Genomic DNA, 137240 nt, shown 5'->3' on the forward strand with positions numbered 1-137240 from the left:
AACAGAGAAACTGTGTTTAAGACAGACCACCTTCTTTTCTTGCCCCATGCTAATATACAATAGTTTCATCACAACTTTACCCAGCTAAGGGGGAAAAAAACCCCATCTACTCACGCCATGCCATGTGGAGGAAACACAAAATAGAGACAAAGTCAAAATAATATCCATGGTATCTGAAGTTTAAAATATTTTATTAATAAAAAGGTACAATAATCAAACATAACAAGATTGCTTAGTACCCAAGCACATACCCTGCCTGAATGCCACAGAGGGAGAGTCTCATTAGGATAGAACAGAGTAACCCCTAAAGTGGCCATGCTAACTGAGGAAATTCTTGAGTATTTCCAGGTGCACAACAGGCTTGTATATGAGATTGTTCATATCCTAGCCTCAAAGCCACGTCTCTGGAGCAAGAACTAGTATAAAATAGAGGAAAAATGGGGTGCTGCTCTAAAGCACTGAAATAATGAGGCACAAATATAAGAGTTATAGAGACTAGAGCTTATATACTGTTCTGTAATTTCTTTAAACAAACATTGACAAAAAATTCAGTCAGTCCCTTCACTGTGGGCTCCTTTCCCCAACACACACACACACACACACACACACACACACACACACACACACACACGTTTCTGGGACTGCTTTGCTGCTGTGACCTCCTGACAAAAAACGGGGATGGACAATACTAGGGATTCTCTTCCTCTTTTTATTTAGAAATACAATGAAAACAGCAATGCATACAACATACTTAAAAAGTAATGTCCAACACAACTACTGACATCTACTGGAAGGGAAAGAGTTTTTTAACAGTTAACAAAATAATCTCTCTCCTCCTGCCCTCAATTTACCATCAGAAAAGGAAATGGAAGGTGAAACCAGAGTTTGAGAAATAAAGAAATATCCTACCACTGGTATAAATCGCATCCTCTTCCACCCCACTCCCTCCCCAACCATCCCACCTCACTTCCCTCCTACCTATACTGCTCAGGGTACAGTAAGTGGGGAAAGAGAAAAATGTAACTGGTGAAGTTGAACTGACTAGTCTCTGAAGGGCTCTGGGAAATTACCTTTGTGCTTCTGACAGGGTGACATGTAATGTGGTCCAGGCAGAGTGAGGAAAGGGGAAGAAAGGAGCTTTGAAGCAATGGATTTTGCCTACCTATCCCTTTAGGCCCTAATATGCTTTGAGTCTGGAAACAGATGAGAATCTTATAGTTAGTAATAAAGAGAATGTAGGAAAAGTGACAGTAGGAGAGGAAATAATATTGCTTCCAGTGACTACTCTTCAATTATCCTTGTTACTGACTCAAATTTAGCTCTATATCACCCAGAAAGCCTAATCCTCTCCCTTTTCTAGGGTAAATACAGGGTACTATAATTATCATCATAGCGATGAGCATACTTTTTATTCATTTATGGATATCCCATCATTGTTGCCAACATCCATTAATAAGAATCCTCACAACATTCCTGTGAGGTAGATATTTAGATCTCCATTTTACAGATGGGTTAACTGAGGCACAGAGAGGTGATGTGACTTGCCTAAGGTCAACCAAGTGAGAGATGGGAAAACATGGAAGAGAGGTAACTTAGGGTGGTAGCACCCTTAATGTCAGAGAGCTATATTTGCCAGTGAGAAAGGATAGTGCTATGTTTTATTTTAAACTGGGCACACCCACTTTCTTCTGTGTCCATCTCTCAATGTAAATATTAGCACACTATGGGGGATCAATAATTTCCCTAGGCTTATTCAGGGTTAGCTCAATTCCCAATGGTTTGGTTCTTGAGGAAACTTTGGGGGGCAGAATAGATTCCCAAATTCCTGGAACCAAGATCATAGAAATCCCTAATTCCTAAATTTTGCAGATCACTTTTGTTTCAAAGAGTTGTTGGAGTTTTAAAAATGTTACTGTCATGCACATAAGCACTGTGTTCTAGTTGTCATCCTCAGTGTACAGATTGACAATTCAGATATTGCTACACATTTATACTAGAATTGCACAATTAAGCAAATAGATGTCAGAGTGTGGGAAACAGGTTTCTTACTGTTTGAGCGGGAAGTTACAGATAAGCAAAGGGAAAGGCTATAATGATACATTTGGTGATGGACTGGTGTTGGCAACATCAGTATGAACTCACGTTTAGCTTAATTAAGATATGGAAGATTACATATAGAAATATTTGTAGATATGTGTATGTATACATGAGTTAGTGTACACGCATATATTTTCTTGCTTTGTCAGCTGAGATGGCCTAGAAGCAACAATACCCCAGTAGCGATAAGCATACCTAATGCCTAGATCTTGGTTTCTAGCACAATTCTCCATTAAAAGGAGTCAGGGCTCCTTAAAGAAATGGCTGATTATAGAAGTGGGCCAAAAAATATACAAGATGAACCCGGAGCATCTTGTAGTGCCAGCAAATAAGTATATGCTAAAAAACAAATGATGGGAGTATGTAAAAAGGACTTAGGAGTCAACCCAAAAGAGCATCCAATGGCCAAATCTGGAACAATTTGAGCATACAAAATAAGTTTTTATTGGATTATAACCCAAAGTATAAAGTCAATGTGAGTCCATACTGACACAAGTAAATTGTTGCATAAATAAATAAATGAAGAAGAGTCAAATTTCCCACGCAGAATTCCAAATAATTTTTTTAGATACTTACACTCAAGGATGTGGTGCACAACTTCCCATTCCTTAAGTGTAGGCTGTATATAATGACTTCTTTCCAAAGAGTACAGTATGGAATGTGGGGGAGAAACTACAGAGGAGGAAGCTGACAAACACTATCTCAGCCAGATAATCAAGGTTAACATCACGGATTAAGTCACGCTAATGAGATGTGATGAAAATAGCAGTTTACCTCTATGGTCTTCCTCCTATAAACTCATAACCTCAATTTAATAAGAAAAATATCAGACAAATCTCAATTGAGGGACATACTCCTCAAAACTGTCAAGATCATAAGGAAAAAGGAAAATCTGAGAAACTGCTACAATCAAGAGAGGCCCAAGAAGATTAGAGCACTAAATGTGATGTGGTATCTTGAATGGGATGCTGGAACAAAAAAAAGGGTATTAGGTAAAAATTAAGGAAATTTAAACATAGTTTGGATTTCAATTAATAAAGTAGCAATATTACTTCATTAATTATAAAAAAATGTGCCATACTAAAGAAAGATGTTAATAATAGGAAAAACTGGATGTAGGGTATAGGGAAACTCTCTGTAGAATCTTTACAAATTTTCTGTAAATCTATAACTTTTCTAAAATAAACATTTTATTTAAAAAGAAGTTACCCTCACAAGCCTTTCTGTCTTACCCACAATTCTTTCCACCTAATCTAACCAACCAGTTCACATTCTTTAGTCTTTCCTGAATTTTCCAATTATAATCATCAATAGTTATGTTCGACTGACAATTATCTATAGATGGAGGAACTCCACTGCAACAAATCCCTGGATATTATCTAATCCCATTGAACAAGGCTACTTAAGAGCTACAGTTCCTTTTCATCTCACAGTCTGTTTAACAAAATTATTTGTGCTTTTGGTGCAGTACTATATTGTACTGTATTTGAATCCCTGTATGGTATGAAATACTCTAAATTTTGACACATTTCTTGAAAAAGATGTAATGATTTTTATCATCATTTGGATGGGACTATTAATAAAGCAGTAACAAAGTCCCTCATTACTTTGCAGGAAAATTTTTGAATACAGGCTTAAGGGTGTCAGAGATATCAATATTTGGAAATTTAATTTGATCATCCTGGTTAGTACAATAGTACGTTCGATAGCCTTTATTTATTAATAGATTATATGCTCCAATGCAAAAGATACTGAGGCATGGGAGGCACAAGACAGATATGAACTCTGGAAAAGGGAGTCTCAGGATCCAAACTCTGGAGAAAATGGGTCCTTGGACTCTACTGTGAAATACCATATCAAGGTGTTAATTCACCTTTAACAATCTTAGAGCTACATAAAAGTTCCCTTTTAGTCTACAGTGTGGAACTTACACACCAAAAGTCAGAGGAAAGTCTATTTCAAAATAACAATGAGAAGGGTAAATATCCACATGTCGTTTTGAATGATACAGGCAGGCCTTGAATTTATAAAGCTTTATGATCTGGACATCGTATGTTTAAATGAGGTAAATAAATTCTGAGATATTACAGAAAGTAAAGAAAGAGAAAAATTTTAGAAGAGAAAAATTGTGTGCCTAGTGTTATATGTCCATGACCACAGGAACACTTTACTTTTTAATCAACTGAGTGGTCTGTTTTCTGAAGTATAACATAAAATTGGACAAATACTGCAACCAATCATGTCAAGTTTCTCTAATTTGCTTTAATAATGTGATCCCTGGGAGAATGGGTATGCAGGTCTATAAGGCCTCAAGGAAACATCTGCGGAAAGAATCTGACCCGTATTTGTCTCATCTGTAAAATATGACTGATGGGTAGGACTAGATGGTTATTAGGATCCCTTACTGTTGTTAGAATTTTATGACTTATTCAGAATGGATAATCCTTGGGAGGTAGTAACCTAAAGTATTTAAGCCAGGACTAGTTGAATTTCTGTCAAGGAAAGGGGGCTCCATATGAATACAACCTTTAGGAGAGAGGTTGAGTCCAAAGTTAAGTAATGCAAACTCCTCCTCTCCCTGGAGAGAGGAAATATGACATGTGGAGGTAGATCTGAGGTCCAGAGCCTGGAACACAGGGTTTTATGTTGCAGAGACTATTATGAAACAGTCAAATTTGGTAACCAAATGTGTGTATTATGCAACATTCTGTAATGGCTAAAAGAAATGGCATAGGTGCTCATAGCAGTTGCAGAACATCAAATTGCTTTCTGTATTTCAGTTTTCACTAAAAGCCTCTTATATTCCAATTGAAACACAGGAATACATGCTAATAATGCCATGGAATGAACAAATATTTTTCTTACAACCCCTCACTTTTCTATAACATGGCCCCAGTGTATGATTTCTCATCATGCATTATACTCATAATAGTTGCTTTATGTAAACAAAGAATAAACAGTACAGTGCAGCCCCTCAAAACACTATCTCGACAGGCTGCCATTTGAATGAGGTTTGTGATATCCAAGTGAAAGTCCCCCTCTATTTGTTTTCAGGATTATCCTGGTTCTGCTTCTTCCTGTCATGGTCCAACACACTCTCCTGAAACACCCTTCACCCTACTGGCATGTCAATGTGTGCTTTGAATATTTGTCCTAATTAATATTTAACCTAAGAAAAATTGTGATTGTGCTGTAAAATCTTTAATCTTGAAGGAGGAAGAGAAAGAAGGAGGAGGAGACAGACAAAAAGATCCCTTCATTTCCTTCGATGGACTTAAGAAGCAGAAGTGCCTGCACTGTGTGAAAACCAAGCTGTAAGAACAAATAGGATTGGGTTTGCAAAACCTTTGTGTTTTCTATGGGACTCAGTTTATTCACTGAGAATGTGTCCTATGCTAAGGACCCAAGTCTATTCTACCAATGAACTACACTGTTATGCCCTCTTCTGTCTAGGAACTTGAAAAAAAGTCATTTTAAAACACTACCAACCACTTTTAAGTACAGATTCAAAAAAAAATATATATATGGATAAGAATTCTAGAAGAAGAAAAAAAACAACAGGAAAAAAGCAGCATATGTTTGTTCACAGCCTTGAGTTGGATTCCTGTTTTGTTGTTGTAGGAAAAACGTCCCATCTCTGACCATGGATGCCACACTTTTTATTAAACCTATGTGGAGGAGAGGTGAAGATGGAATATGAGGAACCACCATGGGAAATCAGCTATCTTTTCCTCCAGTCTCATCAACTTGGCTCCTGAGCTGCTCCAATACCATCCAGAGGCAAGCTGGAGTCAAAGAGGAAAAGATGGTCAGGACTCAGCACACACGCAGGAATGAGACCAGGGCAGCTCTTCTAGTGCGACTGTGGAGCTCACATGGTGTCATGGCGCCGGCGGTGCAGGGACAGGTGGTCAGAGCGAGAAAAGCTACGGTTGCAGTCTGTGCACCGGAAGGGCTTGATGCCTGTGTGCTTGCGGAAATGGCGGGTAAGCTCGTCTGAGCGAGCAAATTTCCAGGAGCAGCCATCCCAGGTGCATTTATAAGGCTTCTCTCCTAAAAAGGGAATATGAAAAAACAAGGGGAGTCAGAAAAGGGATGTTTGGATACTGAAAAGATAATAATAGTACATAACTTTTTATCAAGGCTTTGGACAAAAGGTGAGGCAATCACTTTGAAGACATGCTCTTTCGCCTTTACAGAAGTGCTAAAAAGAAGCTAAGATGGTAGAATGGAAAACACATAGGTGCTGACTCAAACAGGCCTTTGCTTGAATCCAGGCTCTACTACATCTAGCTGTGTGACCATAAATAAGTAAATTCTCTCTGGCTGGGTCTCTGCTTCATCATCTCTAAAGGCGGATAAAATACCTCACAGGGTTGTTTGACACATTTTCTTTTCTGAACACAGCTAGTAAATGATAAACCTCGGATCCAAACCGAGGTCCTTGACACTTTACCCTATACCACACTGTAGCAACCATCCTCTCCTCTAATACCTCTCAGCAAATAGTCTAAAATAGAGACACACACATAGAAAGATTATGAGATTCACAAGAATGAGCCCTCAGCTCAGTCTACAAGCCTCCTTCTGTGTAAGGTCACAAGTTAAAGGGCATGGAATGGCATGAGAAGAAGCATCAAGTCCAACTTTTTGAAATAGTCCATGCTCAGTACCCACAGCTTGCACCTGGGTTATATATGAAATATGTACACTGTGGATAAAAAGCTAAAAGAAAAAAAGGAAAATAAATACATTAACACAAGATAATCACAGCACATATTTAAATACTCAAAATAAAGGCAATATCAATATACTTAAATGTAAATTATGAGAGGAATTATTAACAGTCAGTGAATATCTCTGGAAAGTGAGGATGAAAATTAGGGGAAGAGGAATCTCTCTTTTTCACTTTTTTGTATCATTTGAATGTTTAAAAAATCATGATATTATATTTAATAATAAATTTTTTATTTTCTTTGTTTTAAATCTATTTTTTATCCTCACCCAAGGAGATGATAATTTTTTTTAAAAAATTTATCGTTGCCTGGCCGGGCGTGGTGCAGCTGTTAAGCGTTGACCTAGGATCCAGGCGATCGGGGTTTGATTCCCGGTCAGGGCACATGCCTGGGTTGCGGGCTCGATCCCCAGTGAGGGGCATGCAGGAGGCAGCCGATCAACAACTCTCTCATCAATGATGTTTCTATCTCTCTCCTTTTCCTTTCCTCTCTCTGAAATCAATAAAGATATCTTTGAAAAATTTTTAAAAAATTTTAAAAATAAAAAGTTAATCTTTATTGTTGAAAGTATTACAAATATCCCCTTTTCCCCCTCTACTGACCCCGTCTACTGTGCACTCCTCCCCCAGGCCTTCACCCCACTATTGTCTGTGTCCATGGGTTATGCATATATGCGTATAAATTCTTAGGTTAATCTCTCCCCACCCATCTACGGGCCCCTGCCTTCCCTCTGAGATTGGTCAGTCTGTTCCATGCTTCTACGTCTCTGGATCTATTTTGTTCATCAGTTTATTTTGTTCATTAGATTCCACATATGAGTAAGATCATGTGACACTTGACTTTCTCTCACTGGCTTATTTCGCTTAGCATAATAACCTCCAGGTCTCACCATGTTGTCTCATAGAGTAAGGGATGCTTCTTTTTTTACAACTGTATAGTATTCCATGGTGTAAATGTCTGAGAAGATGCTTGATATGATTTCAATCTTCCTGAACTTGTAGAAATTTGTTTTGTGTCCTAACATGTGCTCTTTCAGAATGTCCCATGTGCACCTGAGGAGAATGCCTATTCTGCAGCTTTGGGGTGGAATGTTCTGTAAATGTCAATTAAATTCATCTGATCTACTATGTCATATAGAGTCACTGTTTCATGGTTGATTTTTCTGTCTGGAAGATCCATCCAGAGAAGCCAGTGAAGTGTTAACATCCCCTACTATGACTGTATTGCTATCGAGCTCTCTTTTAAAATCCTCCAGAAGTGGGGTTTTATTTTCCAGCCTGTGTGAGTCTTTTGTTCTGAGGTGGGTCTCTGGTAGACAGCATATATTTGGGTCACGTTTTCTTATCCATTCAGCTACAGTATGTCTTTTGATTGGAGCATTTAATCCATTTATATTTAAGATTATTATTGATAGGTACTTATCTATTGCCATTGTATTTCTTTACACCTATGTCTCTCACTATTTCAATGGTGATAAATTCCTTTAGGCTTTTTTGTCTGGGAAGATCTTTATTTCACCATCTATTTTGAATGATAGCCTTGCTAGATAGAGTAGTCTTGGATTCAGATACTTGTTTTGCATTACCTTGAATACTTCATGCCATTCCCTTCTGGCCTGTAGAGTTTCTGATAAGAAATCAGCCTTATGGAAGCTCCTTTATTGGTAACAGATTGCTTTTCTCTTGCTGCCTTTAACATTCTCTCTTTGTCTTGAATTTTTGGCATTTTAATTATGATGTATCTGGGAGTGGGCATGTTGGGGTTCTTCTTCCTTGGGACTCTCTGTGCCTCCTGAACTTGTGTGACTTTTTCCTTGACCAGGTAAGGGAAGTTTTCTGCCATTATATCCTCAAATATGTTCTCTAATCCTTGCTTACTTTCTACCTCTTCTGGTACTCCTATGATACAAACGTTGTTATGTTTCATGTTGTTCCACAGCTCCCTCAAACTATCCTCTTGTTTTTCAGTTGCTTTTTCTTTTTGGTTCTCTAATTGAGTGACTATTTTGTACCCTGTCTTCTAATTTGCTGATCCTATCCTCAGCTTCCTTTAATCTGCTCTTCATGACTTCTAATATTTTTTTATTATTTCTACTGTCATTCTTAATTTCCTTCATAATTTCCATTTCTTATGCTGTTGAGCATCCTTATAATCAATATTCTGAAGTCTATATCTGATAGGTTGCTTATCTCTATTTCGTTTAGCTCTTCTTCTGGAGGGTTCTTTTGTTCTTTCATTTAGAGATTCTTTTGATTGTTATTAGTATCTTAATGAGCATCAGGATGTAGAAACTGCACCCAGGCCCTTGGAAGATGGCGGTACTGTGAGAAGCAGCAGAGTGACCCTGCTCCCAGCCACAGACTCGATTTACTCCTAAAATCCTATGTAACCAGCTTGAAAAAAACAGAGAAACATACCAGAGTGGATGGAGTGCGAGTGGGGAGCACTGAAGAAACATCACAGAGTCCATTGTGTATTGTCCTGCCCGGCCAACACCCATACAACATCTTACACGTTGAGGTTGGGGCTGAGACACAGTTAGTCCACCTGAGAGGAGGGTCCTCCCAAGGACTGATCAACAACAATCTAGACCCAACCACAATAGGAAAACATAAAGAAACCACAAAAGGGGCACCCACAAGAGGGACACGCCTAGAACAAAGAGCTCACAGGTATAAGGAAAACACACTTCTGGGCTCCACTGGATCCACAAAGCAAAATCCATTCCCACAAGACTGGGGAACAGCAAATATATCTAATATATAGATACAAACACTAAGACCTACCAAAATGGGGAGACAAAGAAACCCCCAAATTAAAGAAAAGGAAACATCGCCAAAAAAAGACTTTGATGAGATGGAGTTAAGCAAGTTATCAGAAACGGAGTTCAGAGTATGGATGATGATGATGTTCAAGGAACTTAAGAAGACTCTAGATGATAAAATCGAGGACCTTAGTGAAAACATGAAAAAAGAGATACATACCATAAATACAACTCAGAGATAAAGAATGCTGTATCTGATATCAAGAATGCACTGGAAGGAATTAAAAGCAGGCTCAATGAAGCAGAGGATAGAATAAGTGACTTAGAAGACAAGGTAGAAAAAAATCACAGTCAGAGCAGCAAAAAGAAAAAACACTTCAAAAGCATGACGACTGTCTAAGGGAACTTTGGGACAATGTGAAGCAAAACAACATTCACATTGTAGGAGTGTCAGAGGGCGAGGAAAGAGAGAAAGGGATAGAGAACCTGGTGGAGGACATAATTATAGAAAACTTCCCTAGGCTGACAGAGAAAGCCACACAAGTTCAGGAAGCACAGAGGGTTCCAAACAAGAGGGACCCAAAGAGACCCACTCCAAGACACGTCATATTTAAAATGGTAAATGTCAAGGACAAAGAGAAAATATTAAGGACTGCAAGAGAGAGACAAGCAGTGACCTACAAGGGAACCCCCATAAGGCTGACAGCTGATTTCTCAACAGAAACTCTTCAGGCCAGAAGGGAATGGGATGAAGGTCTGCAAGTAATGAAAAGCAAGAATATGAAACCGAGATTGCTTTAACCAGCAAGGCTATCATTTAAATTTGAAGGTGAAATAAAAAGCTTCCCAGACAAAAAAAAAAAAGGCTAACGGAGTTCACTAAAACAGCATTGCAAGGCTATCATTTAAATTTGAAGGTGAAATAAAAAGCTTCCCAGACAAAAAAAAAAAAAGGCTAACGGAGTTCACTAAAACAGCATTGCAAGGCTAACGGAGTTCACTAAAACAGCATTGCAAGAAATGCTAAAAGGACTGCTTTAAGAAAAAGAAGGAATAGTGAGAGAAAAGTTCATCAGCATAAAGGAGAAAAATGGCATTAAATAAGTTGATACCAATAGTAACCTTAAATGTAAATGGAATAAATGGTCCAATCAAAAGACATAGGGTAGCTGAATGGATATGAAAACAGGACCCAAATATATGCTGTCTACAAGAGACCCACCTGAGATCAAAAGACTCACACAAGCTAAAAGTGAAGGGATGGAGTAAAATATTCCATGCAAATGGAAAGGAAAAGAAAGCTGGAGTACCTTATTTCAGACAAAACAGGCTTCAAAATAAAGACAATAACAAGAGACAAAGATGGTCACTACATATTACTAAAGGGATCAATCCAACAGGAGGAAATAACCCTTATAAACATTTATGCACCAAATACAGGAGCACCTAAATGTATAAAAAATTCCTTGGGGGACTTTAAAGGGGAGATTGACAGCAACACAATCATAGTGGGGGGCTTTAACACCCCACTGTCAGCATTGGACAGATCATAAAAACAAAAAATCAACAGGGAAATGAAGACCTTAATGAATCACTAGACCTAATGGATTTAATTGACATTCATAGAACATTTCAACCCAAAGCAGCAGAATAAACATTCTTCTCAAGTGCACATGGAACATTCTCAAAAATAGACAATATGTTAGGGCACAAGGTAAGACTCCACAAATATAAGAAGATTGAAATCATATCAAGCATCTTCTCAGATCACAATGCCATGAAACGAGAAATCAACCACTATAAAAAAACTCAAAAATATTCAAACACATGGAGGCTAAATAGCATGTTATTAAACAATGAATGGGTTACCAAGGAGATCAAGGAAGAAATCAAACACTTCATGGAAAGTAACGAAAATGAACAGACAACAACCCCAAACCTATGGGACACGGCAAAAGCAGTCCTGAGAGGAAAATTCATAGCATGACAGGCCTATCTCAAGAAACAAGAAAAAGATCTAATGAACCATCTAACACAACAACTAAAAGAACTAGAACGAGAACAGCAAGGAAAGAGTCGAGGAATTAGAAGGAAGGAAATAATAAAGATCAGAGCAGAAATTAATGACATAGAAACTAAAAAACAATACAAAAAATCAATGAAACCAAGAGTTGGTTCTTTGAAAAGGTAAATAAGATTGATGCACCTTTAGCCAGACTCACTAAGAAACAAAGCAAGAGGACCCAAATAAATGAAATCAGAAATGAAAGAGGCGATATAACAACTGACCCAACAGAAATACAAAGGATTGTAAGAAAATATTATGAGCAACTATATGCCAACAAACTGGACAACATGGGGGAAATGGACAAATTCCTAGAAGCATACAAACTTCCAAAGCTGAATCAAGAAGAGGAAGAAAACCTGAATAGGCCAATTACAACTAATGAAATTGAAGCAGTAATCAAAAAACTCCCAGCAAACAAAAGTCCTGGACCAGATGGATGTACAGGCGAGTTTTACCAAACATTCAAAGAAGAATTCACACCTATTGTATTCAAAGTATTCCAGAAAATTCAAGAGGAGGGAAAACTCCGATACTCTTTTTATGAGGCCAGCATCATCCTAATCCCAAAACCAGACAAAGATACTACAAGGAAAGAAAATTACAAGCCAATATCCCTGATGAACATAGATACTAAAATCCTCACTAAAATACTAGCAAACCGGATCCAGCAATACATTAAAAAGATCATACATCATGACCAAGTGGGATTTATTCCGGGGATGCAAAGCTGTTACAACATCCGCAAATCAATAAATGTGATACATCACATAAACAAAATGAAGGACAAAAATCATATGATCATATCAATAGACGCAGAAAAAGCATTTGACAAAATCCAGCACCCATTTCTGATAAAAACTCTCACCAAAGTGGGAATAGAGGGATCATACCTCAAAATAATAAAGGCCATATATGACAGACCTACAGCCAACATCATACTCAATGGGCAAAAACTAAAACCATTTCCATTAAAAACAGGAACAAGACAGAGATGTCCACTTTCACCACTCTTATTCAACATAGTACTGGAAGCCCTCGCCATAGCCATCAGACAAGAAGAAAACATAAAAGGTATCCAAATTGGAAAAGAGGAAGTAAAACTGTCATTATTTGCAGATGACATGATATTGTACATAGAAAACCCTAAAGACTCCATCAAAGTACTACTAGATTTGATAAACAAATTTGGCAAGTTAGCTGGATACAAAATCAACATCCGGAAATCAATGTCATTCTTATACACCAACAATGAACTTTCAGAGAGAGAAACTAAAAAAGCAATACCATTTACCATTGCAACTAAAAAAATGAGATACCTAGGAATAAACTTATCCAAGGATGTAAAAGACCTGTACTCGGAAAACTACGTGACACTGAAAAAAGAAATAGAGGAAGATTTAAACAAGTGGAAGAATATATCATGCTCATGGATTGGAAGAATTAATATCATTAAAATGTTCATACTACCCAAAGCAATTTATAAATTTAATGCAATTCCTATGAAAATACCAACAGCATATTTCACAGATCTAGAACAAACATTTCAAAAATTTATAAAGAACCAAAAAAGACCCCGAATAGCTGCAGCCATCTTGAGAAAAAAGAACAGAGTGGGAGGGATCAATTTACCAGACTTCAAACCATATTCCAAAGCCACTGTAATCAAAACGGCCTGGTATTGGTACAACAACAGGCATACAGATCAATGGAACACAACAGAGACCCCAGAAATAGAGTCAAGCCATTATGGTCAGTTAATATTTGACAAAAGAGGCAAGGGTATCTAATGGAGTAAAGACAGTCTCTTCAATAAGTGGTGATGGGAAAATTGGACAGATACATGCCAATGAATGAAACTAGACCACCAACTTTCACCATACACAAAAGTAAACTCAAAATGGATAAAAGACTTAAATGTAAGTCACAAAACCATAAAAATCCTGGAAGAAATCATAGGAAGTAAAGTCACAGACATCCCATGCAGTGGAATTTTCACTGATACATCTCCTAGGGCAAAAGAAACAAAAGAAAAAATAAACATATGGGACTACATCAAACTAAAAAGCTTCTGCACAGCAAAAGAAAACAGCCTCAAAATACAAAGGAACCCCACGGTCTGGCAAAACATATTTGCCAAGGATGAATCTGATAAGGGACTAATTTCCAAAGTGTAAAGAACTCATACTACTCAGCAAGAGGAAGACAAACAACCCAATTAAGAAATGGGCAAAGGACTTAAATAGACACTTCTCCAAAGAGGACATACAGATGGCCAAGGGACACATGAGAAAATGCTCAATGTCGCTAATCATCAGAGAGATGCAAGTTAAAACCACAATGAGGTATCACTTCACACCTGTCAGAATGGCTACCATCAACAAATCAACAAACGACATGTGCTGACAAGGATGTGGAGAAAGGGGAACCCTGGTACACTGCTGGTGGGAATGCAGACTGGTGCAACCCCTATGGAAAACAGTATGGAGGTTCCTCAAAAAATTAGAAATGGAGCTGCTGTTTGACCCAGTGATTCCACTCCTAGGAATGTATCCTAAGAATCGTAAAACATTAATCAGGAAGAATATATGTACCCCGATGTTCATAGCAGCACAGTTTACAATAGCTAAGATCTGGAAACAACCCAAGTGCTCATCAGTAGATGAGTGGATAAAAAAGCTGTGGGACATGGAATACTATGCAGCTGTAAAGAAGAAGAATCTCGTACCTTTTGGGACAGTATGGATGGACCTGGAGAATATTATGCGAAGTGAAATAAGCCAGGCAGCGAAAGACAAATATCACATGATCTCGCTTATACGTGGAATCTAAAGAACAATAAACTGATGAACAGAATAGATTCAATGATATAGAAGCATAGATGAGACTGACAAATGTCAGAGGGATGGAGGAGGTCGGGTGGGTGGAGGGGGAGAGAGTAACCAAAGAATTTATATGCATATATGCACAACCCAAGGACACGGACAATGGTGGGGAGAGGGACTGGGGAGGGGGAAGAAACAGGGTGCCGGGTCATTGGGGAGAAAAAGGGACAGCTGTAATATTTTAAACAAAAATAAAATTAAAAAAAAAAAGAAAGGAAAGAAACTGCAGCCAGTAGGGCAAGAGGTTTTCCAGCAGGGTGGAGTAATTGCTTCCCCCTTAGGCAAAAGCTGCTTGGAAGGTAAACGTGTGCCTCTGAAAGACGTCCTCTGCCATATGGGGGAATGACTCAGTACCAGGGTCCAGATGGATCCCCTCTGAGTTCTATTCCCCCTCCCAACTCCCAGGATTCTCCTCACACAGCTCTAGTCTACTCTGCCTTCCCTCCACCAGAGCCCAAGGTGAGTGGCTGCACACGAAACTTTGTATGCTGACCCTTTAAGAGGGTGTCTGCATTTCCAGCTGTCTTTCCCTGGCAGATAGAAACCCTGCTGCTTTTCACAGCCAGATGTTATGTGGGCACCTTTCTCAGTTCTGGTGCTCTTGGCTGGGAAGCCCAGTCTGGGGTTTAGGCCCCAGAATCCTCAGTGGGAACGTCCCTCAGCTGAGATATCCCTCTGGACCTTTAGCTGCTGCCTGTGGGAGCCCCGCCAGCCCTCTTGCGCCTCCACACTTCCTAGCAGTCTCTATTCAGTCTCCTCTTTTTGTCCTTGGTTATGAGTGTGTTTTCCAGCTTGTCTTCAGTTGCACTTGATTATTCAGGATGGTTTTTCTATATTTTAATTGTAATTCCAGTTTGGTCCTGTGAGAGTGTCAGTGTAGCTTCCACTCAATCTGCCACCATCTTGAAAACCTCAATGCTTTAAAAGGAATCACCTTACATTTCTTGCCAAAGCTTCTCAATTGCACATAGTTCTTGAGCATCACTTTACAAATTTTTGGTAACTTAGCAGTGGAAGGAAAAGTAATGAAATGAAGCCTGGGTCCATGTAGCACCTCCTTCATGGGGAAAAATATACTATCCCCAAGTATATTTTTTCCATTGAGTTTTAGAGAGAGTGGAAGGGGGAAGGGAGAGAGAGGGAGAGAGAGAGAGAGAGAGAGAGAGAGAGAGAGAACAATCAATGTGAGAAAGAGACATCAATTTGTTGCTTCCTGCACAAGCCCTGACTGGGGCTGGTGATAAAATCAGCAACTGAGGTACATGCCCTTGACCGGGAATCAAAGCCGAGACCCTTTGGTTCTCAGGCCAATGCCTTAACTACTGAGCCAAACCAGCCAGGACTACATCTATTTTTAATTATAGTTAACATACAATATTATATTAGTTTCAGTTGTACAACATAGTAATTAGACATTCATATACCTTATGAAGTGATCACCATAAGCCCAGTAACCACCTGGCACCATACATAGTTATACTATTCACTATATTCCCTATGCTGTACATTATATTCCCATTAAATATTCTTTTTTGAAAATCTCTGAAATTTTTATTGGCCTCCTATCTCTGCAAGGGGTGCCCAACTTATGCTCCCTTAAATGCCTTAGAACTTTGGTGCTGTTGACCTCAGATACCACTTTGCTGTCCACAGTCCTACGGGTAGTGGTCTTTTGGATGGATTGGATGGAGTGGCTGTCAATATTATTGTAATAACAATGTGTCGTAGCAGGGGGGTAGTAAACATTACATGGGGACCATTCATAAATTATATAAATGTCTAACCACTATGCTGTGCACCTGAAGCTAATATAATATTAAATGTCAACTGTGCTGAGCTGTGCTCTGTGCAGCACACATTTAAGAACTTTATTGTTGCCTGGCCAGGCATGGCTCAGCAGTTAAGCATTGACCTAGGATCCAGGAGATCGAGGTTCAACTTTCGGTCAGGGCACATGCCTGGATTGTGGGCTCGATCCCCAGTCGGAGGTGTGCAGGAGATAGCTGATCAACTAGTCTCTCATCATGGATGTTTCCATCTCTCTCTCTCCCTCTCCCTTCCTCTCTCTGAAATCAATAAAGATATATTTTTTAAAAAATCTTTCAACAAAGAAAAGCCCAGGACCAGAAAGTTTCATAGGTAAATTCCACTAGGCATTCAAAGAAGAATTCATATCAATTCTTTTTAAACTCTTTCAAAAATTGGAAGAGGAGGGAATGCTTCCAAACTCATTCTATAAGAACAACATAACCTGATACCAAAACCAAACAAAGCACTACAAGAAAAGAAAACTATAGATCAATGTCCCTAATGAACATAGACGCAAAAATCTTCAATACAATACTAGAAAATTGAAATCAACAGTCCATGGAAAGGATCATATAACATGACCAAGTTGGATTTACCCTTGGGGTAATGAAAGGATTGTTCAATGTACTCAAATAAATCAATGTGATAAAATAAATTAACAAAATTCAAAAAAATCCATATGCTTATCTTAATAGATACAGTAAAAGCATTTAACAAAGTTCAACATCCATTTATAATTAAAACTGTCAACAAAATAGGTATATAAGGAACTTACCTCAACACAATAAAAGCCATATATGACAAACCCACAGCTAACATCATAACTAATGAGGAAAAATTGAAAGCTCCTTCCCTAAGATCTAATACAAGACAAAGATGCCTTCTCTTCCCATTTCTTTTTAACATAGTACTGGAACTCCTAGCCACAGCACTAGACAAGAAAAAGAAATAAAGGGCATCCAAATTGAAAAGGAAGAAGTAAAATTATCTCCATTTGCAGATGACATGATCGCATATATACAAAACCCTAAATACTAAAGACTGTTAGAACTGATTTTAAAAATTCATTAAACTTGCGCTATATAAAATCAACATACAAAAATCAGTAACATGTCTATACACAAATAAAAAAGTATCTCAAGAGGAAATGAAGAAAACAATCCCACTCACAATATCAACACACAAGAATAAAATACTTAGAAATAAACTTAACTAATGAGGTGGAAGATTGTACACAGAAAATTATAAAACAATGATGAAGAAATTTTAAAAAGACACAGATAAATGGAAAGACATCACATGTTCATGGATTGGAAGAATAAATATTGTTGCCCGGCAGGTGTGGCTCAGCAGTTGAGCATTGACCTAGGATCCAGGAGATCACGGTTTGATTCCTGGTCAGAGCACATACCCTGGTTGCAGGCTCAATCCCCAGTAGGGGGCATGCAGGAAGCAGCTGATCAATGACTCTCTCATCATTGATGTTTCTCTTTCTCTCTCTCCCTCTCCCTTCCTCTTTCTGAAATCAATAAAGATATTTTAAAAATTTATTTAAAAAAGAATGTTGTTAAAATATCCATAATACCCAAAGTGACCTACAGATTCAATATAATTCCTATCAAAATCCCATTGGTGTTCTTTACCGAAATAGAAAAACAATCCTAAAATTCATATAGAAGCACAAGACCCTGAATATTCAAAGCAATTCTGAGCAAGAAGAATAAAACTGGGGGCATCAGACGTTCTGATTTCAAAATATATTACAAAGCTACAGTAATCAAAAGTGTATAGTACTTACATAACAACAGATGTATACACTAATGTAATAGAAAAGAGCTCAGATACAAATACATGCTTCTATAGTCAATCTTCAATTACACGTCAGTAAGAAACAATGGAGTAAGGATAGTCTTCAATATATGGTACTGGGAAAACTGGATATTCATATGCAGAAGAATAAAATAGGACTCTTATCTCACACCATATACAAAAGTAAACTAAAAATGAATTAAAGAATTAAAAGTAAAACCTAAAACCATAAAACTACTAAAAGAAAACAGGAGGAAAACTCCTTCACATTGGTCTAGGCAATGCTTTTTGTGGATAAGACACCAAAAGCATAGAAACAAAAACAGAAATTAACAAATGAGATTCCATCAATCTAAAAAGCTTCTGCATAGCAAAAGAAACAACTAACAAAGTGAAAGGCAACCTATGGAATGGGAGAAAATATTTTGCAAACCACATATCTCATAAAGAGTTAATATCCAAAATGTATGAACTCATACAGTTAAATAGCAAAAACCACAAGTAGCCCAATTAAATTATGGACAAAGGATCTGAATAGACATTTCTCAAAAGAAGACATGCAAATGGTCAACAGGCATATAAAAAAGCCAACAGGGAAGAGAAACAAGATGGCGGCGTAGGTAACAGCTGCACCCACTGCCTCCCACAACCACATCAAAATTACAACTAACATACAGAACCACCATCACTCAGAGCCTCCTGAGATCTGGCTCAATAGAAGCCCCACAACCAGGGAGCTGAAGAAGCACCGAGACCAGTAGGAGGGGCGCAGACGCGGGTGGATCGGGGCTGAATCGTAGAGACAGGGCCACAGGCACACACCTGGTGCAGCTGTTGAAACTTGGAAGGGAATCTCGGCGGTGGGGGTTTCCCAGAGGAGTGAGGGGTCCCAGCCGCACAGCACGACCCCAGACCAGAGCTCCAGGCTGAGAAGAGACATCCCCACAACTCTGGGCTGTGAAACCAGGAGGGACTGTCTCTGAGGGTCCTGGAGGCTGCGGGAGCCCCAGGCAGCTCCTCTTAAAGGGCCCGCACTCGGACTCAGATGCACGACCTCTGAGCCCCAGCACCAGACAGCAGCTTGAAAGGACCTGGGACATTTGGGGAGGAACTAACCTGCCTGGAATCAGGGTGAGAGGTGGGGGGGCAGCTTTCTCCCAGGCAGAAGAGATGGCAGAGGCCATTGCTCCTTTGGCGAGTCTCCCCTGCACACAGCCAGCCAGCAGGTGCCATATTTGAATCTCCAGCACCTGATTCACACCTTTGGCCCCGCCCCATGATTCCCAGAGGCCCCGCCCCTCCCCACCTGCAGCTCATCCAGGCCATTTCCAGGGGCTTTTTTGTGCAAGGGGCCTCTCGAGCCTCATGCTTAGGACTTTCCTAAAATCTCTCAAACAAGCAGCAGCGTGCCCCATACAGCTTGATAAGTGGCCCCAGGCCTGGCACTAGTGGCAGCCTGCATTGGTTGATAGCTTGGCCTCTCCTGGACAACGCCAGCCCAGCACAAGTAGCAGCCATCTACGGTTTGCTGTGTAGCTCATGCTGGGTGGCCCTGGGCAAGGCACTAGCACAGGCTGACTTTGCACCTCCCAGGAGACCTCAGAGACAGTTCACCCAGTGGTCAGACTAGACCACACTGGATTACAACCCTACCACATCCACAGGTGACACACTCAAGGGGAGCACTTGGTGAACACCAAAGCTCCACTGAAGTAAATCTTGCTCCATAGGGGTGTCTCCAGCACAGCAGCTCTCTGGTTGTAGTTGCAGCTGGTCCTCACAGCTGACTGGCCTGGGGGTCAGTTCCTCCCAGTGATGCCAACAGCAACCAAGGCTCAACTACAACAGGACAGTGCACACAGCCCACACAGGGGAGCACCTCGAAGGCCCAGCTCAGGTGACTGGGGACGCTGAGCCACTGGACCCTACAGGACACCTACTACACAAAGCCACTCTACAAATTCCAGGAGACACAGCAGCTCTACCTAATACATAGAAACAAACACCAGGAAGCAGCCAAAATGTGGAAGCAAAGAAACATGTCACAAAGGAAAGAACAGAAGAAATCTCTAGAAGAGGAACTAAATGAAATAGATCCAAGCAAGGTAACAGATACAGAGTTCAGAATAATGGTTATAAGAATGCTCAAGGATATTAGTAAGAGTATGACAAAAATAATTGAGAAAATCGATGACACAATAAAGGACCAATTTGAAATGAAGGCTACAGGAACTGAAATGAAGAATAATTTACAGGGAATCAACAGTAGGGTAGAGGACGCTGCGAATCAAATCAGCAATTTGGAACATGAAGAAACAAAACACATTCAACCAGAAGAAGAAAAATAAAAAAGAATCCAGAAATATGAAGATAGTATAAGGAGCCTATGGGACAACTTCAAGAGGCCCTTATATTCATATTATTGGGGTGCCAGAAGGAGAGGAAAGAGAGCAAGAAATTGAAAACCTATTTGAAAAAATAATGACAGAAAACTTCCCCTACCTGGGGAAAGAAATCAACTTACAAGTCCAGGAAGCACAGAAGGTCCCAAACAAGAGGAACCCAAAGAGACCCACAGCAAGACACATCATAATTAAAATGCCAAAGGTTAAAGACAAAGAGAGAATCTTAAAAGCAGCAAGAGAAAAGCATTTAATTACCTACAAGGGAACACCCATACGGCTGTCAGCTGATTTCTCAACAGAAACTTTGCAGGCCAGAAGGGAGTGGCAAGCAATATTCAAAGTGATGAAAAACATGGAACTACAACCAAGATTACTCTACCCAGCAAAGCTATCATTTAGAACTGAAGGTCAGATAAAGAGCTTCTCCGACAAGGAAAAGCTAAAGGAGTTCATCAACACTAAACTAGCACTACAGGAAATGTTGAAGGATATTCTTTAAGAAGAAGCTAGTGAACAAAAGAATCTGATGAACTAAATAGATCCAGAGACATTGACGCATGTAATAGACGATCATATTTCAGAGGGAAGAGGAAAGGGGGGTGGAGGGTGGGAAGAGATTAACCAAAGAAGTTATATGCATATATGCATAATCCATGGACACAGACAATGATGGGGTGAAGGCCTGGGGAGAGGGTGGGAGCGAGGTGGAGGGGGTCAATTGGGGGGGGAAATGGGACACCTGTAATACTTTCAACAATAAAGATAAATTTAAATAAATAAATAAAAGAAAATTCAGGTTTAATATATATCATATATCTATCATCTATCTCTGTTATCTATTTATCTGTCTAACTGTGGCCTGGATCACAACAGTAGCCTCTTAAGTATCCTTCCCCTTTCCACTCTTGCACCTCGATGTTTCTATCACCAATCACTGCATGCAATATGTTCTAGTTATGCTAGACTTGTCGGTTATTAGAACAAGGCAAGCTTACTCAAATCTCACAACTTCAACTATATACATATATGGTCAGTAGAATAGGACTCCATCCAGTAATCGAACATGGAGGAGAAGCAAACAAAACATCAATAAATAAGGAAGAGGGTCATGGGAATGTCGAGAGAATACACCCTGGAAATCAGTAACCTGTTCATAGCCTCAGGGCACTGCAACTAGGACTCTGGATCCTTCTTTACAAATCCTAACATGAAAAATGTAACAGAATATTATGTTTCCAAGAAAAGAAGGTCCCTTTCTTGTCTAGGGTGTCCAAGTCTCAATTCTGAGCTAGAGATGACTTGGGAGGAAGAGTCTCCCAGGAAGAGGGTATAAACTGATGACTGGTAAGCTATATCTGGCACATAGGAAGGTTTCTTTAAATCCATGGTGTTACACAAAAATATTAGTTAGATGCCAATATTCAAAATCTAGGGCATTTCACATAAAAATCTTGATCTTCTGCTTTTCTTTAAAACTTGGGAAATTTGGTAATTCTTTTTGTTTTTACATTAAAATTTAATACTTTCATTTAACAAGAGGCACCATAAGAAAGTGAAAACCAATACCAGCAACAAAACAAGCCACTGACTTATTTGCAATGCATACAAGTGAGAGAGGATTAGTATTTCGTATATATAAAAATCCCTCCAAATCACTGTTTTTTTAATTGCAGAAAGAAAAATTTAATCTTTATTGAGTATATCTGCTCAAACAAACAAACAAATAAAAATTGAGAGTCTAGTAAGTGTCTCTCATTGTTCCCGATAAAATAAACATTAAGACAGGTTTTGCTTCTGCCTCCATGATTTAAAATATTTTCCCTGTAGTTAGAAAACTAAATGTAGGCAAAGTTGACCTCTGGCACTTTGTTCACTGTCTCTAAGAAAATGAAGTAATTCTTATTTGGAGTTGAGTGACAGCTCTCCCCCAGATGGGGCAGATGCCCCCCACCCACAGTTTGACACAATCCCACCAGTTCTACTTTACTTATTTTTTCTAATGTGCACCTTTTTTCAAATGTGAACAAGCATATGTTATAGGTTGGTGGATGGTGCTGAGCTCAAATACTTGCTTTAATTTCACATAGTTTAAACCGCCTTTGAGCTTTTCAATACTCAGAAAACCTGTGGGGCTCTGGTAGCAAGGGAGGCAGTGATGACTTAGCTGCCTTAATCTTTGTGTGTTACAACTTCTCAATTAGAAAGAACCACAGGTGATCAATGAAAATGATGACCATTCAGCAGACATCAGGCTTAGTGTACTCATAGGCTGGTTTTATAAAAGCTACCTTAGAGGAAGAACAAGACATAGGAGTAAAAGCCATGAATGGAGCCCATTCCCATAAGTATAAATGAATCAGTCTTTGTTTGAAGACTTTCTTCTCTTCCTATCTCTCAGAGACTCTGAGTGTATGTGTGCACGCGCGCGCGTGTATGTGTGTGTATGGGGGCGTGGAGGTGGGCAGACCTGTATGGATTCTGCGGTGGGCTTTCAGGTGAGAGCTTTTGGTGTATACTTTGCTGCATCCTGCAAAGTCACATTGGTGAATCCGTCTTCTCTTCAAGTCAAGGGACTCTTCTCCCTGCATTTGGGTCATTGCTGCTGGTCTGAGCAAAACAAGAGAAATAAGGCCAAAGAATGATTTTAAAGTAAAGGCTAAATAAATGGATGTACATACAGTGGGAATGCTTCATACATGCATTTAAGTTATGCAAATTTAACACTAGGTCCTTAAAAGAAGAAATAATTAATATAGTACAAGCAATTCCCTCAACTAGCCCATTCTGCTCAGTAAGTGCAGGTTCCAGGAGGTGGCAATGTTTCCTTGGGTGGTTTCTGTTCCCAAACAGTGTGAGCATTTCACTCTAACAAGTCTCATTCTTGTTTTTAAAGAAATATATTTGTCATACAACATGGTTGCTAATACACTACTTTATTAGTTCCAACACTAGAAGACAAGGCTGCTTTAAACTTACAGAAAGAAACACTATGCAACTGTACTTTATAGGAAATTAGATTTTTAAAGGGTAAAACTGATGATCTACAATTAGAACATAACTCTGCCATAATATGCATGTCTATGCACATGTATGCACACAAACCCATACCTTTGCTGGGAAGGCAGTTTTCCTATATTTTGTTGTCCCCAAATTTTTACTATTGTGTTTGAGAATTTGTTCCATTTCTACCACAGACACACACATATATACACAGAAAGGGACTTGAAGTAAAGACAAAAGTACTCACTCTTGCTGTAGTCCCTGTAAGGCCAACGATCCACTTTCATTTGCGCTTTCCTCACTGTCACTTGGGATTTCCAGTGGAGACATGGACGTGGGGTCAACTTTCACTAAAAGCAAAGAAAAGGAGCAGTGTGGGCTACAAATATATGTGTCTCTGTCATCATTTTCAGTATTCCCAGTTTGGCCCACAATGAGAAGTAGCAGAAAGAGAAATAAAGAAAAGGCAAAGACAGAAGAAGTATATTTGTATAGAAGGAAGAGAAGAATATTTAAAATATTTAGCATAGCTGCAAACAGAAATTCTTTTGAGGGAAAGGTAGTAAGTACCATTCTGGTACCATTAGAATAAGCTTCTCTAGGACGGTGAGTGAGATAGGATAGTGGGTTTCTCTAGGATAGGGTGTGGTTACAGTTCAACTCTCTATCTCCAGCCCCCAGGAGAGGGTCTGCTTAAAAGTCAGGTTCAATGCATGTTTGTTGAATCATACTCTCTGAATAGTTCCCTGGCTGTCCTAAGATAAATGCCTACTCTCAGCCCAGAGGTAATAACACATCCTTTGGCTTTTGTGCTCCTAAATGAAAACAAGCCAATGAGAAGAAATGCAAACCTGGTACCTAGTAGGTGTCTGATACATATTACATCCTTCCCTTTCCCTCCATATGTTGGGAGAAGCCCTCAAATATTTATTATCAATTACTTGTTATCAATTTCTGACACCTAACAAAACTCAATCCTGTGGTCAGCAGGCTCCTCGATCTAGTAAAAGCTTCAAAATTTCTATATAGAAGAAACTTAAGGGTGGTAATAAGATTGAATGGGGAAGGATCTGGCTAGTGCAGTCACCTCCATACATTGATTGTGCATCATTCACTAAAAAGTTTTAAGCATAGCCCTGGCCAGGTGAGTCAGTTGGCTGGAGCATCATTCCGTACACCAAAAGGCTGTGGTTTTGATTCCCGGTCAGGGCACATACCTAGGTTCCAGGTTCAATCCCAGGTCTGGCGGGATGCAGGAGGCAACCAATTGATGTTTCTGTCTGTCTGTCTCTGTTTCTGTGTCTCTGTATCTATCACTCTCTTTCCCTCCTTTCCTCTCTCTAAAATCAATAAACATATCCTTGGGTGAGGATTTAAAAAAAGTTTTAAGTGTGCATCTCAATATATATGTGTTTGCATATGTGTTTGATATAAATGTATATTAAAATTTTGTGTACATTATGAAAATAAACAAAAAATAACATGTAAGGGGCGAGAAAATACAAATAGAAATTTTGATACTTTCTCCCTGTGCTCCAATTGTCTTGTGCACCTCTCTCACCTGAGGTGTAAGCATACCATTTTGGAGACCACTGGGCTAATAGTCTTAGCTTAGCATGAAACTACATAAAACACTTTTAAAATTTATTATTTAAATTGGCTCCAGTGGACTGATGGATATTATGGTGGGAATTCAAAGCCCCTTCAAACCATTCCTAGGTGCTACCACTGTCTTGATATCAGCAAATTCTCACACAGGGAATTTTATTTTTCCATTTCATTTTTTTGTTTGGCTCTCTTTCCCTATATAAGAATTTATAACCATATTTTAATAAACCTCTTCAGGAGATCTCAAAAACAAGACTGTTATGAATACTTACATTATCAAAATTAACCACTAGCCAATGGCAACATTTTTATTCAAAGAACACTGCAGAGTTTCAGCAACTTGATACTTAGTATACTGTTTTTCAGTATCCTACATTTAGTGATGCAATGATTACAAGGCATTGGATTTCAAAGGTCAAAAACTCTTAGGAAGTTTATTTTATATATATACTGAGCTGAAATCTGGTTCCTAGTCATTTCCACCCATGTCTCTCCCCTTTGGTCTTTTTAATTCAAGCTAAACATTTATCAGCTACTCATTTGACATGGATTTGAGTCCTCTCACCATCCTAATCTCTCTCCTCTAACTATACTGTAGTTTCCTAACATCCTTCCTAAGGCATAACATCCAAAACTGATTAGAATGCTAGATGTGGTGAAGCTGAATATCTTGAAAAACTTCAAGAAGCCTTACATTTTTCTTTGATCATTCCCAATTACAAACTAAAGTGGATATACTTTCAGGACGGTAACTGGGTGGGTGGGGGATAGTGGTGAAAGGGAGACTCACTTTATACCTTTTGGAATTCTGAACTTATTTTAAAAATTAAACAAAAGGAAAGATTACAGCATATGAACTCTCTCCTGGACAAATTTTCAAGTTTGTTCATCAAATTATTTGTTGTGAGACAACTACTATCTACCACTATGTTAGGTTCTCTGAAGACGCACAAAGAAAAATAAAATACAGTCTTGTCCTGGAGGAATTTACAGTTCCGTGAGGAAGAATGCCCATGTACTTGTGATACCGGCGAGTAAAAAGTAAAATGGAGGGTGACAGGTGCTAAATGCAGAGGAACACAGGGAAAATGGCAATATTTCAAAGAAGACTTTTACCTGCAGGGAGAAACAAAGTACAGTGTTAGGAAAGGCAGGAGCTAAGTCTGGCTAAGTATGTAGGACTAGAAACATTCTCAACCTGTCCACCAAAGCATTCCTAATGGCCTAAAATAAATACACTCTCCTGGAAAATCCCAAGCCTTAGTGAGCTTAAAATCATTTTGAAAGTTTGTGTTTTATCTTAAAATGTTACTCAAATTTTATATTTTTCTCTTTAATAAAATCATATTTTTAAAATATAAAATGTTTTAAATTACTTACTCTCAAATAATATATAGGTTCCAGGAAGATACATAGTATTTCACTCAAGGATATGCATACCCCAGTCTGAGAAGCATGGACTAAACAAAAAAGAGTCACTGTACATTCTTAAGCATTGAAAAAGCAAGGTGCGTGAAAGATTATGCTTGAAGCTGTGTGCAAGGAGGTAGAACAACTCAAAACAAGAATAGATGACAGTAGCTAAGATCCGGAAATGGCCCCTGCCCAACAGTAGATGAGTGGATAAAACAGCTGAGAAAAATTCACACCATGGGATATTATGCAGCTGTAAGAAGAAGGATCTCTTATCCTTTGGGACAGCATGGAGGGACCTGGAGAGTATTATGCTAAGAGAAATAAGCCAGGCAGAAAAAGACAAATATCACATGATCTCACTTATATGTGAATCTAATGAAAAAAAATAAACTGATGAGCAAAACAGGTCCAGAGACATGGATGCATGGACCAGACTGAGGGATCTCAGGGCAGGAGAGGAAACAGAAGAGATTAACCAAAGAACACATATGCATATATGCATGGCCCCTGGATAGAGACAATGGTGTGGTGAAGGCCTGGGGTGGGGCAGGGGGCTGGGCAGAGGGGGGCAAAGGGTGGAAAAATTGGGGGCATCTGTAATACTGTCAACTATTAAAAAATAAGAGAGAGAATAGATTGATGAAGGTGAAGCCCAGGAAAGGGGCACCATGATGCTCACCTGATCCAGCATTTTTGCCATCTCCTCCAATGAGTGGGACTGTAATGGCTGCAGGGTTCCCATCTGCAGGCAAAGTAGTATACACCATGGGCAGCGATTGTACCACTACTGGGATGGTCTTCAGGCCACCACTCATTTTATTTGGCAGACTGACTGAGGGGATGGTGTGAATCACATGAAAGATCTGCTGGCCACCAGTGCCCTGAGAGGAGGCCAAAATAGAGCCTGGAGTCAGAACGGCAGGGATGTTTGCTAAAGTGCCTGTATCAGATGCCGAAGTGGACACTACAGGAGTCTGGGGAGTAGGCTGCGGCTTGGGAGGACGTATTGGAGCTTGTAGCATGCTGGCAGGTTGGAGAGGAGCCTTGGGCTTGTGAAAGGAGAGGTCTACTGGTTCCACCTGGGGCAGGCTGAAATCATTAGCCAGAAGTTCTTCTGGGGGCTCAATCTTGATGTCATTAAACAGTGCTGGGTTCTCCATGGGATTGGCATCCAGAAGTGGTAGAGATGTCATATTACCTCTGCCTGCTGTCTTTGGGGGATCTCTGATCTGAACAGAGCCAGTGACCTAAAATAAATTAATAAACAAATGAGAGATGCAAAACAGTCAGTGCTAGTGCCCTAAAGAAGAGACATGTGAGCAATGAAAAGAAGAAATCTCCATTCTCTTCTCATGGACAGAATATATAAGGAGCTGAAAAAAATGAGGCAGGAGTACACTAAAGAGGAAGAAGAAAGGGAAACTTTACTGAGCATCAGTACTAGGCACTGTATCAGGCAATTGATACAGATTGTTTTATTTGTGGAATTCTGAACTTATTTTAAAAATTAAACAAAAGGAAAGATTACAGCATATGAACTCTCTCCTGGACAAATTTTCAAGTTTGTTCATCAAATTATTTGATGACTCCATGATTTGTCCCACTGTTTCACATACTTCTAAAGTACTCCATCCCTCGTGGGTGGATATACTCCACCCCGGTAAGGGAGCAGCTGAATCCTGTTGGTGGTGGGGACGAGGGAGGATATGGAGAGGAAGTTTTCAAAAAAATAGTTCTGTTTAACTTAAAAATTCCTTGTCCTCTGAATCCCCAAATCAACTTAAGCTCCTATTTTTTCCTACGTTTCCCATGTATCTCTTCATCTGGCTAGTCCCCTTCCCAGATTAAAGAGGCAGAATACTAGGAATCTCTAAGAAAGAACAGGAAGGAGTATTTGTTCTTATAGTCTTTCTATCATGACTGTCAATAATATTGAGAAATAAAGTTACAACAGAAAGCATAAGAAAAGGTTACGTGTAGTATCATTTTCTATAAGAATATAGGCTGTGAGTGTAGAGAACAAGTAATAAGCAGAACCACATGAGTGACTGATACAGATAATTTAGCATTCCAGGCGCTCAAGTGCACTAGAGATTAGTAAGAGTTGGGGTTATCAGTGAAGCTTTATGAAAGAAATGGAATTGGAATTTGGACTCTAAGGAAAGCGTGGGATTTGATAAATTAGATAGACTGATTGAAGCACATGCCAGGCAGAAAGAACGGCATAGGAAAAGATATCACTAAGAACCTTTCAGAAATGTATGACCCAAGTATATATATTACAGAGATATTGTTTATTTTCTTGGTTGTAATAGTGTTGATGTAGTTATGTAGGAGAAAAGTCATTATTTGTAGGTGATGCATGCTGAATTATTTAGGAGTGAAGTTTCTTGATGCAAATTACTTTCAAAGGTAAGAAATGAGAGAGGGAGGGAGGGAGGGAGGGAGGGAGGGAGGGAGGGAGGGAGGGAGGGAGGGAGGGAGGGAGGGGAGGGGGGAGGGAGGGTGAAAATTTGAGCCTGTATGCCAAAATGTTACGAATAATAAATTGGAGGGGGGAAGACATATTTAGTACAACAGGAACCCTAAAGTTGCTCATACACTTAGTCCAAGAAGTTGTACTTTCAGGGAATAATCACAAACTAGAAACAAAGGGTAGGTGACAACCAAGTGCTCATTCATTATACGGTATGGTGGTATAAGAATTCAAAGAAGGAGGAGCAGCATGTGTGTACTGAGCTAGAGAGCCACCTACCAATCCTACCTCATGACACAAACAAATCATATAACAGACCAAACCAGGAGGCATGTTGTCAGCATTGTACTGTTATAGAATACAAGCTCTGGGTCTTTGTCCCCTCGGGCATGGCCAGTGTTCTGTGGGCATGTACCACAAGCACCTTTGCTTTACTAAAACCAAGGTATCTTGGAAATGACAAGAAACAAAAAACAAGTGCTTAGGTCATCTACTATCCAGAATTTCTACACATTGAACCAATTTCAAAGTGCTTCAAATTCTGGAACCTTAGTATACTTAAACAGCACATCAAAAATATTTTTGGAACTGTACTTAGGTGTACAGAGATTTGAAAATAAGGTAGTTATGCATGTTTGACAACATTTCACTGAGTATTTTTTATTACAAGTCCAATAGATTTTTATCTAACACTTATACTCTGCTTCCTTTTAGTATTAACTATGACTAAGAACCAGCAAACAGCAGATGTTTTGCAACAATTAGCAAGTCTTGATGTGCTAATAGTCCCTAAATGGCAATAGCTACAAATAAGGTAAACAAGACATTAAATTGGGTTTAATATCATTAAAACAGTACAAAAGTATCATATGCACATGCAACTTAAACAAATTCAATTGTACACCAAGGGCAAAACATTTAATGATTAAAAATATTTTTTGTAATGACGCCAGATACTTTATCTGGTGACTTTTTAAAAAAGATCTGTACTAGATATACAAAATGATATACTTAATTTTATAAGCAATTTAAGAGATTTTCAAGGGTAATTTTGACTGTATTTGTGTTTCACATATACAGTGACTTTAGAACTCAACCCTGAGCAAAACGGGACTTCCACATCTAACAGAGTTCCTGGCTGTAAAAAACATAATCTGTTTTGAATCCTTGTTCTGGGAGCATTGAAGTTCAAATTTTTCTTATCTGTAAAATTGGAACATTAAGAATATCAGTCTGTGATGGTTAATTTTATGTGTCAATTTGGCTGAGCCACAGTGCCAAGATACTTGGTCAAATGTTATTCTGAATGTTTCAGGAAAGGTATATTTTTGGGTGAGATTAATATTTAAAGCATTGGGCTTTGAGTAAAGCAGGTCACCCTTCATAATGCTGGTTGGCTTCATCCAATCACTTGAAGGCCTTAATAGATAAAGAATGACCTCTTTCAAACAAGAAAGAATTCTTCCAGCAGACTGTCCTTAAACTCAAACTGCAACTTTGCCTTAGCTCTCCAGGCTGCCAGCCTACTCATTCGATTTTGGATTCACCAGGATTCCACAATCATGTGAGCAGATTCCTTAAAATCTTTCTCTCTGTCTTTAGATAGATAGACGATAGATAGATGATGATAGATAGATGATAGATGATAGATAGATGATAGAGATAGATAGATAGATCTATTGAGAGAGATTGAGACATATACATTCTGTTGGTTCTACTTCTCTTGAGAACCCTGACTAATACACTATCCAACAGAGTTATTGTGAAGATTAAATAAGATAGTGCATTTATGGAATAGTGCTAGATAAATAGTTGCTGTTCTTTACCAAGTGTCTAATCTTGCCCCTGTTAACGTAAGAAATCATTCAAACCTGTGAAGAATTTTTGTGAGTTTATTTGAGCCAACCTGTCGACAATTGCCAGAAGCCAAAACCTCAATGGATTGAGATAATGCTCCTGAGAATGGCAGTTTTGCACTTTGTTTTATACATTACAATCAAAAGAGGAGGCATAAGTGGATTACATGAAATCCATTGGTGATAGATTAGGGAGGCGGGAGAAAGCAAAGCGGGGAAACCTCTGCGATTGGATAAAACATAAAATGATGGGCACACTTCTTTTACATTGGTGGGTACAGAATAGTTACCAGTCAACAATTAACTCAGTAACAATGAGGGGATTTGTGGTCTCCGCGGAGCAGTGTCTGTGCTTTGAAGGGTCCGGGAAAAGCTTTGAGGGGTCCGGGAAAAGGAATATTACTTTGACTTTCCAACGATGTTATCGTAGATGCAAAAGGACAATCAACAGGCTCAGTTAAGGTGGAAATTAACCTTTGTTAGGGAAAAATGCTGCCTTAGGACATGACCACTTATCATAAACTGCTTTTAGTTTAAAAAGTTTTAATTTCAGACCATCCTTGTGGTTACTTTAGGTCTCTGAGTGCACAAGGCTGCCACGCAGGCCTTCCCTGAGCTTGTCAGGTTTAGCACGTGGCCCCTTTTCATCCACACCCCTATTGCCTTGATCCCAGAGGCTATGTTTCTTTAAGGCCAGATCTACTCCCTATTTTAATCTGAAACCCGAGCATTCAGGTACTTCTTATAAATCTCCCTTCTTTGCCCCTTTTCAGTCCTCAACATGTTGTTAGAAAGAAAAGTGATCTTCAGCTCAATAATGATTACGAGGTACTCAACAGTATTATGGCACAATATTAGTATCTCTTTTTCCTGATAACTGACCTGTTTGAATACATGCATTGAGCCACCTTCTGAATTAAGTTGGACCTTCAAGTTGTTTATGAGTTGATCCATATCTGGAAAAGACACAAGAGAAAGACAACTTCAAAATAAGATCTAATCCACTATATACACATGCCATTTACCCTTGGTTACACCTATTTGTGTTTTTATGAACATTATTTCTCAAGACTTACTAGATACTGAAAAGTCAGTATTTGGATAACATTCTAATATGTATATTCTGTTCATCAAGATGGCCTTGACTTGTCCCCAATAATATTAGCTGCCCCATCCCCTCAAATTCTGTATGCATGTAAATCTGTTTCTTCCAATCTCTCCAATCCATCTGACATCCATAGGAATATCAGCGTAGCTAGTTTCCAGAATGCTCCCCTTCCTGGCTCAGTTCTTATTCTAAGGAGTTCCATGCTCCTGTGTGGATATTTACCCCAGTGAACTTGTTTACACATCAGCATCAATTCTCTCTAAAGAAATAGTTTATCTTTCTACCTCTCCTAAACATACTTGCCAGGTGGAGTTACTATAAGCAGTCTTTTATTTCCCTGATAGCTTTTCCTCCTACGAAAAAAGATACTTGGTGGCCTCATTCAACTGCCCTGCACCATCACAATCATTCCCACCAGAAGCACACATCAGCATCTTTTTAACCAGATTTCCTTTGATCTATCTACAGTCTAATCTCACTAGAGAGGAAAACACAGGGCAAGGAAGATGAATCCACAGCTTGCTTATGACTTAATTGGTCAGATTTCAGGACACACTAAGTGTCTACAAGTCAATTACAATTAGTTTCCTCATTTATGACCTGGTTGCATTTCAAAAGGTTGTCCATAAATCAGTTAATTGCTTTGGGCATCAAATACATTTACCTATAGAAATGTTCATTTACAGGTCTCTTCACAATAGCCATTTGAGACCAAATACAGTTAAAATACAAAAAATGTACAATTAGCAGGAATATAGTTTTATAATATGACCACACAAAAAGTAAAAGATAATTCTAAACACGATTCCTTATTTATTGAAAGTCCAGAATGGAGGAAACCAGTCTTAATTAAGTGGCAAACACATACAAAGAATCTTCTATTGGGATTATGAGAAAATTTCTGGGACACTATCAAGAGTTTGGAGAATTTTAACAATTTAAAATATTACCAATTTTATCTCAAAGTGCATAGATTTTCTTTTCTTTGTTCCAAGTATATGAGTAGAGCATTCATATATACATCCATCATTCACCAAATCTTCTCCATAATTACTATGTGTCAGAAATTATAGTAGGCAAATTGTTATCAGTTTTAGATCTGAGTCAACCAAATATGGAGAGTCAGCAAATATAGCAGAGAGCACTGACCTGGGAGTTACATGCGCAGGAATCACATCCCATTATCTTTGTCAAGGCCTTTTTCTTTCTAAGCCTCAACTTCTACATCTAGAATCAAAAATTTTCAAACTGTTCTCTGCAAAGTCCTATGGCTTCTAAAAAGTCTCTTGGAGGTGGGGCGGAGTTAATGGAGGAAGATGTGTAGTCAAGAATAAGCACAGTATTTCACAGACCTAGAACAAACATTTTGAAAATTTATATGGAACCAAAAAAGACCCCGAATAGCTGCAGCCATCTTGAGAAAGAAGAACAGAGTGGGAGGGATCACATTACCAGACTTCAAACTATATTCCAAAGCCACTGTAATCAAAACGGCCTGGTATTGGTACAACAACAGGCATATAGATCAATGGAACAGAACAGAGACCCCAGAAATAGACCCACGCCATTATGGTCAGTTAATATTTGACAAAGGAGGCAAGAGCATACAATGGAGTAAAGACAGTCTATTCAATAAGTGGTGTTGGGAAAATTGGACAGACATATGCAAAAGAATGAAACTAAACCACCAACATTCACCATACACAAAAATAAACTCAAAATGGATAAAAGACTTAAATGTAAGTCACGAAACCATAAAAATCCTGGAAGAAAACATAGGCAGTAAAGTCACAGACATCCCATGCAGTGGACTTTTCACTAATACATCTCCTAGGGCAAGAGAAACAAAGGAAAAAATAAACATATGGGACTACATCAAACTAAAAATCTTCTGTACAGCAAAAGAAAACAGCCTCAAAATACAAGGAACCCCACGGTCTGGGAAAGCATATTTGCCAAGGATGAATCTGATAAGGGGCTAATTTCCAAAGTGTACAAAGAACTCATAGCACTCAGTAAGAGGAAGACAAACAACCCAATTAAGAAATGGGCAAAGGACTTAAATAGACAGTTCTCCAAAGAGGACATACGGATGGCCAAAAGACACATGAGAAAATGCTCGACGTCACTAATCATCAGAGAGATGCAAATTAAAACCACAATGAGGTCTCACTTCACACCTGTCAGAATGGCTGCCATCAACAAATCAACAAACGACATGTGCTGGCGAGGGTGTGGAGAAAGGGGAACCCTAGTACACTGCTGGTGGGAATGCAGACTGGTGCAGCCACTATGGAAAACAGTATGGAGGTTCCTCAAAAAATTAAAAATAGAGCTGCCGTTCAACCCAGTGATTCCACTCCTAGGAATGTATCCTAAGAATCCTGAAACATTCATCAGAAAGGATATATGTACCCCGATGTTCATAACAGCACAGTTTACAATAGCTAAGATCTGGAAACAGCCCAAGTGCCCATCAGTAGATGAGTGGATAAAAAAGCTGTGGGACATTTACACCGTGGAATACTACGCAGCTGTAAAGAAGAAGAATCTTGTACCCTTTGGGACAGTATGGATGTACCTGGAGAATATTATGCTAAGTGAAATAAGCCAGGCAGCGAAAGACAAATATCACATGATCTCGCTTATACGTGGAATCTAAAGAATTTAATAAACTGATGAACAGAATAGATTCATTGACATGGAAGCATAGATGAGACTGATGAATATCAGAGGGATGGAGGAGGGTGGGTGGGTGGAGGGGGAAAGAGTAACCAAAGAATTTATATGCAAATATGCACAACCCAAGGACACGGACAATGGTGGGGAGAGGGACTGGGGAGGGGGAAGGAACGGGGTGGAACCGGTCATTGGGGAGAAAAAGGGACATCTGTAATATTTTAAACAATAATAAAATTTAAAAAAAAAAAAAAAAAAGAATAAGCACAGAAGTCAGATGCAGAAAACTGTGTTTTCCATTAGGCTGTAGGCTCTTTGCAGGCTGAGATTTTCGTCTTTGATGTTTCTTCCAGTGATGTATTTCCAGGGCTCAGGACAGTGCCTGGCATGTAGTGGGTATTCAGTGCATTTTCCAAGGTTTGTGATGAGTGACAGAAAAGGAGAATGAGGAAGTATGTTTTCTCAAGTACAGGAATTAGACAGGAATAGAAAACTAGAGAGGTTACATATGAGAGATGTTTGATGTGTAATTAACTATCAAGTATGATGTGCCAGAGGAGGTAGTTTACTGTGATTTCAAGGAGGAGTGAAAACAAAGGTACAACAGTAGAAAGGGAATGTTAGGTCAGATAACTCATGTAATCTGGAGAGGCCACCATGAAGCCAGGGGCCAGAAAAGTCCGGAGGAGAGTGAAGAGAATTCTCCAGTCACACAGCCTCCCATTAGGCCTCATTACGTCTACCCAGGAACACCTACAAGCGCCACCTCCTATCTGGTCTTCCTCGACTCCTATGGATTATGAGACAGCAGGGATGAGGAAGCAAAGTGACTTTGATAAGCTACTTAGCCCTTATTGAACCTCAGTTTCTTCACTGCCAAGAAAAGGGGGTATGGTACTGATTTAATAGGATTAATGTGAGTATTCCATGAATTAGTATATGTAAATGTACTTCTTAGCATATGAAAAGTTCTCAATATAATTAGTTATCATTAAAATCACCACCATTATTATTGTTGATGATCATCTTTAGCTCTGGCCCTAGGAGAAGGATATATCCTAGGCATTAAATAGTTCTTTTATAAACTCAGTGTCCTCACAACCCTTCTCTTCTCTTATAATTATAATCTCAATTTATAGCACCACATCAACCCAGTCTCAGTCTAAAAACCTGAGGGTCAGTCACTTTTGACTCCTTTCTCTCCATCTCCAGCCAATTGGTTATCAGCTGCAATAAATTCTACTGTAGAAATATCTCTTAAACCTAGCCCTTCATCATCTCCCAGTCACTGCCCCTTCTAGTCCATACTCCACATTGCTACCCAAGTGTGGTAAAAACATGTGGGATCTGGAGTGAGTGCCTCGGGTCACATCCTGACTCTGCAACCTAACAATAAGACTTTGGCTACATTTTTCCATACCCCTGAGTCTGTTTTCCCATCTGTAAAAAGAAAACTATAACAGTACCAGCTCATAGGGTTGTTGTATTTATCAAGTTAATAGGTGTTCAAGTGTTTACAGTATCTTGCACAAAGAGGCATAGTCTGCTTCCTTCACTACCAGGTGAGCCTTTCAGTAGATACCTAGTCTTGTTCCTCTCTGTGTCCCAATTTTTTTAGCAGAGTATCTCCTCCATACAGTGTGCTAATATGCAATGAATGAATGATCATGGGAATAAGGAAGGTTATTTAATAACAATATATTATAATAATCAATAATATTAATATTTAAAATAGCAATAATCAAGGAGTTTGAAAAATACTTCTTGTCCAAACTATATCAAAAGTATATTAGTCAAATGGCATAAGCTGACAATCAAGAATGTCTCAGCCATTTTTGCTAACTGTACTCTCACCCAAAGGACAGTCAATTGGAGTAGCCATTAGATAACCATGGACAACACTCTAAACGTTGGTAGGAGTGAATATAGAGAAAGCTATCAGAAAGGTGTATAACCTTCTCTTTTAAATATGTTTTTATTTAATATTTAGCCACCCAAAATTTAAAACTGAAGGAAATTAGGGCCTACAGAATAGTCGTAAGGAAAGCTCAGGTTTTGGTGTTTTTTTAAAAAGAGGATTTTAAAAGCCTTTTACTTTTCTCTAAAGTTGGAGTTGCTGCTCTTAAGTGTCTAGAACCAGACAGCTGCACGGAATCTGTGAGGAAAGTGGTGAGGAAATACCCAAAGGGGATTAAGGTATATGTCTTGAGCTATGGAGATGTGAATCACTAGGCAGGAGGGCTTCAGAAATGCAAATTACCTACTTGAGATAATAACCATTATTCTGCCTGGATTGGCTCTTCAAGCCTTTGTGTCTGGAAGCCAGACTTTCTGGTCCTTCTCCTAATGTAGGGGGTACTGGAGGAGGGAATAAAGGAGAAAATAGGAAGATTGAGCCCTATCCACAGGGGGCTAATATATGTAGAACTTCACACATCTTATTCCAGAGACCATGACCACAGAAAATTGATAAGATTATATTACCTTTGTCATGTTCCCAAGATTACTTGGTTATACAAGTGCCATTTTCCACAGTGATCTGCTTGTTATATGAAAGTGAACAGTGCTTCTAAGGGATAGGGGCAGGTGGCTGGCTATATAAGAATGCATCTCACCCTTTGGTCAGCCCTGAGAGGAAAAAAATGTATAGGGATGAATCAAGAAGTTAAACCTTTAAGGAGGGAAGCAAAATAGAGCCAGGGGCCTACAACTTCAAAAGAAAGCAAAGTATTGGGAACCCTGACACAGACCTAAGAAGGTACCTACTATCTTAAGAAGATAGAGCATGTGGACAACACAAATAATAATCTCTCATGTGCATCTACATAGTTTTATAGTAGGGAAATAGCTCTCATATACCATTCCCATTTCATAGATAATGAATTTGGAGGTTCAAGGTCACATAGTTTAGAAGCGATGAAATCAGAACTGGAACTCTTATCCTCTGACTCAAATTATAGTGCTCCGTTACTACTTTCTAATATTCCAAATGTAATGAGCACCTTCTTTCTAAAAAACTGTTTACTCATGGAAACAACCAAAGTGTCCTTCAATAGATGATTGGATCAAGAAGATGTGGTACATATATACAACGGAATATTACTCAGCCATAGAAAAAATGAAATACTGTCACTAGTGAGAACATGGATGGATCTTGAGAATATCATGCTAAACGAAATAAGTCAGACGGAAAAAGTCAAGAACCATGTGATTTCATTCATATGTGGGATATAAAACTGAAAGCAACAAATGAACAAACAAACAAAAACTCATAGACACAGACAACAGTATGGTGGTTACCAGAGGGAAAGGGGGGAGGGGGGAGGTAGTAAAGGGTAAAGGAGGTCAAATATATGGTGACAGAAGGAGACTTGACTTTGAGTGGTGAACACACAATGCAATATACAGATGATGTATTATAGAATTGTACACATGAAACCTATATAATTTTATTAACCAATGTCACCCCAATAAATCTAATAAAAAATAAAAGAAAAACTGTCTACTAAAAGAAAAACAAATGTAAAGACAATAAACCAATCATTTAGAAAGATCTTGAGCAGGTATCACTCACTTTCAGCCACTGACCTATAAGCAATGCTAGAACTGTTGAAAAATGAAAATCAATGTTTTAGGGTTTTGAGATTCTAGGCAGGTTTTTAAAAAGCATTACCTACGTTTTTAATTTAGAAAAAGATTATTAAAGAACTAGAGTACACAGATATTTTCAGATAGTTTAACCATATATTTTCTAGAGAGTAGTTTTGAAATGGGCCTCTGGGAAAACCTTCCGCATCGAGGCTACTCTACAGCATGACGTTAACAATAGACTGGTGATGAAAGAATAATAATTGCTAACAGTCACTGAGTACTTACTGTGGTCTGTTAAAAGAACAAATGTATGCTGCCCTTAGCTGGAGCGCAGGCCTGACTGGCCACTTCTGAAGGGCAGCCGTGCATGCGAGTGCTGCGCAGAGGATGCTGCATGCGCAGGGAACCAGGGGTGCCCTGGGACTCCAACTGGCTCCCCCTTGTGGATGTTCATCAGAGGCCAGCTGAGGGCCCCTACATCTCCACTCTTCCAGAAGACGGGTTCTGCAGCACCCCACTCACCATCTTAGACAGGGAGTACAGGGAGTCTCTCCCATTGACCAAGATGGGCAGGGGGCAGTTCTTACACTGAGCACCCCAAAAGCTAGAAAGATGAATGGACAGGGCCCCAGTGTGTGTGAAGGTTAGATGATAAAACTGAGTTGGGGATAATAAAAGTCACACAATAGGAGACTGTTTAAATAAATTGTGACTCATCCATACACTGAAAAACTATGCAGTCATACAAAAGCATGAGGTATTTCTTTATATACATATATGGAAAAGTCTCCAAAGTATACTTTTAAGTAGACAAAGCGAGGTGTGAAATAATATGCTGAGTGTGTTACTATGTGTGTATAAAAGGGAATGGAAAGTATATATGCATATAGAGACTCATTTGCTTGATATGCATAAAATGTCCATGGAAGGATTCCTAATAAACAGGTAACTTTAGTTGCCTTAAGTGAGGCAAAATAGGTGGCTAGGGGACATCTATTTCGTATATTTTGAATTTTGAGCAATGTGGAATTCATTACCAATTTAAAATACATTTTTAAATCAAAGTTTTAACAAGAGCCTTTGGCTACTAAGTACATAAGGAAACTGAGGGAGAGGGCAAAGTTAATGCCAGCATTTCGAGTATGGAGTATGAGAACCACAACAGCCATATTTCTGCACTACTTACTGTACTGCCATGTATTCTTCTAAGTGCTTTAAAAATTAACGTTTATTCCTTTACGGCAACCCTATGAGGTAATTTCTACTATTATTCTCAATTCATGGATGAGAAAAGTCAAGTGTAGAGTTTAAATAACTTCACCAAGGATGTGATGATGGTAAGTTGCAGAACCAGGGAAGTGAAAAGGAAAAGTCTTGAATGAGGGGTGGGGGAAGAGTCTAGGGCTAATGACATATTCTATTTTAGACATGATGAGATTGAGGTTACAAAAAAAATGGCAAAATGCTAGATATTTGATACCTGGATTGGTATCAAATACATGAATTTGGCTCTAGACTTAGGTTATAGCTCCTTAATTTAAAGTGTTTAATAATCCCAGAGTTTGGTTTGCCCACATTATATCTATTTTGTATAAATGTACAGTTAATATCTTTAAGTTTATTATACAAAGCACCTAGCATGTTACAGACATTTAAATCCAACTTCCTATCCCACTAACCTACCTTCCTCTTCTCCAAACACACAAGCAATATTTAAATAAATTACTCAAAGTAACAAAAATGATGAGACCCTCCACTTATAAAATATGTATTAGAAGTCAGGAACTGGGTCCAATGTGTTTTACTTACATTACTTGTAATCACAAATTACCATATCATTTTAGAGGTGAGAAAACAGGGAAGATGATAAAGCTGAGTTGGGGATAATAAATACATCAGAAATCCAACTTCAGATATAAAACTCAAATTGAAAACGTTATATGAGAATCAAAAAGTAAATCAAACAAGGTCTCACATTCTTTGGTAATGAGCCAGATATGACAATGTAATTCAATAACACTCTCCTTAGTAATGAGATGCCAATTGTACTAGATGATCATCTACATCAATCATCTCAATCATATTTTCCTTCAATGACAAAAACATGAGTTTTTGAAGCTAAATCTTAGAAGATCTTCTATAAAATATGTTCCCAGTGTTTAAAATTGGGTAAGTACTTTGAAGATACAATCATAGTACCTGTGCTCAAGCACCTGTCTAAAAAAAGGGATAGGGCCTTAAATATGTACACAAATGACTGTAATACAGGAAGGAGTATAGCGTAGGTTCCAGATAATACAGGTAAAGTGAAATGGAAACTCAACAGAGTTTACTTTTATATGCAAGAATCAGGGAAGTTTTCATAGAAATGGCATTTAATTTGGGATTAACAATGGAGGAAATACTATAAATACCGTTTTAAGGAAAAATCATGAAATAAGTACATTCCAAGGCAGTTCATCTATGATAAATATCAAATGAGCAGACCAGATAGTGATGTACAATTTCTAAGGAATAGCTGAGGAGATAAGGAAGGTTTGATGTACAGGCCAAGGACTAAAATAGTACTTGAAGGAAGATTGAGGTTTGGATGGGGAGGCAAAAAGAAAATATTTAAGATGGAAGAAATAAAATAAAAGTTTTAAACAATTTTCTCAGTGCCTGACACAGTATGCCAACACATATTTGCTAAATAAATTATATATTCAAAGGCAATCTTCTCACTATTCATCAATTTAAGTGAGGTAATAAACTATAATTGACTCAAGGCAAGAGTAAATATATAAATGTGTCAAATAACAATACAGTAAAACCTCTGTATAACAGACTAATTCCAGCAATGGGGTGCCCATTAAAGCCAAATGTCATTATATAATAATGTAGGTTTTCCAGATGCGTATGTTAAAAAATTGTCAAATTAGTTAGTTTACCTGTTTTTATTTATGTAGACACGTTTGTGTAATTAAAATTAAGTAAGTATGTATGGCCCTGGCCAGCGTTGCTCAGTGGTTGGAAAGTCAGTTTGTTGACTAAAGGGTCATGGGTTGGATTCTGGTCAAGGGCACATACCTGGGCTGCAGTTAGTTACCACCCTGGGTGGTATGGGAGGCAGCCAATCCATGTGTCTCTCTCACATCTCTCTCTCTCCCCCTCCCTCCCTCCCTCCATTCTCTTTAAAAAAAAAATCAATGGAAAAAATATCCTCGAGTGAGGATTAACAAAAGATAAAAATTAACTATGTATGAAAAGTTTAATTTCACAGAAAAGTTTTGTATATCTATTATAGTATTTTTAAATTTATACTGAATAAGTCTAGTAAATGTGTGCATTCACTCACCAGTCACTGCAAGTAAACAAATGCACATAGCTGGGGCGTGGGTTAGCACAAGTCACTGGTTAAAACTGCTGCAGAAAGCCCGGCCGGGCGTGGCTCAGCGGCTGAGCGTCAACCTAGGATCCAGGTGATCGGGGTTCGATTCCTGGTGAGGGCACATGCCCGGGTTTCAGGCTCGATCAATGACTCTCTCATCATTGATGTTTCTATCTCTGTCTCTCCCTCTCCTTTCCTCTCTCTGAAATCAATAAAGATATATTAAAAAAAAAAAAAAAAAAAACTGCTGCAGAAAATCACCCCAGGTGACCACATAACCAATTACCCAGCTCATTCACCAAACATTGTTTACCAGTGATGACTCTTGGATTTAAATATGTAGATTATAGTTGTAGATATGTAATATTTATTTATGTCAGCAAAATTACTAGTTTTTTTCCAACATATGGCCTATTCGTTAAAATTTGTTTAAAATAACAGTGAACTAAATAACAAAAAAATAACTTGTTAATTTAATTATAAGTAAACCTTGGTTAAAAGCATTTTAAAATTAACAGGGTGTTAATTTTCACATATGACATATGGACTGGAAATTTTGTCCATTAAATGTGAAGTCTGTTAAATCGAGGTCAGTAAAATCGAGGGTTTACTGTACTACCCCTGCCAGAATGAGAAAGAAAAAATGGTTGTTCTTCCTCACTACTGGGCACACACAACCTAGAGATGCAAGATGACTAGACTAGGCTTGGTGGTTTGATTACTGGAATTCAATTAGCTGTACCAACAAGGGCTTCCTATCAGAAATACATATACTAGAATAACAGGGGTGAGGGGTAGAGGAGTGGTGGTAGCCATCTAGTTCATGCTTTCTCCCCAATTTTCTTTCCAATGTATCCTGAAAGCCTAAACAAGAGGGACCTATAGCTCCCCAGAGGTCTGAAAGTAGAGCCATTATCTAGTTTGGTTTTCAGGATGGACTAGATGCATGTGTCACTTTTACTAAGTTTATATTTCTGTTCTTTCTGTGTTTCCTGCCTATCTGCCGTCCAAGCTAACCTGAAAACACTATTCCCAGCCCATTCTCTGTGTCTCCAATAGTCACCAAAGATTAAAAACCCTCATCTATAAGAATCCTCCCCCCAAAAAATCTGAAGAATGGGATGAGGTCATTTGTGAGTCACTGGTATCTGTTGTCCAAAGGACCTGTTGGTTATATCATCCTGTTTACATTGCCCAAAGAATGAGGGGAAAGGCAGACTAGTGGTCTTTTCTCGAAGAGGTGCTGAAGTCCAGTGGGCACAATGTTAAATCAAAAGTAAATAAAACCCATGTTCTAACTTCAGCCTTTGGGCAAGCTAATTCAATCTTCTGAGTCCTCTTTCTCCCCATCTGGAAGGTGCTTTAAAGATAGCAAAGCACTAATTCTATCAGCGGTGTTCCAGAGAGAAGAGTCTCAAACTGAGTAAGAAAAGGAAGTGAAACTGAGATATTCATGGAGTGGCAGGCAGCCTCTGTCACATACACTATGGTATTTAATCTACCCAAATTCCTTTTGAGATAAGATTGTTAAGGATAATGCAGCTAGTAAGTGGTGAAATTAAAGCTGTTATGTCTGCTACTCCAAACCACCAAAGTTTCCATTAGTTTCAACCCACACTTAAAGATTATTCTCTGCCTAGTTATTACCAGCCTGAGTGACATCAGACAGGTGTTTAATAAATGCTTTTCTTTACAATGAACATAATACCAAAGGAAATAAAGGATTGTTCCTTTGACCATCTGTTTGGATATATTTTTCCAAAGAATAATTTTTATTTATTTTGTGATTTAATTTTCCCCAAATTCTTAGGGTTAAACACACACAAGCACACACACACACAGTTCTTCCAAATAACCATTGCAAGTCGATTTGCTCCAGCAATTTGGTTCAATCTTACACCTACAGAGGAACCAACCACCTTGGCCACGACTTAATGAGCTAGGGCATGGCATAGGCTTCCACCTCAATCCAAGCTCAGCCTCTCCTTAAAGAGAAGGCACACCCAAAGCAGCTTCTCCCCTGAGGCTGCCTCCAGGCCCTCACAACCCAGATCATTGTCCCCAGTAGCCTAGGCTCAAACCTTAACTCACCTCCCTCTTTACCTTCCTTTTAGAAGCATCTCTAGGTACCTGATAGTGCTTAGGGGGTTTACCTGGGAGTGTTGGCCTTCTGAATCCTGTACTCTCTGGCTGCAACTTCGTCTTGGTTGGGTTAAGTCAAAGACAAACCTTACTGCTTAAGGAGAAATGAGAGTGGTGAGCCAGGAAGGACTAAGTTAGACAAAGCCATCCATTCTTGCCCCCCTTCATTTCTCCCATGAGGTTCCCCAACCTTCCTATCCCTTCTTGGCTGAGCCCTTTAGCAAAGTCATTTTCTCTTGAGTTTCACTTGATTCCACATAGTTTTTGTATCCTTCCTCCCCAACCCAACTATGCCCTCCCCACTCCGCTAAAACCTAAAGAACATAAGTGGGGTGGGGCTGAATCTAGACCGAGGAGATGGGAGTGAGTGGGTTCTAATCCCAGAGTCACTTACCGCCCACGTCACTAGCTGGGAACTCCTGATGTTTCCGGACTCAGGCCATCCTCCCCCAGGCTTATACTCCTCAGCTGATCGCAAGACAGCTGTTTCCTTCACACCCGCCCCTTTCTGACAGCAACTCGCTCTCTTCTCTTTCTTGGCCCCCCACCTCCCTTTTTTCTCCTGACTGGAAAATGGGGAGGAGGGCCCCGGCAGCGGGAGTCAGTTCAGACTCAGCTGAGCCGCCCTCGACACAAGGGAAACAAAGCTCTCACGCATCCAGTCCCAAATTGGGGGGCCAGCAAAGCAGACTTCCTAAAAAGAATCCTCCCCCTGCTGCCAAGGCAGCTCTTTTCCTCGGCTAAAAATAAAGTTGGTTCGCTGGGTCGAAGTGGCCAAAGCTGAGGATCCTCGGTTCCCCTTTCACCTCCACCAATTCAGTTCCGGCCAAGCCCACTCTCCACCCATCCTGTGAACTCCACATACCCTAGAAAAAAAGGGCCGGGGTCAGACCTAAGAAAACCAACACAGGCCCCAAAGCAATACTTGAATGAAAAGTTGAGGCAGACACGGACTCGTTCAAGACAGGAATCTTTACTGCAGCCTAGACCGCCCCACACCCCTGCGCCTTCCTAAAAAGAAAGAAAAAGGAGGGGCAAATGCATACAATTGGTGGAAACATATAGAGGCACCCCCAGCCCACGGCAGAGGCTTCAGCGAAAAATGGCAACAACTCCTTCCGGTCCGCTGGGGAAAGCTTTCTTGGGAGCACCTAGCTGCCCCACTGGGGACCTCGCACTCATACGGGACAGATCCTAAAGTGCTAGCTGGGCAAATTGAGTGGGTGGGGTGACTCCGTCTCTAGCCGAGTTACACCCAGAAGAGAGGTGTGACTATCGTGAGGGTGGAGTTTCTTAAAAGGGGCAGACGTCTGGCAGAGTAGGGTGCAAAGTGGGAGGAGGTAGAAAAGGGTGTGGCTGAGACCAGGGTGGGAGAAAGGAGGAGGTGGGGCAGGGCACTGGGCGGAGAGGATGGGCCTTGCCCCCTGAGACAAGAGCAGCTTCTCTCAGTTTCCAGCCCCAGCAGGTATATAATTCGAGTCAATTTGAGTTCTCCCCCCCCCGCCCCCCCCCCCCCCCCGCGTCCCATAGAGAGGCTTGCAAGCACTCTGCTCGGTCACCTAACTCAGGAGGGGAGGGTGAAAGGGATTCAGGAATTGGGGTTAGGGGCTATCTACAAAGAGAGGAATGGGGAAGGGGAAGAGCAAGGCTGGCAACTGAGATCGCATTCACCCTCCCAGTTCTCCATGGAAACAGTAAAACACCAGCAAGGGCAGAGAGGTCACAGTGTCTTCTCAGGGTGGAGACTAAAAGCAAAGGAGAATGGAGCTGGGGGCATTTTCCAGCAAGAGATAAGGAAAGAAGGTAAGGGTGAAAGAATGGGTGGGGAAGAAGGAGGAGTTAAAAGAATTATGAATGTGTAGGAAGTCTCTTTTAGTCTCCCAGATACCAGACCTCTAAGAACAGGGTTCTCAATCTCCTGAGACCACCTCTCGGCCAGGCATTGCTAAGATTTCTGTAGAGCTGAATCCATAGGATAACAGCCACATTTCCAGGATTTCCTTACCCTTGCCTGAAAGTCCTTCTCTAGCTTATTTTAATAGGAGGTCAGGAAGTCTCAAGCAACCACCGGCCCTTATCAGTTCCTCTTCCCTACCACCAATCTTTTACAGGGGAGGAAAGAGCAGAGAGAGACGAAACAAAGCAGAGGGACAGAAGGAGCAGAGAGACAGGAGAAATAATAATAGCTCCGGTGTATTCAGCACCTAATATGGGCAAGTCACTGGGCCAGGTTCATTCATCATTTCTTATTCCCGATAACAACCCTGGAAAGTACTATTATACTCTCCAAGCCCCTTTTTGAAAAATAAGAAAACTGAAGTTCAAAGCCCAGTGAGGTAGGCAGTTAGACAGACATGAGCAGAGCAATAATGATGGGCCAGGTACAGAAGGTCACCAGAGTGGAAAGCCCTGGGTGCCTAGCAATGGACAACTGTAGGGGGGGACCTTTCCCCCAGGGTGGCTTTTCCTCCTCTAGCATATTGATGGTCATGTGGTTTGGACCCCCTGACCTTTCACATCCCTGGTCCTGAGGTTTGGAACCCCTGACCTTTTCTCCCTAAAGATAGCATCTAGGCTTCAGTTGTATTTTAGCTCCAGGCCCAGAAAAGCAACAAAACCAGACCAGTGACCTCAAGGCTGACCTCAGAACCAGCTGCACTGGATAATGACGCCCTGCCCTGGCGACAACTAATCAATCAGTGGAGACCTAGACCCTAAAAGGACACACCTGGAAAGCTGATGAATATTCTATTCAGATTTTCCCCTGGGACCTCCCAGAAGATCTCCATCCTTAAAACCCTTAGGAGGGAAAACCCAGCTTGCTCTTCCTCTCCCCAGAGCACTCCCTTGCCTTTCCCTTCCCTCTCTATCTCCCCATCCTCCCAGGTGCCTCACTGTTACCTCCTCACTCTCAAGCTCCAAGGGCCCTTCCTTTGCCTCTATAACTTGTCTCCTAAGCCCATTTCTTCTACAAATTACTTCTTCTACCTCTGTGATTTTCCAAATAAATGTTGTCTTATAGTTTGGGTCTTGTCTCTGAATTCTTTCCTAGCCAGAACTCAAGTACTGAGGTTGCTGAACCCAGGTCCTATCTAACCCCACCGGTCTAACACCTGGTGCCTTCCTGCCGGCTACACCACCAGTACTTCCTAACACAGATATGCCCACATGCTTGATCTTTCTGCCTGAATATCTTCTAATCATCTCATCTTCTCTTATTCTACCTCCAAAGTCGCTGTTCTTCCTCCTATAGTTCCCCAACTATCTGAATATCATCATTATGTACCCCAACACCCAAGGCAGAACCCTGGGATTCACCCTCTAACCCAGCGCTTTCAACCTTTTTCATCTCATGGCGCACATAAACTAAATACTAAAATTCTGCTGCACACCAAAAAATATATATTTTTGTCAATCTGACAAAAAGGTATAATTTTGATTTATTTACAACAAAATAATAATAGTAATTACCTACCCTTTTTGCTCCAAAGTGACTTTTTAAAAATTATCTTTATTATTGAAAGTATTACAGATGTCTCCTTGTCCCCCACATTGACCACTCCACCCCACTCCTGCCCCCTCTCTAAACCTTCCTAGCACTATTGTCTGTCCTTGGGCTACGCATATATGCATGTAAGTTCACTGGTTAATCTCTTCCCACCCACCATCCATCCCTCTGAAATAAGAGAGTCTGTTGCATGCTTCAATGTCTCTGGATCTTTTTTGTTTGTCAGTTTATTTTGTTCATTAGATTGCACATATAAGTGAGATCATGTGATACTTGTCTTTCTCTCACTGGCATATTTCGCTTAGCATAATATTCTCCAGGTCCATCCATGCTGACCCAAAGTGTAAGGGATCCTTCTTTATTACAGCTGCATAGTATTCCATGGTGTAAATGTCCCACAGTGTTTTTATCCACTCACCTACTGATGGGCACTTGGGATGTTTCCAGATCTTAGCTATTGTAAATTGCGCTGCTGCTATGAACGTAGGGGTGCATATATTCTTTCTGATTGGTGTTTCAGAATTCTTAGGGATATATTCCTAGAAGTGGGATCACTAGGTCAAACAGCAGTTCCATTTTCAATTTTTTGAGGAAACTCCACACTGTTTTCCAAAGTGGCTGCAACAGTCTGCATTCCCACCAGCAGTGTACGAGGGTTCCCCTTTCTCCACACCCTCCCCAGCACTTGTCGTTTGTTGATATGTTGATGGCAGCCATTCTGACAGGTGTGAAGCGATACTTCACTGTGGTTTTAATTTGCATCTCTCTGATGATTAGCAACACTGAGCATTTTTTCATATGTCTTTTGGCCATCTGTATGTCCTCTTTGGAGAAGAGTCTATTCAGGTCTTTTGCCCATTTTTAATTGGATTATTTGTCTTTCTCTTGTTGAGTTCTATGAGTTCTTTGTACACTTTGGAAATTAGTCCCTTATCAGATATATCCTTGGCAAATATGTTCTCCCAGACCATGGGTTCGATTTTCATTTTGATGTTGATTTCTTTTGCTGTGCAGAAGCTTTTTAGTTTGATGTAGTCCCATTTGCTTATTTTTCCCTTGTTTCTCTTGCCCTAGGCATTGTATCAGTGAAAATTCTGCTACATGAAATGTCTGATATTTTCCTGCCTACGTTTTCTTCTAAGATTTTTATGGTTCCACAACTTACATTTAAGTTTTTTATCCATTTTGAGTTTATTCTTGTGTATGGTGTGAATTGGTAGTCTAGTTTCATTTTTTTTTTTTTTTCATGTACCTGTCCAATTTTCCCAGCAGAATTTATTGAAGAGACTGTCTTTACACCATTGTAAACTCTTGCCTCCTTTGTAAAATATGAATTGAGCATAATGGCTTGGGTCAATTTCTGGGTTCTCTGTTGTGTTCCATTGACCTATATGGCTGTTCTTGTGCCAGTACCAGGCTGTTTTGATTACAGTGGCTTTGTAGTATAGCTTGATATCCAGTATTGTGATCGCTCCAACTTTGTTCTTTTTTTTTTATTATTGTTATATCTTTATTGACTTCAGAGAGAGGAAGGGAGAGGGAGAGAGAGAGAGAGAGAAACATCAATGATGAGAGAGTCATTGATCGGCTGCCTCCTGCATGCCACCGACTGGGGATTGGGCCCACAACCCGGGCATGTGCCCTGACTGGGAATCGAACCCCGATCACCTGGATCTTAGGTTGAAGCTCAATCGCTGAGCCACGCCTGGCCAGACCAACTTGGTTCTTCTTTCTCAAGATTGCTGTGGCTACTCGGGGTCTTTCTTGGTTCCATATAAATTTTTGGAGTACTTGTTCTAGATTTGTGAAATATGCTATTGATATTTTAATAGGGATTGCACTGAATTTATAGATTGCTTTGGGTAATATGGACATTTTAATGATGTTAATTCTTCCAATCCATGCCCACGGTATATTTTTCCACTTGTTTATATCTTCCTCTATCTCTTTTTTCAATGTTCTGTAGTTTTCTGAGTATAGGTCTTTTATCTCCTTGGTTAAGTATATTCCTAAGCATCTTAATTTTTTTGTTACAGTGCTAAATGGGATTGTTTTTTTAGTTTCTCTTTCTAAGAGTTCATTATTGGTATATAAAAATGCCATCAATTTCTGGATGTTAATTTTGTATCCTGCTACACTGCTGAATTCATTTATTAAATCTAGTCAGTAGTTTTTTAGTAGAGTCTTTAGGGTTTTCTACATACAATATCATGTTATCTGTGAATAATGATAGTTTTACTTCCTCCTTTCCAATTAGGATGCCTTTTATTTTTTCTTCTCATCTGATAGCTGCAGCAAGGACTTCCAGTACTATGTTCGATAAAAGTGGTGAAAACAGACAACTCTATCTTGTTCCTATTCTTAGGTGAAATGCTTTTTATTTTTGCTCATTGAGTATGACATTGGCTCTAGGTTTGTCATATATGGCCTTTATTATGTTGAGGTATGAGCCCTCTATTCTCACTTTGCTGAGAGTTTTTATCAAAAATGGGTGTTGGACTTTGTCAAATGCTTTTTCTGCCTCTATTGATATGATCATGTGATTTTTATCATCAAATTTGTTTATGTGATGTATCACATTTATTGATTTATGAATACTGTACCAGCCTTGCATCTCTGGAATAAATCCCACTTGGTCATGGTGTATGATCTTAATATATTGCTGGATCCGATTTGCTAATATTTTGTTGAGGATTTTAGCATCTATGCTCATCAGGGATATTGGCCTGTAATTCTCTTTCTTTGTAGTGTCTTAATCTGATTTAGGATTTAGGATAATGCTGGACTTGTGGAAAGAGCTTCAAAGTGTTCCTTTCTCTTGGATTTTTTGGAATAATTTGAGGACAGGTGTCATTTCATCTTTGAATATTTGGTAAAACTCCCCTGTGAAGCTGTCCAGACCAGGGCTTTTTTGTGCTGGGAGTACTTTTATTTCTGCTTCAGTTTCATCAGTTGTTATTGGCCTATTCAGGTTTTCTGATTTCCTGATTCAGTTTTGGAAGATTGTATTTTTCTAGCAATTTGTCCATTTCATCCAGTTTGTTCAACTTGTTGGCATAGAATTGCTCATAGTATTTTCTTACAATCATTTGTATTTCTGTGGTGCAAGTTTTTACTTCACCTCTTTCGTTTCTGATTCTATTTACTTGGGTCCTCTCCCTTTGTTTCTTGGTGAGTCTGGCTAAAGGTGCATCAATCTTGTTTATCTTTTCAAAGAACCAGCTCTTGGTTTCATTGATCTTTTGTACTGTTTTTTTAGTCTCTATATCACTTATTTCTGCTCTGATTTTTATTATTTCCTTCCTTCTACTTACTCTGGGCTTTCCTTGCTGTTCCCTCTCTAAGTCTTTAAGTTGTAGGGTTAGACAGTTTATTAGAAATTTTTCTCTTTTCTTGAGGTATGCCTGTAATGCTATGAACCTCCTTCTTAGGACTGCTTTCCCTGCGTCCCGTAGATTTGGGGTTGTTGTGTGTTTATCTTCATTTGTTTCCAGAAGTTTTTGATTTCTTCCTTGGTCTCACTGGTAACCCATTCATTGTTTAATAACATGCTATTTAGCCTCCATCTGTTTGAATTATTTGGGGGTGCTTTTATCGTAGTTGATTTCTAGTTCCATGCCATTGTGAACTGAGAAAATGCTTGATATGATTTCATTGTTCTTGAATTTGTAGAGATTTAGTTTGTGTCCTAACATGTGGTCTATCATTGAGAATGTGTCATTGCACTGAGAAGAATGCATATTCTGCCACTTTGGGGTAACGTGTTCTGTACATGTCAATTATTAAATCCATTTGATTTAGTGTGCTGTTTAGAGTCTCGGTTTCCTTGTTGATTTTTTTGTCTAGAAGATATATACAGTGATGTCAGTGGGGTGTTAAAGTACCCTACTATGATCTTATTGCTGTCTATCTCTCCCTTAAAATCCTCCAGAAGTTTTTTTTGTTGTTGTTGTTTTTTAATATATTTAGGTGCTCCTGTATTCAGTGCATATATGTTTACTAGGGTTATATCCTCTTGTTGTATCAATCCCTTTAGTATTTGGAAGTGGCCTTCATTGTCTCTTGTTATGGCCGTAATTTGGAAGTCTATTTTGTCAGATATGAGTATTGCTACCCTAGCTGCTTTGTTTTGTTTCCATTTGCATGGAAATTTTTTTCCATCTCTTCACTTTTATTTTGTGTGAGTCTTTTGTTCTGAAATGGTTCTCTTGTAGACAGCATGTATTTGGGTCATGTTTTCTTATCCATTCAGCTACTCTATTTCTTTTGATTGGAGCATTTAATCTATTTACACTTAAGGTTATTATTATTATTCTTTTTTGTTTGTTTCTTTGTTTGTTTAAAATATCACAGATGTCTCTATTTTTGCCCAATGACCCATTCCACCTCATCTACCCCCCTCCCTAGTCCCTCTCCACACCATTTTCCGTGTTCTTGGGTTGTGCATATATGCATATAAATTCTTTGGTTAATCTCTCCCCCTCCACCCACCCGCCCCCTCCATCCCTCTGAGATTTGTCAGTTTGATCCATGCTTCCATGTCATTGAATCTATTCTGTTCATCAGTTTATTAAGTTCTTTAGATTTCAGATAGAAGTGAGATCATGTGATATTTGTCTTTCTCTGCCTGGCTTATTTCACCTAGCATAATATTCTCCAAGTCCTTCCATACTGTCCCAAAGGGTACAAGATCCTTCTTTACTGCTGCATAGTGTCCCATGGTGTAAATGTCCAACAGTTTTTTTATCCACTCATCTACTGATGGGCACTTGGGCTGTTTCCAGATCGTAGCCATTGTAAATTGCACTGATATGAACAACATAGTGCATATATTCTTTCTGATTAGTGTTTCAAGATTCTTAGGATATAGTCCTAGAAGTGGGATCACTGAGTCAAAAGGCAGTTCCATTTTAAATTTTTTGAGGAACCTCCTTACTGTTTTTCATAGTGATTGCACCAGTCTGCATTCCCACCAGTAGTAGTGCACCAGGGCTCCCCTTTCTCCACACCCTCGCCAGCACATGTCATTTGTTGATTTGTTGATGGTAGCCATTCTGACAGGTATGAAGTGATACCTCATTGTGGTTTTAATTTGCATCTCTTCTGATGATTAGTCACGTTGAGCACTTTCTCATATGTCTCTTGGCCATCCGTATGTCCTCTTTGGAGAAGAGTCTATTCAGGTCCTTTGCCCATTTTTTAATTGGATTGTTTGTCTTCCTCTTGCTGAGTACTATGAGTTCTTTGTGCACTTTGGAAATTAGCCCCTTATCAGATACATCCTTGGCAAATATGTTTTCCCAGAACATGGGGTTCCTTGGTATTTTGAGGCTGTTTTCTTTTGCTGTGCATAGCTTTTTAGTTAGATGTAGTCCCATATGTTTATATTTTCTTTTATTTCTCTTGCCCTAGGAGTTGTATCAGTGAAAAGTCCACTACGTGGGATGTCTGTGACTTTACTGCCTATGTTTTCTTCCAGGATTTTTATAGTTTTGTGACTTATCTTTAAGTCTTTTATCCATTTTGAGTTTATTTTTGTTTATGGTGAAAGTTGGTGGTCTAGTCTCATTTTTTTTGTATGTACCTGTCCAATTTTCCCAGCACCACTTACTAAAGAGAGTGTCTTTACTCCATTGTATGCTCTAGCCTCCTTTGTCAAATGTTAACTGACCATAATGGCTTGGGTATATTTCTGGGGTCTCTGTTCTGTTCCATTGATCTATATGTCTAGTGTTGTACCAATACCAGGCTGTCTTGATTACAATGACTTTGTAGTACAGTTTGATATCCAGTAAAGTGATCTCCACCACTCTGTTCTTTTTTCTCAAGATGGTTGCAGCTATTCGGGGTCTTTTTTGGTTCCATATAGATTTTTGAAATGTTTGTTCTAGGTCTGTGAAATATGCTGTTGGTATTTTAGTAGGAATTGCATTGAATTTATAAATTGCTTTGGGTAGGATGGACATTTTAATGATATTAATTCTTCTAATCCATGAGCATGGTATATTCTTTCACTTGTTTATATCTTCCTCTATTTCTTTTTTCAGTGTCCCATAGTTTTCCGAGTACAGGTCTTTTACATCCTTGGATAAGTTTATTCCTAGGTATCCTATTTTTTTAGTTGCAATGGTAAATGGTATTGTTTTTTTAGTTTCTCTCTCTGAAAGTTCATTGTTGGTGTATAAGAATGCCATTTGATTTCCGGATGTTGATTTTGTATCCAGCTACCTTGCCAAATTCGTTTATCAAACCTAGAAGTACTTTGATGGAGTCTTTAGGGTTTTCTATGTACAATATCATGTCATCTGCAAATAATGACAGTTTTACTTCCTCCTTTCCAATTTGAATACCTTTTATGTAAGGTTATTATTGATAGGTACTCATTTGTTGCCATTTTAGTTCTTTATGCCTGTGTTCCTCTCTCTCTCCATTTCTTCTTACAACAGTCCCTTTAGCATTTATTACAGTGCTGCGTATAAACTCTTTTAGCTTTCTCCCTGTCTGTGAGGCTCTTTATTTCACCTTCAATTTTGAATGATATCTTTGCTGGATAGAGTAGTCTTGGATTCAGTCCCTTACTTTTCATTACTTTGCATACTTCATGCCACTCCCTTCTGGCCTGAAGTGTTTGTATTGAGAAATCAGCTGACAGACTAATGGGAGCTCCCTTGTAGGTAGCTTTCTGTCCCTCTCTTGCAGCCTTTAAGGTTCTTTCTTTGTCTTTAATGTTTGATGTTTTAATTATGATGTATCTATGTGTGGGTCTTTTGCAGCTCATCCTTTTTTTTTTTTTTATGTTTTTATTGATTTCCCCTGCGGGGGATTGAGCACGAAACCCAGGCATGTACCCTGAACGGGAATCAAACCAAGATCTCCTGGATCATAGGTCAGTGCTCAACCGCTGAGCCACACCCGCTGGACTGGGTTCATCTTGATGGGGACTCTCTCTGTTTCCTGAACCTGAGTGATCTTCTCCTTCACCAAGTTAGGGAAGTTTTCCTTCATTATTTCTTCAAACAGATTCTCTATTATTTTCTCAGATTCTTCTCCTTCTAGCAGCCCTGTGATGCAGATGTTGTTATGTTTCATGTTGTCCCAAAGCTCCTTTAACCTCTCCTCCTGCTTTTTAAATTTTTTCCCAATTGCTGCTCTGTATGGGTGTTTTTTTCTACCTCATCTTCTAATTCACTGATTCAGTCCCCCACTTCTTCTACTCTACTGTTGATTACTTCCAGGGTATTTTTTTATTTCAGCTATGTCATTCTTCATTTCCAGTTGATTCTTATTCATAGTTTCTATCTCTTTTTTTATGCTAGTGTAGTTCTCATCAACTTCAATATTTTTTTACAGAAATAATAATAGTAATTACCTACCCTTTTTGCTCTAAAGTGACTTTTTAAAAAATCAAGTGCTTATACTTGTACAGTGGAATCTTGGTTCTCGAACTTAATTCATTTCAGAAGGCTGTTTGAGAAGTAATTTGTTTGAAAACAGAATCATTTTTCCCCCTACTAGAAATAATTAAATTGAATTAATCCATTCCAGACCCCCAAATGATTCTGTTTTAATCTTTCTTATATACAGCACGTCTAATATACTGTTTGATCTATAAATAGTTCTTTTCTTAAATTTATTGAACCACCCCCTACTAGCCTTAAATGAATCACTTTCAAGACTTGTTCCAGGGGTGTCTTTCAGGTCAGTATGCAGCATCTTTGCTTGTTCACATATCACTGCTTAACTGCTCTTTCATCCCAATCAACAACAGGTTTTCTTCCTCTTCAATTGCCTGTGATCATTGTTTCTTTCACACCCTTAGCAACATTAGAATTCTTGATGGCCTCTTTATGTTTTAAAATTGTGCTAAGTGTAGATTTTGCCAGCAACAAAAGCATTCTCTCCTTTGTTTGTTACCTGAGAGATGCTTTTTGTCATGCTGAGGTATCAGCATGAAAGGGTTGTCAGGTCAAAAACTGAAGTATGATTTGACAACTGAGACATTTTTTCTGTGAATAACTTGGTTGAGAACTGAATTGTTTGAGATGGGAGACATTCAAAACATGAGGTTTGACTGTATAATAAGGATATCTGGTACCAAGAGTTACCCAATCAGACACAGCCTTACTATGCAATGTGACCAATAAGACACAACTCTACTATAAATAACCTATATAATTATGGTTCAAGATGGCATTCACACCCACAAGCTATAGTTGTGTTGGTTGTTGTCATTTTTTGTTTGACAATCTAAAGGAAAAGAGGTCAGTACCCCTGACTAGTCAGGTACTGCATGTTTTAAAAACTCTTGTGGCACCCAGGTTGAAAATCACTGTTCTACACTGTTGTGATCTGGACTCAGCCTACCTCTGAAACAGCCGATATTTTGGTGGTTTCTGGAACCTAACCTATATTATAATCCCTGAGAATGCCTGTTTCCATATCTATGCTTTGGCTCACCTTACCTTCTCTGTTTCAAATGGCTTAAACTCTGTTAATCCTACTTAAAAGGATTAACTCAAGATCATCTCCCCTCCATACTTAATTCCTTCAGGCAAAACTGACCATTGATTCCTCTGTGTCCTTCTCTACCTCAGGGCACACATTTGGTGATATAATTGCTCTCTGCACTAGACTATAAAGTCCCTGAGTTTAGGCACCAGGTGTTACCATTTCTGTAATCTATGTGCCAGGTAATATTATTAACAATAATAATAGTTCCTGAGCATTAACTATGTGCCAAGCTCTGTTCCCAGCTGTGTGTGTGTGTATTGTACACTGAATTCTTCTGACATGTTTATTGAGTAGGTATTATTACTATCCATATTTTATAGATAAGGAAACTAAGGGATGGAGATTAAGTAACATGCATATGTTGAATGAATTTCCCTGTAGTAGTAGTTCTATTAAGAACTCCCTATCTCACTAATTCATGTTTTCTACCATCTGCCCAGGTTATAATGTAAGATATACTGACATAGAACCACAGAGACAGGTGCACAATTTTCTACACATTCTTTGAAAAGAATCACTTTATGCCACGGAGCTTTAGTATAAAATTTGGGGAGTTCTACTAAACATAGCATTCTTGCCACTCCAACCAACATTATTTTCAGCAATACTGGGAAGTTTTCTCATATATATATTTTTAAGTATACTTTTATTGATTTCAGAGAGAGGAAGGGAGAGGGGGAGAGAGAGAGAGAGATAGAAACATCAATGATGAGGGAGTCATTGATCGGCTGCCTAGCCCACAACCCGGGCATATGCCCTGACCAGGAATCGAACCCCAATCGCCTGGATCCTAGGTCGATGCTCAACTGCTGAGCCAGGCCCGGCTGGGCGGAAAGTTTTCTCTTAGATTCCAGTGCATGAAAGGATATTGAACTGTTTTTGTTTGTTTTTGATTTTTTTATTTTTGTTAATCCTCCCCTGAGGATCTTCCCCCCATTGCTTTTCAGACAGAGAGTGGAAGGGAGGGAGGGGGAGACAGAGAAAGAAGCATCAATGTGAGAGAGACACATCAATTGGTTCCCTCCCGCATGTGCCCGATGGGAGAACCTGCAACCCAGGTACATGACTTTGACTGGGAATTGAACCCACAACCCTTCAGTCCGCAGGCCAACACTCTAGCCAATGAGCCAAACTAGCCAGGGTTAACTTTTTAATTTTTAAATTACAGTTGACATACAATATAATATTAGTTTCAGGTGTACAGCATACTGGTTAGACATTTATATAATTTACAAACTGATACCCCGATATATCTTATACCCACCTGACACCATGTATAGTTATTACAATATTATTGACTATATTTCCTAAGCTGTAGTTTATATTCCTATGACAAGTTTATAATTGCCAATCTATACTTCTTAATCTCTCAACCCTTTTCCCCTCTGGCAACCATCAGTTTGTTCTCTGTATCTATGAATTTGTTTCTACTTTGTTTGTTCATTTATTTTGTTTTTTAACATATAAGTGAAATCATATGGTATTTGTTTTTCTCTGATTTCTTTCATTTACCATAATACCCTGTAGGTCTATCCATGTTGTTGCAAATGGTAAGCTTTCATTCTTTTTATGGCTGAGCGATATTACATTGTATATATGCACCACATCTTTATCTATTCATCTTTTGATTGGAGCATTTAATCCATTTACATTTAAAGCAAATATTTATAGGTAGGTAGTTATTGCCATTTTATTGTTTTCTGATTGTTTTTATAGTTCTTCTCTGTTCCTTTCTTATTCTCTTGTTGTCTTGTATATTTAATGGCTTTCTGTAGTGTTTTATTTGGATTCCTTTCTCTTTATTTCTTACATGTCTCGTGTAGATTTTTGGTTTGTGGTTACCATGTGCTTCATATATACCAAGCTATGTTTATAGCAGTCTATTTTAAGTTGATGGTTGCTTAAGTTCGAACATTCTAAAATCACTACCATTTTTACTCACTTCTCCCACATATATGTTTTTGTCATTATTTTTTACTTTGTGTGTGTGTGTTTATGTGTACCCCCTAATTTACTGTTGTAATTACACATGATCTTCCTACTTTTGCCTTTTAACCTTTGTACTAGCTTTAGTGTTAGTTGATCTACTACTTTTATTATGTGTTTGCTTTTTCAGTGAGAATTTTTTCTTTGTAGCATTCTTATTCAAAGTTTTCTTTTTTTTTTCCTTCTTCATCTTAAAGAAGTCCTTTCAACATTTCTTGTAATACTGGTTTGGTGGTGGTGAACTCCTTCAGCTTTTTCTTGTCCTTAGAACACTCAACTTTCCATGTTTGCTCTTGTGCCTCTGGCTATTAATTTCTACCTCTTTCAGAAGCTTCTGTTGTCCTCAGGTCATTTTTGAAAAAAACTTTCTGAGTTTACTTTTGTCTTGTGCTTGTTTCTTTCAAACTGTGTGATTTTGGTCAAGTCACTTAATTTCTTTTGCCTCAGTTTCTTCATAGTTCTGGAGACTGTTAGTCCAAGATCAGGGTGCCAACATGGTCAGGTGAGGGTCCTATTCCAGGCCACAGTCTTCTTGCTCTGTCCTCAGATGATGGAAGGGAACATTAAACTGTTTATATAAAACATGAACGCATTTTTGTGATGTGCAGCTGAAAATGAACATATAACTGAAGTACAATATTGAAAAGTGTATCTGCTAGAATTCCCTCTCTAAGTTAGGTGTGCCTCAGGTCATAATGAATTCCTGGTTCAATTTGGAAAAGCTTCTCAAGAAGATCTATCCATTTGCAGATAGCTAAACCATTTATAGCCTTATTAAAAGTCTTTCTTTACTAATTTATTTTGAGCCCTAGGGTTTTTTTAGTAATACTGCCTCAACTTTATTTGTGGAGAAAAGTAAGACCTCAAATGGCAAATTCAGTTTTTGAAAAACAAAAATTATTGAAATTTGAGATAACAAACTCAAAATTCTTTCCTGTCTATTCCTCCATCCATTTAGTCAATAAAATGTTTTGAGCAGTTAATCATCAGAGAGATGCAAATTAAAACCACAATGAGGTATCACTTCACACCTGTCAGAATGGCTACCATCAACAAATCAACAAATGACACATGCTGGCGAGGATGTACACTACTGGTGGGCATGCAGACTGGTGCAGCCACTATGGAAAACAGTATGGAGGTTACTCAAAAAATTAAAAATTAAAAATGGAGCTGCCTTTTGGCCCAGTGATCCCACTTCTAAGACTATATCCTAAGAATCTTGAAATACTAATCAGAAAGAATATATGCACCCCTATGTTAATAGCAACGTAATTTATAATAGCTAAGATCTGGAAACAGCCCAAGTGCCCATCAGTAGATGAGTGGATAAAAAAGCTGTGGGACATTTACACCATGGAATATTATGCAGCTGTAAAGAAGAAGGACCTTGTACCCTTTGGGACAGTATGGATGGACCTGGAGAATATTATGCTAAGTGAAATAAGCCAGGCAGAGAAAGACAAACATCACATGGTCTCACTTCTATCTGGAATCTAAAGAACTTAATAAACTGATAGACAGAAATGATTCAATGACATGGAAGCATGGATCAGACTGACAAATGTCAGAGGGATGGAGGGGGACAGGTGGGTGGAGGGGGAGAGAGTAACCAAAGAACTTACATGAATATGTGCACAACCCAAGGACACAGACAATGATGTGGTGAGGGGCTGGGGAGGGGGGTGGGGCGGGGTGGAATGGGTCATTGGGGAGAAAAAGGGACATCTGTAATATTTTGAATAAATAAATAAATAAATAAATAAATAAATAAATAAATAAGAACCATGCTAAGTGTTAGGGGGAGAAATGATAACATCCATCTTCTGCAAGAGGCTCCAGTGAAGGAGCTCTTAGTTTACCATACCTAGCATATTAGTCCACATTTCCCTTTAGTTTCTTAGAACTGACTTCTGTCTCAAATAAGGACTCAGAGATGGCTCACATGGAATTATGTACCCCATGACCACAGTTAATGGCAAAGGCGGGACTTTTTCTTTATATTCTTTGCCTCTTCACACCTCAATAATCAGCATGAGGCTGGGGCTGTATAAGTGAGAGGAAAGGGTGTGGAGAGAAGGTATGGAGAACTAGAAGTTATCATTTCCCCTCTCTCTCTAGTGATAAAGACTGACTTGAATTTTAAGCAAAGATAATCAATCAGCAGTATCTATAGGAGCTAGGGCTTATGGAAGTTCTTGCCCTCTATATAATTTCAAGAACCCTACACAGTAGAACTCTACATGAAGAACTATGTTTATAATAAATCTCTATGGTTCTAACTTCCCCTTCCCTTAACTTCTGCTTTCCCTTATATAAATATCCCTCCATCTTGGCATGCAAGGTAGAAAATGCACGTGGCTTGCCATGTCTGCATGTACTGGGTTGCAACCCTTTCTTTTTCACAAATAAATCCTTTTTGTTGAAACACCTAGTCAGTATTATTGTCAGTCAACACTAGGGCACACCACAGGTTTGCCTTTGCATTGGTTAGCTTAAGAAAAAAAAAAACAAATAGCAACCTGCAATATCTTCAATTGCTTCCATCTCACCCTAAGCCTTAGGAAGACTCCTTGGTTGAAGTAGTAGCCTGTCCTTTCTTCTATATACCCAAAGAGTCAGATAAGAAGTATGAGTTAAATTTAGCATGGAACCTAGTGAACAGCTAAGAAATATGCAGACAATGGATACATGGAACACACTGAAAGCTGTCAGAGGGGAGGGGAGAGGGGGACTGGATGAAAGAAGGTGAAGGGATTAGCCAAAGAACGTATATGCATAACCCAGAGACACAGACAACAGTGTGGTGATGGCCAGAGGGAAGGAAGGGGCAAGATCTAGGTGGAGGGGGGTAAAGGAGGGGAAATGAGGGGCATCTGTGATAGTGTCAATGATAAAAATAATGTTAAAAAAAGAAATATGCAGACACCCCATGTGTCAGGGCCCACAAGATGCTTGTTCTTCCCATTCCCTCTTCCTCCTCTTCCTCCTCCTGCTTCTGCTTTTCATGAAAGCCGATGACAGACTGCTAGGGTGTGGCCCAGTCTGAGGTCATAAGGAGGAGGGAAAAGCCTCATTAAGAAAACCACCTTCCCTGCTCCCAGAACAACAACAACAACAAAAAGAAGGTTTGGGGAGCTGGAGGTAAAGAAGTTGGGGAAGAATAGAGTGAAGTGAGGAAGGGTGGGGAGAGCAAGAGGAGCTAGGGGCCCAACAGGATAGAGCTGATCTGAGATGGCAGGGAGGTCAAGCAGTATATAAACACAAACCCTACATTCCTAAGTCACCGTTCATGGAACAGCAAAAGCATAGGTGAAACCAGTGCATAGCTCAATTCTAATGGGAAAAAAAAAATCCCTCCTCACTCACTTTCTTCTTGCTCTGCAGTTTCCCAGAGGGCATGTTCCTCCTTCTAGGAGGAGACCTTTTGCCCCTCTGCTAATGCTGAACCAGTGTTAAGTTCCTCACACATCCCAGACATCAGTACTAAGGTTTATTATCTGCAAAGGATGAGTTTGTTTTGGAGAAAGAAATCTACTTAGCTGAGAGGAAAAAGCCTGGAAGGGGACTGGGAGAAAAACAATGACTTAGCTTACAAGCTGCACAACCTTGGGCAAGTACCTTCACTTCTCTTAAATTCAGTTTATTTACTTACTTTTCTTAGTTATGCTGCTAGTACTTCTCAGAATAGTCAAAAAGATTAAATAAGATGCAGAGCTGGCTTTACAGCAAAATTAATAAAGATTGAGCTTCAGGGACTCTTATTTGAATAAGCCCTTTCCAAGACCCTGGGAGGGATGAAACAGTGTTTTTCTTAAAGAGAGTCCCCAAAATCCTGGATCTCCCCCTTATGAGACTATAGCCTAAAAACACAGGGCTTAGCATAAAGAAAGCACTCAGTAAAGGGTAACTGTTATTCTTAGCAATGACAGCTCTTAAATCTACTAGCTGTAGACTGAGTCTCTTTCTAGCCACTGATATTGGGAACATACCTCCATGTTTCCCATACCTCCCATCTTGTATATATATATAAATAAACCAATTTATAGAAATTATAACTAAATGCTTGAGGCATTCAGAGGCATGACTAAATTCAGCTTAGGAATGGCCAATGGACCAGGAGCAGGCTGACCAGGGTTTAGAACTCTCCTGGCAGAGCACCATCCCAGGCAAGCTCTGGCAGGCCTGCCAACTCCCACAAGTTCAGGTGTGCCTCAGACTGCTAACTTTATCAGCAGAGAGGTTGACTAGGAGTGCATGTGCACCTGCATGTGCATATGTGTGTGAGTGTGTGTGTGTTGGGGCTAGGTGATTAGGTATGTATGGTTATTTTCACACCAGTTTAGACCCTAGATGCTACCACATCCATAAACTGGAGGAGAGAAGAGGCTTTATAATCATCAACCAAACCAAAGCAGAAAAACTGGGAGCCTCGGACTCATCTGCAGGAAAGAATAACATCCTTAGCCTGGTTCCTAAAATGTATATTCCTGAATCAGGGAAGGACCCTACTGAGTGTACAAGAAAAAGACTTGCATTCTTGCTTTCATATTAAACAAATAAATATACACGATTGTCTAAGGGAATATATAAATAGAACAGAAACTTACTAATCACTGAGTTAATTCAGAGACACCAGGGTCCTATAAGGCCCCCAAAGGTAGACTCACACTTATCATCCTTGTACTTTGACAAGTATCTCTCACCTTCCTGACAGAGGGTGTCCATCTCCCACTATCTCCCAAACCAATGACAGATTAGCCTTCACCCTCTGCCCACTGTAGTCTTATCACGTCTCTCAGAAAGTAAAATGGAGAGAAGAAAGGAGGGGAATATGTCTTTGGTGCTTTCGGTAAACCTTCCCACTAACACACCTATTGATGTACTGCACCTTTATTCTTTCCTTCCTTTGCTCTTTGTCCAAATGGTCCTGTATTAAAGTAGTCATTTACCCTCAGGTTAATATTACAATACTGCAGCAGCCTACCATGAAACCACACTGTCAGGACATTACCTTCTCAAGTCAGGCTAGCAGTGAATTTAAAAGAGTAAGGCAGGCAGATTAGCAGTAGTAATTCACTTCCTAAGGTGAGATAAATTATTTGATCTGGGAAAAGAATCTAATTAGCATGTCATGGAGATACAGGCAATTACACCTGCTTACATAGTGTAAACATGGATGAAATGATCAGAACTAATTGAACGACAGGTAGAAAGAATATACACAAATACTTTGAAAATAAAATATTGCAGGCACACATTGGATGCAAGAGTTATTCACCCAAGCACAGAATGTTGATGTAGGAGGAGCCCGAAGGGATTATTTTTATCCAATGTTTTTCAACATGTGGTATGCATTCCAATAGCAATATTAGGAATTATCTTAGGTGGTATATAGATAAATAGTTTCTAATAGTACACATTCTATTTATGGGGAGTAAAACTAGTTCTCTATTTATGGTAGTGCTATTTTTGATAAAATAGTTTTAGTAAAATAAGTATGTTTATTTAAGGAAGCATATTAAGTAAATAATGGTACAGATGGTACTCAGATATGGTCTAAATCATAAAGGTGAAATATAAATAATTGAACTTTAGCAATCAATTATTGAATCCAATTCTCATCCCAATTCAGGAGTTCCTTTATTAGACACCTTGGTTTAGGTCTAACTACCAAATCAATAAATATATAGCAAGCCTGCCTCCTCCTCTAGTGCCCCTGGCAGAATTGCTGATAGATTATGGAAGCGTTCCAAGGAGCCTAGATGAAGCCTTATACTTTTTCTGAACACACTTCTGCAGGAAGTTTTCCTTGAACCTCCAGTTTGGGCTAAGGGACCCTCTTCCAGTGCATATAGCACTCTGACATATTTCTCTCATACGGCTCATTGCATTATAGTACACCTACCTTTTTATGTCAGATTCAGCCATTTGTCAGTTTCTTGAGGTCAGAAGTTCAATTGTCAGTAGTTCAATCATTTTTATACTTTTAGCTCTGAGCACAGTGCTTGTCATATGACAAGTGCCCAATAAAAGTTTGTAGAATGGAATAATTTAGAGCCACAATGCCTAGGTGTGAATACTAGCTTCACCACTTAGTAGCTGTGTGACCTTGGATAAGTTATTTAATGTATCTGGGCCTCTGTGTCTTCATTTGTAAAATAGGAATTATAACAATACCTTCCTCAAAGGATACTGAGAGGATTATGTAACATAATATATATACATGCAAAAAATGAAAAATAAAAAAATTCATGTACATGCAACATGCTTAGAACAGTACTTGGCCCTGGCCAGTTTGGCTCAGTGGTTAGAGCACTGGCCCGAAAACTGAAGGATCCTGGGTTCAATTATGGCCAAGGGCATGTACCTCAGTTGCAGTCTTGATCCCCCTAGGGGCCCCTGCAGGAGGCAACCAACTGGTGTGTCTCTCTCACATCGATGTTTCTCTCTCTCTCTCCCCCTTCCACTCTCTCTGAAAAGCAATGGAAAAAATATCCTTGGGTAAGGATTAAGAAATAAGGAAATAAAAGAAAGAAGGGGGGGGGAGGAAGGGAGGGAGGGAGGGAGGGAGGGAGGGAGGGAAGGAAGGAGGGAGAACAGTACTTGGCACAGAATACACACTACATAAATTTTTGCTATTATTATGTTGAACTGAAATATGTCTCTTGGAGATTTCTACCTATTACTTCTGGGACTGACATCTGGAGAAAAATAGAGCAAGGCTACTCCTTTTTCCATGTCATACTCCCTCAAATGTTTCACCTTTTCTCTCCCATAAACATCCATGATTATTTAATCCATCCCTTGGGTAATATGGCTTCCCTACCCTCAACCACCTGTTTTCTTGGTTGGTTAGAGCAAAATCATAAGGACTCCCAGGCCAGGGATGCCATCTGACAGAGACCAAGGTGCTTTCCCACAGTATTTGCCAGGTAACCAAGTGTAAGGGTGAATGAATATAAATATCTTTATTCCCATAAAAGCAGAGATCCTGTCTGGGAGACAAAGAAAGGTCATCCCAGATTTAAATATAATAATAAAAAGATGGAAAAAATAAAAATGTTTACAATAAGATATTGGATAGCTAGATTATAGTACATCCATATGTTTGATTAGACAGCCATTAAAATTTTAGTTTTTCAACATTCTCAGTGAGCATGGAAAATATTTATGTAAAAATGTTAAGTGTAAAACAGGACACAGAAGTATACTGACACTATCATTTAAATTGTGTTCACACCACATGTTTTTACCACAAAAACAAACACATTTTAATGTTTATAAAAAGGATAGCAGTGGGATTATATGAAAATTTTATTTTATTTAAAAATTGTTCTATAATGAGCATAAATTATTTTTATAATTGGAAAAATATCAGAGTTGGACATAGGATTAAAGTTGTAGGTCTTTGAAGGATTGTGGAAATTTTATTTATTATACTCTTCTGTTTTCCAAATTTTCTATAAGAAATTTGTATTACTTCTATAATTAGAAAAAAACAAATAGGATGAACTGTTTATAAATCAGAAACGTATTATAACCCTTACTTGCCTGAATCACATCAGCTTAAATAAAAGATATATAAACTGGTGGGCAAAAGTAGGTTTACAGTTGTGAATATGTGAAGCAGTTTATTTTTGTGTAATTATTTATTACTTATTGTATTATTTTCCATACAAACAACTGTAAACCTACTTTTGCCCACCCCGTATATGTAATGCTAGTAATACAAACCACACACATAATTTCTTACCCAAACTATCAAAATAACCTCCTAATTGGTCTCCCTGTCTTCACTTTTGCTCTTACGCACTGCAGCTAGGGCTGATGATTCCAAAATCGGAAATTTCTCAAAGGTGTCACATTGCTCACAAAATAACAGCTAAACCTCTTAGTGTGTCCTACAAGAAAGGCCTTCATAGATGGCTCATCTATTTTTCTGTAGCCTCATCTCCTTAACCAGGACTTGCCACCTGCTCACGTGCCTTACAAGTCAAATGCTTTGCAAGCCAAAGTACAGGAATTCTGGCTGAGTAGCCCTCCTCCCCTTACATATTTGGTAGAAAACCTTTCCTCAGTAGTAACAATCACAATTTGTAATTAGGTGTACTATGCATTTGTGTGATTATTTTTTCTATACCTATCTCTCCCCCTAGACCTCTTTCTGTGAAGGCAGAGTCCAGGTAAATTTTATTCACAGATGTAATCCAGTACTTGGAAGAGAGTAGTTGCTCAATAAGTATTTGTTCACTTTGCTGACTGGCTAACTGAATAATATCTTCATTTGTTTTTTTTAATGCAAAGTGTTCATCTTTGAATTCTCTGATCTACAAAGCTCCTTAATGTGCCCAGATGGTAAAGGGTCCTAGTAGTGAGAATAGGGTAGAGTGGAGGTATTTTTCCCCATAAATGATAACTGGGGAAAGAGGTTGGGGCTAAAATTAGTCTACATTTTTGTAACAATGATCATCATCATAATAATAATGAATGGGGTACAGTCACTGTTCTTTACATATAGTAAGACACTTACATGTAGTAAGACATTTACATGTAGTAAGACATTTCATTCCTGCAACAACCCAATAAGTACTATAATCCCCATCTTACAAAGGAGGAACTTAAAGCAGAGAGAAGTTAAATGATTGCCAAAACCACACAGCACATCACCCCTTTCAGTTATCTTGATTGTACCTTAATCCAAAGAACATGGGACATGCCCCAGGATCCTCAGAAATAGGTTCTAGAGATCTTGGTAAGGACCGACTTTAAACCTGCACAAGTTTTGCCAAATGACAGTCCTTTTTGCATGTTCACATCTGTCCTTGGCCTACATTGTGTTAGAATGAGAACAGGGAAGTCTCAGCTAATGACCCCAGTAGGAATAAAGCAGGAGACACTATTCCATAGTGACCACCAAAAGACCATTTGCTGTGGAATTATTTTTGCATTTAAAGTTTGCTTGAAAACTAGTCCTGGCTATTTCAAGCAGTATTATTGTTCCCATTTTAGAGTTTCAGAAATGCACAGTATTTATCAAAAAGTACCTCATAGAATCAAGATTTTTTGGCACCACTTAAAACTCCAGTATATAATGGTTCTCACACTTGAATGCGCATCCAAATCACCTGTAAGTGTTGTTAAATACAGACTACAGGGCCCCACCCTCGAGGTTTCTGATCTAGTAGGTCATGGGTGGGGCCCAAGATTTTTAATTTCCAGCAAGTTCCCAGGCAATGTTGATGCTGCTATTCTGGGGACCACAATTGGAGGACTAGAGGTCTGGATTTTGCTCATTAGGATAAAGGGAATATACATACTCCTAGCCTGTTATTGTTCTATAGGTATTAGAAACCAATAGTTGATTGATCCATGGGGAGTACTTTTTGTTGATCTTCAGAACAAAGAATGCTTTCTATAGTTAATTTTTTAAAAGTTCCTTTTTATAGAAGCAGCTAATAATAATGGCTACCATATCCTGAGTACTTACTCCTCTGCTAAGCACTTTATAGACATTACCTTATTTGTTCCTCACTATAATATTGAGATTCCCATTTTGCCTTGGTTAGGGGCTAAAGGACCACTGATAAAAAAGGTGGCTGAAGACAAAGATGACTCTGAAGAACACAACTGGAGAGAATTAATAATAATAATTAATAATAATAATAAGCTAACATTAATGGTGAACTGTGAGAAGCCCAATATTGGCCTTATTTAATCCATGCAATCACCCTTAGAGTTAATATTCCAGTCTTATAACCAAGTACATGCCAGAATGTATGAGTGCTTAACCTCTACTGCCTCCCAGTGTTCAGAGTCAGTCTCAAGCTATCACCTGGTTTAAATTGGGTGGATGGGGAAGTCTGTATTGCGAGTGGGAAAAGGAGAAGATACCTAGGAGAAGCTGGAGGTCAGCAGGCATCTCCAGCATTGCTCCCCATCTAAATGTTTCTGAACTCTAGCCTTAATGATAGCTAAGGATTATAATTTTTTCTTTATGGAGGTTATTTTTAGTATGGGGGAAAAAAATGACTCTGGTACCTTTATCCAGATCCAATCAATTTTATTTAGAGCCACTCGATTGTAATCATCTGTATGTCTGCACAGAACACTTGGCAGACCCAATCCTGCTGGAGAAGCTGTAATACATGCCACTAATCATCCGTATTTAATGATACTCACTCCTCAGAGAGGCATCCAAACGGCTTTAGGTTCCTTGCATGGCCTAACACAGGCAGAGCTAAAAAAAAAATCTTTGACCAAGTTCTCACATTCCCAAAAACATCAAACTTAGACTTTTGCTTTTATTGCCAAATCACAGCATTGAAAGATTTCATCATACAAGTTCAACGGTGGACCCTATGGTTGAACCACACCTCCTGTAGCACACTCTTTTTGATATTTATATATAAGAATATTTTTTGTGAATAAAATTGCATTATGTGTGCTTATTAAAAATAAACAAATTGGACTACATCAAACGGAAAAGCTTTGGCACAGCAAAAGAAACCATCAACAAAATAAAAAGGGAACCCACTGAATGGAAGAACATATTTGCCAAGGATACATGTGATAAGGGGTAATATCCAAAATATATAAGGAACTTATACAAGTCAACATCAAGAAGATAAACAACCCAATTAAGAAATGGGCAAAGGACCTCAATAGACACTTCTCCAAAGAGGACATACAGATGGCCAAGAGACATAATAGAAAATGCTCAATGTCACTAATCATCACAGAGATGCAAATAAAACCACAGTGAGTATCATCTCACACCTGTCAGAATGGCTGCCATCAATAAACAACAAGAGCTGGCGAGGATGTGGAGAAAAGGGAACCCTTGTGCACTGATGGTGGGAATGCGGACTGGTGCAGCCACTATGGAAAACAGTATGAAGTTTCCTCAAAAAATTAAAAGTCAAAATACCTTCTGACCCAGCAATCCCACTTCTGGGAATATATCTAAAGAAACACAAAACACTAATTTGAAAGAATATATGCTCCCCTATATTCACTGCAGCATTATTTACAATAGCCGAGATTTGGAAACGACCCAAGTGCCCATCAGTAGATGAGTGGATAAAAAAGCTGTGGGACATTTACACCATGGAATACTATGCAGCTGTAAAGAAGGATCTCCCACCCTTTCGGACAGCATGGAGGGAACCGGAGTATTATGCTAAGTGAAATAAGCCAGTCAGAGAAAGACAAATACCATATGATCTCACTCATATTTGGGATCTAATGAACAAAATAAACTGATGAACAAAATAGAAACAGAGTCATGAATACATGGAACAGACTGACAGCTGTCAGAGGGGAGGGTGGTTGGGGGCCTGGAAGGGATTAAGCAAAAAAAATATATATATAAAACACATATATATGTAACACAGACACAGACAACAGTGTGGTGATAGCCAGAAGGAAAGGGTGTGGGGGGTAGGTGGAGGTGGGCAAAGGGGGGATAAATGGGGATGAAGTGCAAGATGGGTGTGCAGGTGATGCTTTGCTGAGTTTTACACTTGAAACCTGTACAGTTTTGTGAACCAATATAACCCCAACAAAGTCAATAAAATAAAATAAAAGGCAGCCAAATCAGAAAAAAAGAAGTAAAACATGACATGATCTTATATAAAGAAAAATCTAAATACTGCACCAAACAATTTTTAGGGCTAATAAACAAATTCAGTAAAGTTGCAGGATAAAAAAAAAAAAATCAACATACAAAAATCAGTTGTGTTTGTATACATTAACAATGAACTATCTAAAAAATAAATAAATAAAATAACCCCATTTACAACTATATCAAAAACAATAAAATACTTAGGAATAAATTTAACCAAGAGGGTGAAAGTTCTGTACACAGAAAAGTACAAGACTTTTATGAGAGAAATTGAAGCAGAAGCAAATAAATTGATAGAAATCCCATGTTCATTGAGAAGAAGAATTAATATTGTTAAAATGTCCATACAACACAAAGCCATGTATGGATTCAATACAATCCCTATCAGGTTTTCAATGGTTTGTGTGTTTTTTACAGAAATGGAAATAAATAATCCTAAAATTCTCAGGAAACCACAAAAAAGACCTCAAATAGTCAAAGAAATCTTAGAAAGAAGAACAATGAAGTGATTTCACTTCCTGATTTCAAACTATATTGCAAAGCTATAGTAAGCAAAATACTGTAGTGTTGGCATGAAAACAGACACATAAATCAATGAAACAGAATCGAGAGCCCAGAAATAAACCCATGGATATATGGTCAACTAATATTTTAAAAGTCAGCCAAAAATAGTCAATGGGAAAAATATTATCTCTTTAATAAATAGTGTTAGGAAAACTGGATGTTCACATGTAAAAAAAATGAAACTGAACATCTTATACCACTCGCAAAAATTAACTCAAAATGAATTACAGACTTAAATGTAAGACCTGAAACCATAAAACTCCTAGAAGAAAACACAGGGGAAAAGCTCCTTGACATTGGTCATGGCAATGACATTTAAAATATATATGTATGTATTACAAAATGATAACCACAACAAGGTTAGATAACACATCCATCACCTCACATAGTTACCATTTATGTGTGTGTGTGTGTGTGTGTGTTTGTGTGGTGAGAGTTTTTAAGATCTACTCTCTTAGAAACCTACAAGTATACAATACAGTATTTTTAACTATATTCACCATGCTGTCCATTAGATTACCCAGAACTTATTTATCTTATAAATGGAAGTTTGTACCATTTGGCAATGAAATTTAGGATATGACACCAAAGTATAAGCAACAAAAATAAAATAAACAAGTAGGACTACATTAAACTAAAAAGTTTCTGAAAGCTAAAAGAAATGATAAACAAAATAAAAACACAACCTATGGAATGGTAGAAAATATCTGCAAACCACCTATCTGATAAGGAGTTTATATCCAAAATCCATAAGGAACTCATACAGCTCAACACCAAGCAAAAAAAAATTAAAGCAATTAAAAATTGGGTCAAGGACCTGAACAGACATCTCTCCCAAGAAGACATACAGATGACCAACAGATATATGAAAAGATGCTCAACTTCATTGGCCACTTGGGAAATGCAAATAAAAACCACAATGAGATACCACTTCACACCTGTTAAAGTAGCATTTATCAACAAGAAAAGAAGTGTTGGAGAGGCTGTGAAGAAGGAACCCTCATTCACTGCTGGTGGGAATGTAGACTGGTACAGCCACTATGGAAAAACAGTATGGAGGATCCTCAAAAAATTAAGAATAGAGTTAACACATAACCCAGCAATCCCTCTCCTGGGTATCCTGAAAGATTTGTAAACATTTATTTGCAAATATATACGCACCACTATGTTCATTGCAGCATTATTCACTCTGGTCAAGACATGGGAACAACCAAGCGTCCTCCTATAGATGATTGGATAAAGAAGGTGTGGCACATATGTACAATGAAATACTACTCAGCCATAGGAAAGATGAAATACTGCCATTTGCAACAACATGGATGGACCTTGGGAATATTATGCTAAGCAAAATAAGTCAGTAAGAAAGAACTAAGAACCATATAATTATACTCATATGTGGCATATTAAACTGAAACTCATAGACACAGACAACAGGGTAAAGATGGCCAAATATAGGGTATCCCCCCAAAATGTATACACACTTTGAGTAATTATTAATTCCAGTGTTCTTTCTCTTAAGATTTAACCCATTGGAATTAATAATTATTCAAAGTGTGTATACATTTTGGGGGGACACCCTGTATATGGTGACAGAAGATGATTTGACTTCAGATGGTGGGTACACAAGGCAATGTACAGATCATGAATCATGGAAATGTACATTTGAAACCTATATAATCTTATTAACCAATGTCACTCCAATAAGTTAATTAATTAAAATAAAAATAAATTCAATAAATAAAAATAAAAGCACCACACCTATTCTCTTATGCTTCTTACAAGTGCAGGGGGAAGAAAGCATCATTAATCATATCATAGTTCCTATGAAGGCATAAACTGGAAAACTGTTTCAGATGCTGAGCTGACCCAGACACTGGGGCTCTTTCAGCTGCCATCACAATCAAGCCTTCCTATTGGACTACTAGCCTAAAATCAACTCACTATAAAAAGACTTCTGAGAGGATTTCGTAGTGCATTTCCATTTCTGAATGAAATCCACAATTGAATTTCCTCTGACTTTTGATCTTCATTAAGAGAGTTTTTCTTGTGGCTCAGGAAAGGGGAATGAGAATGGGAAAGAAATCGACACCAAAAGGTCACAGCTATATCAAACAAAAGAATCATTTTCTCTAGGTTCGGTCACAGCCAAGACTCAAAAGAAAATGCATAAGCCCTTGTGGCATCACCCTTCTTTACCCAAAATGAGCATAGAGTACATAAACTGGGCTAAACTGAGCCCACAGGGGCTTGATGCAGGCTGAGGGTTTTCCCAGGAAAATCCCTGGACAACGATGCAGAAGATTCCACAGACCTCCCTATATTGGCCACAATGGCCTATGGTTTGTAAGGGCAGCTGCGGAAAGCATCATATTTTATATGGCATCAGAAATTGAATAATTCACATGCTTCAGACAGAGAGATAGTAGAGTAGGTAGAGAGAGTAAGCACTGAAGTTTGCCTGAGTTCAAATCTGAACTCTGCTATTAACAAGTTATGTGGCTAAGGCTATTTATTTATTTTAGGCATTTTGGATACTTCAATGAACAAATCAGGTACAGATCCCTGCCTTTAAAAAGCTTGCATTCTAGTTCGTCTGTGGGAGGGAGACAATAAACAATAAATGTAACACATTTTAGAATGAAAAGTGCTAGGGAGAAAAGAAAAAGTATCTTGTTCTAACAAGATAGGGGAGATCAGAAGATTAGACGGAAGGGAGTTACTTCATGTCTCTGGCCCCAGTCTCCACATTTGAAAAATGGATATAATAAGTGATTTATAAAAGCAGAGCGCTACAATTTAAAATATTGTCACTACTGCCCAATGATATCATTTGGCCAAAGACTGTTTCCCACCAAAATGTCATTAGCCCACTAGAAAAAAAATCTTCAGTTCATCTCTTTTGTGGAAATAGTCAACAGCATCCCACTCCAGAGTTAGGTAGAGTTCAGGAATGACTGAGGAGAAGAGGCCAACTAGATTGGGTGCCACTTGTGTAAATGATCCCTATTACATAGAGAATAAATATAGAAACCAAAAACTACACTTATAAGTTATCTATGAAATCTGTTCCCTTCCTCAATGAGTGACACCTCGTCACTCTTCCACTTAACCATGACTCCATTTATTGATACTTTCCTTTAAACAACCCTTTACTTGTCTTACTAGTGCCTTATTTCCAAGTCCCCTGCCTTCATCCAATGGCTACAGAAATTATAATCTTAAGGAGTTCAGAGGTTGTGTTAGACTTGTGTCCAGGGTCAAGCCTTTCATAAGTTTTAATTTCATGGCTAATCATTACTGAAGACTCTTTGTGAAGTAGGAAGATTGCACTAGCTCTCTGTCAAATACACTTGGGGAGAGAGCTTAAGAAGCAGGAAGAGAAAAATGTTGAAAGAAAGCAATAAAAGAGAGCCCTCATTCCAGAAGCCATGCTCTCTAAGACACTAGAGATGCCAAGAAGGTAGGACCGCTCAGATACGACTTCCCTGACCTCCTTAACTTCACCCATTTATTGTATATATGTGTCTTTCAGGGTGGGGAGTGGGTAGAAAAGGGAAAATATTTGTAGAATAGTATATAAGAACCATGAAAGGAAGGTGAATCAGGGAAGGAATTAAGAGAGACAATGCAAATCAGAGGTCTTAAAACCAAGGTGAACTCCAGGGAGTAGCATTAGAAGGTGAAAAGGAAGAGAAAAAGGAAACACAGGGCCACAAACGTTTGCCATGTGAATAGGGTTTAAAGCATGAAGCTCAAATGGACATCTGAAGACTGAAACTCAATTTCTCCCCTTCCCCAATTTATTTAAAAGTAATTGATATTTTAATTAAAAATAATAACATATGGAGTCATTAGAAACATGTTACTGTCCTAGAGCTAACAAATGCCCTCATCTTTCTGTAGATCAGGCTTGTACCAGATAGTACTATTGACACTATCAGTATTAAGTGCATACCGGGTGCTTTACATATTTTATCTCATTTTTTCACTTTTCTATGGTACCCTCAGTTTTACAGGTGAGAAAACACAGGCTTAAAGGGGTTAAGTCATTTGCCCAAAGGCACTCAGCTGATAAATAATGAGATCAAGTTTGGAATCCAGGTTGAACTGATTCCAAACCTTTACACTTTACCGTGCTCACTTCCAAATATAACCTGTCCACATTTTGTTCTTCTCTGTATGTGAGTCTTACATCCTCAGATAGACTATGAGCCATCATTGAGTTTTCCTTCTCATCTGTCCTACAGCCCAGAGCACAAGGTAGGGCACACAACTAACTTTAATAATGTTCTGCTGAGTGGCCCATAAACTTTTGTGGCTTTACCAACAAAGAACAGAAAATAATCAAGCCTGACCAACCTTAAGGGTAATAAAAATAATCAAATTTTACTCAAAATATAGCCGACAAATAGACTACCACCAATTCTTTGCAGACACAGATACTGATTCCATAAATATTTATTAAGCATCTATTAAGTGAAAGGAATTGTATAATGAAGACACTCATCAAGATATATCTCCTACTACCTACACATTTGGAAGTAATTTTTCAAGGTATTTAAATGGAAGTATTTCCCTGAAATGGGGATCCTTCCATTTAAGACCATATTCACTAAGCACCATTAACTGCTACAAATCACAACAAACTTACATAGGTGCTGCTGCATTGAGGAAAGCCAGGAGGCCCTGATTGGGGCAAAGTAATCTCTGTCTCTATTCAGCCAACATGGGCTACATGGCTCTTCTCTAAGAATCGCCCTACTGGGCTGCCTTTGAAAAAGCTAAAGAAGACAGACAAATGACAATATATATCACAATTCTGCTTTTCTGTCTTTGCGAAAAGACTATGTAGGTCAGAATAAAACTTTCAGGGTAGGCTGAGAGAATTACAGCCAGATGAAAACCAAAGGACTCAGGACAGACATCTAAAAGCAACAATAACACAAGTAGAAAAAAAAGGAAGTCCTGCCCATTCAGAGACCTTCTCTTTACCCTTTCTCTCCTCTTTATTTTTCTCCTCTTTTCTGACTTCAGCCTGCCCTTCCTGCTGCTTCTTTCTTTCCAGACTCTCTCCATCCTCTCCCCTTCTTTTACCTTTTATCCTTTTCTTTCTTGATTACTCACTGCACAGTCTTGGACAGGAAGATATATGTGTATAGGGTCTAAATTTATTGCTTTCCTTAGGTCCCAGGCATGCTTCAGTTACAATGTTCAAAAAGAAGCAAGATTCCTTGAGAAAATATAGGAAAAGTCAAACTCTCAGCCACCTTGGATACATGCCCTCCAATACTCAGCATTTATTTTTCCTTGGGCTTCAAAGGAAATAAGTGGCCTATATTCTCTTAATCTCCCACCCTGATAAAAACAAAAGAGAGGAGGGGAAAGGTCCTGAAAGGCTAGCAGGAGGGGGCAGGAAGGGATAAGCAAAGGCATGTTGCTGGGGCTGGTAACACCTACCATCCCAAGGCTTAGGGGACCATGGACCTTTCTGCAGAGCTACTATAAATGGAGCACCTGGAGGGCTTTTGTTCCATTTCTTTCCTCTCTCTAGTCCTTTGTGCAGGGAGAGGAGCACAGAAAACTAGTGGGACATCTAGCCAGCTGCCTGGAATAGGATATCCCTTAAGATAAACCACTGCACAAAGGTCAGCTGGACAGTGGGCAACAGTATTAGTTTAAAAGTAGAAAGGATTCAACAAAAGCTTCCTATATTACCAAGGCTGAAAAATGATATTCTGAGCCTTCAGAGGGCCACTGCTGGAAGTTGAATGTCCCTAGGCATCCTACCTAAAGCTGGGCATGGTTGGCATCAGGGTGTGGAGTAAAAATGAGACTACGCGAGACAGAAGGAGAAAAGCAAGGCAAGACAGTGATAGCATCAAGAATTCCCACTTTAAAGAAGCTTAGGGGCAGTAAGTTGGGTTGTAAAGAAGGTAGGGAAACTAAAGGACTTGTCTTGAAGCTGAATTTACAAAATAAGAATACTATTTTCTTCAGTTACATATTACAGATTAGTTAAAAGTAAAGATTTCAGGGGTGCTTTTATTTACACTTAATATAAGATTGAGAAACTGTCAATTAGCCACGTAATTTTTTTTTTTTTAATTTGATATGGTTAGGAGGCATGGATGGAAATTAAGGAGGAGTCACTGCTTTGCATGGATATAGAGCTAGAGTAGGATGCTAAGTGGGGAAGCCAGGGCCTCTCAGGTAGTCAACCAACCAAAGGAAGAAACATAGGAGTGGGACTAGCCAAGATGTAAGTAAAAATTGTGGTTGAGGGCCACTTGGGAACTGAAGCCAGCGACAGACACACATAGATTTCAACAGATAACACATATGCAAATATATACACACAAACTCTTTATAAGTGTCTTTTTTAATCCTCACCCAAGGACACGCTGCGAGAGAGGGAGGAAAACAAAGAGAGCAAGAGAAACACCAATAAACATCAATTGTTCGCCTTCTATATGTGCCCCAACCAGGGATCGAACCTGCAACCCAGATATGTGCCCTGACCAGGAATCAAATCCACAACCTTTTGGTCCACAGTATGATGCTCAACCAACTGAGCCACTCTGGCCAGGGCCATAAGTATCTTTTAAGACACCTTCCACAAGTGTAAAAAGGTCTAAATGGAGTAGCTATCATCTATGAGGTGGCCACCTGCGGGCTTCTGGCTTCCTAGTAGCCAAAGAGTACCTACATGGCCCCCTAGCTCATGCAACCTCAGACCTGAATGCCCACAACCTACTCTTTTGTCTGCAGGCACACTGGAGAAGCCAACTCCTTTGGTAACTGAAAAAGTAATCATCATACAGAAAATAGACAACACTAAAACAAAAATAAAAAAACCAATGGCTTTTTGCCCGCCTGGTATGGCTCAGTGGTTGAGCACTGACCCATGCACTAAAAGGTCACCTGTTCGATTCCAGACAGGCGGTGTGCAGGAGGCAGCTGATCGATGTCTCTCACACATTGATGTTTCTCTCTCTCTCTCTGTTCTTTTCTTTCTAAAAGTCAATAGAAACATATTTTTTTTTAAAAAACCAATGGCTTTTAAGTGATTAGAAATAAATGGAACTTGGTGTGGTAATGAGACTGCTTTTTTATAGCCAACTTGCCTCTCCTGAGCTGCCTCCTCACCCTTCCCATAACGCTCCCTGGGGATCGGGCAGCAAAGACAGTGGCAACATTTTCACTTTCCCTCCATTATCTTGCCCCTCCTCACCCTTGGCAAAGAAAATCAAAGCTCTCTTTTGTCAAAGAGGACCCCAGCAGGAGGGGAAAATGCTCTGTGAGAAGCAGACCAGTCTCTGACTTTCCTCAACTCTTTCTTTCACACACAGGCTTCCTCACTTCTGAGGAGTACTATGAGGGAACTATGTCAAATACTTCTCCACACTAGGGCTCAGATGATAGAAGTCCTCACAGATTTAATAAAAGCCAGGTTGGGTCTGGCAAGAGTTATACCCAACCTACTCTATATCCACTTCTTCTCCAGGAATTTCCTCCCATTTCAGACTTCCACATCCCCCACCAGTCTAAGAACCTATGAGTGTATGTTAAATATATAGAGAATATGATTGAGATATACATACACAGAAAATATATATATACATAATCAAAAACACACTAAATTATAATCTCTTGGCACAGTATCACAGATTTGGCTCAGTTAAAACAAAATATATATACACAGCCCTGGCCGGTGTGGCATTTTTCACAGAAACAGAACACAAAATCCTAAAATTTGTATGGAATCACAAAACACCCTGGATAGCCATAGCAATCTTGAGAAAAAAGAAAAAAGCTTGAGGCATCACACTCTCTGATTTCGAACTATACAACAAAGGTATAGTAATCAAAACAGCATGCTATTGGCAGAAAAATGGATACACAGAGCAATGGAACAGAATTGAAAGCCCAGAAATAAAGCCATATATATAGGCAATTAATTTATGACAAAGGAGCCAAGAATATATGATGAAGAAAGGAAAGTCTCTTCAATAAATGCTGTTGGTAAAACTGGACAGCCATATGCAAATGAATGAAACTAAACCACTATCTTACACCATACACCAAAATTAACTCAAATGGATTAAAGACTTGAATATGAGACATGATACAATAAAATACATAAAAGAAAACATAGGCATTAAGCTTCTAGACATTGGTCTCAAAGGTGTTCTTGTGAATTTGATTCCAAAGTCAAGGAAAACAAAAGCAAAAATAACAAATGAGACTACATTGAACTTAAAAGCTTTACATAGCACAAGAAACCATCAAAAAAACAAAAAGGTAACCAATAGAGTGGGAGAAGATATTTGCAAATGATAACTCTGATAAGGGGTTAATATACAAAATATATAAAGAACTCATACAACTCAACAATAAAAAAGGAAACAACCCAATTAAAAATGGGCAGAAGATCTCAATAAGAGATTTTTGTCAAAGACATACAGATGGTCAACAGGCATATGAAAAGGTGTTCAACATCACTATGCGCTAGGGAAATTTAAATCAAAATCACAATGAGATATCACCTCACACCTGTTAGAATAGCTGTTATAAAAATGACAAGATATAACAAATTTGTTGGTGAGGATGTGGAGAAAAGGGAACCCTTGTGTACTTTGGGAGGGGATCTAAATGGGTATAGCCACTATTAAAAAGAGTATAGAGGTTCCTCAAAAAATTGAAACTAGAACTACTATATAATCCAGCAATTCTACTTCTGGGTATATATCATAAGAAATTAAATCACTGTCTTGAAGAAATTTCTGCACCCTTGTGTTCACTGCAGTATTATTCACAATAGCTTAGATAGGGAAATGACCTAAGTGCCCATTGATGGATAAGTGAATAAAGACAATTATATATATATATAATTCAAGCATAAAAAGAGGAAATTCTTCCATTTTCAACAACATGGATGGACTTTGAGGGCATTATACTAAGTAAAATGAGTGAGACAGAGAAAGACAAATACTGTGTGGTCTCACTTATATGTGTAGTATGAAAAAGTCAAATTCATAGATGCAAAGAGTAGAATGGTAGTTGCCAGGGGCTGGAGGGGTGGGGGAAATGGGAAGATGCTGGTCAAAGGGTACAAACTTCCAATTATAAGATGAATAACTTATGGGAACCTAATGTACAGCCTGGTGACTATAGTTAACAATATTGTATTATATACTTGAAAGTAGCTAAAAGAACATATTAAATGTTACCACCACGAATAATAAATGGTATTTATGTGAGGTGATGGATGTGTTAATTAAATTTATATTGTGGTAAACCTTTTGCAAAATATATGTATATCAAATCATCATGTTATATACCTTAAACTTACACAATGATATATGTCAATATTATCTTAATAAAGCTGGAAATTTTTAAATGTTATTGTTTATTTATTGATTTATTTTTTTTGAGTCTATTCTGTTCATCAGTTTATTAAGTTCTTTAGATTCCACATATAAGTGAGATCATGTGATATTTGTCTTTCTCTGCCTGGCTTATTTCACTTAGCATAATATTCTCCAGGTCCATCCATACTGTCCCAAAGGGTACGAGATTCTTCTTCTTTACAGCTGCATAGTATTCCATAAATGTTATTGTTTAAAGTGAAGAAATATAACCACACCAAGCTGGTACTCACCCTCTTTCTCAATCCGCCCAGCTTTCCAAGCTTTCTTTAGGAAGTTACAAGTTTCTGGCCCTTTGTCCATAACACAGATTTCTGGCATAAAACAAGGCCATGATGTTGGGGGGAGGGGTGGGGAGTGGAGATGAGAGTAATTATTTTTCATAAGCCCTTTCATCAATTCTTATCATTGGATTCCATCAGGCCACCTTTTCTCTCATAAGTACTCTATTGCAAAAGAGACAGTCTTCCTCTCAGAGTCCCTGGCTGGCTCCAACTCATCACACTTGTCGCTGCCATGTCCAGCTCCATGTGCGCTCTCAAGCTTGCAGTCAGATCCCTTTGGCCAGATGCTACACCTCAAACTGCCAATGCCACACAGTACCAGCTTTAATTTTAGAGCAAAAGCACTCTGGATCCCAAAAGAATGAGCTAGAAAAGCACAGAGTAAAAAGACAAAGCAGGGGAAAACTGCTGCTCAAGATATAACCTGACCACAAGTTAGATAGGTTCATATTTAATCAAGTGTATTTGGTAACTTTTGTGGGGGATTAGCTAATAGAACAGCTTCTCAGAAGAGACAGGAAAGGATGGATGCTTGAATCCAAACTCTTCCACTTACTAACTGTGTGACCTTGGGTATGGTACTTAACTGGCCTGTGCCTCAGTTTTCTCATCTGAATAAAGTTATATTAATAGTATTTACCTTATAGAGTTAACAAGAATATCCAATGTGAACCTTGCCTGACACAAGGTAAGTAAGTACTCAGTAAGTGATATAATTATGGAAATGGTTGGTAGCTTTAGACTCTGCTTACCCAGGTACCATTTCAGTCCACCAAAGCTACATCTGGTGCACTGAAATATATTTTTTATCATAATGCCTGCCCTCACGGCCTGTAAGAGTTAAAGCCACTCCTAGCTCCTGTAGATGGTAAAGTCCACCTCTATCACTCATTATTATAGCATCACTTCAAAATAAATATGGAATAAAGATTCTTTTGATTATGACTTCCAGCATGTTAAAGAAACTTTTCCTGTTGACTCCCAAACCTAGACCCATTCACAAAAATTCTCTGAAGATGCTCCTTAATGAATTTGTCTTGTTTCCATCTTTAGATGAGAAAAGTCAAGACTCTGAGGCTCAGAAAAAAAACACAATAAAATTCACCTAAGCTATCAAGAAAAAAAATAATAAAGACCTCTCAGAAACTATCTACTGGTCACCTATATGACTTTGACTCTTAACAGGCTTTTTAAATTGACTCATATAAAAATGAAATATTTTTTAAATGAAAATATATTACCACAAATGGAATACATATCAGTACACATTCAAAGAAATCCATAACTGTTCCAAATTTTACAAGTTTACCTGGAAACAGTGAACTTGTGCAACCTCTTTATTTTACAGATGGGAAAAACTGAAGTGCAGAGAAAAGACCACACATTGAATAAACCAGCCTAGTGGGTAAAAAAGTAAAACTGGAAGCCAAGGTTCCTGAAGCCAAACTCAGTTGTCTTTTATATCATACTGCCTTTGATTTGTTTGTATAAAATTGTAATGCTTCTTCTTGCCACTTTATATATGCCCCCCTCTCACTTCAATCAACTTGAGAAAATAAATCATTTCTAGAATAACTGACTAAAGTTTTCTGAGTCCTTGATTCTTCTCACAAAGCAGACAGGGGAACTGAAGTACAAAGAAGCTATTTGCTTTGGCCCAGGCATGTTATATAAAAATGTCTATGTGTAATATGAAGGCATTGTACTTTTTACTCCTCTTAGGACAGATAGTCACACCGAAAGTTTACTGTCTCACCTGCTGGATTATAGAAATCTATGAATCAAAGTGTCATGAGGTCTGAGAGGTCACACAATTGCAAACCCTCCTCATTTGATAGGTGACACAGGTTTAGAAAGGAGCAAGTTCTTGTGCAGGGTCACCCAGGAATTTAGTGGCGGCACAGCATGATCATTTGAATCCAGATCCATGACTGTGTGCGGAGGACTCGACAAAGGAACAATGACACCTGCCAGCCCTGGCCCTGAAGTCAGACAATTCATTTCCTCCCCATATATCCCTGGTACTTTTCAAGCTGCTGCCCCTGTGCTGGAGCTCACAGCAAGTGAGTTTGTGAGTGAATGAATCTATGCTCAGTCCCTTGAAGATTTACAGTGCCTAGGTCTCCAGCAGCCCTCTGTCTCAGTCAGCCACACTCACCACTGGTTACACAGCCAGAAATTATGGGGACTTGCCTTCCCAGCCCTGGAGTGGGAAGCCTAGTGTGGGGCTGGGAACCATCCCTCATCAATGGAAACCTCGGCAGCCTACATATTCATCCCGTTTCTTAACCACCACACCTCAGGTGTGGGTCCAGACCATTCGAAATCTCCACCAGTCCTACCAATCTCAATGTGGCTTTTTTTTTTTTTTTTTACATTTATTCATTTATTATTTAGTTACTTACATATTTTTTGAGATTTTTCTCTTTTTTTTTCTTTTCTCAATCCCTCCACCCCCAACCCAGTCTCCCAACACCCTCCCTCTGACAGCCCTCAGTCTATCTATGAGTTTTTCTCTATTTTGCTTGTTAGTTCATTTTGTTCACTAGCTTCCACCTATAAGTGAAATAATATGGTATTTATCTTTCTCTGACTGACTTATTTCACTCAGCATAATGCTCTTGAGGTTCATCCATGCTCTTCACAAAAGGTAAGATTTCCTTCTTTTTAATGGCTGAGTAGTATTCCATGGTGTAAATATGCCACAGCTTTTTTTATCCACCCATCTACCGATGGACACTTGGGCTGCTTCCAAATCTTGGCTATTGTAAATAACGTTGCTATGAACATAGGGGTGCATATATTCTTTCCGATTGGTGTTTCGGGTTTCTTTGGATAAATTCCCAGAATTGGAATCGCTGGGTCAAAAGGCAGTTTCATTTTTGATTTTTTGAGGAACCTCCATACTGTTTTCCACAGTGTCTGCACCAGTCTGCATTCCCATCAGCAGTGTACTAGGTTTCCCTTTTCTCCACATCATTGCCAACACTTGTTGTTTGTTGATTTATTGATGGTAGCCATTCTGACAGGTGTGAGATGATATCTCACTGTTGTTTTAATTTGCATTTCTTTGATGATTAATGACGTGGAGCATCTTTTCTTATGTCTGTTGGCCATCTGTATGTCCTCTTTGGAGAAGTGTCTATTGAGGTCCTTTGCCCATTTTCCAATTCCATTGTTTGTTATTTTGGTGTTAAATTGTATAAGTTCTTTATAAATTTTGTATACTAACCCCTTACCAGATGTATCATTGACTAATATGATCCCCCATTCAGTGGGTTATCTTTTCATTTTGTTGATAGTTTCCTTTGCTGTGCAAAAACTTTTTAGTTTGATATAGTCTCGTTTGTTTATTTTTTTTTTCTTTTGTGAAATCATCAATGTTGATGGCTGCTAACTGATCAGGGTGGTGGCTGCTGAAGGCCGGGGATACTTATTTTAATTTCTTAAAATAAGACAACAATGAAGTTTGCCATATCAACTGACTCTTACTTTCAGGAACAATTTCCCTGTAGCATGCAATGCTATTTGATAGCATGTTATCCACAGCAGAACTTTCAAAGTTGGAGTCAAACTTCCCAAATCCTGCTGCTGCTTCATCAAGTAAGTCTATGTAATATTCTAAATCCTTTGTTTTCATTTTAACAATCTTTACAGCATCTTCACCAACAGTAGAGTCCATCTCAAGAAACCACTTTCTTTACTCATCCATAGGAAGTAACTCCTCACCTGTTAAAGTTTTATCAAGAGATTGCAGTAGTTCAGTTATATCTTCAGACTCCACTCCTAATTCTACTTCTCTTGCTATATCCACCACATCTGCAGTTACTTCCTCCACTGAGGTCTTGAATCCCTCAAAGTTATCCATGAGGGTTGGACTCAACATCTTCCACACTCCTGTTAATGTGGATAGTTTGACGTCTTCCCATAAATTATGAATTTTCTTAATGGAATCTAGAATAGTGACTCTTTTCCAGAAGGTTTCAATTTATGTTGCCCAGATCCATCAGAGGAATCAATACCTATGGTAGTTATAGCATTATGATGTGGATTTCTTAAATAATAAGACTTGAAATTCAAATTACTCCTTGATTCATGGGCTGAAGAATGGATGTTATGATAGCAGGCATAGAAACAACATTAATCTTGTTGTACACCTCTATCACAATTCTTGGATCAATGAGCAGTAATAATTTGAAAGGAATCTTTTTATATAAGCTGTAGATCTCAACAGTGGATTTAAAATATTCAGTACACTGTGCTGTAAACACATGTGCTGTCATTCATGCTTTGTTGTTCCATTTATGTGGTACAGGCAGGGTAGATTTAGCACAGTTCTTAAGGGCCCTGGGATTTTCAGAATGGCAAATGAGCATTAGCTTCAACTGAACACCACCAGCTGTACTGGTCCCTAACAAGAGAGTTACCCTGTCCTTTGAAGCTTTGAAGCCAGGCACTGGCTTCTCCTCTGTACCTATGAAAGTCCTAGGTGCCATCTTCTTCCAATATAAGGCTATTTCATCTACAATGAAAATCTGTTATTTAGTGTAGCCACCTCGTTAATTATCCTAGCTAGATCTTCTGGATAACTTGCTGCAGCTTCTACACAAGCATTTGCTGCTTCAGCTGCCCTTTTATGCTATGGAGATGGCTCTTTTTTATTAAACCTCATAATCCAACTTCTGTTAGCTTCAAACTTTTCTTCTGAAGTCATTTCATCTGTCAACCTTTATATAATGGAAGACAGGGCCTTGCTCTGATTAGGCTTTGACTTAAGGTAATGTTGTGACTGGTTTGATCTTCTATCCAGACCACTAAAACTTGCTCCAAATTGAGTAGGGTGTCTTTTCATTTTGTTGATGATTTCCTTTGCTGTGCAAAATTTTTAGTTTGATGTAGTTCCATTTGTTTATTTTTTTCTTTTGTTTCCCTTGACCAAGGAATATATCAGAAAAAATATTGCTAAGGAAAATGTCAGAGATTTTACTGCCTGTGTTTTCTTCTAGGAGTTTTATGGTTTTGAGTCTCACATTTAAATCTCTGACCCATTTTGAGTTTATTCTTGTATATAGTGTAAGAAGGTTGATCTAGTTTCACTTTTTTGCATGTATCTGTCCAATTTCCCCAGCACCATTTATTGAATGGACTGTCTTTACCCCATTGTATGTTTTTGCCTCCTTTGTCATAGATTAATTGACCATATAGGCATGGGTTTATTTCTGAGCTCTCTATTCGGTTCCACTGATCTATGTCTGTTTTCATGCGAGTACCATGCTGTTTTGATTACTATGGTCTTGTAGTATAGTTCGATATCAGGTAGCAATGACACCTCCAACCTTTTTCTTCTCAGTATTGCTGAGGTTATTTGGGATCTTTTGTGGTTCCATATAAATTTTTGGATAATTTGTCCAAGTCTGTGAAAAGCGCCATTGGTATCTTGATAGGAATTGCGCTGAATATATAGATAGCTTTGGGTAGTATGGACATTTTAATAATGTTAATTCTTCCTATCCATGAGCACAGTATCAATCTTGTTTATCTTTTAAAGAACAGACTCTTGATTTCATTGTTCTTTGGTATTGTTTTTAGACTCTATTTTATTTATTTCCACTCTGATCTTTATAATTTCCTTCCTTCTGCTCACTTTGGAGTTTGTGGTTCTTTTTCTAGTTTCTTCAGGTGTAAGTTTAGATTGAGATTTTTCTTATTTCTTGAAGTAGGCCTGTTTTGCTATGAATTTCCTTCTTTAGAATTGCTTTCATTGTGTTCTATAGATTTGGGGTTGTTGTGTGTTCATTTTCATTTGTCTCAAGGTAACTTTTGATTTCTTCCTGATTTCATTGTTAACCCATTATTACTTTTCTTTTGTTCTTTCTTTCTTTTCTTCCCCCCGCCTCCATTAGATAATTTCAATTGATCTGTCTTTAAAGCTCACTTGGTCTTTCTTCTGCCTGGTCAAGTCTTGTTGGAGTTCTGTATTTAATTTTTTGGTTCAGTCATTGCACTGGTCAGCTCCAAAATTACTGTTTTGAGCTTTGTATTTTTTCTATTTCTTTTTTGAACTTCTCATTTCATTCTTGTGCTATTTGCTGATTTTGTTAAATCATTTATCTGTGTTCTTTGTAGCTTTCTGAGCATCTTTACAATAATAACTTTGAACTATTTGTCAAGAAATTCATAGATATCCATTCTTGTTGTCAGGTATTAGAAGTTTACTGTGTTTCTTTGGTGGTGTCATGTTTCCCTGATTTGTCATGATTCCTGTATATTTGTATAAGTATGTGCACATCTGAGGAAGCAGTTACCTCTTCTAGACTTTATGGAGTGACTTCAGTACGGAAAGATCTTTACCTGAAGGTGGGAACAAACTGGAGCAGGCTGTGAATTCTGTCAAGTAGGGTGCCAAGTTCAGGGCTATGGAGCAGGGTGCCAAGTTCAGGGGTATGTAGCACGTCCACATCCAGTGGCTAAGGACCACAGTAGGGAGCAATGATAACCAGAGCTGGTGGTATACACACTCAGCTCTTGGTACCAGCTGCAGGTGCCTGTGTAGTAGCAGAATCCAACTTCAGACACACAGAGAGTGGTAAGGACCATGACAGGCAGCAAGGACTGGGGCCAACAGTAGGTGCAAACGCAGCTTTGGGGGCACTGGCTGTTGGCTCAGTTTAATGTGACTGCTGGGTCTCACCATGGGCACAAGGCAGTGGAGGCCAGTGTTGGGAGTCAGGACAGGGTCATGTAGGTACGCAGCTAGAATGGCTGGCCCTAAGTGTGCGCATGTCAGTGAGGGACAGTAGCAGGGGTCTAGGTTGTAGTCTTACACTTGCACAGCTACAGAGGCCTAGGCTGGATGTTAGTGTGGGTTCCAGCTCTAGCAGGTGGAAGAGGGTTCTAGGAAGGACTCCAGTGGCTGGTATCTACAAGTACAATCTGTTGTGGGGCAAAAATCCAGTGAAATATGCAGGGCATCCAATGGTAGCTATACTAGCCATTGGTTTTGTTAGTTTGGAAAGCTGCTGGGGTCATCTGCAGAGCAGGTCACTAGGAACTGTGGTCACTCCCACTGTACTGTTGATACTGGTAGCCCTTTATTTTCTTCCTTGTTCTTAGCCATTTCTTTGTATCTCACCTTTTCCAGTCTCTGAGCGGGGTGAAACTTCCACGATGTCCATTAGTAACTATGTCTTGTTCACACTGAAACAAGGTGTCTGGTACTTGGTAGGCACTCAAACATATCTACTGAGTAAATTCCCAAGCCCTTAAAGTCATGGGTACTAGACTAAGTTGTATTGCATAACAGTTAGGTTACTGAACCTAACCTGGGTTAGAAATCTGGCTTCACCACTTAGTTGTTACATGATTTGAGCAAGTCACTTAATCTTTATTAGTATCAGTTTTCTCATCTGCAATATGGGGATAATAGTAGTATCCATCTCATAACATTAACTGAAATAAAGCCATTAATGCATTTAGCATAGGACCCAGCCCACAGTGAAAAAAAGAAAAAGCATTAAGTGTTTGTCATGTGGCTTAGAGGACATAAGTAGATATTAACAGTCATAGTGCCATTGTAATCATTAGTCCCTGTAATAGACTCAATCAGGATCTTCCAAAGAAGCCCACAACCTAATTCCTGGAACCTGTGAATATGTTGCTTTATATGGCCAAGGGAACTTTGCAAATGTGACTAAATTAAAGATCCTGACATGTGGAGATTATCCTGGATTATCCAGGTGCATCTTATGTAATTAAGAGTCCTTAATAGAGAGAGATAAAAGTCAGAGAAGATGTGACAACAGAAGGAGAGGTCAGAAAAATAGGGTCATGAGTCAAGGAACATGATCAACCTCTAGAAACTGAAAAAGGCAATGAAATAAATTATCCACTAGAGACTCCAGAAACAATGCTGTCCTGCCAACACCCTGATTTTAGACCTTCTGACCTCCAGAACTACTGTACAACATAATATATTTGTGTTGTTTTAAGCCAGGTTTGTGGTAATTTGTTAAAGAAGCCATAGGATATTAATCCAGTCTTTTTCAGTGTTTCCTGAATAAATTAATAAGTGATTGAATGACTTCCTTAGAGTCACGATAATGATTCTGTTATTAAAGAATATTTTCCCTATTCTCTATTTCCCTATTAATGTTATTAAAGAATATTAAAGAATATTTGGAAATAGATTTCCAAATAATACCGTGGAATGTCCTTGAAATAAATAGACTAGTTTTTATCTTACTAAGCCAAAAATACTGACCTGAACTAAACCACTTTGGGAACCCTCAGAAACATAACTCTGAAGCCATGATTTCCCCCCTTGGCTGCACATTTGAATCACTTGGGGAGACTTAAAACAATATCAGCACCCAAAAGGCACTCCAGACCAATAGCATCAGACGTCTGCCAGTTGGGACCTAAACATTACTATTTTTTAAATCCCCATGTCAGATGTTTCCAAAATACAGCCAAGATTGAGAACCATTGTTATAAATTTTTTAAAACAAATCTATCAAGGTCCTTAGGCAGTCTTCCCTCCTCTAAAGCCACATCACACACACCATTCATTAGCTACCTGGACCTGAAACTTTTTGAAGCCTCAGTCGCTAGCCAAAAAATTATATAAATTATATATATTCTTCCAATCTGTCTTAGTTTGTTCAGCTGCTATAACAAAATATCAAGGAACTAGGTGACTTATAAACAACAGAAATTTGTTTCTCATAGTCCTAGAGGCTTAGAAGTCTAAGATCAAGGTGCCCACATTGTTAGATGAGGGCCCTCTTCCAGGTTCATAGTTGGCACCTTATCCCTGTGTCCTCACATGGTGGCAGAGCTAAGGATCTCTTTGGAGCCTCTTTTATAAAGCATTAATCCCATTCTTCTTTTTTTTTCCCAGCACCTACTGTGTGGCAGGATCTCTAATCCCATTCTTGAAGCCTTCACCTAAATGACGTAAGTGCCTCCCAAAGGCACTGCAATTACATTTGAGGGTTATGATTTTAACATATGGATTTGGGGAGGTAACAAACATTCAGCTATACAATAGTCAGAATTTTTGTATCTTGATCCCTCCACTCCTTTTCTCCTCTGGAGCTTTGTATACCCCCATAGACCTAGCACAATCTCATATATAACACCCTCAATAAATATTTCTGGAATTAACCTGAAGGCGTTTGTTGCCATTTTGGTATCTATCACTTTCTGTGAGTGTTACAGAAAAGGTCCTTCCTTGGAAACTGTGAACTCCCAACTCACATCTGTGCCAAATAGTCTTGAACAGTGAATGTGAAACATATGCTGAATCTCTGGAAAAGGGAGGAAAAGGCCAATATCAGAGTTACAACATGACAAAAAGTGCTGGCACTTGTTTGTAAGTACATTTTAAATATAAATCAGTTCAATCTAACTCACCTTAACATATATTGAGTGCCTACCACATCATAGCAGGGCACTCTGCTAGTCTTTGGGGGAGGACTTATATATCATCTCTATCCTCAAGATGGTTTCAGTCTAGTAAGGAGGGATGAGGCAAGTATATTTATAATTGTAAGGCAAAAAAAATAGGATGTCATAAGAGAGGAGGATCAGGAAAGGCTTGGAGATGGGCCTTACAGAATTTGTAAAAATTTTCCAGAGGGCTTAGCTACCTGGAAGTGGGGGATACTGTTGGAGGATCAAAAATAACTATCACTTATTGTTACTGTGCTAAGAAACTTTATGCACTAGCACACTTAATCCTCACAAAATCCCCATGAGTTAGGTACAGTATCATCATCCTGAGATTGTGAAAGGCTCAACAACTTGCTTAAGGTCTTGCACAGAAAGTAGAAGTAGGACCTGAACCCAGGGTTGTCTATCTTACTCCAGTGCCTTAGATCTTAATTGCTACACTATGTTGCTTCGCCTGATGCTCTGACACTGAACTGAACATACTGCAATCATTCATTCTGAAATCGCCTCCTCTCTGTCAGAAATGACTCATGACAACCAGCTCTTCTTGGTGACCCATATACCTCTCTATCATGTGTGCCATATGTTCATCTAGCCAAATTCTCAGCTCAGGAGGTCCTCATGCAGATGGCCAGCCTTTGGCAAACATGGTTGCCCTGGAACACTACAGAAGGACATAGTGACTATTCTTGGAGATCCCAAATGACAATTACAAAATCAGAGTCCAGGGGAGTAGGTGTGTAAGCTACGCTAGCTGGATAGAGAAACTGATTATTTTAAATTATGCTTTTTGGGGGTCGGGAAGATGGTGGCCCTGTGAAAAGCAGCAGAGCACCTGTGCTCCCATCCACGGACACGATTTACCGCTAAAATACTGCATAACCAGCTTGCAAAAACCAGAGAAATATACCTAAGTGGACATATTGTGAGTAGGGAGCACTGAAGAAACATCATAGAGTCTGGTAAGAGGGCAGGGGGCGTAGAACAGAGGAGTCCCCCCTGAAGCCTGTGCTGGGCTCCGAGGCTTAGAAGCTGCAAAGCTCCCTCCCCTTGGGAGTGCGGACCTGCCTCCAAAAGCGGGGATCTCACACCCGGAGAAGATGGGAAGGGAAGGAGAGCCCTGCACAGAGGACAGAGGGACCCAGGGGAATAGTATGCCCTCGAGGAAGGGACCACGCCTTCCCAGTGAAACAAAGCTTCTAATGGCCACCACAACTGGTGTTTTTCACACAGGGTGCTGACCTTAAGAAAGGCTGTCCCACAGTGTGAGGTTCCCAAATAGAAAGGGCCCAGAGGTCTGCACTGAGCAGCCACATACAGGGACACTCTGCCTTCCTGTAAGGCACTGTGTTGAGCCCCAGAAAGGATTTGATCTGTGTGGCACAGTGAAGGGGAAGAGAGCCAGTCCCCCAAACGAGAGGGACTGGAGCTACCTGTGGGGCGGAGTTTTCCTCCAGCCACCTGAGCTCCCTGTGGGACAATTCTGGGATTTTTGACCTGCCCTGAGGGGTGCCAGGATAATGCGCAAGGAGCCATCCCAGCCTTACTGAGATCAGCGGTGCAGGGGAGTTCCATGGGGCTGACTTTGTGACCCCACCTGCTCGGTGACTAGGGGCAGGGACAGTAGGACCTTGCAGGGCAGATTCTCTGCTTGTGTGTTGCTTTGTGCCTTTTTGAGTTTTTGATTGCTGAATTGGCTTCCACCTTCCTGACTTGTACTGGGCGGAGAGACCAGCAAAAGCTGGGATTTATGTCTGCATTGTGGAAAGTTTGAAATTTGCAGGCCCCGGTGCAACCAGACAATCTGATCTGGGAAAGGAGAGGCGGAGCACGCCTACCTCTCCTGCAGGCTAGGCACTACCCTGAACAGGAAAGGGGCTGGTTCAGGTCACTGTAGCCACAGATATACCCCACAGGGCACAGGCCTGAGGGGGAAGGGAGAACAGCTCACAGGAGGACATCATAAGAATAAGACTCTCAGGGACTATTGTTTGGGAACTGGAGGAAAAGCTTAAAACCCCTTCTGGGGGCTGGGCAGGCAAAGTGCTCACTGGAATGTTTTTTAATTGAACCCACTGAGGCCAGGCTGCTGAAACTGCCCATACAGAAAAGGCAACAGACAAAAGTCAATCTGAAACTCCAGCAGGCCATTGTATGAGGAACTAGAATTGGAGGACAGGGTAGAGGGTGAGGAGTTGGCTGTGAAGCAGACACTAACTTCCCCACAGTGAGTGCCTGACAGAGAAACCTCTAAGTAAGGGGAGCAATATCCTCAGCTACACTAACCATCCTGTACCCTAAAGACTCTTCAGAAGACTCTAGAGTAAGACCAGGCAACCACAAGAGGGAGGCAAAGTAGCTGAAAAGAGGAGATGGTCCACAGAGAGCCTCAGAATAGCCAACTACCTAAGGACACCAGAGCCAAACCTAGACAGTTCCTGGAATTGGCTGACACACAAGTACCACTCAGGAAAACTGAAATCAGCACACAAAACAGTGTGCCTCAGACAACATAAGCTGCCCAGATGAAACTCACCTGATGGACTTCTTTTTTCGTAGGAAAAAGAGAGAAAGGGAAAAAAAACTTTCATATTTTAAAATTTTTAATTTTTTTAATAATTTTTTTAAAAAAAGAATTTTGTTTTGCTTTGTTTATTTTTTTGTTGTTGTTGCTTTGTTTTGTTTTATCTTTGCTTCTACTATCAAGGTTTTCTTGATATTCCCGCTTAATTGCGGGGTCATTATCATTATAACCAATAAGTTTACTATTTTTCTCTATACTTTCCCCCATATCTCTTACTGGACTCCCTTTCTGCCCTTGCTTTATCTCTCTTTCTCTCTTCTTATTCCATTGGTACATTTTTCTTTCTTTCTTTCCTTTTTCTTCCTTCTATCTCCCAATCATCTTGTTTAATTGTTAGTTTCTGTTTGTCTCTTTACTGTATTTTTATTTTTTCATTTTCAACTATTATTCTATTCCTAGGCTCTACCCTTAATTTTTTGCTTGCCCTTCTTTCAGAATCTTTTCTGTGCCCCTTTTACCTCTCAGTAGCTTCTCTATTTTTTACATCTTATTTTAGTTATTATAATTTTCTAAATTTTTGTTACTATTAGAAATAATATTCTTTTTTTTTTTTTCCTTTTTTTTCTTACTTTAGCATTTGTGTTCTCACTTCACTCTCCCAGTTCTAGTTTCACTTGGGTTGTTTTCACTGTGATTGTCAGGGTATTTTGTAAGATACCACTTGTTTCCTGGCAGTTTACTTGTGCATTGCCTTGCCTTGCCAACACCCATACAACAACTCACACGACGTGGTGGGGGCTAAGACACACAGTTAGCCAACGTGAGAGGAGAGTCCTCCCAAGAATGGGTCAAAAACAATCTAGATGCAATCACAACAGGAGAGCCCAAAGAACTCACAAAAGGGCCACCCACAAAACGGACACACCAAGAACAAAGAGCTCAGAAGTATAAGGAAAACACACCTCTGGGATCCACTGGACACACACTACAAAATCCCACTCACAAGACTGGGAGAAAGCAAATATATCTAATATATAGATACAAACACTAAGAGCCACCAAAATGGGGAGACAAAGAAACAACCCCCAAAGTAAAGAAAAGGAAAAACCGCCAGAAAAGGACCTTGATGAGATGGACTTAAGCAAGATATCAGAAACAGAGTTCAGAGTAATGGTTATAAAGATGCTCAAGGAAATTAATGAGAACAAGACACTTAATGGTAAGGTCGAGGAACTTAGTGAAAACATAAAAAAAGAGCTAAATATTATAAATAAGAATCAGGCAGAAATGAAGAATACTATATCTGACATCAAGAATATCCTGGAAGGAATTAAAAGCAGGCTCAATGACGCAGAGGATAGAATAAGTGACTTATAAGATAAAGTAGAAAAAAAAAACACTCAGAACAGCAAAAAGAAAAAAAACACTTAAAAAGCATGAGAGCAGTATAAGAGAGCTTTGGGACAACATGAAGCAAAACAACATTTGCATCATAGGTGTGCCAGACAGGGAGGAAAGAGAGCAAGGGATAGAGACCCTGCTGGAGGAAATAATGACAGAAAACTTCCTTATGCTGGCGAGAGAGAAAGCCATACAAGTTCAGGAAGCACAAAGGGTTCCAAACAAGAGGGACCCAAAGAGACCCAATCCAATATATATCATAATTAAAATGGCAAATGTCAAGGACAAAGAAAGAATATTAAGGGCTGCAAGAGAGAGAGAAGCAGTGACCTACAAGGGAACCCCCATAAGGCTGACAGCTGATTTCTCAACAGAAACTCTTCAGGCCAGAAGGGAGTGGTATGATGTCCTCAAAGTAATGAAAAGCAAGAACCTGCAACCAAGATTGCTTTATCCAGCAAGGTTATCATTTAAAATTGAAGGTGAAATAAAGAGCTTCCCAGACAAAAGAAAAAAAAAGGCTAAAGGAGTTCGGTACCATGAAACCAGCATTGCAAGAAATGCTAAAAGAACATCTCTAAGAAAAACAAAAAATAGTGAAAAGTACATCAGTATAAAGGGAAAATTGGCATTAAATAAGTTTATATAAACAATAACTTTAAATGTAAACAGAATAAATAGTCCAATCAAAAGACATAGGGTAGCTGAATGGCTATAAAAACAGGACCCAAATATATGCTGTCTACAAGAGACCCACCTGAGACCAAAAGATTCACATAGGCTAAAGTGAAGGGATGGAATAAAATATAGCATGCAAATGGAAACAACAACAAAAAAATCTGGAGTAGCAATACTTATTCATGACAAAATAGACTTCAAAATAAAGACCATAAAAAGAGATAAAGATTGTCACTACATAATACTAAAGGGACCAATCCAACAGTAGGATATAACCCTTATAAATATACATGCACCCAATATAGGAGCACCTAAATATGTAAAAAATTTCTTGGTGGACTTTAAGGTGATCGACAGCAACACAATCATAGTGGAGGACTTTAACACCCCACTGTCAGCAATGGGCAGATCATCAAGACAAAAAATCAAGAGGGAAACACAGACGTTAAATGACACATTAGCTCTAATGGATTTAATTGACATTTACAGAACATTTAATCCCAAAGCAGCAAAATACACATTCTTCTCAAGTGCACATGGAACATTCTCAAAAATAGACCACATGTTAGAGCACAAGGCAAGTCTCTACAAATTTAAGAAGATTGAAATCATATCAAGCATCTTCTTGGATCACAATGCCATGAAACCAGAAATCAACCACTATAAAAAAACTCAAAAATATTCAAACACATGAAGGCTAAATAGCATGCTATTAAACAATGAATGGGTTACAGAAGAAATCAAACACTTCTTGGAAAAAAACAAAAATGAACAGACAATGACCCAAAATCTATGGGACACAGGGAAAGCAGTTGTGAGAGGAAGTTCACAACAGTACAGACATACCTCAAGAAACAAGAAAAAGCTCTACTAAACCATTTAACACAACAACTAAAGGAACTACAACAAGAACAGCAAGAAAAGCCCAGAGGAAGTAGAAGAAAGGAAATTAAATAAAGAGCAGAGCAGAAATTGATGACACAGAGACTAAATAAACAATACAAAAGGTCAATGAAACCAAGAGATGGTTCTTTGAAAAGATAAATAAGGCTGATGCACTGATAGCCAGACTCACTAAGAAACAAAGAGAGAGGATCCAAATAAATAAAATCAGAAATGAAAGAGCCGATATAACAACCGACCCAACAGAAATACAAAGAATTGTAAGAAAATACTATGACCAACTGTATGCCAACAAAGTGGATAACATGGGTGAAATGGACAAATTCCTATAAGCATACAATCTACCAAAGCTGAATCAAGAAGAGGCAGAAAACCTGAATAAGCCAATAACAACTAATAAAATTGAAGCAGTAATCAAAAAACCGGCAGCAACCAAAAGTCCTGGACCTGATGGATTTACAGGCGAGTTTTATCAAACATTCAAAGAAGAATTAACACCTATTCTCCTAAAACTATTCCAGAAAATTCAAGAGGAGGGAAAACTCCCAAACTCTTTTTATGAGGCCAGCATCATCCTAATCCCAAAACCAAGTAAAGACACTACAAAGAAAGAAAATTACAGCCCAATATCCCTGATGTACATAGATGCTAAAATCCTCAACAAAACACCAGCAAACTGGATCCATCAATACATTAAAAAGCTCCTAAACCATGACCAAGTGGAATTAATTCCGGGGATGCAAGGCTGGTATAACATCCACAAATCAATAAGTGTGATACATCACATAAACAAAATGAAGGACAAAAATCATATGATCATTTCAATAGATGCAGAAAAAGCATTCGACAAAATCTAGCACCCATTTCTGATAAAAACTCTCAGCAAAGTGGGACTAGAGGGATCATACTTCAACATAATAAAGGCCATATATGAAAATCTTACAGACAACATCCTCCTCAATGAGCAAAAACTAAAACCATTTCCCCTAAGAACAGGAACAAGACAGGGATGACCACTTTCACCACTTTTATTCAACATAGTACTGGAAGTCTTTGCCACAGCCATCAGACAGGAAGAAAACATAAAAAGGTGTCCAAATTGGAAAGGAGGAAGTAAAACTGTCATTATTTGCAGATGACATGATATTGTACACAGAATAGACTAAAGACTCCATCAAAGTACTACTAGATTTGATAAATGAATTCGGAAAGGTAGCTGGATACAAAATTAACATCCAGAAATCGATGGCATTTTTAGACACTAACAATGAACTCTCAGAAAGAGAAACTAAAAAGACAATCCCATTTACCACTGCAACTAAAAAAATAAGATACATAAGAATACACTTAACCAAGGATGTGAAAGACCTATACTCGGAAAACTACATGTCACTGAAAAAGGAAATAGAGGAATATATAAACATGTGGAATAATATACCATGCTCATGGATTGGAATAATTAATATCATTAAAATGTCCACCTTACACAAAGAAATCTATAGATTCAATGCAAGTCCTGTTAAAATACCAACAGCATATTTCACAGACCTAGAAAAAATATTCCAAAAATCTATATGGAACCAAAAAAGACCCCGAATGGCTGCAGCCATCTGGAGAAAGAACAGAGTTGGAGGGAGCACTTTACCAGATATCAAACTGTACTACAAAGCCATTGTAATCAAAACAGCCTGGTATTGGTACAACACCAGACATACAGATCAATAGAACAGAACAGAGACCCCAGAAATAGACCCACGCCATTATGGTCAGTTTATATTTGACAAGGTAGGCAAGAGAATACAATGGAGTAAAGACAGTCTCTTCAATAAATGGTGCTGGGAAAATTGGACAGCTACATGCAAAAAAAAAAAAAAAACTAGACCATCCACTTTCACCATACACAAAAATAAATTCAAAATGGATAAAAGATTTAAATGTAAGTCACAAAACCATAAAAATCCTGGAAGAAAACATAGGCAGTAAAGTCACAGACTTCTCATGTAGTGGAATTTTCACTGATACAAGTCTTAGGGCACAAAAAACAAAAGAAAAAATAAATATATGGGACTACATCAAACTAAAAGGTTTCTGCACTGCAAAAGAAATCAGCCTCAAAATACAAAAGAACCGCATGCTTTGGGAGAACATATTTGCCAAGGATGTATCTGATAAGGGGCTAATTTCCAAAGTGTACAAGGAACTCATACAACTCAACAAGAGGAAAACAAACAGTCCAATTTAAAAAATGGGCAAAGGACCTTAATAGGCACTTCTCCAAAGAGGACATACAGATGGCCAAGAGACACATGAGAAAATGCTCAATGTTGCTAATCATCAGAGAGATGCAAATTAAAACCACAATGAGGTATCACTTCACACCTGTCAGAATGGCTGCCATCAACAAATCAACAAATGACATGTGCTGGCGAGGATGTGGAGAAAGGGGAACCCTGGTACACTGCTGGTGGGGATGCAGACTGGGGCAGCCACTATGGAAAACAGTATGAAGGTTCCTCAAAAAATTAAAAATAGACCTGCCTTTTGACCGTGTGATACCACTTCTAGGAATAAATCTTAAGAATCCTGAAACACTAATCAGAAAAAATATATGCACCCCAATGTTCATGTCAGCGCAATTTACAATAGCTAAGATCTGGAAACAGCCCAAGTTCCCATCAGTAGATGAGTGGATAAAAAAGCTGTGGGACATTTACACCATGGAATACTATGTAGCTGTAACAAGAAGGATCTCGTACCCTTTGGGCAGTATGGATGAAACTGGAGAATATTATGCTAAGCGAAATAAGCCAGGCTGAGAAAGACAAACATCACATGATCTCACTTATTATGTGGGATCTAAAGAACTTAATAAACTGATGGACAGAAATGATTCAATGACTTGGAAGCATGGATCAGACTGAAGAATTTGAGAAGGATGGACGGGGAGAGATTAACTGAAGAATTTACATGCATATATGCATAACCCAAGACACAGACAAAGGTGTGGTGAAGGACTGGGGAGGATGGTGGGGAGGAGTTGAATGAGTCAATGGCAAGAAAAAGGGACATCTGAACAAAGATAAAAATAAATAAATAAAATGCTTTTTTTACTTTTTAAATTTTTTTAATTTAATTGATTGGGGTGACACTGGTTAATAAAATTATATCAATTTCAGTTGTACAACTCTATAATACATCATCTGTATTTTGTATTGTGTGTTCACCACCCCAAGTCAAGTCTCCTTCCATCACATTTATCTCCCTTTACCTTCTCCCACCTTACCCCCACCCCCACCCCCTTTCCCTCTGGTAATCACCATACTGTTTTCTGTGTCTATGAGTTGTTGTTTTTTTTTGCTTAATCTCCTCTCCTACTTCACCCAGCCCCCAAACCCCTCCACCCCTCTGACAGTCCTCAGTCTGTTCTCTGTATCTATGAGTCTTTCTATTTTGTTTCTTTGTTAAAATAAATAAGTAAGTATGTAAGCAATGCTTTAATGTCCCAGGGTTCAGAGATAGTCATTTTACAGTAATAACTGGCATAGTATTATGCTATTCAAACATTAGTTACTTACTTCCTGATAAGAAAGTTAAGTTTGCCATATCCATCTTAAACACATGGATCCTGCTGCATTTGTGTGGGAGAGTACTACACAAAACATCAAAAGCTAAACTACTTATTTTCTAGTCTGCGGTACAAACCAAATAAATGCACCTGAAACCTACCCCTTCCCAATTATTATCAACAGAGCACCTTCCACTCAGTTCGAATAACCAAAATAATTATTTTAAAAGTGTCTCTCCACCCCACCCCTCCATTTGAACACTGCCCACCAACTCAGGGTAAAAAAACAAAGGCTTACCAAGGTCAAAAATAGTAAAAGTCCTGGAGAGATCTGCATTTTTAACAACTGTTCTTGCTACCTGGGAAAGCAGCCTAGGTTGTTTCATTGATAAAATATATAGGGTATGATTGGTTAATTTGACTCAGTAAACCATGTTTGCTCAAGCCTAATTGCTAAGTGAGACTGGGAAGGATCTTCCCCTAAAAGTTTTTGAGGGAGCAGGGACCTGCCAACACTTTGATTTCATACTTGTAATTTTCAAAACTGTGAGAGAATAATTATCTGTTGTTTTATGCCACCCAGTTAATGGTACTTTGTTACATCAAGAACTAATACACTGAGTATTCATATATATGGGGGTGTATCTCCATGAGTCTGTGTATATCAGGATGGCATTTCCTTTTTTAAATTTTTTATTCAAGTATAGTTGGCATGCAATATCACATTAGTTTCAGGTGTACAACATATTGATTTGATATTTATATACATTATGTTGTGATCAACACAATAACTCTCTTTACCATCTGTCACCATGCAAAGTTATGATATTATTGCCTGTATTCCCTGTGCTATACACTACATCCTCATGGCTTATTTGATTGACTGATTGACTGATATTAGAGAGAGAAGAAGGGAGAGAGAGAGAGAAGAGAGAGAGAGAGAGAGAGAGAGAGAAGACAGACAGACAGGCAGGCACATCCATCTGTTGTTCCACCCATCCATGCGTTCATTGTTTGATTCTTGTATGTGGCCTGACCAGGGATGGAACCAGCAGCCTTGGCATATGGGGATGACACTCTAACCAACTGAGCTACCCAGCCAGGGCTATGGCTTATTTATTTTATAACTCAAAGTTTGTACTTCTTGTTCACCTTCACTTTTTTCACCCATCCCCTACATACCCTTCCCTTCTGGGAACCATCAGTTTGTTCTCTGTGTCTATGAGTCTGTTTCTGTTTTGTTTTTCTTGTTTGTTTCTTGGGGATTCTTTAGATTTCACATATAAGTGAAATCTTACAGTATTTTTCTTTCTCTGTGTGGCTCATTTCACTTAGTATAATACTGTCTAGGTCCATCTATGTTGTCACAAATGGAAAGATTTCATTTTCATTGCTAAGTAATATTCTATTATATATACATATCACACATTCTTCATCCATTCATCTATCGACGAACACCTAGATTGCTTCCATGTCTTGGCTATTGCAAATTATGCTGCAATAAACATGGGGGTGCATATATCTTTTTAAAGCACTTTGTTTGGATAAATACCCAGAAGTGGAATTACGGAATCATATGGTAATTTTATTTTTACTTTTTTGAGGATCCTCCATACTGTCTTCCACAGTGACTGCACCAATTTACAATCCCACTAACAGTGCATGAGAGTTCCCATTTCTCCACATCCTTGCCAACACTTGTTATTTGTAGGCAATTTCTAAATGAGTATGTGCATCTGTGTTTGGGTACTTATATACAGGGTTTCCCAAAAAACATATAAACACTTTGAGTAATTATAAAGGCGGTGTTTATTAAACTACATTTCATTTTCAAAATTGAGCTGTTACAGTGTGTATATATATTTTTTATGACACAGTACATAATCTACATATAGTTGACCAGGAATATGTGTAATCTGTCAGGAAGTCTCAAAATAGGTAGATAATTCCATTCTGATCTCATTTATTCACTCATTAATTCAACAAATATTTTCTGGTCTCCTTCTATGTGCTAGGTACTAGCAGAAGACATGGCTAAGACATCGTCAGAATGTTGGGTTTAGTGCTATGAAAGCCCTTAGGTAGAAACAACCTCCATTATCTACTTTCATTCCAAGGCTTCTGTTATTTCTATGATTTTATTCCCTTTCAAAGTAAGACAATGAGAAGGTGGAACAGTTAATAACAAAAAATATTTATAAAAGACAGTTGTGACACCCAGCCCCAGCAGAGGGAACAATAAGCTGTGAAGTGTGGAAAACTTCAAACAGGGTCCTCAAGGCCAGTCACAAACAGTGTCTGATATTGGCCTGCACCAGAGACCATTCAAAAGACTGAGAGTCCTAGCAGATCTACCTAATACACAGAAACAAATCCAAACAGGCAGCCAAAATGAGGAGACAAAAAACAAGCCCCAAATGAAAGAACAAAAGTATTCTCCAGAAAAATAGCTAAATGAAATGGAGATAAGCAATCTGAAGATATAGAGTTCAGAATACTAATCATAAGGATGCTCAACAGCATGAGAAAAGATATGGAAACTATGAGGAAATTAATAATGACATAGTAGAAATAAAACTAAAAAATCATTGGAAGTTATGAACACCAGAATAGGGGAAACTGAGGATTGAATCAGTAAATTAGAAGACAGGGTAGAAAAAAATCACTCAATCAGAGATCCAAAAAGAAAAAACAATTAAAAAAAGAGGAGGACAGTTTAAGGGAGCTGTGGTACAACATGAAGCGTAACAATATTTGCATCGTAGGAGTGCCAGAAGATGTAGAAAGTAAGAAAGGGTTAGAGAACCTGTTTGCAGAAATAATGGCAGAAAACTTCCCTAACCTGGTGAAGGAAAAAGTCTCACAAGTTCAGGAGGCAACGAGAGTCCCAAGCAAGAAGAGCCCAAATAGGCCCACACCCAGACTCATCATAATTAAATAGCCAAAACTTCAAGACAAAGAGAGAATGTTAAAGGAAGCTAGAGAAAAGCAATCTGTTACTTACAAAGGAGCTCCCAGAAGGCTGTCAGTTGATTTCTCATCAGAAACTCTACAGGCCAGAAGGGAATGGCATGAAGTATTCAAGGTAATGCAAAACAAGGATATGAAACCAAGACTACTCTATCCAGCAAACCTGTCACTCAAAATAGATGGTGAAATAAAGATCTTTCCAGACCAAAAAAGGCTAAAGGAGTTTATCACCACCAAACCAGCATTGTAGGAAATGTTAAAGGGACTTCTGTAATAAGAAGCTGCAATAGAGAGAACAAGAAACATAGTCATAAAGAAATAAAACGGCAATAGGTAAATATCTATCAATAATAACCTTAAATATAAATGGATTAAATGCTCCAATCAAAGGACATAGGGTAGCTGAATGGATAAGAAAACAAGATCCAAATATATGCTGTCTACAAGAGACCCACCTCAGAACAAAAGACTCACACAGGCTGCAAAACAAAAACAAAAACAAAAAATCTTCTGGAGGACTTTAAAGGAAAGATCAACAGCAGTACAGTCATAATAGGAGACTTTAACACATCAATGACTTTACTGGATAGATATTCCAGACAAAAAATCAACACGGGTAACAGTGATTCTAAATGACACACTAGATCAGATGGATTTAATTGGCATTTACAGAACATTTCACCCTAAAGCTGCAGAATAGGAATTCTCCTCAAATACACATGGGACATTCTCAAAAATAGACCACATGTTAGGATACAAAACAAGTCTCTACAAGTTCAAGAAGACTGAAGTCATATCAAGCATCTTCTAATACATTTACACCATGGAATACTATGCAGCTATAAAAAAGAAGGATCCTTTACCCTATGAGACAGCATGGTGGGACCTGGAGAGTATTATGCTAAGTGAAATAAACCAGTCAGAGAAAGACAAGTATCACATGATCTTACTCATGTGGAATCTAATGAACAAAATAAACCGATGAACAAAATAGATCCAGAGACATAGAAGCATGGAACAGACTGACGAATCTCAGAGGGAAGGAAGGGGTGGGTGGGGAGATAGTAACTTAAGAACTTACATGCATATATGCATAACCCATGGATACAGACAATAGTGTGGTGAATCGGGGAGGGGTACAGGGTGGAGATGATCAATAGGGGGAAAAGGGGGACATTTGTAATACTTTCAATATAAAGATAATTTTTTTAAAAGAGAGAGAATTGTGACATTTGAGTCTGTCACCTTCCTAATTTAAGTACTTGAAAGCAGCCTGATATAGTTTTTAAGGGTAAGGGCTCAAGTTGCAGATCTGAGTTCAATTCCAGATGCCAAATGCCAGCTGTGTGACTAAGTTATTTAGTTAACTTCTCTGATTCTAAATTTCTTCTTATGTATGAAAAAAGAGGGAGGAGAAAATATTTCATAGAGCATTATTAAGAAGATTCAGAAAAATAATATTTATACTGGGCTAACACAGTGCAAGGCACTCAAAAGCTCCCTTCTGCCCCGTGAATATGTAAGAAGTGGCTGTTTTACTTGAGTACTTTTTTCACAATAAGAGTATACTGTTTCTGACTGGCAAAAGGGTGCCTAAGTCATAGGATTTGAAATACAAATTTGAGATTCCTACGGTTACTCTGTGTTCAAGCCTACCCAATTTATGAGGATGACATTTCCTGACTTTATTTTGAATCAAAACAGGACAAATTTAACACAGCATCCCAAATATACCTTTAAAGACAATATAGCTAGAGGAAGTTTTGAAGAAAGTTTAAGGTACAATTAGGCATTACTATCTCTTAACCGCTTATTGCACAGCTGTGAAGAAGACCTCAACTGGTAGATTCCAATGATGCTTAAGAGTCTACTTCTGCAAGTTTTCGACTATCATAGTCTCTGGCTATCAAATTATATCAAGTAATCTCATCAACCTGTCGGCACACTGAGTTCTATGGTCTGGCAAGACATGGTTTGAACAATTTCTCTGTGTAAAGCCTTGAATTGCCTACTTCATCTTTTCAGTAAGTTGACATTATCCCCTCCCCCTCATTGGAGGAGGAGGACCTCAACCCTCTTCAGACATAGCTGGTGTGCTACAGGCCCAAAAGTAGGAAGACAGCTTAACATTCATCATTCCTCATTCCCCAAAATCTCTAAACATTACCCCCAAATATCTGAGTAAGCCTCACTCCTCCCTTTGGACTAATAAAAACTATGAACACTGGAATTTATTGCCTCAGAGCTCTTCAAAGCTTGCATGCACTAGTTATGAGACATTTCCAGCCAAAATAACTTAAAACTTGGCAAAAAAATTTTAAAATAACTATGGTATTAATTCGGCAAAGCAAAGCTGTATGTAGATTAGAAGTAAAACTCCTAGGAGCCCGGCTGGGTGTGGCTCAGCGGTTCAGCATCGACCTAGGATCCAGGAGATCAAAGTTTGATTCCTGGTCAGGGCACATGCCCGGGTTGTGGGCTCAATTCCCAGTCAGGTGCGTGCAGGAGGCAGCAGATCAATGATGACTCTCTCATCGTTGATGTTTCTATCTCTCTCTCTCTCCCCCTCTCCCATCCTCTCTCTGAAATCAATAAAGATATATTTAAAATAAATAAATAGCCCAGCTGGGTGTGGATCAGCAGTTGAGCGTCAACCTAGGATCCAGGCGATTGGGCTTCAATTCCTGGCCAGGGCACATGCCCGGGTTGTGGGCTTGATCCCCAATTGGGGGCGTGCAAGAGGAAGCCAATCAATGACTCTCTCATCATTGATGTTTCTATCTCTCTCTCCCTCTCCTTTCCTCTCTCTAAAATCAATAAAGATATATTTTTTAAAAATAATAAATAAATTAATTAATTAATTAATTAATTTAAAACTTAAAAAAATAAAACTCCCAGGAGTTGCCCATAGGCTGAGGTGAAGTAGAAAAGACAGGTCAATATTGCCCTGACCAGTTTTGCTAGTTGGTTGTAGTGTCCTCCCCTACACCAGAAGGTGGTAGGTTCGATTCCCAGTGAGGGCACATACCCAGGTTGTTGCGGGTTCGATCCTGGGTTGGGGCGCATGCAGGAGGCAACCAATTCATGCTTCTCTCTCTCTCTCTCTCTCTCTCTCTCTCTCTCTCTCTCTCTCTCTCTCTTTCCTCCATTCCTCTCTCTCTAAAATCAATCTTAAAAAACTAAGAGAGAGAAACAAGTCAACATCAAGGAATTGCTTCAAGAAACAATTGCAGAAATGTACGGTGACATTGGTTGATAAAATTATATAGGCTTCAAGTGTACCGTTCTATGATACACCATCTGTAATATTGCATTGTGTACTCACCATTCAAAGTCAAATCTTCTGTCATCATATACTCGACCCCCTCTACCCTTCACTACACTCTTACCCACCTTCCTGTCTGGTAACCATCATGCTGTTGTCTGTCTATGAGTTTTTGTTTGTTCATTTGTTGCTTTCAGTTTTATATCCCACATATGAGTGAATTCATATGGTTATTAACTTTTAAAGACACATGCTAAGAATAAAACTCAACTGCTGCTTGTCCCCATATACAAAAATTGGCTCAAAATGGATAAAAGAGCCAAACATAACACCTGAAGCAACTTTCAAGTATGCATTACAGTATTACTAACTACAGTTACTATGCAGTACATTACATCCACGTGATTTATTTGACAACTGGAAATTTATACCTTTTGACCACCTTAACCCATTTTGCCATCCCCCACGCCCTGCTCTGGTAACCACCAATCTGTTCTCTATATCTATGAGGGGTTTTTTAGAATGTACATATAAGTGAGATCATATGGTATTTGTCTTTCTTTGACTTATTTCATGTATCATAATGCCCTCAACATCCACTTATGTTATTTCCTTCTTCTTATGGCTGAAATATATATATGAATATATATATTCTTTATCTATTCATCCATCAGTGAACACTTAGGTTGTTTCCATGTCTTGGCTATTGTAAAGAACTAAATAATGCTACAATGAACATTAGGGTGCATTTATCTTTTTTGAGTTAGAGTCTCAATCACTTCATTTGTAAAAAAAAAGGACTGATGAAACTTTGATCTTCTTTAGATCCATGCTACACAAAATGTAAGCCACCCAACAGTATCTGTATCACCCAGAAATTTGTTAGAATTATAGAATTTCCTCAAGTCCCAACCAAGACCTTCTGACTCAAAATCTGCATTCTAAGCAGATCTGCAGTTTATTTGTATATATTGACATCTGAGCAGTACTGACTCAAGTAACGTGGAAGGAAAATGAGGGCATTTGTATAATTTCATCAGTAAATTAAGAAGGCCAAAGTTGGGGGTAGATATAAATGGGCGACTGAAAAATATAAAAAAATCTTGGAACTTTTACATGGAGTTGGATGAAAGGAAAGTGAAGTAGCCAGGATTTTCCCTCTGATATTGGAAAGCATGTGCTTATAGTGAGCCCAATCCAAGTATTTTTTAAGGGAGAAGGGGTAAGAGAGAAGATAGTGAATAAATGAATACTACCATCTACTGACTGAGCATTATATGCTATATAACGCTATTATGTGTTGTATAATCATCATAACAATTACTAGATAGGTACTGTCAAGAATTTAAAGCAGTGTCTTGCATATAGTAATTGCTCAATAAATGCTTTTATTGTCATTTGCAATAAATAGTGTCTTAACCTGCCAACTAAAGGAGCTAGAAGGAGAGAGAGGATCCAAAGTAACAGAACCATACTCACTTTATTGCAACTAAATTCAACAGAGGAAAGTGAAAGCAAACCAATGTCTGCTCAGATTTCAAATGTTCTAAGTGCAATTTCTCTTTCTAGGAAGTTTCCTGGCTTTGGCTCTGGGTTCTCCCCTCTTCACACTGAAGAGTGTAGACTATTACCCTGGCAATAAGCAACTCTTAGCTTGAGGAAGTCAGGATAATTCTATTCTATTTATAAAAGGCAAAGTGAATGCCAGAAGAGGCTGTAGGACTGGGGCAGAGATTGAATTCCTTTGGAAGGAATTCATCCCATGATCTTGAGAGAGAATAGTTTCAGACAAGGCAGCTTACTTTAGTACTTTGAGGAGTGGGGGAAGCTCCCTCTCAACACCCTCTAGGACTAGCAATCCCTGCGCCCCAAAGCTCTGGGCTGACAGTGGAATCCTTCAATATCAACTGCTACTTTTGTAAGAAGTATTAGGAAGGGAACTTTGAAGTCACTGAAAAAAATAATTGAAGCAAGAAGTGTCCAAAGCCTCAGCTGGGAACCACAAAACTTGGAAAGCTCCTGAGTCAAGGGGATCCAAGAGGAAAACACACAGTAAATCCCTGCCATCCTGTCTAATTCTAAAACTCAGGCATTACACTTATGAATGAAACTTTTGCTAATTCTTCAGTCCTGAGCATATCACTATTAGCTGCTCTGCTTTATACTTCCCTCCCCCTTTTATTCAAGGCTATTAACTCTTGAAGAATGAACTCACCAGGCCTTATTAAGTGGCTTATAGGTCAGAATAATGATCTATAAGGTGATTTTAAGTTACTGGAGGAAGGAAGCCCTCTGGGATTCAAAGTGCTGAAAGAAAGCCAGGGTAGGGTATTCTGGCAATTTTGGCCTCAAATTGCTTTATAATAGGAACAATGTTGGTGTATTGAACCCAAAATAATAGGCCTAAACCTGGCAAGCAGATCATATAGTCCAGGCTTGCAGTAGGTTGAAAGACCTCCAAGAGAACACAAGAAGCTACCACAAAGTGAGTAGAACCAAAATAATGCTTGGTACAGAGGATATATTTGGAAATGTCTGCTCTATACATAATGATCCCCTTATAACTCCTATCTGGTTTACAAATGTGTGCTCCTAGTTTATACTATATAACCTTACCCTCCTTACCAAAGTTCAGGAGTAGGCAACGGACTCAAGCCAGGTAGATCAGTGCCCATTCCCTGTGACTTGGTAATTGGTACTGAGAGAGCCAGCCAGTACCTTTCTATGTGACTGAACTGCATGTAACACATCTCAGGAGATAAAGGAGCTATCTCTTGCCCACTCCATGTTATAATCTGCTAAGAGAGAAAAAATAAGCTGATATGCAGATATGAGCTGGGAAGCAGATATGAGACACAGGAAAAAAACAGCCCAGGTTCCCAACAACTTCCCATTTCCAAAACCCAGTTCATTTCCAAGAATCAGTCACAATCCTCTTGTGCTTAAACTAGCTCCAGCTGGTTTTGCCTTTTGCAACTACAGGGTAGAAATGAATAAATAAGATGTCTAATGGAGCAGCTGCTTCTCAGTTCCTGGTGATTGTCACTATACAGCAGTATAGGCCCAGTGATGCGAAATATTTAAAGTTTTTCAAGAAAGCTGAAAACGTATATTTTACATGAAATATTCCACCTTGTATACACTGGTAATGAAGTCAAATTTTAGAAAATGTTGTACAATATAAAGTATATCTGTGGCCTGGATGTGGTTTGTGAGCCCTTGAATTGTGACCTCAGCCAGCAAGCTTTCTGTCCCACCTGCTGCTTCCTTACTTCTTAAATCTTTCATCTATTACTATATTTTTTTATTATTTTTTTTTGTTAATCCTCACCCAAGGATATTTTTTCCATTGATTTTCAGAGAGAGTAGAAGGGAGAGAGGGTAAGAGAGAGAGAAAGAAAGAGAAACATCAAAGTGAAAGAAATGCATCGATTGGTTGCCTTCCAAACAAGCCCCAACCAGGCTGGGATCGAACCTGCAACCCAGGTACGTGCCCTTGACTGGGAATTGAACTCATGATCTTTCAGTGCGTGCGCTGACGCTTTAACCACTGAGCCAGCCATACTAGCCAAGGTTATTACTATATTTTTATATGTGCCCATTTGTGCACTGAATTACACTGATATTTGGGCCCAGAGTTAATGACCCACCTTGATCTATTTCCTTTTTGGTCTTGCTGACTAGCTAGTTAAACATATCATAATGATTAAAAATGTGGATTGTAAAAGCCAAACTATCTGGTCAAATTCAAGTTCTGCCAACTATTAGCAGAATTTTCCCAGTTTCCTTACAGGTATGGTCACAGATTTGAAGTGCTGTAGTTTCTCCATTTATCAAATGAAAATAATAAATTCAGTGCTTAGAGTAGTACTTATCACATTTATTATTGTTGTTGTTATAATATTTTTATTGATGTTAGTTGTTTGAATATCTGACTAGCAGCCATATCTATTATTCTGGCCTCCAGAAAGTACTGATCTCACCCTTTTTTCCCTGATCTGCAATGACTCTTGGGGTTCAATGAGCACTCAGGTTTGTGTCTATCTTCTGGCCCCCCCAAATTCAACTGGTCTCTGTTGAATGACACAGTGCTAAAGATGTCTCTAGTTTCTCTATTTAGCACTAGAAGCAGCTGTTTATACAGTCCCTAAGGTTTTTAAAAGTAAAGAATGACTTTTGGGAAAAGTGCTCCTAATATTGTACCTATAAAAAACAGACTCCTTTATTTATAGTTGTGCCTGATTCTGTCTACTTTTCCAGTCTTTTTTTCCTGTCACTGACCCAGAAGATCCTTATGCTCCAGCCATAATGAAACACTCATTTCCTAAATACACCGTCTCTCTGGAACCTCCAATCATTTACACATGATGCTCCTTCCATCTACAATGTCCTTACTTTCTATATTTGCCTTGAAAACTCTTATTTATCTTTTAAGACTCAAACATCATCTCTTCTAGCAGTCTTCTGTGACTCCACCCCAATGTCACCCACATCTTTCCTGCTCATGTTAATGATTTGCTTATTTGTCAATTTCCAAATTCCTCCCTCCTTGAGTATATTCAGCCTCCCTGTAACCTTCAGTGTCCTTATCAACAAAATGAGTATAATCCTATTATGAATTTAAATGAGAAACATGCAAAGGGCTTAACATGGTCCCTTGCATATAGTATGTGAACAAATACTAGATGTTTGGTAGAACTTTGTCTCCCAGCTGAGTTCTGGGATAAGGTTGAGGTCTTATATTTTTGTATTCCCAGCCTGTAGCACAGAGCTGACCACATACAGGGTTCTCAGGGCATGTATGTTCAATAAGCAAATAAGATGAACGAATGAATGTTGCTTCCCCCTTTCAAACAATCTGCCTTATATATGTGGGAATGGTTAATATATAGTCAGGTTTAAATAAGCCAAAGCTGCAGATCACATTCTGCTACAGCAGAAAAGCACTCTAAACTCCTCTGAATATTTTCTGTTCTACTACCATGACATCACTAGCAAAAGTGCCCCCAGCTCACAGAACTATTAGAAAGACAACTTTCCAAGGAACAAAATGTAGGCCATCTCAGCATCAGGTAACAATAGCTAGATAATAACATTCTTTGAGACCAAACTGTTTCCCTAAGATACTAGAGAGGAAGAATATTGACCTTGCTGCTTCTCCAGCAGCTAATTTTGCCCCACCTATATGATCACCAAAAGCAAAGAGTTATCTAACCTCATCCCTTCACTAACCCTATTCCATTCCCCTCTAGGCCCACATTATGTTGATGCTCATTACCTGTCTTTGGTGATATGATTCTTCTTGCTTAGAATGTCCTTTCTGCTCCACTCTGGTCATCCAAGTCCTACCTATACTTCAAGGTGCCGCTAGGCTTCACAGAGAAAATGACACTTGAATTGGATATCATGATATGCATAGGAGCTTACCAAAAAGAGGATAGGTGGAGGTGGGGTAGTACATGTTGTAAAAAGGGGAAGACGTTTCTGGAAGTTCTGATAGCATGAACAAAGACTTGGTATTTGTGAAAGACCATGGCATATTCAATTAGTAGCAGTTAGCTTAATGTGGTTACTGTGATGAAGAAAAGTCACAGGCAATAAACACGAAAGCCTGGTTGAGGACAAACTATGAAGTATCTTTCTTACTAAAAGGCAGAGATTTAATCCTATAAGTGATAGGGAGTCTTTGAAGGATTCTGAACATAGGACTGGCAAGATAAAAAAATATGGACTCAATATTGTCGGCTCAGTGTGCCACAAGTACTAAAAACTGGATGGCTTAAAAAACATAAATTTATTGTCTCACAGATTTGGAGACTAGACGTCTAAAATCAAGGTGTCAGTAGTGTTAGTTCCTTCTGAAGGCTATGCAGGAAGGATCTGTTCTAGGCCTCCTTCCTTGGTTTGCAGATGGCTATCTTTTCCCCAGGTCTCTTCATATCATCTTCCCTCCATTTGAGTCTGTCTTTGTGTCCACATTTCCCCTTTTTATAAGGATACCAATCATGTTGGGTTTGGGCCTGTCCTAATAACCTCATTTAAACTTGATTATCTTCATAAATACTCTGTCTCCACATACAATCACATTCTGTGGAACCAGGAATTAGGACTCCAATACATTTTGAAGGACATAATTCAACCTATAACAAAGGTCATAGAGATTGGAGGCAGGTAAAACAACAGTAAAAGGATCTATTTTAACAGGACAAATCAGATATGATGAAAAATTAAGCAAAAATACTATAGATAGGGATGGAGAAGATACAAACATTCAAGAAGCAAAATCTGGAAGGGAAGGAGAAGGAAGAGTCAAAGATGACTCTAGGCTTTATAGTTTGGTTGGTTACGTGATTATTGGTCAAGGATAAAAATGGGAGCACAGGGTTTGATGATGAATTCAGTTTCAGACATATTAAGTGTGACATATTAAGTTAAGATGTTCAGTTAACAGATGAATGGGTGAGTCCAGGCTCAGAAAAAAAATTCAGCTTGGAGATGCAGATTTGTCATACAGGCATTGTTTTAAAAAAATATATCTATTGATTTCAGAGAGAGGAAAGACGGAGGGAGAGATAGAAACATCAATGATGAGAGAGTCATTGATCGAGCCCGCAACCTGGGCATGTGCCCTGACCCGGGAATCGAACCCCTATCACCTGGATCCTAGGTCAACGCTCAACTGCTGAGCCACGCCCAGCCGGGCTGTCATACAGGCATTTAACCGGCAGTTGAAACTCTTAAGTGGATGAAATAGCCCAAATAAGGATTAGAGTGGCAAGAGAAGAGAATGAAAGAGCAGCCCGAGAGGTAAGTAGTAATCCAAGATATTGTCACAAAGACAGGGGAAGGTTTTAAAGAAGAAGGAATGACCCAGCCTGTGTGGCTCAGCGATTGAGCATTGGCCTAGGATCCAGAAGACTGCAGTTCAATTCCTGGTCGGGGCACATGCCCGGGTTGCGGGCTCCATCCCCAGTAGGGGGTGTGCAAGAGGCAGCCAATCAATGACACTCTCATCATTGATGTTTGCAAGCTGAAGATTAGTCAATATAGCATAATAAGTTAAGGTGTAGACTTGGGCTCAACACCCAGCTCCGCTATTTACTAGATGTGCAGACTTGGGCAAGTTGCTCAGTTCTTTTTAAGTTATGAATTGTATATTCCTGAAATGTTTTCCCTTTTTATTGAATTTATTGGGGTAGCATTGGTTAACAAAATTACACAGTTTCAGGTGCACAATTCTACAACTGCAGCCACTGTGGAATGCAGTATGAAGTTACCTCAAAAGATTAAAAATGTAACTGCCTGATGACTCAGTGGTTCCACTTTTCAAAATTTATCCAAAGAGACCCGAAATACTAATTCAAAAGAATATATGCACCCTATGTTCATTGCAGTGTTACTTACAATAGCTTGATTTTTCTGTGCCCCAATTTCCCTAATTGAAAAATAGGGGAAATAATAATATTTACTGGAGAGGGTTATTGTATTATATGAATTCATACATGTAAAGTGTTCAATAGAGGGCTGGACACAGAGTAGGTCTTCAATAAATGTCAATTATATACTATATATTAGGTGGGAATGGTTGGGTAGGTGAGAGAAACAAAGAAGGAAAAGAAATTGAAGACAGGAGAGAGGAAAGCTGATGGAACAACTTCTTAGAAGGTATAGGAGAGAATGGATCCTCTTCCACTTACTAGCTGCGTGACTTTGGGTAAGGTACTTTACTTTTCTGTGCCTCAATTTCCTTGCTATAAAATGGAGATGATAATAGTGCCTACCTCAGAACATTATTTTGAGGGTTAAATAAAATGATACATGAAACATACTTCCCCACTGGGAAGGACTTGGGGAAGTTAGTAAATAGCTTAGAAGAAATCATGTGTACCAAAAAGACTGAAAGTTTTTTTAAAAGTTCCAAGTGAATAATTTTCATAATTTCATGATAGAGTAAAACAGTGCTACAAAATCTTGTGATATTTTCTTTAAAAGCGTAAACATTCTTCTAGTGCTAATAAATTTATTGCGAATTTTTATTAAAGTGTATCAAAAAGATGTTTTTATATTTAAGTAGTTTCAAATGTGTATAAAACCTTTTTTCAAGCAATTATAAAACAATAGTTAGCATGAAATTAAATTGTATTAGTTGACATGAATTCAGCAACAAGCTTACTGAGTTTTTTCTTTAAAGGAACATTATATCCAAAGCATTAAAACATAGACCATATTGATTGTGTTAAAATGAACAACTGAAGATTCATCCTCCTTACTAGAGTAGAATTTTAAGTAAAATAATTTTTGATTATTTTCTTTAAAAATGGCTTCCTACCTTACTCAGAATAAAAGCCAAAATCTTTATGATCAGGCCCTCTCTGCTCTCTGACCACATGCCCTACCACTCTCTTCCTCTCCACTCCAGTGATACTGGCCTTCCTGCTATTCCTTGAACACACCAAGCCTTTGCACATTCTACTTCCTTTCTCTAGAACACGATTCCGTCAGGTATTCTCATGGCTGACTCTCTTGTTTCATTCAGATATATTTTTAAATATCACCATATAAGAGAAATTTTCTTTAACTGCTCTATATTAAATATATCTCCCCAATCCCAAGTGCCTTATATTTTTTCTCCCACCTTATCCCCACCCAACAAATACCTTTATTATTTATTGGCTTTCCCCTCCACCAACACACCCTCATTAGAATATAATCTCCAAAAGAGCAGGGGCTTTGTTTTGTTCATTGCTAAAATTCCCCAGTCTATGCAGTGATGGCACAGAGTAGATTCTTACTAAGCATTTGTGGAATGGATTAATTAAAGAATATCATAACACAATGCACTTCTGTGTTGATACCTTTGTTTATCACAGTTCCTTATCCTTGAAGGCTGAGGAACAACGAGGAAGGAACACATACCAAAGTAAATATACGGGCAAGCTGTTCTAGTTTAGGCAAGAACAGCCTGGTGTATCAGATACAGGAATTTGAGAAGGGAACTTGGGGGTCGAAACTACTTCTACTTCTCTCTACTGAGGGAGAGCACAAAGTGTCCTTTTTACAATTATCCCTCATGAAACCCTTTTGCCTCCTAGTAGATAGAAATTCTCCACAATCCCAGGAAGCAGAATGAATGACAGCAAACAAATTAAATTGCTCTGGGGAAGACACTTGAAGACCTTGGAAAAGGATTTCTATTGCTTGCCTGTGGTACTTGTTAGTGGGTTCACAAACCTTTCACTGTCCTAGGAAGAAAATAACCATATTTCAGCAATGGTATTTTATGGCAGCTAAGAACTGCCTAGTTCCCATATCCTACAACTAGAAATTCTCCCACAGAAAAACAAACCAATGTGAACACAAAGGGACAATCAAATGTTAAAATGGAAGCATAGCTGTTTCTACCATATTCCATGCATACCAACTGCAGGAGGCTGGCTATGGTACCAGCACTAGTTCCTTCTCCACCCTCCATGCAAGGGTGTGGATAGCAGACTTCAGTGGGTGTGACATGTACAAGTGGTTCTTGGCTCTGCGACAAGACTATACTCCCACTGACGAAAGTAACCAGAAGAGTTCCAGTTGAATTCATGTTTCCTTTGTTCTTAGGAGCCCATAGGCCAGTGAGTTTAGGGAGAAATAACCTTAAGTAAGGCTTTCTTTTTTATCTGAATCCAGTGGACTCAGTGATATGACTATTCAGAATAAGGTGACTTTGCGGTTTGGAAAATCAATTGAGGAGAGAGGGGATAGAGGAAGGTGCTTTAGTTAAATGTTGCCTAGGAACCTAGAACTAACACATGCCCTTGATGGGAGTTGGCACTGGGGATGCAATGAAACTTAACACATTAAAGAAGGGAGGGACTCTGTGACTTGCATTTAATACCAGAGACAGCTGAACTGGTAAATTGCAGAGCACTGGGAGCTCCGGCATTCCATGGACAGAATAGAAACTTTCAGAGTGAAATACTAGCCCTAAAACCTCAAACAACACATTTTCATCTCTAACCTATGGGATATCATTAGGCTCCACCCAGTCCTGCCACCCTCCCTAAGCAGAAGAAAGATGAGAGAGACAAACATGAAAGATGTCACTGGTCCATCTGAAGCCTTCTAACAAAGTCTCCACTACACCAGTTCTTTTATTCATCATCAGAAGGGAGCTAGTGAAGCCCTTCTCCCCAAAACAATCTTCCTGGCTGGACACGGTCATGGAAATGGCAGATCATCCAAGGTGGCCTTAGCTTCCCTATTGAAGAATACTACTTTTCTCCTTTTGTATGCCATTTTGACTTGAGTTCTTATCTCTTCAAGCTGGATCTCCCAGCCACCTGGGCTTGGGCATACGGATGTCTGGTACTAAAGGAAAGACGATAAACGGAAACCACTGGAACTTCCATGTGATGGATGCTTGGTAAATGTTGGAATCAAATTCAACAGATATCTCTATATCCTAAGAAGATGCTTTGGCCATCAATCTGTTAAGAAAGGAGTTAGTGACACCACTCTACATGGTCTTGACATATTAATAGACACACTCAGCAGTGGGATCAGCCACAGGCAATGAATTTAGCATTCAAAAAATAAATGTAGATGCCTAGCTGGCGTGGCTCAGTGGTCGAGCATAGACCTGTGATCCAGGAGATCAAGGTTCAATTACGGGTCAGGGCACATGTCTGGGTTGTGGGTTCAATCCCTAGTCTGGTGCGTGCAGGAGGCAGATAATCAATGACTCTCTCATCACTGATGTTTCTATCTCTCTCTTTCTCCCTCTCCCTTCCTCTCTCTGAAACCAATAAAGATATATTTTTTAAAAAAGACATTTTTTAAAATAATAAAAATAAATAAATAAAAATAAAAAATATTCCCTAAAAAAAGAGAAATATTTGTAGAATGAATTAATTTTTGGGGGCCATCTGCCCTGCCACGACACCTCTTAGGAAACAGAAATTTTTCCATTCAGCTAAAACTGCTAATTGACTGCAATTAACTAATGTGCAACTTAAAGGTGCACATCCTGAGAATCAACTGGATATTAGAACCAAGTTTGGAGGTTGGTATGAGGGAGAAAAAGCTATCCTTTCCATACAAATATCCCCAACATCCATAGTGTCATAGTAAGGCGACTCACTGCTGTCCTTCTCTAAATTGAATTTCCAGTACAGATTTCCCTCAGTTGAACTAGTGCACTGTCCCTTTAAGAAGCCAGGCAAGATGGAGCCCTCCCAACTCACAGCCCGAGGCTTTAAGCAACCTGATAAGGATGCTGGAGTGTGACAAAAAGAAAGATCTCCTGGAGGGGGTAAGTCGAGGCTCTAATGATCTGAGGGGAAATCGAGTCTCCAACAGTACAAACATCGAACTCTGAGCGCGCCTATTCCGTGGGTGGCAGCTCCCCTAGCGCCACCCCTCCTCCCCTTCCCTCCCTTTCTTACCCCACCCTGCTCCACCCTCCGGATCCTCCTTGAAAGAGTCTCCTTCTATAAGGTGGCTCCTTCGCAGCCCAGCGGAGACCCCAGTGAGGGGGGCAAAAGGGAGGGAAGGGGGTGGGTAGGCAAAATGAAAGGGACTTACTTTCGGATTCTGCGCCTCCGAAGGCATCCTCTCCTCCCAGCCTGGGGCCAGGGCCAACGGACGGGGCGGGGCTGGGGTTGAGCTGATGGACTCGGGGTCCTCACTCCCTCGTACTGCAAACCTAGTTCAGTAGAGAGTTAGAGGTAATGGGCACCGGCGAGGGCCGGTGTATACTCTATTTTAATTATCTCCAAAGGAGACAGAAGGGTTTGAGAGAGTTGACCGTGGGTGGGAGTGGAGGTGAGCTCTAAAACCCTCCTTTTCCTCCCTTTCTGACTGGCTTTCCCCGCCCGGCATTAGCGATATCAGGGGCAATGGTTTTCTTTTTTCTTCCTTTTGGTTTCTCCCAGCTGCCGGTCCCAGACCCCACCCAGCGGCTCCACCCCATCCACTGCTACACATTCTGTCAATCACCAGCCCCTTTAAAGCTGCATCGCACAACTTCGGTTTTCCACCGTCTTTGGCGGGCAGACAGAATCCCGGGGCTCCTGGCCTTCCCAACAATTCCTCTGACCTTTCTGCTGAGTTTAGGAAGCTGAGGTTAGTTGCTAGTGGAGGCTTCTCCTCCCCCTCTGCCCCAAAGCTTTCACAGTCCGGTCCACCCAAAGTCCTTCCGGGCCTGTCCGGCCACGCCATACTCAATCCCATCTATTTTCTTTACTTTGTTTCTGGTAAAAAGTGCTTCCTTAGGCTGCCAGATAGCCAAGAAAGTTTCTGCAGCGCCCTCTCTGGCGCCGCCCACTTCCTTACAGTTTCTGGACTGAAGTGGCTACAGCAGATCCCCTGTCTCTGGGGCCTCTTGGTTTGGCCTGACTCGGTATACTCAGTCTTCTCTAAATCTCATCTGTGTAAGTCTCCATATTTTGGACCAGAAGAGGAGGAGAGAAGGTAGGGATTCCCACAAATGTGCTTCATGCCTCTAACTTACCCCAAACAGTCCCACACCACCATCCCACTCCACAAGTAGGCAGAGAGGGCCTTGAGGTGCCATTCACAATTAGTGGAACTCCAGAATGATCCATCAGAAACCATATGTAATACCATTCTCCATTCCAGTTAATGGCAACACCTGGTTGCTCAGGGCAAAAATCATTGAACCATCCTTGACATCCAACTCTTCAAGAAATCCTGTTGGCTCTATCTTAAAAATATGTCCAGGATCTGACCATTTCTTACCATTTCCACTACTACCACCCTGGCACCAGCCACGATCTTTATATCCAGCCCTGCCTACTTCTTTGACTTGATTTATAAAAACCTTGTTCACTCTCCACTAGCCACACTGATCTTTTTGTTCCAGTATGCTGATCTGTCTGACCTCAGGGACTTTGCATTTCCTTTTATTTCTATCTGGTTCTACCTATGGTGGGCTCCAATATCATTTTGATCTCAGGGAAGCTTTCCCTGACCACCCAAATTAAAGTAACTCCGGTGGCCCAGGCACTCTCTGTGACCTTATATCCATTTTGTTATCACAGCACTGATCACAAACTAAAATAATCTCAAATATGTGTTTGCTTCTGTGGTAAAGTACCTCTCCCCCTAGAGTATAAGCTCAGTAATAGCAGAGACTTCATCTGTTTGTTCTATGCCCTAAACACAGCATACTGAACAGTGGCTGCCATATAGTAGGGGCTCAGTTAATATTTGCTGAAAGAATGATGGAAGGTGATATCTTCTGGGATGTATATGGGTGTTATCACTTTTTAAACAACAATCAAACCAAAAAAGAAGGCAGCAAAGAGAGACACACCTGTTATGAATCACTTGCCCCATCTATTCTCCCTTAGAACATCAGTCTGGATACCTTGCTTGTGAGCTGAGTTAGCAATGGTATTTGGAGCAATGACCCAGTGGCAATGCACTTCTATATTGACTTTTAGGGTTTGCAGTTGATTGCTGGTGGTTGACTTAAGTGTCTTTGGTTTTGTCAAGTCAGTGCTAGGGAACATAGTTCTTGAGGACCTGGTCATCTAAACTAACGGCATCTTTGTCTCTAGATGTAATTCTTACTTTGGAGTCAAAATATCTATATATGCTGTCTCATGCCCCCAAGGATATATTAACTAATTTGATTCTCACAACCTCCCTGTGAAGTAGATATTAGTACTATCCTCATTTTACAGGTGAGAAAACAAAAGCCCAAGGAGACAGAGTGACTTACCAAAAATTGCATCTTTAGGAAATGGTAAAGCTGGAATTTGAACCCAGGTAGTATAGCTCGAGATATATACACTTTCCCACTACATTGTATTTCCTAAAGTAAACTTCTGGTCAGTCGTGATATTGAAAGAGCAAACACCCTGATTTGCTGGATGTTAATTGGTAAAGATGAAGGGAAGCAGGTGTAATTAGCGACATTTATTCTGTAAAGCTAGAAGTGTGGTTTGAGCAATTCTGTAAGCAATGGCCTTGATACAAGTTATATGAGGCAGTCACTTCCCTTTTCCAATGGAAGGATCTAGGGTTGTTTAACCTCAAGAAGAGAAAACTCAGGAGGATAATAATCTTGTTTTTAGGCCTATCTTAAGCTGTTGTTGACATGTCCTTGATTGTTTATCCATTGTATATCCTAACTCAGCTATCTGCCTGATCATAAAACCTACTCAGCCTGGCCAAATTCTCTGGACTTCTGGCCATGGATGACAGATAACTCTTGCTAGGTTGCTACTTATACCTGAGCATGATATCATGAGGAAGTTTGAAAGATACCATGGTTATTTTCTCAGCACAATGCTAAGCAGTATGGAACATAGGCAGAGAAAGGTCCCACAGAATTAAAGGTCAGAAATTTCCTGTAACCCAGTACTACCATTTATTTTCTGTGTACTGTATGTAAGCATGCAAGGGCTTCATATTTTCTCATCATACAGTGAGGTTGAATTAATGGTTGCCAAAAGCTCCTTCTATCTCATAAGTTCTCTGTTGGTTAGCTTGCTGTTGTCAGAAAATTCTTATGACAGGAAAAGGCTTGGAATATCAATCTTCTGGGAAAAGTGAATGCATTCCCTTAATTTCATTCCTCTTGATTATATTTAAGTAGATAACACACAGAATACAGTAGATTTCCAGCTAACAAGGATTTACCTTCTTTGGAAGTGATTTGAAACCATGGGTTGTTCTGTAATGGCCATATCTGATGTCTGTGATATGTGAACCTTCCCTATTGGCCATAATAACTAATTCCAGGGAAGGATCTCTGACCCATTTGGGACAATCAATTTCTCTCTCCCAAGCGCATGGCATTTTAAATGGAAATAGTTTGTGGTTACGGGAGATGGGGGCGGGGGGGGGGAGTCACATTAAAGCTGGAGAGAAGATCCATAAATTGCTCTTGAACCCAGAGGTGATCCTATTCCTACCCTTTCTGAGTCAATACTTCCCTTAACTCTGAGATATCCCAATATCTTTTTTTATCTCTATTGTTGAGAGTATTACAGATGCTCCCCTTTTCTCCCCCTTTGTCCCCTCCACCCGGTTCCCACCCCGCCCCAGGCCTTCTGCACTATCTTTTAAATAAATTCTCCATTCCCCTAACTTTTTTTACTTTTATCACTTGTGCTAGCCAAATCTACTTCCTGTTTACTGCTATATAATTTCCATGTGCCTGTCAAAAAATTGGTATTCAATACTTGTTATAACAGGTGTTTACTGAGCCCAACTTTTTGCCAGGCACATAGTGAGTGTACAGCAGTAAAGAAGATTGAACAAGATTTTCCCCACCAAGTCACTGGTTCAGACCTAACCCAAATCCTCACTTTTCTATGCCTCCATTACTTCCACGTTGTCTTAGAACATAGTTATATAGATGTTATTTTACCAGACTCTAAAAACTCCTTGGGATTATGATCTGTGTCTTTTTTATCTTCAAATCTTTTGCAGTGACTACAATGGAGCTTTGCACATAATATACACTCCAGGCATGTTGAAATGAATTCAGCTCTGCAGTACACATGGGACCTGTCACTCATGTAGCAAATGAAACAAACCTCCCGGCTATGAAGAGCTGTGATGTAGTGGAAAGAAGACTGGATTTTGAGTAAGACTTCCAGTTCCAAGTTTGTCATTCCCTAGCTGTTTTACTTGAGGCGAGTTACCTAACCCCTCTGAGCTTTAGAAACACAGGAGACAATAATAATACTTTTTGAGTTCCTCTGTGCATGCTTAAGATAGCTAAGGAGTAGAGACTGACCACCTCCATGTTGCTAAATCAAATGGCCACTTTCAGTCCTTAATTCACTTACTTTTCAGCAACATTTGGCATAGTCGACCACTGCTGCTTTCTTGAAGCAGTTTATTTTCTTTTTGGCTTCTATGTAAAAATAATTCTATGGTTTTACTTTCATTGACTGCTCCATTTTCATCTCTTTTTCCCTTCCTCTAACTAAGTCTAAGTATTAGAGTGCCTCAGGCTTCTTAACCTTTTTTTTTTTCCTTTTCTACCTATGTTCTCTCCCTAGGTGATCTTATTCAATCTGTGACTCTGACTATAAGCCGATGAACACTTAAATCTGTCTCAAAACCAAACCTCTCTAAACTATGGGACCCTATATCGATTCCCTCTGGGCCTTAGTCTTCTCATCTGAAAAATGGGGAGAATAATAGCACCTGCCTCGGGATTGGATTCTTGCTACATCTCCTCAATCTACTCTTTATGAGTAGCCAGATTAATCTTTTAAAACAGCAACCAGACTATGTCATTCCTCTGCCTAATGACTTCCATTGCACTTAGGATAAAAAGCCCAGGCACTGTGTAGTCTGGCCCTTGGCTGCTGCTCCTAACTCTTCTTCAGTTACTCCTTCCCCAGACCTCAGTACTCCAGAGTCACTGGAGTTCCTTTCTGGATAGTTCCTCAAAACTGACATGCTGTTTCATATCTCAGGGCCTTAACACATGCTACTTTTCTACCTGAAGTACTCTTCTAATTACCCTTTACCTGGCTTGCCTCTATTATATTCAAATGAAAATTAACTGTACCTTCATAAAACACAATGGACAAATCTTAATAATATAATGTTGAATGAATAAAGCAAGTCCCAGAAGATAGCACATGGTTTAATATCAATTTATAAAGTTAAAAACTAAGCAATATATTATCTATTCACATATATGAGATAAAACTATTTTTAAGGCAAGGGAAATATAGATATAATAGTGAGGTTATTTCTGAGGGGGGAAGGAGACTAGAATAGAAGAGATACCCATAGGTAGTAGATATGAGTTAATAGCTTTTGGGTTGAGAGGTGGGTTCACAGATATTTTTTACATCATTAGACAAAAGACTTAAAAGGACCAATAATGATATTGTGTCAAGAACCAAGTATTTTCATTATCAATTCTACATAACTGAAGACAGTTAACAATGTTTTTAAAACATTGTAAAGGACAAAAGGCAAATAAGCGAAGTCAGACAGAGAAAGACAAGTACCATATGATTTCACTTACATGTGGAATCTAAAAAGCAAAATAAATGAACAAACAAAACAGAAACAAGCTCATAGATACAGAGAACAATTTAATTGTTGCCAGATGGGAAGGGGTTGAGGGGATGGGTGAAAAAGGGGCAGAGATTAAGATATACAAATTGCCAGTTATTAAAATAGTCATGGGCATGTAAGGTAGAGCATAGGTAATATAGTCAATAATATTGTACTATTTATGGTGCCAACTGGGTACTAGACTTACCATGGTGATCACTTTGTAAGGTATGTAAGTGTCTAATCACTATGCTGTACACCTGAAACTAATATCATATTATATGTCAACTGTAATTGGAAAAAAAAATTGTAATAGGAAAGCTATTGTAAAACATAACAACCTTGTAAGAACCACAAAGTTAAAGGTCAATAGATTTGTTAACAGATAAAATTTAAATCTTGTATCACATACCATAGGTCAAGTTAAAAGGCAAAGGGCAAATTGGGTGAAAGTAGTTGTAACACATGCAACAAAGGGTTAATGTCCTTAACATATGAAGTGCTCTAATAAATATTTTTTAAAATAACTATTAACATGGAGAAAGCAAGTCATCTTAAAGCAAATTTTATTTTTTTCAGCTTTATTGAGGTATAATTGACAAGTAAAATTGCATATGTCTAAAGTGTACAACGTCATGATCTGATGTATGTATACATTGTGAAATGATTGCCACAATCAAGTTAATTAATTCATACATAACCTCATATAGTTACCTTTTTCTTAGTAATGAGAATGCTTAAAATCTACTTTCTTGACAAATTTTAAGTATAAAATATAGTATTATTAACTAAAGCTACCACATTGTACATTATATTCTCAGAACTTACTCATCGTATAACTGAAAGTTTGTACACTTTGACCAACAGTTCTCCATTTCCCCCACCCCTAGCCCCCTGGAAACCACCATTCCACTCTCTTTCTTTGTAAGTTTGACTTATTTTTTCAGATTCATATATAGGAAATACTGTACAGCGTTTGTCTTTCCCTGCCTGACTTACTGACTTAGCATAATACCCTCCAAATTCACCCATGTTGTTGCAAATGACAGGATTTTCTTCTTTTTGAGGCTAAAAGTTCATTTTAAAATGAACTTTATATATATATTTATATATATATGGGGTATATAACATTTTCTTTATGCATTCATCTATCCACAGAGACACTTAGGTTCTTTCAATATCTTGGCTAATGAACATGGGAGTGCAGATATATCTTCAAGATATTGATTTTGTTTCCTTTGGATATATACTTAGTTGTGAGATTCCTAGACGATATGGCAGTTCTATATTTTTTTATAAATATCCATACTGTTTTCTATAATGGCTATACCAATTAACATTCCACCAACAGTGTACAAGGATTCTCTTTTCTCCACATCCTCACCAATGTCTGTTTTCTCTTGTCTTTTTGACAGTAGCCATCTCAACAGGTGTGAGGTGAACTCATTGCAGTTTTGATTTGCATTTCCCTGTTGATTAGTGACACTGAGCATTATTTCATATATCTGAAAGCCACTTATATGTATTCTTTGGGAAAATTCTGGTCCTTCGCTCATTTTAAAATCAGGTATTATTATTATTATTATTATTATTATTAGCTATTGAATTGTGTGGTTATTTATATATTTTGGATATTAACTCTATATCAGAAATGTGGTTTATAATATTTTCTCCCATTCCATAGGTTGCCTTTTCATTTTGCTGCTTGTTTCTTTTGCTGCTCAGAAGCTATTTAGTTTGTTATAGTACCACTTGTTTATTTTTGCTTTTGTTCCTTGTGCTTTGGGGTCAAATCCATGAAATCATTGACAATTCCAATGTCAAGGAGCTTTACTCAGTGTTTTCTTCAAGGAGTTTTATGGTTTGGGGTCTTACATTTAAGACTTCAATCCATTTTCAGTTAATTTTTGTGAATGGTTTAAGATAGAGGTCCCATTTCATTCTTCTGCATGTGAATATCCAGTTCCCAACAATATTTATTGAAGAGACTATTCTTTCCTCATTGTGTGTTCTTTACTTCCATGTCAAAGATTAGTTGACCTTATATGTGTGGATTTATTTCTGCAGACTCTATTCTGTTAACCTGGTCTATATGTTTATTTTTTATGCCAGTACCTTACTGTTTCAATTACTATACCTTTGTAATGTAACGAAATAAAAAATGTGATACCTTCAGCTTTGTTTTTCTTGCTCAATATTACTTTGAGAATTCAAGGTCTTTGGGGTTCCATACAAATTTTTGGATTGTTTATTTCTATTTCTGTGAAAAATGCCATCAGAATTTTTATAGGATTGCATTGAATCTATAAATTGCTTTGGGTGGTATAAACATTTTACCAATATTAATTCTTACAACACAAAAACATAAAATATATTTCCACTTATTTGTGTCTTCATCAGTTATTTTCATCAGTGTCTTATAGTTTTTAGTGTGCAGGTCTTTCACCTTTTGGTTAAAATTATTCCTAAATATTTTATTATTTTTTATGCTATAGTTACAGGATTACTTTCTTTTCTTTTTAATGTATCTTTATTGATTTCAGAGAGAGGAAGGGAGAGGGAGAGAGAGAGAGAAACATCAGTGATGAGAGAGTCATTGATCGGCTGCCTCCTGCATGCCCCTGACTAATTGAGCTCACAACCCGGGCAGGTCCCCTGACTAGGAATCAAACCTCGATCTCCTGGATCCTAGATCGATGCTCAACCACTGAGCCACGCCCGGCTGGGCCAGGACTGTTTTCTTAATTTCACTTTCAGATATTTTTTTGTTAGTGTATCAAAACACAACTGATTTTTTTTATGTTGATTTTGTATACTTCAACTTTACTGAATTTGTTTAATAGTTCCTATATATATATATATATATATATATATTTGGTGGAGTGCTTAGGGTTTTCTATCTAAAGATGTCATCTGCAAAGAATTTAGCTTCTTTCTTTCTGATTGGTTTGTCTTTGTTTATTGTTCTTGCCTAATTACTCTATCTAGGACATCCAGTAACGTGTTGAATAAAAGTGAAAAGAATTGGCATTCTTGTCTTGCAGCTTTTGAGCATTGATTTTAATGTTAGCTGTGAACTTCTCATTATGACCTGTATCATGTTGAGAGATGTTGAATTTTGTCAAATGCTTTTTCTGCATCTATTGAGATGATCATATGATTTTTATTCTTAATTATGTTAATGTGGTATATCACAGTTATCGATTTTTATATGTTGAACCATCTTTGCATACCAGGCCATAAATTTCACTTAGGCATGGTATATGATCCTTTGAATGTGCTGGTGAATTCAGTTTGCTAGTATTTTATGGAAGACTTTTGCATCTATGTTTATCAGAGATACTGGCCTGTAGTTTTCTTGTTTTGTTCTTCTCTGGCTTTGGTGTCAGGGAGACTTAATGACACCAAATCAATCAAAATAACACCAGAATGGCTATGAAATTAAACAGTCATTAAAGCCTTAGCCAGCCAAAGTAAGCCAAGACCTGATGCTAAACCTAAACAGAGTAACTGTCTCTTAAAAGATTTAAATAGGACCCAGAGTCTATTAACACAATAGACAAAATTTCAGGATACAATAGAAAATTACTTGTCATGAAAAAAGCCAATAAAATCCAAACTTCAATAAGAAAAGGTAATTAACTTATACCATCGCTGAGATTTTGAATTGTCGGAATTATATGGCAAAGATTTTAAAGTAGCCATTAAAAGGTGCCTTGGTCCTGGCTGGTGTGGCTCAGTTAGTTGGAACATCATCCAGTACTCCAAAAGGTCCCAGGTCAGGGCACATACAGGAGGCAATCAATGTATTTCTCTCACATCGATCTCTCTCTCTCTCTCCCTCCCTCTCTCTCTCTCTCTCTCTCATTCCCTTCCTCCCTCTCTAAAATCAGGTTTTAAAAAGTGCTTCAATAATCAATTATATATTATCTTAAGACAAATAAAAAAGTAGAAAATCTCAGCAAAGAAATGTTATTAAAAATGGAAATTATAGTACTGACAAATTCAATAACAGAAAATATTTAAAAATACTAAGCTGTATGGGCTCAGTAGTAGACTGAAGGTAGCAAAGAATAGAATCAGTGGACTTGAGCACAGATCAATAGACTTTACCCAATCTGAACAGCAGGGAGAAAATAGAAAATAGAAGGAGGAAAAAACATGAACAGAGCCTAAGGGACCTGAGGTACAGTAACAAAAATCTAACATTTATATCAGTAGCATGCCAGAAAGAGTGAAGAAGCATTGGAGCAGAAAGAGTCTTTGAAGAAATAAGAGTTGAACATTTCCCATATTTGACAAAAGATACAAATCAACAGATCCAAAAGGTAAGTGAAATTGAAACAGGAAAAGCCCAAAGAACTCCATGCCAAGTCATTACTGTGATAAAATTTCTGAAAACTAAAGACAAAGAAAAACCTTGATAGGAGCCAGAGAGAAAGAACACATTGCCTATAGAGGAATATCAATTCAAATGACAGTGAATTTCACATCCAAAATCATGGAGTCTAGAAGAAAGTAACACTTCAATATTTTTCAAGTACTGAAAGAAGAGAGCTGTCAATCATGATTTCTTTATCTGGCTAAACTATCACATAAGATTTAGGGGAAATAAAGACATTCTCAGACAAAGGGAAACTGAAAAAAAATTGTTGCTAGCTGACCTACCCTTAAAGGTAGTATCTTAAACAAAAATAAATGATAAAAGAAAGAATCTTAGAGCATCAGGAGAGAAGGAACAAGAAGAGCAGAAATATGGTTACATACAACAGACTATGCCTTCCCTCTTGAGTTTTAGAACTCATTCAGTAATGAAATAAAATGTATAACACAATCTGATAAGACAATAATATTTAAAGGTGGGGAAAGTAAAGGGACCTAAATGGATATGAGGTTTCCACACTTCACTCAGGGTGGTAAAATGTTGATACCAGAAGAGGCTGTGATAAGTCATTTATGTACATTTTAATACCCAAATCAATCACTATGAAAACTATGCAAAGAGATCCACCCCAAAACACTATAAATAACTGAAGGTGGAATCCTAAAAAATTCAGTTAATCCATGGGAAGGTGAGAAAAGGTAAATGAGAACCAGAGTAAACGAAAAACAAGTAATAAAATGACAGGTGCTAACATCAATAATTGCCTTAAATGAAAATGGTCTAAATACACCAAAACATAGAGATAGAGTACATTGAAAGAAACATGACCCATCTATATGCTGTTAAGAAACTTGCTTATATTCGATGGCATAGATAGGTTAAAAGTAAAAGGATAACGTTATGGCTTGAACTGAGATCCGAGAACATGTGAATGTAACCTTATTTTGAAATAGTGTCTTTGCCCATGTAATCAAGTTAAGATGCGGTCATATGGGATAAGGGTGGGCCCTAATCCAATGACTGGTGTCCTTCTAAGAAGAAATAAATCTGGATACAGACACATAGGGGAGAAGGCCATGTTAATATGGAGGCAGAGACTGGAGTGACTGGTATATCTAAAAGCCAAAGAACACCAAGGATTGCCAGCAAACACCATAACATAGAAGAGGCAAGTAAGAATTGCTCCCATAGAGCCTCCAGAGAGAGCATGGCCCTGACAAGACCTTAATTTCAGACTTCTAACCTCGATCTATAAGAGATGAAATTTCTGTGGTTTTGGGCCACCCAATTTGTGTTACTTGGTTATGGAAGGCATAGGAAACTAGCACATATAGTAAAATATATACCATGCAAACAATTTTAAAAAACAAAAAACCAGGCAGAGCTATGTTAATATCTGACAAAGTAGACTTCAGGGCAAAGAAAATTAGTAGGGACAAAGGAGGACATTAGATAATGGTAAAGTGATCAATCTACCGTAAAGACATAATGATCCTACATATATGTGCACTAAACAGGAGCCTCAAAATATATGAAACATCTTTTCAAATTAGTGCTTTTGTGTTCTTCAGATAAATACCCAGAAGTGGAATAGCTGTATCATATGGTAGTTCTATTATTAATTTTTTGAGGAACCTCCATACTGTTTTTCATAGTAGCTGTACTAATTTACATTCCCACCGAGGACAAGTGTTCCCTTTTCTCCTTATCCTCTTCAACACTTGTTATGTCTTATCTTTTTTATGATAGCCATTATGACAGGTGTGAGGTAATATCTCATTGTGCTTGTGATTTGCATTTCCCTAATAATTAGTGATGTTGAACATCCTTTCATGTGCCCGTTGGCCATCTGTATTCAAAAATATATATGAACATCTGTTAATTGCACCTAAATGTCCATTGACAGATGAATGGATAAAGAAGATATGGCAGCCCTGGCTGGGTGGCTCAAGTGGTTGGAGCATCATCCCATACACCAAAAGTTTGCAGGTTCGATTCCCAATGAGGGCACATATCTAGGTTGTGGGTTCTATTCCCAGTCAGGGTGCCTATGGGAGGCAACCAATTGATGTGTGTGTGTTTCTCTCGCTTTCATACAGATACAATGGAATACTACTCAGCCATAAAAATGTGAAACCCTGCCATTTGTGACAATATAAATGGACTGTGAGTATATTATGCTAAGTGAAATAAGTCAGATGGAAAAAAGCAAATACTGTATGATTTCTCTTCTATGTGCAATGCAAAAAATCATTAAACTAAAAAACAAAATAGAAACAAAAACTAAACAAATGAATAAACCATAAAAAACCTCATAGAGGCAGACAACAGATTGGTGGTTATTACAAGGGAATGTGGGTGCAGGGAGGATGAACTTGTAAAGGATTTCATTTGTATGTTGACAGATGGAAACTAGACTTTTGGTGGTGAGCATGATGTATGGTATACATATTTTGAATTAAAATGCTGCACACCTGAAACTTATGTTATAAACCAGTTTAAAATTATCTCTCTATATATATCTATATATATGAAACAAAACTAATAGAATTGAAGGAAGAAATAGACAAATCCACAGCTGTATTGAGGAACTTCAATATCCCCTCTCAGAAACGGATAGAACTTGTAGGCAGAAAATCAGGAAGGATATATAAGAACTAAACATCATGATCAACCAGCATAATTATACTTAGTTGACATACATAGAACATGCCACAAAACAACAGCAAAATAAATATTTTCTTCAATTATCCATGGAATATTTACCAAAAGGGACCATATTCTGGGCCATAAAACCAACCTCAACAAATTTAAAAGAATTAAGTCATACCAAATGTGGTCTCTGAACAAAATAAAATCAAACTAGAAATTAATAGCTGAAAGATAACAGAAAAATCTATAGACATATGGAAATTAAATAAAACAAGTTTATAATCAATGAATCAAATAGGTGGTTTCTAAGGAAATAAAAAATGCACAGAGCCCGGCCGGGTGTGGCTCAGCAGTTGAGCATCAACCTAGGATCCAGGCGATCGGGGTTCGATTCCCGGTCAGGGCACATGTCCGGGTTGTGGGCTCAATCAATGACTCTCTCATCATGGATGTTTCTATCTCTCTCTCTCCCTCTCCTTTCCTCTCTCTGAAATCAATAAAGATATATTTTTTTTAAATGCAAAGAGCTGAATGAAATAAAAATATAGCATATTGAAATATGTCAGGCCTGAGAAAATTTTATAGCACTAAATGCTTATATTAAAAATGAAGAAATGTCTCAAATTTTAAAAAAATCTAACTTCCTCAGGCACTATAAAAGAACAAAATGAACCCAAGGCAAGCAGAGAGAAGGAAATAATGGCAATCAGGGCAAAAATCAATGAAATTGTTATAGGATAATATACAAAATCAATGAAACCTTTAAAAGCTGCTTCATTGAAAACAAAATAAAACTGATAAGCCTGTAGAAAGATTAATAAAAGTTAAAAGAGGGAAGACATAAATTCCCAGTTAGGAATAAAATGGGAGATAATACTCAACCAAGACAAATTAGAAAATATATCTAGTCTCATAATCATTAAAGACATTAAATATGAACTTAAACTTCTTTAAAAAATAAAAATAATCTCCAGACTCAGATGATTTCACTGGCGAAGTTTACCACTTGCTTAAAGAAGAATAAATAATTTCACACAATCTCTTCCAGAAAATAGGAGAGGAGGGAACATTTCGCAACTCATTTATGAGGCCAGTCTTACTGTGATACCAAAACCAAAGATATTTATAAAAAAATAAAATTGCAGACCAATATCTTTTGTGAAGTTAAACATAAAAAAAAAATTGACTCCAACAATATATAAAAAGAATATTCTACAACTAGGTAGAATACACTTCAGGTATGCACATGGAAACCAAAAAGCAAAAATCTGTAGTAGATGCATGAAAGATAAGAAAGGGGGGAAACAGAGCATACCACACGGAAACCCAACAATTTATGAAGGTAGGCAGAAAGAGGTGGACAAAGAAACAATGAAAATACAGAACAACCAGAAGGCAAACAAGACAGCAATGGTAAGTCCGTAAATATCAATAACCACTATAAATGTGAATGGATTGAATTCACCAAACAAAAGACCAGAGTAGCTGGGTGAATATACAAACAAGACCCAACTATGTGCTGCCTATAGGAGACTCATTTCAGCTCTAACGACACACATAGGCTCAAAGTGAAGGGACAAGGTAAGATATCCCATTAAAGTAGAAACCAAAAGAAAGCCAGGCTAGCCATACTTGTACCAGCCAAAATAGACTTTAAGTCAAAAATGGTAACAAGAGATAAAGTAGGTCATTATATAATGATACACCAAGAAGATACAGAAATCAATATATATGCATCCAACACTGGAGCAACTAAATATATTAAGCAGATAGTAACAAATCTGAAGGGAGAAATACACAGCTATACAATACTACGGGGGGGCTTCAATACCCTACTGTCAACAATGGAGAGGTTCTCCAGACACAATATCAACAAACGAATGTTGGAATTGAACCATACCTTAGACCGAAAGGACTTATAAGACATATACCATTCAACAGCAGCAATAACATACATTCTTCTGAAGTGCACATGGAATATTTTCCAGGATAGATTATATGATAAGACACAAAACAAGTCTTAGTAAATTTAAGAGACTGAAATCATACCAATTATATTTTCTAACCACAATGGTATGAAACTAGAAATCAACAAGAGGAAAGCTGTAAAATCTACAAATAGGTGGAAACTAAACAATATGCTTCTGAACAACCAATGGGTCAAACACAAAATCAAAGGGAAATAGCAATTATCTCAAAACAAAGGAAAACAGAAACACAATGTACCAAACCTGTGGTAGGCTGCAAAAGGAGTTCTGAGAGGAAAGTTAATGGCAATAAATGCATATATTAAGAAATTAGAAAGATCTCAAATAACCTAACTCTACACCCCAGGAAGTAGAAAAGAACAATTTAAGCCCAAAGTTAGCAAAAGGAAGGAAATAACAAAGATCACAGTGGAAAATAAATAGAGACCAGAAAAACAATATAAAGAATCAAAAGAACTAAGAGCTAGTGTTCCAAGAAGATAAACAAAATTGACAACCCTTTTTTTTTTTAATCCTCACCCAAGGATATGTTTTTACTGATTTGAGAGGGAGAGAGAGAGAGAAATGTGGATCAGTTGCCTATGCAACACACCCCAACCGGTGATCAAACCCGCAGCCTAAGCATGTGCCCTAACCAGGAGTTGAACCTGAGAGCCTTCGGTGCCTGGGACAATGCTCCAACCAACTGAGCCGCACCAGCCAGGGCAAAACTGACAAACTTTTACCTAGACTAAGGAAAAAAAGAGAGCAGACTCAAATAAATTAAATTACAAATGAAAGAGGAGACATTTCAACTGATACCACAGAAATACATAGGATCATAAGATAATACTAGGAACAATTATATGCCAACAAATTAGATAACCTAGAAGAAATGGATAAATTTCTAGAAGCCCACAGCCTAACAAGACTAAGTCAGGAAGAAAAAATTTGAACAGGCCAATAATGAGTAAAGAGGTTGAATTAATATTCAAAATTCTCTCAACACAGAAAACTCTCTCTATGATGGGAAGTGTCTTGTCAGAAGAAGGCGTATTAATCAACAGATGCCCTCTACTCTGTTTTTAATGGAAAAATCTGCATAATTTTGCTTTAATCTGGGAACCAACCAAATTATTGACTCAGTATTTTCCCAAAAAATAATGGTTGTGTTCAACTGAAAGTTTCAGAAAAGGTCTACACATCATCAGTATAGGTTAAGGAAACACAGAGAACCCCCACTGATGCAGATGGAAAAACAACACTTTTTTTTTTTTTTTTTAACTGGTAAAAACATTTATTGAATGAATAAATGGAACCTGACAGATTTTTCAAAGGGGTGAGACATCAGCAATATAAACTGAGTTTGTTCTGCAAGAGCATAAACAGAAAAAAGTTCTCATAAAAATAAAAAATAATGACAAACCATATGAGGCTTCTGGGGGAAGTTAGACAAGAGTCCCCCATGACCCGAGGTGAGAAGCAACACCATGTCTTAGCCAAGTGTTGCCCATGCATGGTTGGGCAATTATTTAAAGTGCTTTTTAAATATTTTAAGTGAAGTATAATTGACATACAATATTGTATTAGTTTCCCATTTACAACATTATGATTAATATATATATTTACCAGCACAATAAGTCTAGTTAACATACATCATCTACATATTTAAGAAATTTTTCCTTGTGATATGAACTTTTAATATTTAAAATTCTCTTAGGCCCTGGCCAGTGAACTCAATAATTAGAGAGTTGGTCTGTGCACCAAAGGGTCACAAGTTTAATTCCTAGTCAAGGGCATGTATCTGGGTTGCAGGTTCAGTTCGGGCCTGGGTTGGGGTGAGCTCCAGAGGCAACCAATTGATGTCTCTCTCTATCCTCTCTCTCTCTCTCCCCCGCCTTCCTCTCTTCTACTCTAAAAATCAATGGAAAAAATACCCTCCAGTGAGGATTAACAACGACAAAAAATTCTCTTAGGAATTTTCAAATATGTAATAGAGCACTATTAACTATAGTCACCATGCTGCACATTACATCACTAGGACTTACATATTTTAGAACTGGAAGATTGTACCTTTTGATGCCCTTCACCCATTTTATCCACCCACACCTCTGCCAACCACCAATCTTTCTTGGCATCTATGAACTCGCTGTTTTTGTTTTCTTTCTTAGACTCCATATATAAGCGAAATCATATGGCATTTTTCTGTCTATGTCTGACTTATTTGACTTAGAACACTTCCCTTCCAGGTCCATCCATTTTGTCTCAAAGGGCAAGATTTCATTCTTTCTTATGGCTGAATAAATATTTAAATAAATAAATAGTCACATTTTCTTAATTTATTCATCCACTGATGAACACTTAGGTTATTTCCATATTGTGGCTAATTTGAATAATGCTGATTTGTTTGTATGGTGTATCACATTAATTGAATTGTGACTATTAAACCAAACTTCTTTGTCTTTCTGTGTAGGAGTGACCTTTGTGTAGAATGTGTGCCAAATGGTTTTGGCATGCCAGTTGGAGTCAGGGCAAGCATGTGTAGTGCCTGAGGTGCCGCCTGGCCAGAAGGAGCAGGTTCCAAATGGGGCAGTTTTGTGCACCAGCTCTCTGTCGTTCCTGTTGTCCATGGCCAGAATGGAGTTGGGGCAGAGCTGCCTGATGAGTACACTTTCTTACCCTTCTGATCCAGGCAGGGCTGCCTGGTATGTGTGGCCCAAAATGTTGCTTTGCCTGTTGCCCAAGCCGGGTCTGGTTAGAGCTGCCCTGTGAGCATAGCCATGCCCTATTAGTTTCTCACTCTCTGGACAGGGCAGCCCTCTGTGTGGGCACCACAGTGCCTGCTAGTTCTGCACTCTCTCCAGATGGAAGAGGCCCTCATATACATACAACCCAGTGGGTGGGCACAGCAGTGCACTGTTGTACCCACTGGGTCAATTTCTGGGTGGAGGGGCCCTATGCACACATGCTACGGCACCCTCCTGTTCTTGCTGGAGCTAACTCTGGGAGGAGTGGCTGGGGATGCACTACAGCAGCCCTGGAGGTTGGCCAAAAACCTAGATAGAGCTCCCACCCACTATCCAAGCGCAGGGGAAATGTAAACAATAGTGCTCACTGGTTCCTCTGGTACTAGACTTCCCTCAGCTCTTAGAGAGCGCTCACATTTCTCCAACCTTCTCTATGCAATCTCTCTCATTTTTTGTGCAGAAGCTATTCAATTGGCCCTCACTTGTCTCTGAGGAGGAATTGTTCTAAATATAGGTATACATTCAATGTATTCTTGGTAGGGGCCAATCTCAGTGTCCTCCTGTGCCACCATCTTGGACCCACTCCCCTAGATGTATTCTTGAGTTCAATCCAGCGAGGATTGTTTGCTCCCTTCCTAGAATAGAAACCATCTAGAGAAGAAACTTTATTCATTCATTCATCAACTATTTATTGAATGCCTATGATATATCAGTCATTGAACTATGTTGTGTAGTCAGTGGGGAGGGAAAATAGACATATTTATGCCCTCAAGTAGTTTCCAGTACTTGGGGAAGGCCTTTTTCGCAAGCAAACTTTTTGTGTCCCCAACCACAAGGCCTAAAACAGAGCTAAACTCTCAGGGCTGCTTAGTCAATGCTTGCTAACAAATCAAGGGGGATTTAAATTGACTTATGAGGCTAATTTATCTTCAGCCTAGTTTAGAGTTGTCTTTCCAGTTCGGTCCACCTTACTCTGAAGTTCCTGAGCTACACAGGGTGCAGGCACCTCCTTCTCTATCTTTTCTGCTACTTCAGCAGTACAGCAGGAGAGGTTAGTGGCACACACTAGATTGCCTGGATTCAAGTCCCAGCTATTACTCACTAATCATGTGAGCTGTGTGCAAATAACCTAAGCTCTCTGTGCTTCCGTTTTATCATATATAATAGTGCCCAATTAATGGGATTTTTGAGGATTAAATGTATCTACACACTTAGACAAGTATAGGTGGTAAACAATAAATATTGGAAATCATAATTGTTGTTCTGGAGCTAGAATGAATGGAGGTACCAAAAGTTGTTTCCAATTGAGTTACTCTAAAGAAATTGTTTCTTGCTTCTATGGGGGTAGGAATTTGGCTCTTTTTTCTTCTATACTGAGTTTAGCCTTCCCAGTCTCAAGTAGTGTTCAAGAGGAGCATATATGTGCTGTTCAAAATAGATTATATATGAAGCAATCTTTCACTCAGAAGGTGCTGGTCAGCCTTTCTGAGAAATTTCTTTGGGGATGAGACCAGCCCAAGGAAAAGTTCTAAAGAAGTTATGAAAAACTACTTCCCTAGACATTGCTGCCACCCATTCCCTCCCTGCATAGCTATACTTCTTGAAGGACTTGTCACTTCTTTGCTTCACCATCCACATTTTCTTCATACCCAGAGAGTGCAGCTTCTGCATCCTCCACTCCAATGTAACCATTTGTGAAAACACGGGTGAACCTGGAGGGCATTATGCTAAGTGAAATAAGCCAGACACAGAAAGACATATACTGTATGACTTCACTTATATATGGAATCTAAAAACGTTGAACTCATAAAAGCAGAGAATAGTGGTTGCCAGGGTCTGGGGATGGAGTAAATGAGACGTTGGTCAAATGGTACAAACTTCCAGTTATAAAATAAATTCTGGGGATCTAATTACAGAATGGTGACTATAATTAACAATACTGTATTATATACTTGAAATTTGCTAAGAGAATAGATTTTAAGTGTTCTTGCCTAAAAATGCTAACTATATGAAGTAATGGATATGTTAACCCTTTGCGGTCGTATTAAATTTGGACATGGGTGTCATACTGGTTGGAATTAAGAGCTTTCAGAGAAATTATGAACTGATACGTGAATGAATAGAGTTAAGATTCGTACGGTTCCTTGCTGTGATGGCTGAGAGCAGACATACGACCGGAATGGTAAAAAAGCTTTGGTGGCTGAGAGTAGACAAACAACTGCAAAGGGTTAATAAACTTGATTGTGGTAGTTGTTTCATAATGTATACATATATTAAATTATCTCATTGTGCACCTTAAAAATCAAACATATTGTACAACCTAAATATATAGTTTTTGTCAATCAAGCCTCAGTAGAGCTGGGGGAAAATGCTGATTGTGCTCCACACACAGGAAATTTATACACAGTGAGGCTTGTTAATGAAGGCTGCAGAAGACCCTGCCTGCCTTCATACAAAAACATTGCTGTGGGAGGCCTGAACATGCTACAAAGTTTTCCCCTCTTATTTTAAAGGTCCCAAGAGAAGTAGAGGCTATAACTGCTCACAGTAGCCCAGTTCTTTGGGGGGGGGGAACTAAATACTGTAAAACTGCTTAGGTTTAACCTAAATCCTTCAAGCTGGAGGTATTTTTCTCCTGTTGACTTTGCTTTTCACTGCCTACTGTGGTACAGCTTCTTATTCCATATGGCAAAGCCCCAGTGAAAACAGAGGTGAGATAGGTTAACCACATTTGGTTTTATTATTTCCATAGTAGCCAACACAGAGGTAGTCTCAAAGCTAGGGTACTGGACCTGGGTACACCTCAAACACTCCACCATGAGTAGACTTAAATTCAGGAAGGCTATAGAACTTCAAGGTTAAGGTTGAGTGCACAAGCTCTGCAGTTTACTACCGGAGTTCAAATCCCAGCTTCACCACTACTGCATAACTGTAGGCAAGTTTCTTATCGTCTCTGGGACCACTTTGCTTGTTTAAAAAAAACAGGATAGGGACAGTACCTACCTCATGGTGTTCTTGTGAAGATTAAATGGAGATAATCCTTATAAAGCATTTACAACCTTATACTTAGTAAATACTCAACTACAGGTAGCACTGTTTTCATTTGCCAAACCCACCTAAGTTTTCCTGATATTCTCTTGGGTTAGCAAATAAATATGGTCAATACTGGAAAAAACTAGGTCCTTACACAAACTGCTAACCATATTTTTTATGCTAGCAATGGTTTCCATTTGCAACATATTAGTTAGAAAGAGAAGCTTCCTAGTCAATTGCCTCTGTCTAAAACAGTGCTTCACAAAATGGTATATTACTTTGAGAATCAGTGGCTTAAACTATATATATCTTACTTGGTATAATGCCTTACATTCAGCTCGCAAACCTGGTGAATATGTTTTCCCACTCCTGCTTCCACATCTACATTTCCTCTTCTTTTCCCTAAAGTAGTGGTTCTCAAAATGTAGTCCCTGGGCCAGCATCAGTATCACCTGGAAACTTGTTAAAAATGCAGATTCACGGGCCCCACCTCAGACCTACTCTCAGTGGTGGAGGTGGGACAGCAGTGTGTTTTAATAATGCCCCTCTTAGTGATTCTGATGGACACTCAAGTTAGATAACCAATGCCCCAGCCTACTGACATAGCTAACATGGCCTATAAAAAACATCTCATCACCAGTCCATAATTTTCACATCTCTGGTGTGCATTTTATTTATTTTATTATTATTATTTTTTTAAATTTATTTATATTTTCCATTACCACTTATACCCTCTACGCCCTCTTGCACCTCTACCCACCCCCCTCCTCCCCGCAATCACACTGTTGTCCACATCCATAAGTTTTTTCCTTTTTGCTCAAGCCCTCCACTCACCCCCAACACTCCATGCCTACCATGGCTGTCTGTCTGCTCTCTATCCATGAGTCTGTCTCCCGGAAATTCCACTTCTAGGAATTTATCTGAGG

General features: G+C 38.8%; 1 protein-coding gene across 1 annotated transcript; it reads right to left on the reverse strand.

Annotated features, from left to right (window-relative positions):
• Positions 1-2517: 2517 nt before the first annotated feature.
• On the reverse strand, positions 2518-116094 carry KLF8 (KLF transcription factor 8). The gene is made up of 6 exons (XM_016213257.2): positions 116054-116094; positions 31809-31882; positions 27274-27841; positions 23818-23920; positions 23038-23177; positions 2518-6150 (listed from the first exon to the last, which is right to left on the reverse strand). The coding sequence occupies exons 2-6, from the start codon at positions 31878-31880 to the stop codon at positions 5969-5971; spliced, it is 1065 nt and encodes a 354-aa protein (XP_016068743.1). The 5' UTR covers positions 31881-31882; positions 116054-116094; the 3' UTR covers positions 2518-5968.
• Between the last annotated feature and the right edge of the window lie 21146 nt (positions 116095-137240).

This window comes from Miniopterus natalensis, chromosome X, assembly GCF_054644295.1.
Source record: "Miniopterus natalensis isolate mMinNat1 chromosome X, mMinNat1.hap1, whole genome shotgun sequence".
Classification (NCBI taxonomy): domain Eukaryota; kingdom Metazoa; phylum Chordata; class Mammalia; order Chiroptera; family Miniopteridae; genus Miniopterus; species Miniopterus natalensis.

Coding starts and splice junctions, on each gene's coding strand:
- KLF8 (XM_016213257.2), bottom strand. CDS start 31,880: ATGGATCAACTCATAAACAACTTGAAGGTCCAACTTAATTCAGAAGGT. Junction 27,842..31,808: donor CAATGCATGTATTCAAACAG/GTCAGTTATCAG, acceptor AATTTATTTTAG/GTCACTGGCTCTGTTCAGAT. Junction 23,178..23,817: donor TTACAGGGACTACAGCAAGA/GTGAGTACTTTT, acceptor TGTTTTGCTCAG/ACCAGCAGCAATGACCCAAA.